At 41.2% G+C, this 144,179-nt stretch overlaps 3 protein-coding genes across 3 annotated transcripts in view; all 3 read left to right on the forward strand.

Moving 5' to 3' along the window:
• Nucleotides 1-7,755: 7,755 nt before the first annotated feature.
• On the forward strand, nucleotides 7,756-78,278 carry LOC120556275 (complement C3-like). The gene is made up of 43 exons (XM_039796150.1): nucleotides 7,756-7,871; nucleotides 9,951-10,146; nucleotides 10,284-10,446; nucleotides 10,634-10,722; nucleotides 11,163-11,251; nucleotides 11,900-11,982; nucleotides 12,114-12,201; nucleotides 12,386-12,488; nucleotides 12,819-12,939; nucleotides 13,343-13,458; nucleotides 13,849-13,986; nucleotides 17,275-17,374; nucleotides 17,496-17,590; nucleotides 17,705-17,899; nucleotides 17,982-18,137; nucleotides 22,545-22,674; nucleotides 30,958-31,026; nucleotides 31,469-31,666; nucleotides 31,773-31,890; nucleotides 32,004-32,092; nucleotides 34,331-34,470; nucleotides 40,850-41,062; nucleotides 41,636-41,699; nucleotides 41,800-41,889; nucleotides 42,008-42,211; nucleotides 42,512-42,587; nucleotides 42,720-42,879; nucleotides 43,057-43,152; nucleotides 55,018-55,168; nucleotides 56,660-56,745; nucleotides 58,270-58,347; nucleotides 58,453-59,796; nucleotides 59,957-60,019; nucleotides 60,534-60,615; nucleotides 60,730-60,778; nucleotides 60,897-60,987; nucleotides 61,076-61,165; nucleotides 61,248-61,350; nucleotides 61,507-61,596; nucleotides 64,984-65,076; nucleotides 65,213-65,296; nucleotides 77,383-77,527; nucleotides 77,736-78,278. Exons 1-43 carry the CDS (start codon nucleotides 7,795-7,797, stop codon nucleotides 77,875-77,877), a joined length of 6,147 nt encoding a protein of 2,048 aa, XP_039652084.1. The 5' UTR covers nucleotides 7,756-7,794; the 3' UTR covers nucleotides 77,878-78,278.
• Nucleotides 78,279-83,747: 5,469 nt separating this feature from the next.
• LOC120565152 (complement C3-like) lies at nucleotides 83,748-115,325 on the forward strand. Its single transcript, XM_039811032.1, has 43 exons — nucleotides 83,748-83,900; nucleotides 84,832-85,027; nucleotides 85,161-85,284; nucleotides 85,461-85,591; nucleotides 86,028-86,116; nucleotides 87,385-87,467; nucleotides 87,571-87,658; nucleotides 87,784-87,886; nucleotides 88,158-88,278; nucleotides 88,537-88,652; nucleotides 89,018-89,164; nucleotides 89,564-89,663; nucleotides 89,778-89,866; nucleotides 89,982-90,173; nucleotides 90,339-90,494; nucleotides 93,400-93,529; nucleotides 94,950-95,018; nucleotides 95,197-95,394; nucleotides 95,507-95,624; nucleotides 95,733-95,821; nucleotides 96,119-96,258; nucleotides 100,851-101,063; nucleotides 101,414-101,477; nucleotides 101,583-101,672; nucleotides 102,774-102,980; nucleotides 104,419-104,497; nucleotides 104,730-104,889; nucleotides 105,010-105,105; nucleotides 105,928-106,078; nucleotides 107,270-107,355; nucleotides 109,670-109,747; nucleotides 109,853-110,008; nucleotides 110,251-110,313; nucleotides 110,485-110,566; nucleotides 110,711-110,759; nucleotides 110,889-110,979; nucleotides 111,131-111,220; nucleotides 111,307-111,409; nucleotides 111,560-111,649; nucleotides 113,659-113,751; nucleotides 113,856-113,939; nucleotides 114,693-114,837; nucleotides 115,042-115,325. The coding sequence occupies exons 1-43, from the start codon at nucleotides 83,824-83,826 to the stop codon at nucleotides 115,181-115,183; spliced, it is 4,968 nt and encodes a 1,655-aa protein (XP_039666966.1). The 5' UTR covers nucleotides 83,748-83,823; the 3' UTR covers nucleotides 115,184-115,325.
• Nucleotides 115,326-119,761: 4,436 nt separating this feature from the next.
• Nucleotides 119,762-144,179, forward strand: part of LOC120559028 (complement C3-like) — a 27,184-nt gene continuing 2,766 nt past the window's right edge. The window contains exons 1-37 of the mRNA XM_039800855.1: nucleotides 119,762-119,856; nucleotides 121,540-121,738; nucleotides 121,880-122,042; nucleotides 122,160-122,248; nucleotides 123,322-123,410; nucleotides 125,370-125,452; nucleotides 125,552-125,639; nucleotides 125,796-125,898; nucleotides 126,066-126,186; nucleotides 126,282-126,397; nucleotides 127,091-127,237; nucleotides 127,361-127,460; nucleotides 127,585-127,679; nucleotides 127,800-127,991; nucleotides 128,106-128,261; nucleotides 128,752-128,881; nucleotides 130,158-130,226; nucleotides 133,864-134,061; nucleotides 134,168-134,285; nucleotides 134,369-134,457; nucleotides 134,562-134,701; nucleotides 135,517-135,729; nucleotides 136,160-136,223; nucleotides 137,459-137,548; nucleotides 137,679-137,882; nucleotides 138,102-138,177; nucleotides 138,831-138,990; nucleotides 139,145-139,240; nucleotides 140,690-140,840; nucleotides 141,197-141,282; nucleotides 141,807-141,884; nucleotides 142,526-142,681; nucleotides 142,798-142,860; nucleotides 143,005-143,086; nucleotides 143,262-143,310; nucleotides 143,840-143,930; nucleotides 144,065-144,154. Of these exons, the coding sequence (XP_039656789.1) occupies nucleotides 119,762-119,856; nucleotides 121,540-121,738; nucleotides 121,880-122,042; nucleotides 122,160-122,248; nucleotides 123,322-123,410; nucleotides 125,370-125,452; nucleotides 125,552-125,639; nucleotides 125,796-125,898; nucleotides 126,066-126,186; nucleotides 126,282-126,397; nucleotides 127,091-127,237; nucleotides 127,361-127,460; nucleotides 127,585-127,679; nucleotides 127,800-127,991; nucleotides 128,106-128,261; nucleotides 128,752-128,881; nucleotides 130,158-130,226; nucleotides 133,864-134,061; nucleotides 134,168-134,285; nucleotides 134,369-134,457; nucleotides 134,562-134,701; nucleotides 135,517-135,729; nucleotides 136,160-136,223; nucleotides 137,459-137,548; nucleotides 137,679-137,882; nucleotides 138,102-138,177; nucleotides 138,831-138,990; nucleotides 139,145-139,240; nucleotides 140,690-140,840; nucleotides 141,197-141,282; nucleotides 141,807-141,884; nucleotides 142,526-142,681; nucleotides 142,798-142,860; nucleotides 143,005-143,086; nucleotides 143,262-143,310; nucleotides 143,840-143,930; nucleotides 144,065-144,154 (4,329 nt within the window). The remainder of the gene's footprint in view (nucleotides 119,857-121,539; nucleotides 121,739-121,879; nucleotides 122,043-122,159; nucleotides 122,249-123,321; nucleotides 123,411-125,369; nucleotides 125,453-125,551; nucleotides 125,640-125,795; nucleotides 125,899-126,065; nucleotides 126,187-126,281; nucleotides 126,398-127,090; nucleotides 127,238-127,360; nucleotides 127,461-127,584; nucleotides 127,680-127,799; nucleotides 127,992-128,105; nucleotides 128,262-128,751; nucleotides 128,882-130,157; nucleotides 130,227-133,863; nucleotides 134,062-134,167; nucleotides 134,286-134,368; nucleotides 134,458-134,561; nucleotides 134,702-135,516; nucleotides 135,730-136,159; nucleotides 136,224-137,458; nucleotides 137,549-137,678; nucleotides 137,883-138,101; nucleotides 138,178-138,830; nucleotides 138,991-139,144; nucleotides 139,241-140,689; nucleotides 140,841-141,196; nucleotides 141,283-141,806; nucleotides 141,885-142,525; nucleotides 142,682-142,797; nucleotides 142,861-143,004; nucleotides 143,087-143,261; nucleotides 143,311-143,839; nucleotides 143,931-144,064; nucleotides 144,155-144,179) is intronic.

The following is a 144,179-nucleotide window of genomic DNA, read 5'->3' on the forward strand; positions in this document are numbered from 1 at the left end:
GACGTAGTTGAAGCCCGTGCGGCACGCAAGGGCGGGAAAGAAAATCTTCACGACTGCGCATGCGCGAAGGGATAAACCCATAGCGTGGCTTAGAGGGCTACGCCTATACTCATAGAATCTGGAGTTACAATAACGTAACTATCGTTCTTTTCAAATACATTCTCTTTGACTCTCAAAAGGTATGTCAATTTTTCCATAACAAAGATTCCCTGGACATTTCCAACCACTGGTTCTGTTTTGGGATATTTACATTGAGCCAGTTTCTTGTGACCGCTTTCTTACTGGCTGCAAGTAATACTTTAGTCAAGTACAGATCCTTTTTCATTCCAACCTTCTCAATGCTCCCAAGGTACATCACTGGACAGGTATTTGGGATTTCATATCCCAAACGTTTTTTACAACTAGATTAACATTTTGCCAGTATGTCCTCATTTTTGTACAGTTCCAGAAGATGTGTGCATGGTCTGCTTCCACACTCCCACACAGTCTCCATCAGTTTTGTTGTATAGCGAGTTGCCTAGAGTTTATTTTTGGTGTTATAAAATAGCGAGTTACGTTTTTCCAGCAGAACTCCTTCCATAATAATGAATTTGTAGATGTACATTGTGTCTCACTCATGTGATACCATTCCTCCTCTTGTATTTACAGTGCCTTGCGAAAGTATTCGGCCCCCTTGAACTTTTCGACCTTTTGCCACATTTCAGGCTTCAAACATAAAGATATAAAACTGTAATTTTTTGTGACGAATCAACAACAAGTGGGACACAATAATGAAGTGGAACGAAATTTATTGGATATTTCAAACTTTTTTAAGAAATAAAAAACTGAAAAATTGGGCGTGCAAAATTATTCAGCCCCTTTACTTTCAGTGCAGCAAACTCTCTCCAGAAGTTCAGTGAGGATCTCTGAATAATCCAATGTTGACCTAAATGACTAATGATGATAAATAGAATCCAGCTGTGTGTAATCAAGTCTCCGTATAAATGCACCTGCTCTGTGATAGTCTCAGAGGTCCGTTTAAAGCGCAGAGAGCATCATGAAGAACAAGGAACACACCAGGCAGGTCCGAGATACTGTTGTGGAGAAGTTTAAAGCCGGATTTGGATACAAAAAGATTTCCCAAGTTTTAAACATCCCAAGGAGCACTGTGCAAGCGATAATATTGAAATGGAAGGAGTATCAGACCACTGCAAATCTACGAAGACCCGGCCGTCCCTCTAAACTTTCAGCTCATACAATGAGAAGACTGATCAGAGATGCAGCCAAGAGGCCCATGATCACTCTGGATGAACTGCGGGAGATCTACAGCTGAGGCGGGGAGACTCTGTCCATAGGACAACAATCGGTCGTATACTGCACAAATCTGGCCTTTATGGAAGAGTGGCAAGAAGAAAGCCATTTCTTAAAGATATCCATAAAAAGTATCGTTTAAAGTTTGCCACAAGCCACCTGGGAGACACACCAAACACGTGGAAGAAGGTGCTGTGGTCAGATGAAACCAAAATCGAACTTTTTGGCAACAATGCAAAACGTTATGTTTGGCGTAAAAGCAACACAGCTCATCACCCTGAACACACCATCCCCACTGTCAAACATGGTGGTGGCAGCATCATGGTTTGGGCCTGCTTTTCTTCAGCAGGGACAGGGAAGATGGTTAAAATTGATGGGAAGATGGATGGAGCCAAATACAGGACCATTCTGGAAGAAAACCTGATGGAGTCTGCAAAAGACCTGAGACTGGGACGGAGATTTGTCTTCCAACAAGACAATGATCCAAAACCTAAAGCAAAATCTACAATGGAATGGTTCACAAATAAACATATCCAGGTGTTAGAATGGCCAAGTCAAAGTCCAGACGTGAATCCAGAGAATCTGTGGAAAGAACTGAAAACTGCTGTTCACAAACGCTCTCCATCCAACCTCACTGAGCTTGAGCTGTTTTGCAAGGAGGAATGGGCAAAAATGTCAGTGTCTCGATGTGCAAAACTGATAGAGACATACCCCAAGCGACTTACAGCTGTAATCGCAGCAAAAGGTGGCGCTGCAAAGTATTAACTTAAGGGGGCTGAATAATTTTGCACACCCAATTTTTCAGTTTTTTGATTTGTTAAAAAGGTTTGAAATATCCAATAAATTTCGTTCCACTTCATGATTGTGTCCCACTTGTTGTTGATTCTTCACAAAAAATTACAGTTTTATATCTTTATGTTTGAAGCCTGAAATGTGGCAAAAGGTCGAAAAGTTCAAGGGGGCCGAATACTTTCGCAAGGCACTGTAGATCTTTAGCAGGCCATTAACACAATTCATAAAATAAGGAACCCTCAAACCAACCAATTATCACATGAACCAGATGAAATAGAAAGAATATTTGAAGAATATTACAAAAAACTCTAATCTAAACCATTATCAGCTGATGAAAAAACAATAAGAAGTTTTCTTGATTCACTTGACCTGCCATCTCTTGGTGAGACACAGAATGACACTATTATGTCACAATTTACAGTTAAGGAGCTGGAAGCCGCAATTACTAGATTAAAGGCTAATAAATTGCCACATAGCGATGGGTTTCCATCGGAATGGTACAAGGCCTTTCAGAAGGAGCTAACACCTTTGCTTATCTCCTAACTATCTTTACGAGTTGGAATGTACGAGGTGCTAACCAACCGGTAAAGCGAAATCTTTCTGCACCTTAAGACTCTGAAATCAGAGGTGGCATATTTACAAGAGACACACTTGAAGAATTGTGACCATGCCAAGCTAAAAAGGGGAGGATTTCAACACATTTTCCACTCCACAGTTTTAATGCTAAAAGTCAAGGTACAGCTATACTTGTACATAGAAATACCCAATTCCTAAAATCTAAAGTAATATCAGATACAAATGGATGATTTGTAATTGTGCAGGAAAACAGGAGCTGAACAGGTTGGCGAAGGCAGAGCCCTTCATGCCTCAGGCGGTCAGCGGCGAGGGCAAAACCTCTCAGGCGGCCGAACAGGTTGGCGAAGGTAGAGCCAGGCAGGACGTCGAAGACTCTCGTGTGGCCGTCGACGAAGGTGATACCCCTCTGGCAGCCGTCGGCAAAGGCGATACCCCTCTCGATGTAGACTCTGGGAGAATATTCAGCAAAGACTCTGGAAGAGTGGTCATCGAAGACTCTGAGAGAGCGGTCAGCGACGACTCTGGGAGAACGGTCAGCTCAGGCTCTGGAACGCTGGTCCGCTCTGGCTCTGGAACGCTGCACGTCAGCGGAGGTTCTGGACCGCTGCTCGGCTCTGCCGCACAGCTTGGGGATGCTGGACAACACATGGTCCAGTCTGCTGGACAACATGGGCTCTGGCTCGCTGGAGAGCGGTTGAACCTGTGCATGGCGCCCGCGTCCTCTCTTACGGGATATATCCTTCAATGCCCACTTAAAACAAACCTCAAGAACAGCCTTTTTCCATCTTCGTAACATTGCCAAAATTAGGAATATCCTGTCTCAAAACGATGCTGAAAAACTAGTCCATGCATTCGTTACTTCCAGGCTAGACTACTGTAATTCCTATCTATCCTATCAGGTTGCTCAAATAAATCCCTTAAGACTCTTCAGCTGATCCAGAATGCTGCAGCACGTGTTCTGACGAGAACTAAGAGAAGAGATCATATTTCTCCTGTATTGGCTTCTCTGCACTCTGCCGAGGTATATTCCTAAAAGGGAGATTTTCCTTGCCACTGTCGCAATAGCCACTGCTAATGCTTGCTCTTGGGGGAATTACTGTAATTGTTGGGGTTTTGGAATTTATAGAGCGTGGTCTACACCTACTCTATCTGTAAAGTGTCTCAAGATAACTCTGTTATGATTTGATACTATAAATAAAATTTAATTGAAAAATTTAAAATAACCGGGTAGCATGTTGAGGTGAAGGCTCGCAGCCAGGCATCTCTAAGAAGTCCTGAATCTACTTAGGCAAGGAGTTCCTGAGCCAGGATAGAGTGGATATCTCAAGGTGAGGTAACCGTAGAGCCTCCTGTTTCACCTCCCAACTAGAAGCTCTCTTGCACTCTCCATAAACACACATCAGAGAGTAGTACAAATCATAAAGTTCGTCCTCAAAATATTCCGCTGGGTTAATGCCAATATTTACAAAGCTAATGGGTGTTCAAACACTTAGCCAGTTGATCCAAACCAGCTCTGTGCGTCCAAAACAGTCCCATACATCCAGACACTTTTTGTGCCAGTCTCCGGAACAACAAGAGTTGGAGGAGAAACGTGCCGGGGAGTGTTGGCCCCTTATAGCTAAGGATAGCTGTGGCACCCGGCGGCCTCCGCAGCAGCATGGCACAATGTTATAGCTCGGTCCATTGCTTTACAGGACGCGTCTTAAGACCGTGGCAGGGGGGCCCACGCAATCCGCACAACCACACGGCACATAACTATAACAAATAAGATTGTCAGATCTTAATAAACACCAAATGGGTTGAAACAGGGAGGCATGCAGCTTACCGAGGCACCCAACGCCAGCAGCCCAGGTGGTCATCTATCCACACGGGGACGTCCACAGCTGAAACAAAGTTGCCTCTACAAGAGAACGCTCGTAAATGCCACCCGCACGACAATACAAACAATGAAAGGCACGAAGGATGAAAAAGCTTCCTTACCACTATTTAGCTGCAACTGTCCCTTCAATCCTAACTATGTGTAGCTACAAATCACGGATAGTTTTTCATTTTTGGTGTAATTCGAGTATATTTACAGTTTGAATTTTGTCACGCCACATATGCAACATCTACCTAAATGTCGTATAAAGCTAACAACGGTGTCCGATTTCAAGTTAATGAATATTTGTGAATTTCAGAGTAATTCTAAGAGGAGGCTAGCTAGCTCTCATTGATAGAGCTACATGCAGCCGCAGGCTCTATCAATGAGACTCGCAAACAAGCAGCGTTTATTTCCCCAATCATTTGTTTAAATAACTCAACACATTATAATTACACACATTTAAAGATTAACTGGAACTGTGTTAAGAGATTGCTGGCGTAACAAGCTCGCTGACCGCGCTCTCACTCACATACACCGGGCATTTAGCTAGCAGGAAGAAGGGAGTTGCAGGCCCTGGAGCTCTGTCAGAGCAGCGGCGTTTGGTTGTCCATTAGCCCAAAAAACTGTGACTTTGCGCGGGTATGGAGTGCTGTGGGCTGCCAGCCGTGACGGAGATCCAAGTACCCACACAGGCAGCACTGGCCGCTGAACTCCGACACACAGTCGGACAAAATTTGAAATTAGCCATCCATTTTCGTAAAGCGGCCCATATTTGAGCTTTACTTAGTTGATTTCTCGCATAAAAAAGTTTCAGAAGTGAATTTTGTAATGGAATAGCAGAGATCTGCGCGACCAAGATTCAGAAGGCTACCTGATCTCAGGTCAGTTGTGTAGCTTATGTAAATGTTGGGGCGTGACCGTTCTTTTAATACACCCATGGGCGTGACAAAGGTACAGGTCTTGGGATGCTTACATAACCAACTAGCTTTGTTGAGATTCTCCCGTTATCAGCGGCAGTTTCAAAATATGAGATTTTCATAGTAAAGGGATTTCAATCGGATTTTGAGCTTCTATGTATGTCCTATTTACCCACTGAACTGTCGTAATTCAACTATGACAGGGTAAAATCGGTTTTGCATTCTATCACCCCTTTAAAAAGACTCAGATCATGAAACAGTAAAACAAAGCAGAAATTAGTAAATGTACACACAGTGACACAGGAGAGAAACTAAACTTCAGACCACAGAGATTCAGTTAAAAACTACAAAAGGACTGAATAAACAGAAGTACATTTCTAGGATAAAGCCCTTATTCTTTACAGTCTATGATAAAGCCTGATATCCAGCAGGATTTGCCTCTCACCTTACATTCTTTGTGTGTTGCCGTTCACAAAATCCCTTCGCTTCAGGAAACAACAACCTTCGATCTGGCAAGCTACACAATGAAAATGGCAAGTTTTGAAGAAAATTTAGATTGTGCAATAAGACAGGCATGATTGGTTCTTGTGGTAAATGATTGTAAAGATTTACATGGAATATGTTTACGGCATTTACTTTCTAACTACTGTAGCCTACTGTGTTCAGTTTACTTCATTCAATATTTTCTGTGGCATTTTCTTTTGCAGGGTGCAAATGTTCCACCAAAACAAGTTCCTTCTTCAGATTTTTTTGCAGAGGCACTATCGCTGGGTCCGGAACTTAACACTTCCCAAGACAATTGGTTTAACACTCCCGTCATTACATTTAGCACACATGCCATGTCCTTTGGGTCAAGTTGACCAAGTGCCCCCCCGCCCCATCCTTCACATTAGCACACACATTCTTTGGGTCAGGTAGACCTGCCACAGTTCACCCTCATGTGTCCTTCACATTTAGCATATGCGCCGTGTCCTTTGGGTCAGGTAGACCCAGTGTGTGTGTGTGTGTGTGTGTGTGTGTGTGTGTGTGTGTGTGTGTGTGTGTGGGCGTGTGTATGCGTGTGTGTGTGTGACAGGCAAACCTCGACCTGCTGCTTGTTTCTGACCGAGAGGGTAGATTCCAGCCACCGCGTTGAATCATTGACAAGCGAGGTCTACCTCATGTATTGTCACGCAAGAAGGGCAACAGGCCAGCCCAGCGCACAGCCTTTGCAAATGTATTTCTTACACCAGCAACAAACCTCTTCCTCTTGCTGGCTGCAGCTGCCTGTCCGGGGTAGACGCTCCCGCTGTAGGATGAATGGAGTCACGAGTGCCTTCCCAGCTGCTCCAGGAACCACCTCCTCCTGTGCCGTTTGTCGGCCATCCATCCAGGGTTAGTCCTCGCCAAATCACAAACACGTTGTAGGCAGATATGTCTACACTCTTGTGGAAGACTGCCAGGTGCCAGCGAGTCGTCAGTCTACAGCTGTAGGCCTACGTGCCGATCAACTTGTCCAGGTTGTCCACGCTGCCCTTGTTGCTATTGTAGTGGAGGACGATGGCCCGCTTCCCATCGCAACGATCACTGATCTCGGCATCTGCATGCAGCATGCTCAGGAACACCACGTTCTTGTTCTTCTTGGCGAGGTAGGACACCAGAGTGGCAGCCGGAGTGAACGAGTGACGAACCTCGAGGACAACATCAGCCTGTCCTTGGAGGCCATCCGCAGCGCAGGCAAGAGCTCAGGCTTGTTCCTCCTCACCGTGCTGACCATCGTGAGGTTCCTCTCCAGAAGCTGTCTCGCTAAAAGCAAAGAACCAGGGCCTTCCAGGTGAAGAAACCACAGGAAAGCCTAACTGATCGTACAGTGCTGATATGTAAAGCCCTAAATAAAAATAAACTTTAAATACAAGCAAAGTAGCCTATTCAAAGCTTTCCCCTATGTCTTATTATCATCATAATCATCATCATCATCATCGTTATTATTGGTATTATTATTAATAATTGTATTAGTATTAGTATTATTGTTATTAGTATTATCAGTATAATTATTATCAGTAGCGTTATTCTTATTCTTATCCTTATCCCCCATTCTCATTTTTATTCTTATTCTTTTTTATTGCATTATACATGCGCGTTGGCAACAACACGCTCCCAGGTCATATTGACCCGCTCGGTCATATTGACCTACTGGGTCAACGGGAGGGTTAAACAAATGCAAACAACCCAGCACCCAGAATGTATCTGTAATTGGGAGGAGGACGGGCGAGACAGTAGTGAGGTGCAGGGGAGGAGGTGGGGGGGGTGGAGTGGATAAAAGGAGGGTGCTGCAGAGTTACAGTCTACATTGCCAGCGGATCAGGATCAGGCTGAAGGATGAGTAGGACTCTGCTGTGGCTGCTGGCCTCTCTGGCCTTTTTCTCTCTGACTTCTCTGGCTGATGGAGCTCCATTGTAAGTAGACCTGCCTTACCTTTACCCCCATGTGCTTTTACCCTGTGAAACCCAAGCCATTTTTGTTTTGGCCAAACATCCAAGCCAAGTGTTTTGCTCCTGTTACATTATTACTCACTGTGAGCTCATCTTTCACTATCAGCAAGTCTAGCATCTCAAATTAACAGAAGTAGGAATTGCTCCTTAATGTCTTATGAGCTGTATAACAAAGTTACAATGGCATAAAAAAAGGAAAAAATGTAAGTTAGATTGATTTGATAATATATATTTTTTTAAATAGAAAAACAATTTAATCAGATAATTCAACACTTTTTATAATTTGTTGAAGTTGGACATGTTCTATGTGAGTTTTTTTATCCACTTAGTGTTTTTTTGGCCTTACTTTGGAGCTTTTTTTCAAACCCGCCGCTGGGTTTTGGGGTTAGGAGGGCTATAAGTTAATTCATACACAGAGCTAAAATGTATAGCTTGTTTACAGTGGTGCTCATAAATTTATGAACCCATGCTAACGTTGACTAAAAAGAGGAATAAAAAAAATCATCTTTTGGAAATTGATCTTAATGCCTTAATTAAAAAAATCCAACCATTAAGGACACTAATTTTCTTTGTGAATGAATAATGTATCGTAAATAAATAAATGTTGGGGTACTTTCCATAAAATCATCTCTCAATGCAAATCAAACCAACTAATAAGCTTACTGACATAAATCCATGCCAATCTCTAGGTATGGCGAAGGGTATGTGATGATGTGGGGCTATTTTAATTCCAAAGGCCAAGGAGACTTTATCAAGATGCATAGTATCCTGGATCCATGAAATAACTGTCCTTTAAAAATAAAAATCTGCCTGCCTCTACAGGAATTTAACATAGGGGTGTGTATACTTATAACCCCTGTATTTTAAGGAGGAACATTTATTTATTTACGAATAAATGCTACTATATACTAGGGTCATCTGTATGTATATTCAATTAAGAGAGTGTATGGATACAAATATTAGTTTAACTTGTGTCTTACATAATAAGAAGTCAAGTCCAGTTTATGTCACACAAGTCAAGGTACTGTGGTCTTTGAAATGATGCCAATGAGTTGACCTGATTCTTGTTCAGAGTTTGCACAACAATGCATTAAGCCAGACAGAGCAAAAGTCTAGAGGCATGATGAAATGTTTTGTAGATCCAGTTCTTTGTCACTGTCTTTGTCAAGGTAATCAATAGATCCCTGATTGTGTATGAAGTCCATGCTGGAGCTCATGATCGTCATCTGAGTTTTCTTTGGTAATTTTGGTGAATTGTGGTCTCGCTTTGCCAGATCATCGACACTCTGCGGAGCGGAGAAGGGTCTGGCTAGTCCACATAGTATTACGGGATGGGAGAAAAACGTGCTGTGGTTTATTGGCATTTTTTTTTAACCAATCTCAATAGTCATGAGCAGCGCTAAGCTCTGCACAGAGCTGCTGGATGATAGTCTAGCTAGCTTTCTGGATTTACCATGCAGAGATCTGAGGAGCAGTCAACCATATTCCTCATAAATCGACCGGAGTTTAAAATTCCAACACAAAGAAAGCAGAAGGAAACAGACATCAGCGAAAATACATGCATCCTGCAGCACCAGAGCAATCCCAGAAGTGGAACGTCAAAGATATAGACTAGGTGAATTGAAACTTTAACTCACAGACTCTAAGACAGTGGTTCTCAACCTGGGGCGTGGGTCCCAACATAAACCTGAGGGGCCCAGAGGCAATTAAAGGAATAAGTAAGGGGTGGGGAGGGAACATTTATGTTGCACAAAATTATGTTAACATTTTGAGACTTCTATAATTTTTACTTCTGTTTTTTGGGAAATACTAAAATGTTACCATCAAGTACATAACAATCTCATAGAAAAAAAGTCATACTTAGTAAGGCCAATACCTGTGATGAGGGTTTACCGTACAAGCACTTATTTTTTTCTTTTTAAGGGGTCACACACAAAAAAAGGTTGGTAATGTTTGTCAGTATATCATAAACAGCATGTGGTCACTTCCGCACATTGACTGCAGTATATTCACATCAACATCTTTCTCACCACTGCTCTGCAGGAAGGTGATGTCTGCCCCTAACTTGTTGCGGGTAGGAACAGCAGAAAACGTCTTTGTGGAATGTCAAGACTGCACCGGGGGAAACATACCAGTCGAGATCAACGTGATAAACCATCCATACAAAAACACAAAGCTGACATCTACATCTGTGAACCTTACCAGTGCAAGAAACTTCCAGGAGCTCGGACAAATAACGGTAAGTGAAATACTGTCATGCTGTATATGCATGTTACTGTAACTTGGCTTCATTTTATGACACGTTCACAAAGAATGTAGATATGAATCCAGAAATGTACATCCTGATGCACATACTGCTCATCATACTGGTTTCAGATCCCTGCTGAAAGCTTCAGTAAGGATCCTACTATAAAACAGTATGTGTACCTGCAAGCTCAGTTCCCTGACCGACTGCTGGAGAAAGTCGTCTTAGTGTCCTTCCAGTCCGGGTACATCTTTATCCAGACTGACAAGACCCTCTACACCCCCAACAGCAGAGGTGAGTTCAATACTGAGCTACATAAGAAACACACTTACTCCTTTGTTTTTCCAGAATGTAATGATTGTACTGTAAATTACAGTAAAATGAATCTCTCTTTGGAAATAAGAGGAATAGTGAGGTCAAAAATAGATACACCTTCCTCCAACCTTCAGCAGCTAAATCAACCTCTTTCTTTCTCTGTCAGTTCATTTCAGGATGTTTGCAGTGACGCCCCATATGGAGCCCGTAAAGAGGGATGCAGAAACTCAAACTGATGCTTCTATTGCCATGGAGGTTGTGGAATTGTTTTTATCTTTGATAAGCAAATAATTTAATGTAATATTTTGTAAATAATCAGCTGTAACTGAGAGCATGACGCCTCTTAGTGAGGTGATATTACAAATGCATAACAGTAGATAATGTTCCGAAATTACCGAAATTAAAATACACATCCACAGTTAACGTTGTGTCTTTGTTCGGTTGTCTGACTCTAGTAAAACATGTCCTACTACTTACTGAAAATGCAAAAAAAATAAATGCAGTGGTCGAGTTGCACATTCCCCCATTGGAACACAGAAACATTTCAAAAATACCTGAAAAAGAGTCAATCTAGACTTGTCCAGGCTGCTGGATTGCAGACAAAAAACATACATAATATATAGCATGGACTTAAAGCATTTTTTTAAACTGGCACAGCTCTCTATTCATGTTTGTTTTATATTGTTTATTTTTAGACCCCTGAAGGCATCACTTTACCACTTGATCCAGTCTCTTTGAAATCAGGGATCCATTCTGGAGATTTCCAACTCGCTGAAATTGTCAGGTTGTATTTTATTTTCATTTCATTTCTATACATTCTGTTCTTTAGTGGTGCATTTAGATGTTAACATGGAAAACAGCTGTCCTTAATTCAAAACATTAATATCTTAAATATCTTACGTTTATGTTATCTTTCTACGATCATTTTCCATGTGGCCAATATAGTGTTTGGACAACTACTAATCCAAAATGATTTATCTCTGTGGTAGAGATATATTAAACATGAAGTCAGAGTCCTTCATGGCCTGTTTTCTGTGAGGAGGTTCTGGGTGTCCGGAGGCAAAGACAAGATAAATACCTTGGAGACCAATGGAATAAAATAATCATCCTAATAATGCAAAACACCGTTCTACAGTATCTATTGTGCAGTTTGCTGGCCAACCTGAAAACTTTAAACCCATTTGTTTTACTCAACGGCCATGTTTCTGTAGTCATTGCTCTCTGTATTGTAGTATAAACATCAAGTATATCTGAATTTGTGTAAGATATAAATAGCTTCAGAATCACTTTTACTTTCTAACTTAATAAATGTGTGTGTGTGTGTGTGTGTGTGTGTGTGTGTGTGTGTGTGTGTGTGTGTGTGTGTGTGTGTGTGTATGTGTGTGTGTGTGTGTGTGTGTGTGTGTGTGTATGTATGTGTGTGTGTGTGTAGTCTCGGACTGTGGAAAGTGGTGGCGAAGTTCCAGAGCAACCCACAGCAGAGCTATTCTGCAGAGTTTGAGGTCAAAGAATATGGTGAGCCCTATGACCTGCACCTTTATTTATTTTAACATATTAACATATTTATATTTAATATTTAAAAAGCTATAACATTCATTCATTTTTTATTTGATTGGACCCAGAATAAAACTCCTTTGATTTTTCAGTGCTGCCCAGTTTTGAAGTTAAACTGATGCCTGTTAGCTCCTTCTTCTACGTGGACAGTCAAGAGCTCACCGTCAACATCAAAGCTACGTATGTGAAGGTTTTGGTTTAGTGGCTTTAGAGACCTTATTGGGAGATTGATTGCAGGAGAAAATAAAGGGTGATGTTGAGAGGCCTCTTACCCTTTAAGTTAGTCATTGATTTTTTTTTGTTTTTTTGCTGTCCTTGTTTACTTCATTGTGGGCCTAATCTTATCCTTCTCTTGTGGATTTAGGTATCTGTTTGGTATGAATGTGGATGGGACGGCCTACGTGGTGTTTGGGGTTATGCAAGAGGGTCGAAAGAAGAACTTTCCAAGTTCTCTTCAGCGAGTGCAGGTGAGCTCATACTTAGACGTCTGTCGATTGGTCATTTTGGCGTATGCAGTATACTGTATGTTATACAAACGTACAGCTTGGCCTTTACCAGTGATACAAAATATGCATGACTCTAAAACATGAAAAATGTCTAGGATTTCTAAGCTGCCCGTCACCATTTCAGTTAATATATTGACATAGGAATGTAACAATTAAAGTATTTAAGATGTTCAGTATGATGCTAGTCTGACAGTAATTTACACCTTTAGTATATCTCCATCTGTTCACTGACTGTATTACTGTACCACTGTACTATATTTCAAGATACATTTTTCTTTAATGTCACATTAGATAGAGGGAGGTATTGGAGTGGTCAAACTGAAGAGAGAGCACATCACACAGACCTACCCAAACATCCTTGAACTGGTGGGGAGTTCCATATATGTAGCTGTCAGTGTGCTGACAGTGAGCGGTAAGAAAGAGAGACTGTGTGTTTGTGCTTGTTCACTATGTTTGATCATGTGTGGGTTAATTTAACAATCATTATTTTTATTTTTATTTTTATTTTTGCAGTCTGGGCAACATGGGGCTCATGTTTTGAACCATGTACACACTAGTTGCTCTGTGGCTAGCAATGGCAACCAGAGCGTTGTCCTCCCCAACAAAATAACTCATATCAGCAATGTGGACAATAATAATAATAATAATAATAATAATAATAATAATAATAATAATAATAAAATAATTTCCCAAACAAGAACAAGAGGAAAAAAATATAAAATACAGATATCAGGATATGTTGTTCTTTATCAGTTAATCTAAAAGAAAGTAAACAGATATTAAAATCAGTTTTGTGTTTCTGCATTCATTCACAGGTGGTGAAATGGTGGAGGCAGAGTTGAGAAGTATCCAGATTGTTACATCACCTTACACTATCACCTTTAAGAAAACACCCAAATATTTCAAACCAGGAATGTCCTTCGATGTTACGGTAAATTACCTATTTAGATTTATATAAATTAACAGCAAAAGTATTGTTTCATTTCTACTTACATGAGGAAAATCATTTACAGAAACGTTTAGTTACTTAACAGTTACTCTAAAAATGCAGATACAAACACAGATGGCGGTTTATTCTAAATATAAAAGTTGCATCTGTCATGGATTTTCATTATGAATCAAATATTTTAAACAGGTGAGATTCCAGAGGAAAAGAAAAATTCACCCTTTTGGGTCACTATATACTATCTACTTTAAATCAAAATACGCAGGACACAGCTAGTGCTGTTGCAGATAAAATAATCTCATATCATGAGTCAACTTAATATATTTTAATAAGACATTTTTCTGATTGTTCAGATGTTTGTGTCTCTGATGGCAGGTTGAAATTGTGAATCCTGACGGCACTCCGGCAAAAGAGGTTGTAGTGGTGGTCGACCCGGGCCATGTGCAGGCTTTAACCGCAGCCAACGGCATGGCAAAGATTACCATCAATGCAGGTGCAAGTCTGGCAATCACCGTAAGTCTCACTATTTTTTATGTATATTTTTTGCATTACAACCCGATTAGCAAATGGAAGCTTACATTTTTCAAACTAGACCCTATCTTCCCATGCATTGATATCTAAGTAATCTCGCTTTAAGGAAACAGACATCGGTGAAAATACATGCATCCGGCGGAATTTCCTGCGGCACCAGAGCAATCCCGAAAGTGGAATGTTGAGAACATAGACTAATATCTAAGTGACTAGTGTGAACAAAAATCTTAAAAAGTGGTCCAGTAATAAGCGAGAATGCTTTAACCGGCAGCCACAAATAGGGCTGCAATGGAATCCTTAAAGCTTACCATTAATTTTCGTCCACTAAAAGTGCTGGTTTTGCCACTGACATGCTCAGATTGTCTGAAAACATTATGGTACAGAGATAGACATTTTTGTTAAAGAGTAAGGTCCTTTTTGTTTACCCAGAAACAGACACGACATTGCCATCTCCAAACTCACCAGATTCTATTTCAATAATCAATACTTTTTGCTAGCGTGTATAGATCCAGCAGAGTGGTGATGGTTGGGACAGTGGAAAGACAGTTTTTGAGTTTTATTGTATTTTGTTTCTGTCAGCTTTGAATGAAGGATGTTTTATGATGATAAAATTACTGTTAAATTGAGTCTGGTAGGTTTGGTGATTAAAGGATATTGGTAAAAGACAGGTTGAACAAAACACAGTCAGGTCAGTAACATGCAGCTCCTAGGTGCAAATAGAGTCATAAGACGTTTAAAAACAAGGTCCTAAGTATGACCCCTAACGTGTGTGGGACCAGACACATGTTGGATAAAATTAAAAGACTTAGTGACATTGAGAAAATCAGCAGCAAAGGGGCAAGACATGTCATCGAAGTAACGTATCACCAACCATAACCACTTTTTCTTGTAGAAAAGGTTGTCGGTTAAAATACGAGAGCTAATGCCATTTGTGTGTATACCATCACGACGGAAGGAGGCTGGGCATTTCCAGAAGATGTTAAAAAGAAAGGGGGTGGACAATGTCCCAAATGACAAAAACAGTCTAAAAAACAATACAAACAACACAGTCCTAAAACCGTATGCTGATATACATAGTCAATATAGTGCGCAGTAACTCCTAAATAATTTTGATTACTCACTGACGTCCAGTGATCACCGGTTAATGAGACAGCGTTTGCACTTTGCAGCAGTTCCAATTGGGCTACTTTCTCCGTGGAGTACAGGCTGTGTATGCATGAAACTACTGTCCCCCTCGACAACTTTTTAAAAGTAAAATGGGTTTCCGTTAACGCCGTTAATAATGCATTTAACTGACAGCACTAAAAAAAACCGTTTTCCCTCGTAGGCGAGGGACTCGAGGACCTCAATGAAATCATGTTTAAAAACTTCAGAGGACTGACTGGAAATTTTATTACAACCAACATGAAGAATTATGTCACAGGCGTGAGGATGATTGGCAAGGATGCTGGGAATCTTTTCCATTATATCAGTTAAAAAGCAAAAAGTTGCAGAGGATATGTTTTTAGCATTCCTCACGATTGAGTCTCCAATAATGAGCAACGATAGGGGGGCAGGCTACAAAGGAAGTTTCATTTGTGATGATGATTTTGCAGGAGGGTGGTAAACAGTGAGAGGGGAAGAAGCCCTGAGGCCTGTACTACGAATCAAGATCAACATGCCCTGGAGTTATTTCAGTTCCCCGGCTTCACCTAACCTAACAACCGCACGCCGCATAAGCTGTGTCACGACAGTGGTTAACAACTAGTTCAATCTACCCAGGGTTTCCCAATCCAGCGGCGCGCGTTCACATAAAAGGGGCGGTGTTTGCACAGCATGACCAATCGCAAACATCTACCTGAGCCACATATTTTACATAAGAAGAGCAAACTATAATTCTACATAAATGTGAAGAACACAGATACGTTTTTACAGGCAAAACGCAATACAGTCGCTGCTTCCTAAAACAAGAAGGAAAGCTGGCAAAAATAGCCGACACGGTTATGCGTTAATCACAACACTAATCAATATCACTTCCCCATCAGTCAGGCACAATATCTGACCATAATTACACTTGTGCTTTCAATAAACTGTCTTTTGCAACACGCGGCTCAATAAGTCGCTCTTCAAATGTTTTAACTTTTATGAGCGCACCTCTTTCTCTCTTAATATGTCTATGTTTGAGATGTTTTCTCTCATAAATTTACAGTCTATGATCTCACCGTTGCACACCGTTCTTAGATTGAACATGTCCTGTCCCCCCCTCCCGTGGGGTCGAAAATCAAGCTGTTCCACTTAGCTGCTCCCTCTAGAGGCCTGGAGAACTTTTGTTGTGTAATCTGGATGCAGCGTTTTTTTGTTGCATTTGTTTTTGGGGTTTGTGTGCTTTTCTTTTTGCATCGTTTTTTATTTGCAGATTTACAGTGCGTTTGTGTATTTGGTTGTGTTGTGAGTATTTGCAGCACATTTGCTGAATGCTGCGCATGTGTTGTCAAATTAATGAAGTTGTTTTTCTTTTTGCATCGCTTTTTTTCAGGGTTTTTGTGCTTTTCTTTTTACATAGTTTTTTATTTGCAGTGCATTTATGTATTTGGTTGTATTGTGTGTATTTGCAGCGCGTTTGGTGAATGCTGCACATGTGTTGTCAAATTAAAGAAGTTGTTTTCTTAATTTGCTTGTGTTTTGTCTATTTGCATGTGTTTTCTTAACTTGCAGGGCGTTTGCCCCTGTCGGCCACCATACAAAACAGAGTTAAAAGGAAAACAAATATTGGCAATGAAATAATGCTAATGTTCTGTGTCTTAATGTTGAAAGTACATGTTTGCCACAACAGCTTTTTTAAGCCAATGATGCATGTTAATGCTGTTCTGCCCCATGGTGGCCAAAAATCGAATAATGCAGCTGTAAGTAACAAACTGAGTTGTGTTGTAGTTTGAGCCAATGCTTATTTGATGTTAATTTAAAGTGTCTTACCTAGAAAAACACTCACTTTTTACCTTGCTCAATTAAAAGACAATATTGACAGCACTGCAATGAAACGAAACAATGAACCAATGGCCAGCTTTATATTGTACTGTCAATCTATTGTATGAAAATCCTTTTTAATTCTTGTCAGTGTATGTCTTTTTGTTAGTCCATTACGTGTTTTTTTATTGCTAGGTTACTGCCAGGCAAGGTCTTCATAGGATAGGATAGACTTGAGACTTTTTAATGTATTATTTATTTATCTGTTTGTGTATGCTTACTTGTGTGTGTGTGTGTGTGTGTTTGTGTGTGTGTCATTAATTGCAGGCAAAGACCAATGATCCTCATATTTCAAATGAAAAGCAAGCATCAGCCACCATGGTAGCTCTCCCATATACCACTCAAAGCAACAGCTACATTCACATAGGTAAGGGACATCCTGAAATAACATTAGATGTTGAAAAAAAGGTGGTGGAATTGGCAGAGTATGCACCATGCACTACATCTTTTCAGTGTCTAACACTCATCACAACATGTCACATTTGCAGGTGTGGATACAGCTGAGCTGGAATTAGGAGACAACCTCAAAATCAGCCTCATCCTCAAGAGGCAGGAAAATCAAGACAATGACATCACCTACCTGGTGAGAGATGTTTTACACCTGCATGTGTGCATATGTAACTTTTTTTTTGTTGCATCCCACAACCTGTATAGTCTCTACATGTCGGATAAAAACTGCTGTTATCTATGTCCATAGATCCTGAGCAGAGGTCAACTGGTAAAAAATGGGCGTTACAAGACGACAAGAGGCCAAATACTGATTCCCCTTACAGTCACTGTTACCAAAGAAATGCTGCCATCGTTCCGCATCATAGCCTACTACCACAGAGATGGCAGTGAAGTGGTATCAGACTCTGTCTGGGTGGATGTAAAGGACTCCTGCATGGGCTCGGTGAGACACAGATAGTACGATTTTTTATATAGTCTAACTGCTTTAACGTTGCCTCATTCATTGACCTCCCCTTCACATTTAGCTGAGGCTGGAATCATCCAAACCCGCTCCATCCTATGAGCCTCGCAAGATGTTTGGTCTTAAGGTCACTGGAGACCCAGGGGCCACAGTGGGACTGGTGGCAGTTGACAAAGGCGTCTATGTCCTAAACAACAAGCACCGTCTCACCCAGAAGAAGGTAATTTCTTAATTTATATTTAACAAGTATAATGTGTGACAGTGGTTTACAGTTTTTGCCCGTTGCTTGAACACATTTTGCAAAACTTCGCTCATTGTGCCAAAACTCTACACACAAGTAAACATGACACAACACTGGGACATATACCATTCACATCTGTGTCAAATTGAAACTCTACTATCAAAACCTAAACTCTGCTATCAAAACCTAACATTCCTTTGTCAAAATGTAACTCTGATGACAAAATGACACATACTTGCATGATATGCATACACTTTCAGATCAGGGGGAACACACTAGTCTACTTTATATAAAACACCTTTGATTTTTGATTTTCAGTGTTTATTCAGAAGGCATATTTTCAGGAGGCACATTTTCAAACAACCAAAAAAGCAAACAGGCCTACTCAATATTGTACATTGCAGTAACATGAATTCAGATAAAGCAAAAAAAAAATTATAATAATAATAGAAAAAACACTATACTGTAAACACAGAAAATCATGGCAATTGTGCATCCGTGGGCTCATGGTCTGTTGGGGTCTGGCCACAGGATCTCATCGACATCGCAAGCAATGTCTTCTCCCGCTAGGCACCGGGGAAAATATCCCCTTGCATGTCGAAACCATCCATGGATTGCTGTCACCTGAATGTCGTTTCAGGCCTGTTCCATTGCCAGTGGCATGTGGTTGGCGGTCATATACACGCCATCTCCAAGCCGAAAATAATTCCTCTATAGGGTTTAAAAATGGTGAGTAAGGGGTCAAGTATACCACTTCAAATTGATTGTGGTTGGTGAACCAGGCCTGGACCAGAGCAGCCCGATGGAAACTGACATTATCCCATACCACCACAAACCTGGGCTGATCTGATCTGTTCTGTACAACTATATATATTATGGAGAGCATCTAGAAATGTGAGTATATGTTGGCTATTGTATGGACCTAGTTTTGCATGATGATGCAGAAGCCCTCAAAGGCTTATACCGGCACACAATGTGATATTAGCCCCGCGCTGCCCCGGGACGTGCACAATTGCCCTGTGGCCAATTACATTACGACCCCGTCGTCTTGTTTTGCTCAGGTCGAACCCAGCTTCATCAATGAAAACGAATTCATTAGGCTGTGCAGCTCCATCCATGGCCAAGATTCTCTGTAACAAAAACAAACATAGTACTGTACTACAGTGCTACACATACAGAACCCTCACCCCATCACACAAGTACCTGTGTAGCTCTCCAAATGGATCCATGTGGTACTGATATGGTACATATTCAGCTGCTACTGGATTTCACCAATACTGTATTGTAAATGTAAAGGACAGTTACACTTACCTGTACATATTCAGCTCGAAGTCCTTTGACCCAGACACTGTTCCTCTGAAATGGGACCCTGTAGCGCTGCTTCATGGTGATGTTGTGTTTTCCCAAGATGCGTCTGATGGTGGTGATGCTCACACGGTTTATGTTGTTGAACACTTGCCTGCCTTGTCTGCAAGTATTTTCTGTCGTAGCTGGTGGAGACGGATGCCATTGTCTGCCCTCACTAGGTCCACAACGGCAAGTTCCTGCAAAAGGAGCATTAGCACCCTGCAATACCCTGTACACGTGATGTGGTAATGTGAAATACTGTAGTACAGTGCTGTAAATACCATCTGAGCAGAGTAGAAGGTACAGAGGTGAAGACATACCTGTTTTCTAGTCGGAATGTTCTTATTACAGATGCCACTGTGAAGAGGCTTAGATGTGGGTGGACTCTCTGCCCAGCTTCCCTCATAGTCAGGACATGGTTGATGACATGGTCCACCAAAGTTGCTCTTATATCATCAGAAATAGGGGTCCATGCATGGCCTCTTCGACCTTGACCTTTTCCTCCTCCTCCTCCTCCTCCTCTTCCTCTTCCTCTTCCTCTTCCTCTTGCTCTACCTCTGCCTCTTGCTGAGGGTTTTTTGTAGCTGGCTGATTGGTGTTCAGTTTTGCAAGTAAGTGCCTTCAAGTGTGTATTTGAGTGGTTGCAATTACCCGATGTGTTTTGTGTTTTGGATACATGTGTTTTCCAAATGGCACCCTGAGATTTCATTTTTGAACGAAGTGTCTTCTGTATGAAATAGAGTGTAGTATGCAGGACCAAGTGTGTTGCATAAAGGAGTAAGTGTGTTGCAGAATTGCAACTAGAGTGCAAAGCAGCGCTTTTGTTTAAGGTGTTGGCACATGTGTTTGAGGTATGGTAACAAAAGCTTCAAGTTGTGTTACTTTAGTCTAAGCATGGGTCTATAGTGTTCAAGCAACGGGCAAAAACTGTAATTAAAAAAAATATGTGTATAAATAAATGACACATTAATTAGTGTTTGGATTCAAATAACATATATGCATATAAATGTGTTCAATGCCATGTAAGAACATTCATGTGAGTTTATAGATATGTGTTTTAGAGACTCCGTAGTGTAAGGAAGAGGATTAGGGACAAATGTGAAAGATTTATTTGAGTTCTTAGATTAAAGTCAGAATTCTGACTTTTTTTCTCAGAATTCTGACTTTATTCAAAACAAATCTTACATGGTCGTTCTGATATGGCATTAAACACATTTATGAGACACATTTACACATGCAATGTAAATACTGCAGGACAAATTTATATTGGATATAATATATAATAATGTATACGTGGCCTTAAAGCAGCAGCCTCTGCCTGCTCCTCTGTTTCTCTCGTCAAGATCTTGTGCCAATAATTCTTCATCTGGTTCGCAAAGACAACCCCGACCATCAAACTCCAAAAACTCCTCTGTGTGTTCCACATCGGATTGGGATGAACTATCCATCTGAGTTGATATTCTAAAAACACTGACACAATCTCGTTATTATCCCAAAGCTCAGTCTCTCTCTCTCTCAGCAGACAGTCTGTGAGTCTCCACCATTGCTATAGTTACCTATGCGCATGCTTAATAGCTCTTGAACTTTTGAACTGCTGCTGCTGGCTGAGCTGTGGTGTCAGGTTACAGCCTTGCTCTCATTACTATGGACATAAACACGGCAAATCGGTTCTTTTTGTGGAAAAAATATGTTTTGGAATATTGGATTGTATGAGTTCGACAATCAACTAGTGTGGACTTCACCAGAAAACAGGAAATAAACAGAGGTATGATTAACACAACTGTTATGCCTTTCTGTCACATCTACTGCAGTCAGACTTGCTGTGTTCCCTCTGAAGGAATCACTGCACATGGGTAGGCACTTGTAATGACATTTCGAACATTTTAAGTGGCTAAAAACACGTTTAAAACTTGCCCCGACAACTGCCATTTTAGATCAGTGGAAGCTCATACATGTAGCTGCAGCTTCTCCGTGTTGCCTGCACCAATTCAGGTCGGGGTTTTTTCAATCAAAAGTACACGCATATTTATAGCGATCAAGATTAATGTCAAATTTGTCCGGAATTCTTCTTTAAAGGAGTTGCTAACTCCGCCAAAACAGCTGACGGATTCATGTGATGCTTTAGAGGAAAGGATGTCTCATCCCTCTACAGCACATTTGCTCGTTGCCTCTCTCCACCAATGATTTCCTCACGTGAAAAAACGGGAGTGAATAGTGGACAGTAATAATTCGTGGAGGATCGAGTTTAACAGTTTTACAGCTAGTTTGGTTTTAACAGTAGATTACCTGTGTGCATAAATGATGCTAAAGTAATTGCCTTTATTATTTGCCGTTGTCTTCATGTGTGGATTTATACGACCACAGGTTTAAGTGTTCATCAGAAAGCCTTAAGTTTTGAGCTAAAGTTGTTAAAGATGATCCAACACTGACTTGTTGTGTTAAAATGTTAGACGGTTACAGTTTATAGTTCATTTATTGTAGTAGCCTTACTGAAATGTTACACAGATATTTTATATGTTATTTTGGAGTAATCAATATGCACAGCTATTTTTGGTGTCATAGAGCAGAGTGATATATGACATTATTTCTAGATAATTTCATACAGTTTAGTGTGTTTAATGTTTATTATATCCAGGATATATACAACTGTATATTTAGGGACATGCAACACATTAGTGAATGAAGTGTATGTTTGAGAATAACTGTAGTTTATTAGTCTTTATTGTCACATTGAGCATGCACAAGAGTAAGAGAGCATAGTCTATTATTGATATGAATGGGCTAATTTCTTGCTATAAGCCATTTAGTACTACTATAAATGGCAGCCTTACGTGTAATTGTTTTCTGTGTATGTTTCCCAGTTTGACCACACCACACACATACTCTCACCAAAAACTGTTAATTATCTGGAGAAAGGGAAGTTCTGTGTCTGATCAACAAACTGTAGCGACGGCTACTACAACTGAATCACTTAGTCTCACCTACAATATGTCTGTTTAACTTGTGTAACTAGTGTAACCCTATGTCTTGTCTGCTCAGGTGTGGGATATTGTAGAGGAGTACGACACAGGCTGCACACCAGGTGGAGGGAAGGATGGTATGGGTGTGTTCTACGATGCTGGGCTGTTGTTTGAGTCCAACACAGCTTTTGGGACTCCCTACAGACTAGGTGACACTACTTTCTACTACTTTCTCTTCCCTTCCCAGAACATACCCCTCTTTAGGTTTTGATATTGTACCACTGAAACATCCCTAATTACAGTAGGAGAAAGAGGGTGTAAAAGTTTGGGGTTCTCTTTCATAGCATTCATTTCAACGTCTCACTATAAGCCCCTTCACATATTCACAGACACAATAATATATAATAACGCATCAGGGCCCTGCATTCATACTGTCACCAGAGGTATGCCTGTGCCACCCAATATAAAATTAATTCTAAATTATTTTGTTCAAAAAACAACCATGCCAAAGCATACCAATGCTGCTCTGTCAGATTAGGGTAGAGAAAAAAAAAAACAGTGCAAGTATATTGAACAACGATGAGGTGCTAGCTGATAAAACAAAAGAAAACAAAATTGTCATCATAAACATGTCGAGGCAGGTATAGTCGCCTTAGGGAGTGGGGCATCCACCTGGCCGCCTATCTGGACAACTGGCTACTGCTGGCACACTCGGACATTGTGTTGGCACACCTGGCCGATCGGGGTTTTGTGGTGAACAAGGAAAAGAGTGAGTTTAACACAGAGACAGGACGTTTCTTTTCCGGGTCTGACGTTGAATTCGCTCACCTACACAGCCTGCCTGTTAGCCAAGAGAGTGGACAATTTCAGTTCCACTCTGGCACATTTTGTTAGGAAACAGGTCTGTACGGTCTGTGTCTCAGGCTGTTGGAACTGATGGTGTCATCACTGTTGGTGGCAGGCTATACATAAGAGATTTTCAGCATTGGGTGACAGGGTTATGGTGTTAGAAACTGTTGGGGACCAAGAAGCTGGTTAAACCTGATTTAACCAAAAAGGCCTCAGATTGAGCTGACCAGAGAGACAAAGGAATCGTGGCCTGTATGTAAACCCCAAAGCCTGGTTAATTCACACCTCTATGCTAAACTCCCAGCCAGAAGGGACTAGCCTCACAACTGGCAGGAAGTCAAAGAACTACAAGATTGTAGTCTCGACACTTTCAAGAGTTTCGAGTCTTCCTATTGGGTCAGCGGGACCATAAACACAGCATAAATAAGCCTGATCACCCAAAATCCTGTTGTCTTTGCTTGCAACTCACATTGCTGACAGGAGGCGCGCAAGCGCTTGTGCTCAACTTCTATTTTCTGGAGAAAGTGGATTTAATTTCGGAGGATCCTATGAAAAACGCACCAGTGTTTTTCATAACTGCAGTGAGAAGGAAACAACGTTTTTCTTCTCAAAGTCGACCAAACTTTCCCCCTTGCTGCCTTTTTGGAGGGAAGTTTCTCCGTGGCCGCTGACGAGCGCCAGGGACCCGTTCTGTTTCATTTCTGTGGAAACCTATGGACAGGAACAAACGGACTGAACACACCGTAAAAAGGCTGACGTCTGGGCAGAGATAAGTAGTGTGTTTGTTGCTAGCTTAACCACGTGGGGTGGCCTAGCAACCTCGACCTTTTCAACCCCTCCTCGTGCACCCAGCACCACTACCGCCCTCTTGAGGCTAAATAGTTTTGTGCAGCTCACAGGAGTAGCCATTTTGGGAATTGTTTTGTGTTACAACTACACTTCGACACTGCCCCTCCTCTTTCACTCTCTCACTCACACACACACACACACACACACCCAGACGTGTCCACAACACATGCTGTTTTGTTTTTACTTTGTTTTGGGTTGTGATACTGAAAAAGGTATATAAGTTTATTATTGAAGGATTATTGATTAGCTACTGATAATTGTGACGTTAATATAGATATATCTTATTATACTTAAATAGCAGTTGCTTGTGATTATTTGTGTACTTTTTGTAATAATTGCTGGTCGGATAGGCCCGTGATCGAAATCACCCCTTCCTTTAATTCCTTTTAAAGGATTTTCACAGAAATGAGACTGTTCCACAGTTTGATTATTGGTCCCTGACTTGCAGGGTGGTGCCCCGTTTTGATTGTTTGTCAATTTGACGAAGTTATTAATAACCATATTCATAACTTTATTAATATTGATAAAACATCTTTGATAATTTGCCAATGATCAAATCTATACCCTACTGGTATCCTACATTTTGGTGCCCCGTGTGAGGCTGTTAGAACCAGCGTTGTTACAATAATTATACATAATAATCCATAATTTTTTAATATAAATTTTTTATTTTTGAAAATTATAATTTTCCCGCAACATATTTAACGCCCCGTGCAAGCGTTGAATACCAGTTTTAGTGCAACATTTATGCATAATTGTCCATACCTTTTCAATTTTAAATAATAATTTTTCTGAAATTTTTATTTTTGAAAATTAATGTTTCTGCAACCTGCCAAGCATACATTCAGTTGTGGTCTGTGAATTTTTCAGTGTGTACATTGGTTAGTAGACAACATTTTCACGCTCTACTTGAACCCTTGACAGTAACGGCTATTACACACCTGAGGTGTCCGGGCCTCTACGGCCACCTGACAGGATCGGGTTAATTAGCTTAGTTAGCAGTCAAGATTTTCACGCTCTACTCGATCTTAAAGTTATTAATACTAACACTCAGATTTTTGACAGTAACAGCTATTACGCACCGGAGGTGGTGCGACCTCTGCGACTACCCGATAGAATTGGGTTGGTGGTAAATGGTAGTAATAAGCTTAATTAGCAGTCAACACTTAAAACTAAAGGAACTACAGGTTAAGCCTTTCACCTGCTCCTTGAATCAACTTGTTCACAGTTAATTTTCCTTTGTCACCACAAAGGAATTGAGCCCTGGTAGCAATCTGTTTGCTAGAGGTAAAATGAGTTGCTTCGAGTACCAGAGGCTGGAGACGAAAGCTTCCAACGAGCCGACCGACACAGTCCTGCAGAATGTGGTCGCTTGTCTCATCCTAGACTCTGAAGAGAATAACCGTGATAGTTGTGGAACTACCTGCAATTAAATACTCCAGGAACTATTAGCTTACATGGCACAGCCGTCTTGGATGCTAAAAGCTTGCATACAAGGCTTGCTTGGCCAATTGGTGCTCATCTATCAGAGCCGAACCCAACGCGCTGTCCTCCAAGCACAGCTCGCACCGCTGCAAGACAGCTATGAAGCTGAGCAGCGCAAAACAGCCTGGCTTAGACAGAGAGTCCAAGCCAGGCGTGATGAGGTCTCCTGGTTAGAGGAGAGCCGTGAGGACCTCTCGGCACAGCTCTGGCGGTGCCAAAGGAAAAGCCGCGTTCTATTCTCCTCCTCCGGTCTCCCCCACAATCAGAAACACCATTTCTCTCCGCCACCTCGGCGAAAAACCCACTTGTCTTCTTCCCAGAGAAGAGACCGTTCTTCATCTTCTTCTCGTCCTCCTACTCGGAGAGACCGATCTTGTTCATCTCCACTACCTCGGCGGAGAAAACCCTCTTCCTCACCTTCCCGGAGGAGGGACCCTTCTTCCTCATCTCCTCCCCCTCGGAGGAGAGATCACCACTCCCCTGCCAAAAGCGGAAGGAAGGTCTTGCAACATCAGAGGAACACAGGTAGAATCAGAGTTCCGTCCACTGACAAACGGTGCGAGCCACAAAGCTCGCCATCCCGCTTTGATCAGACTCCATCCCCACTGTCAAAGGGGATGAGCCGTCCTCAACTGAGTGACAATGATTCTCCTGATGGTCTGAACGACCCCCCCCCGGCTCCAGAGACATTATCTGATCGAGCCTTGGCTGCATGATACTCTCCAACTATGACAGAGTGACCGGTGTGACCCAACGGAACGGGTAAGTATGCTGACACCTTCACACGTCCAAGAATCACGTGATGCTGCCTTTGACCCTGAGCCGGACCCTCCTACCACATCCAATGGTCCAGCTGACCTGGATGAACCTACTTGGCTCCCCTCGGAGCCTCCAGTTACTTCGGTCTACTCAGAGACCACGGCTAGCAGCCTAGTAAACTCCAATAGGGAGGTGTCAGAGCTGGTCATAGGTGAGAGTTATGAAGAGCCTCTATCGAGCCGTTTGCTGGAAACAGGTGCTCCACTCCGCAAGGAGACACCCCAGCTAATTTCTGATTGCAACATCCTGCTTCCTGACAAAACCATAACTTCTCCACTTGTTAAAGAGGAAGAAAACCTCCAAATCCTTTGCGGTAAAAGTGGATCAAAACTTTCACCCACTGCAATGGATACTTTGTGTAGCTCAAAGCCACACTCTGCCTGGACTCCACCCCCACGAAAGGGGAAGGGAGCTCCCGATGACTCGGACAACACGTGTCCATCCCCAAAACAAGGTCTGTATCCAGCATAACTGTCAGACTCCTCAAAGGGGCCTGACATTGGTTCCTCATCAGCAGAACCAGACCAGGGAGGGGTCCTAAAGGAGCCCAGAGTGCTCCCTGAAACCACGAGGCCTAGCGCTTCACAAACCCCTCCCCTGACGTCCTGGGGAGACCCTGCCCACAAGGGCAACGCCGACGGTACAGATACCGCAGCAGGGGAAGAAGGGGGTGTGAACACCCTAGCCCTGCTGGACTGCGTCTCCAGAATAAGTCAGACACATTCTAACACTTCGGCAGAAGTCGTTAAAACAATGCTTCCCCTCAGTACACCAGTATTAGGCGTAGCATTCAGTGGTAGCATTCCCAGCTACCTGCCTGATAAATTGCCCATCACAAAATCTGTTTTGGTCAATATCACACCCCAGAGGATGACTCTGGTGCATCCTAGTCTCATCTGTGTAAGTGACACAGAAGACTTGGGCAGCGGTCACAATCACCTGAGACCGGGCCCACTCGCTGACAGCCACCGGGGACACATTCAGGCTCAGGTCGACACCCTGTGGCCACTTGATCCTGCAGGCAGTCTGCCAGCCCCAGACGGACAAGTCACCGTCATTCATGAGCAAATGGCCATGATTCTTCCAGAGCCTGATCCTGGCTCTGACTTGTCTTTGCTGCCAGTGAGCATACAGCCGCCGCAGTCTGGCAGCCTCGACTGTTCCAACCCTCACAGGTCTTTCCTTTGCTCACTGAACAACAGCGATGCACCGTGCCACACCCGTATGGCTAAAGGTGCACCCTTTTATGGCGCCACGCCCACAGACGTGCCCATATCACTTTGGCCAAAGAATCTTGCCGTCAGGCCAGACTGGCACCATCACTTGCGCCCACCTGACCAGCCTCCAGCTTTTGCACAGAAAAACCACCGCCTTTCTTCAGAGTCCCTGCAGACTCTCTTCAAGGTGGCTGGAGCAGGCGCCTTCTCTGTACTCCAGGGAAAGGGGGTGATACACTTATGGCCCCACCTCCAGGTAAACTTGATTGGCCCAGTTACTAGAACTGGGCGAGGTACCCAGTACCTCCTCATCGTGACGGGCAGCCTCACCATGCGGGTTGAATGCCTCTCAGCACCCAACTGCACAGCTGTGACAACCACGGTCCTGCTCCTGAACCACATGTTCAGTCAGACCAACTCCACATGCGATCCTCACTCCCAGGAGAAGAGCAGCTTCTGCACCTGGAAAGGGGGAGGGAGGCTTTCCCCCCAAGAGGATAAGACTCAAACCAGTTGAGTCATAGGGATAGCTGCATGCCTCACCGCACTCTGTTGACGTGCACTTCCATCCTAAACTTTTCAAACAGTAATCAAACTAACTCAAAGCTTCGGTAGTAAAATTCTTTCCAGGATACCATTTACTGTTAGTTCCATTCTGTTCCTCAAGAACCCAGTGCATGCTTTAGACTGTCAAGTGTCACAGAAAACACAACCAGGTGCTAGTAGCGAAAGATTTAATGCAAAGCATCGGTAGAGAAGGAATCTCTTCGGTCAACAAACTCGAGCCTTGTTGTAGACCCATAAATCTGCTACTAACCGTATTGTGCGATCTTCACAGGTACATCTGACGTATAGTCTTGGCAGTGCAATTCCAAATTTATGTAGCTCATAAGACTGAGAGATAGGACTCAATTTTATTTACCTACGCATCAGAAGACAGAATGTATACAGACTAGAGTCTGCATTGAGTATTTGTTTTGACATTAAAACATACATGCACCAGTCCACAGGTACATGCACACAGTCACGTGTACATACACTGGTGAACCCCAATTCTTTTCTGGAGTGAACCTGTTAACCCCTAACTACTTCACTTTCCTTTCCTATCTTCCTTCATTTGTTTTTGTTTTTGTTTCACTATATTTTGGGTTAATGTCATAGGGAAACAGCTACAATGATTGTACAAGGGATAATTCATTGCTTACCTATTATGTTAAGGATTGTGTTTTGTTTAAACATTTGGTGTTTAGCCATAGTTAGAATTTTGTCTGCCCAGACACTGCCTCATTTGTCTGCCCAGACACTGTAGCCTCAGTCAACATATGAATGTTATGAACTCTCATTCCCAGGAAGGCATGGACTATGTTGATATCAGTTTAACCTTTTCTCCCGTGAACTGTATGGTCCTTGGTTTGCTCCAAAGACCGGGGACCAACCGCTCTTCAGAGCAAAAAGGGGGACTGTTGGGGACCAAGAAGCTGGTTAAACCTGATTTAACCAAAAAGGCCTCAGATTGAGCTGACCAGAGAGACAAAGGAATCGTGGCCTGTATGTAAACCCTCACAACTGGCAGGAAGTCAAAGAACTACAAGATTGTAGTCTCAACACTTTCAAGAGTTTCGAGTCTTCCTATTGAGTCAGCGGGACCATAAAGTCTTGACCTATAAATAAGCCTGATCACCCAAAATCCTGTTGTCTTCGCTTGCAACTCACGTTGCTGACAGGAGGCGCGCAAGCGCTTGTGCTCAACTTCTATTTTCTGGAGAAAGTGGATTTAATTTCGGAGGATCCTATGAAAAACGCACCAGTGTTTTTCATAACTGCAGTGAGAAGGAAACAACGTTTTTCTTCTCAAAGTCGACCAAACTTTCCCCCTTACTGCCTTTTTGGAGGGAAGTTTCTCCGTGCCCGCTGACGAGCGTCAGGGACCCGTTCTGTTTCATTTCTGTGGAAACCTATGGACAGGAACAAATGGACTGAACACACCGTAAAAAGGCTGACGTCTGGGCAGAGATAAGTAGTGTGTTTATTAATGAGCAAAGAGTTCGCTACCACTTGTTGCAATTAATGTGATCTGTGATTTTAATTATGTACTGGTCTATACGTGATTATTAATCTGTTTCTGTGAATGTATAATCGATCATTATACTGTTTGATTTTGTTGTGTTAAGTAGCTGGTAAAAAACCGTAAGCGCTACCTGCTAAATCACTCCATTCACGGAGTTTAGTTACTGTCTGCGAGACAATCGCGGAAATCAGCTGTTAGCCACTGAGCTGGCTGTTATCGATAACTAAGATCAGAGTGCCTCTTTTCTTTTCCTCCTTTATTCTGTTCCTTTTACTAACACACACATGGACACAAGCTAGCCACATAGCTCCCGAGCTAACGCTGCTAGCTTAACCACGTGGGGTGGCCTAGCAACCCCCCCCCCTCGACCTTTTCAACCCCTCCTCGTGCACCCAGCACCACTACCGCCCTCTTGAGGCTAAATAGTTTTGTGCAGCTCACAGGAGTAGCCATTTTGGGAGTTGTTTTGTGTTAGAACTACACTTCGACACCGCCCCTCCTCTTTCACTCTCTCACACACACACACACCCACACACACACACACACACACACACACACACACACACACACACACACACACACACACACACACACACACACAAACGTGTCCACAACACATGCTGTTTTGTTTTTGCTTTGTTTTGGGTTGTGATACTGAAAAAGTTATATAAGTTTATTATTGAAGGATTATTGATTAGCTACTGATAATTGTGACGTTAATAAATCTTATTATACTTAAATAGCAGTTGCTTGTGATTATTTGTGTACTTTTTGTAATAATTGCTGGTCGGATAGGCCCGTGCTTGAAATCACCCCTTCCTTTAAATCCTTTTAAAGGATTTCACAGAAATGAGACTGTTCCACAGTTTGATTATTGGTCCCTGACTTGCAGGGTGGTGCCCCGTTTTGATTGTTTGTCAATTTGACGAAGTTATTAATAACCATATTCATAACTATTAATATTGATAAAACATCTTTGATAATTTGCCAATGATCAAATCTGTACCCTACTGGTATCCTACACAACAGATAAACATGTGAGTGATAACTACGCTCTGTCTGTGCATCCTGCTTGTAAACGATTCCCCCCGGATAGTTCCTTGTGGGCACATTCCAGAGGTTGCAAAACATTATACAGTACAAAACTCAAGTATAGTTCCAACCTTGTTGGGTTCTGCTAAATAACTTGTCTGTTGCGTTTTCAGAATTGAGATGTCCGGCACCCAGCAGGAGGAAACGAGCTGCAACTATTATGGACGTCACAACCAGCTTAGGTAAGAACCATATCTCTAAACTACCCAATAACCACATACAGTCATCTTCTGTCATTGCCGTTGACTTTTACAATACTTATATTTGCCATGCTATACATTAGTGGAAATATAAAAGTGAGAGACTGTTTACTTCTCACGCCATTAATTTATATGTCAATCTGTTCCTTCATACTGCTCCTTTCCATACTGAAGAGAGAGGGAGCCCTCATTTCTTGCAGGTTTTAGCCTCCCTTTTCAATTCCTTTGTCCTAGGATAGTGTGTCACATGTTGTACTGATTGTGATTTTGTCCTATTGTATTAAAACTGACTTGACTAGAAAAAATATTTTGTATTTATTAAATAAGAAATGTAAACATTTCTAACAGCTTTCCAGTTCATCATTCTTCTTCCCTTCATATCTTCTTATATCTGTCGTTCCTCCAAAACCCTCTTTCTTTCCAGTGAGTCAATATCAAGACCAACTCCAACGTGACTGTTGTTTGGATGGCATGAGGAACACCCCCCTCTCATACACCTGTGAGAGGCGCAGCGAATACATCAGTGATGGTGCAGCCTGTGCCACAGCCTTCCTGCACTGCTGCAAGGAGATGGAAACCCTGCGAGCTGAGAGGAAGGAGGAAAGCCTCATACTGGCTCGAAGTAAGATACAGGGACAAGGAATGGGGGGTAGCCCTGGGTTGTTATTTATGGTCATACTTATAGTTAGAAAAATGTCAAAACCGTAACATTTTTGATGACACTTTAGGTGAGGAGGATGACAGTTACATGGACAGCAGGGACATTAATTCTCGCACCCATTTCCCTGAAAGTTGGCTGTGGACAGACATCAACCTGCCTGCTTGCCCTCAGGAAAACCCTAACTGGTGAGTCAACTAAAATATAGACACAAACAATACACTGATGACTTCATAATGACACCACTAGGATGTAGAGCTACTCTTTACCTCTCAAAGTGTTAAACTGTTCTTTGTTTCAGTGACGCCACAACATTGACGAAAAATGTTCCTTTGAAAGACTCAATCACAACCTGGCAGTTCACTGGCATTAGTCTGTCAAGAACTCACGGTAAGAATTAAGCGCCGTAAGCAATGTGTATGTTCAAAAGTTGTTTTAGTCGTGCAAGAGAGAACTCAGAATGGAGAGATATTGTAGCTAGCTGTCCAGATTTATCTTGCAGAGATCTGAGAGAAGGTTAACCATAGTCCTCATAAATCGACCGGAGAAAAATGGCAACACAAAGGAAGCCCAAGGCAACGGATATCAGACCTAAATGAGTGAAATCCGGCGGAATTTCCGTTGGCAACGGAGTAATCCCTGAAGTGGAACATCGTAGATAGACTAGGATTCAGTGACTATAATAGGGTGACCAGACGTCCCGGGTTTGACTGGGACAGTCCTGATTTTGAGTTGCCTGTCCCGAGTCCTGACAAAAGCCTGTCGCGACGCTAAAATGTCCCAGTTTACACCAATCACTATGAAATTGTCCCAGATGTCAGTGATTACATATTATAACGTGGTCTTATTATAGCCTGATCATTAACTAAACCCATGTAGAAAGACTAATAAAGTGTCCAGTGTATGATTTTAACAATGTGTGTGTGTGTCAGTCAGTCAATCGTAACAGTCTGCGTCTGCATAATATGTGCAGCCAGCGTTACAATGTATAGGCTATTTGTAAACATTCTCGCAATGCCTCTTCTTATCTGTCTCGTTTTAAATAGTCCCTCCAGGTCCGCTGGAAAGTCAACAGACGAGCACTGGGTGGAAATGTTCGCGCATTTCAAAAGCAGGGAGATTCCGTTCAAAAATGTTGGTCTCCTTTGCCCGTTCGCCATGTCTCTGCCGGGCACAAATGCTCCTGTTGAGTAGATCTTTTCGCTCATGAACAACAGATGGACTGACGAGAGGAACCGTATGACCATTCCCACCTTAAAGACGCTACTCGACACACGGGCCAATTTTGCTGACACCTGTGTGGAATTTCACAGTAGGCTTTCCAGCCAACAAATTGATTCTTGAGCATATTCCCTCCTCTAACAAATATACGGAATTAATGTTTCCAATAGGGAAGCTATCTGCTCTATCAAATGAGATTACATTTGTGTGTGTGTGTGTGTGTGTGTGTGTATTGTTGTTTAGAATAACACTGGTAACCCTTTACGGTAAGGGTACATGAATTATCATGAATTCTGAATTAACTGATGTAGGCCTATGTATTATTATGTAATTAATGATTTATGTGTTACTGCATTCCTTAATATCCCATGAGTCATAAGGAATTGACGTGTTCATAGTCTGTCATTCGTGACCTCATACATGAACAACACAACTAGAGCATTAGGTACGTGGGCACATCATTATGAATTATTAAGCATGATTACATATTTTTCTGCAAAAAAATGTGGTCATCACTGCGCACATTCTGATTTGAACACAACTTGTGCACAATGATGTACCCACCTTACCTAATGCTTTAGTTGATGTGTTGTTCATGCATGAGGTCAGGAATGAGAGGCTATGAACTTATGTCAATTCCTGATTCCTGATTCATAAGATATAAAGGAATTAAGTAATGCACAAATCATGAATTAATTCATGCATGAATTCATAATTCATGTACCCTTACCATAAAGTTAAAGCCTGTGGCAGCAATTGCAAATAATTCATTTAGTGCCATGCAATGAAAAATACCTTTTCACAAAGTTTTTCACAAGTTCCGTGAGTGTATTTTCCAAAACAATGCTTTAATTCTGAAAATTAAAGTTGGTCCCACACGAAACTCACTCAGTGGCCCTCATTTATGAAACATGCGTATGACCTAAAACAGGCTTAGGACAGGCATACGCCGATTCCTACGCAAAGCATTTATCAATTTGAACGTGAGCATAGTCTGTGATAAAATCTCAAGTTTTCGAGTCAGTGTGGACTTGCGGTGCATAAATGAGGGCCAATGTGTTTTAATATTACTTCTTAGATATGTAGGCTACATACCAAGAACATTTATGAATATTAATTTAGATACCCCATTATGTTGTGAGCAGTAGGCATATGTTTGCTGTTGGCAAAATTGTGTCTAATTTGTCTGTGTCTATGTCTGACCTTGGCTGGCACATGTTCACGTTAAAAAGTGTGTGTGTGTGCACAAGCACTACGGTCACACGCAAAGTGTCCCGGTTTTAGTTAAATCTGGTCACCCTAGACTAAAAGAATTATTTTGCTGTAGTTGGCCTCTGGCTCCCATCCCTTACAGTTTACCCCCTCTCTATCTGTTTCATCGTTTTTTTTGTCCCTCTCATCTTAAAGGAATCTGTGTTGGCGAGCCATTAGAGGTCATTGTCCGGAAGGAATTCTTCATTGATCTCAGGCTGCCGTGCTCTGCTGTCCGTGGAGAGCAGCTGGAAATTAAGGCAATCCTCCACAACTATAGCCCCAATCCTGCCACCGTAAGTCTGCGTTTCCCTACAGTCACACTACCTACAAGAGACAGGGACAAAGCGACAGGCTACCATTCATTTTCAATGGGAGTGGCCGTTAGCGTTGCCATGAGCAAGGCGGGGCCAAAATAGACAAGAAGCATAGACAGTATATAAGAATGGACCAACAGATCCCGTTGCTCTGGACGGAGACCAGTGAAGGATATTAGAAGCACTTTTCCAGTGAGCACTGAGTGTTACTGCGCAGCCTCCAACTGAGCTCGAAGACGTAGATGTGACGTGAGCAACCTGCCTGAAAGTTGTAAGTCTTCTGGTAGCTGTGCCAAGAGAAATCTCAATCATTCCCAATCTTGCAGAGACGTAGAGCGTAGGTATATGTAAAGAGATAACATAGGCACATGCTATCTAAAATGCTAGTTAAAGGGATACGCCACCGTTTGTTGAAATAGGGCTTATCACGGTCTCCCCTAGCTATAGATAGTTGGGCAGCTTCGCCGCTAGTTAGCTTAGCGTAGTGAATGGAATCCTATGTTGCCGGTTACCATGTTGTGAGTAAAAGTGAGCCAACAAAAGACAAAAAAACAACCTAATTACTTGCACTGAGACAAAAAATGTGTTGGCCCACCTGTCTACTGCCAGGGTAGACCGTGATAAGCTCTATTTCAACAAACGGTGGCGTATTTCTTTAACATTAGTAATTAAACTAAACAGCTCATGTAAGTCGAAACTGCCTGCGAGCTTCTCCTGTACTATACGGTAATTCCTCTACTATGTGACACACTTGTTAGCCTGTTTTTACAAAAACGTCTGCTATGGAGCCATAACGTGAGGTACAAGGTAATGGAGCCTTTTATACATTGTCGCAGAGGCGCAGTAAGTGATTTGCTGTGCAGTACGCACCGTACCATGTAGCCTACTTCATGGAGGGGGGGGTGCGCAGACCACTCTACCTCTGCCTCTCCCCCCCCCTCCATGAAGTAGGCTACATGGTACGGTGCGTACTGCACAGCAAACTAAATAGGCATACATAAATCACATGCCAAATCACTATTGGCGTCCTCTAACTCCCCCAGTAAGAGCTTGCGCCCCATGTAGGCTGAGTCCTTTGCAGCGGCCCGGGTTTGAATCCAACCTGCAGCCCTTTGCTGCGTGTCATTCCCTCTCTTTCTCTCCCCCTTTCCTGTCTATCCACTGTCACTATCGAATAAAAAATAATAAAAAAAAGAAGATGAATGACCGGTCCAGCTAAGCAGGCATCAACAATGCCTTTCCAGTTCAATAAACCAAGTACTGCCATCTGACTCACACATCACAAGACAATGTTACAATGAATTAAATCATACCAAAGCATTGTATGGCTCAAGACTATGGCAATATAGTATTCACTAAAAATCACCCAAGCAGAAAGCACAATAGTAATTCTGAAACGTCATTGACTGTAGATACAACAATGCCATCACACAACACAGTTGAGCGCAGGTTGCAAAATAACAGTCACTTAGTCAGCTGGCAACTTCACAAACTGCAAAAGCCAACATATACATACATGAAATCTGTAGGAGGAGTTCGTTAAAGTATAGCACCTTGACTTTTAGGCCTACTTCCTGTTGCCACTAGGGGGCACTATGACTTTAAGTAAATATCGGCCTTTATTTGTCCTCAGTGTTGGACTCTTATGAATCCTGAAAAGTTTCAAGCCAGTTGGACACACTCGAGTTACACCCACTTCCTGTTTCGGCGGCGAAACGCACAAAATGGCCGCCCTGCCAAGGCCACGTCCTATGACGAAAAGTTTTTCTTTTAACAACTTTTCATCTTTAACATCTTAAGATGGCACAGACCGAGTTTGAAGTTGATCGGATGAAATCTCTAGGAGGAGTTCGTTAAAGTACGACATGGCCAAAATCACACTAATTTCGAACATTGAAATCAAAATGGCGGACTTCCTGTTGGGTTTAGGTTATAGCTCTAATGAAGGTTTTTGTACATCTTGACATGGCACATATGTGTACCACGTTTCGTGAGTCTACGTTAAACGTACTGCAGGGGCTCAATTTGTTTAACTTTGTAGCAGGCGCTAGCGAGCCATTTTTGTGCGACTATTCCCAAAACCCTTAAAATACGTAAATTTTCACCAGACTTGATGCGACTGCCGAATTTGGTGAGTTTTTGAATATGTTAAGCCCTTCAAAAAGCCAATTAATTTGCCGGGAAAAATAAATAATAATTCCTTCAGTTTCAATAGGGCCTTCGCCGCTGTCGGCGCTCGGTCCCTAATTAAAGCTGCGAGCAGCGATGGACGGGCCCTTGCGCCTCTGCGTGTGTCAGGGTTACCGGCAGACGCCGCTTCTTGCGACCGTGCATTTGCGCGGCACTCAGACGCCGCAAATCGACACCAATGAAAAGGGAACTCCCTGCCGAGTTCAACGATACCTCACACAAGACTCTAAGTCATACGGTTCATTAGCTGTGAAAAGGGGGCGTGGCTAACGCATAGGGGGCGAAGTCAAACCATCACCAATTAATAAGGAAGTTTCTGCTGAGTTCAATGATACCTCACACAAGGGTCTACATCAAACGGATCATTAGTTATAAAAGAGGGCGTGTCTTAAATATAGGGGGCGGGTCAAACCATCACCAATTAAAAAGGAACTCTGTGCTGAGTTCAATGACACCTCACACAAGGCTCTACCTTAAACGGTTCAAATGTTAGGAAAGGGGCGTGGTCTGAGTAAGTGGGCGTGGTTAAAGTATAGGGGGTTGCTCATTATCACATGTAGACCACACATTGTAAGTTTCATGTAAATTGGATGATGTTTGTCATATAAGGCGCATTTCCTGTTGCCAGCGGGGGGCGCTATGACTAAAAGTCAATTTTGGCATGTAGGTGTCCTCAGGCCTGGACCCTTGTCAATCGTGAGAAATTTTGGGCAGATTATTTTAACTTTCTAGGGGGCGCTAGCGAGCCATTTTTGTGCACCTATTCCTGAAACCCTTAAAATACGTAAATTTTCACCAGACTTGATGCGACCGCCAAATTTGGTGAGTTTTTGAATACGTTAAGCCCCTCAGCAGCCAATTCATTTGCCGGGAAAAACAATAATAATTCCTTCAGTTTCAATAGGGCCTTCGCCGCTGTCGGCACTCGGGCCCTAAATATACTCGAATTATGCCGAAAATGAAGCTAACTATCCATGATTTGTAGCTACACATAGCTAGCTAGGATTGAAGGGACAGCCGCAGCTAACAAAACCCCTAGTCTTCACAAATATTCATTAACTTGAAATTGGACACCGTTGATAGCTTTAAAAGACCCTTAGGGAGATGTTGTATATGTGGCGTGACGAAATTCCAAGTACCTCATAGCAGGCGTGAAGTCTGTGAAGGAAGGCAGGCTGGGCGGCGAGGCAGCAACACAGGCTCTACCGGCGCTGAAATCCGACACACAGTCTTACCAAATTTGCAATTGGCCATCAATTTTCGTAAAACGGCCCATATTTGAGCTTTATATAGTTGATTTCTCGCTTAAAAAAAGTCTCAGAAGTGAATTTAATAACGAAATAGCCCGACAAACAATGTATAACTTTGCAGTGTCTGAAATATGAGACCTGCTGTTGAGTCTCCCATGTGTTTCTATGTAGTTTGCTCAAACCAATCAGCTCATTCTGAATATTCATGAGCATACCATATTTGGAAGAAAAGCTCTTGTTCCAAATAGAGCCATATTCACAGGGTAGTTAAGGGCCCAATAAAATAGCATTCGGGCAATTTTCAGCCCAACCAATGTTACATACCCCATTAGGAGACCTTAAGGAACAGTGTAAAATACCCTATATAATCATTCTATCACCCCTTAAAAGAAGTGTTCACATATTCACTATAAAAAGTGTTAAGAGTTTTAAATAATTTGTAAATAACAATTAAATAAAAAACAGAATATCTTGTACTTTTGTAAGTGACACTGTGAGATGGTGTCCTCTCCATCTGATTGTCTGTAGACAAATCAGCTAATATATGATTTTTGGGGGGCTCTTATTTTGGAAAACAACATCAGAATGTCCTGAAACATTGTAGATCACACCTTGAGAAGGCGTCCTCTCCATCTGAGGTGAAATTGGTCTGTGGAAGCTAGGACTTTTATTTTTATGATTTTCTGAATGTATGGACAAAACAGCTAATATATGAGTTTGGGGGGCTCTTATTTTGGAATTCAGCATATCATGCAGTGACAGGTTGTGTGGTGTGCTAAAATCTTTCTTTCTTTCTTTCTTTCTTTCTTTCTTTCTGAAAGACAGGCAGACAGACAGACAGACAGGCAGACAGAATAAATGAATGGGAAATTGCCTTCGTCGGAAAATTCCCTGTTTTTAGTTCTGACGGTCTCACCGTAATAGCAAGTTTATACGCGCACCGCGAAATATAGGGGCGGCTAGTTTGACCGCTCATTTCGAAGTGGAAGCTGGCTTGACCGCATTTATAAATGCGTTGCTGTGTGTGGGTAGCACTTTAGAGGCAACGCAATAAATGTCTCCGGTGGACACTGAATATAGAATCCACTCCCGTTGTACAGTTTCAATGTTGTGAAGGTGTCGGGTCAGTGCCTCGAGAGAGCGTGTCTTTCTGCCGCCAGCCTCGTCCCCCCTCCGAGATGCTGGATATTTAGCCGCCCGATTCTAAAAGGCTAATATCCCTCTGGGTATAATTTCCTCCCGGACGGTCTCTGTATTCGGTCCCTATAGTGCAGGGTCTTCAGAGATGACGGTACCTGAGGTGCCATTCCCTTATTCTGTAATGCTGATGACCGGCCTCATCTCTGTCTTTTTCCACAACAACTTCGCTAAAGTTAACGTTAACTACCGTTAGCTGTGGCTAAGTGTAGCTGGTAGAAGGCAGCGATTCTTCCAAGCTAACGTTGGCTAGCTCCTTGACAACCTCCTCTTCGTCATTCCCAGCTCTTTTAAAAAGCTATTTATTCACGGGACATTTTTTTATAGCAGCCGCTTCTTTCTCTTCCTTTTCCACACTTTCACTTGCTGATACTCGCAACCCAATCTGACCGGGGATCAGTTACAAATTAATTCCACTATTTCAATCTCAACTCGTTCTTAGAAAAAACGGAACTTGAATCAGTACGATATAAACAACCTGCTCTATGCCCACCCACCTTTATCATTAGCCAATCTACACAGTGCATGTGGCCTTCTCCCAATCATTACCTGTCCAGTCATCATACTGACTTATAAAACACACAATCACGAGACTTCATTTTTTTGTAAACAACTTTTATTTTATTCTGATTGGATAATTATCACCATAATGATTAATTCCCATTGGGTAATCCAGGTTTGATCGCAGTTTGCCAGCAAGGGGTGCTGCCGCACCAACAGGGGGTGCTGCAGCACCCCCAGCACCCCTACTTCCACGTCTATGCATTGTCGTGTTTCTTTAGAAATAAACAATTGACAAATAGAGTCTTTAAACGCTTCAGATGTAAAGTTATTCGCTGTCAAAGTGACATCAAAATGAATGGCAGTCAGTGGAATGCTAACGGGAGGTGATCATTTTTTAGCATCAAAATGGCGCCATAGGAAGTTTGAGTTCTGAAGCGAAGCTTACCCCCTTGACAATAAATCTATTTTATGCAAATGCTGAGCGATGCGACAAAGCGACTGCCAATCGCAGTGAAGGAGCGTGAGGAGAGTGTGACATATGTACGTTCGTTGCTCGAGTCAAAGAAAATCATTCAAGATGGCGGAAAACGCTTCAGGACATCGTATTTCTGTATATATACGATAAGTTTGGCATTTTATCTCATATATTTTGTTACTTTTATCGAGAAATAAATACTTTTAAATCCAAAAACATCATTCTTGTGATTTAAAAATACCTCTGAAGTCACTTTTAAGATGTGCTTGAAGGTAGCACTGGAGAATTTCTGTTTACTGTTGCCAAGCAACCACAAGTAGACTAGGCACGCGTATGTCGCTCTCTTTTGTAGCTAGTATGACTGTAGGGTTACTCTGCTCTGGTCTTTCCAGTTCCAGACCATCTTCACTCAGAGAACTGACGACCATTAAGGTGATTGCGCAAGCAGCTTATAACGACATATATTTAGTTTGTTGTTAGGCAGCAATTTTTAGCTGCTCACATGGTGGTCGGGCCCAGAACTGAGACAACCTTACCGGTACTAATGTATATAGTGTGTTTTTCCATTCTTCTGAAGAAAACAACGTCAAGCATTACATTTCTTTAAATTAGAGATGCATCATTGTTAAGTGACCTAAAATAAAAATGATAATTATGATCCTATTATTCACTCCATTGGGTTATATTCTTTAAAAACTGCACATACTTCAGTCTCTTTCTCCATCTTTGTCTCGTTTTCAAGGTGCGTGTGGATCTGACTGATGAGGAGCATGTGTGCAGTTCAGCCTCTAATCGTGGAAGGTATCGCCAGGAAGTCAAAATAGGGGCCCAAACTACACGAGTTGTACCCTTCATCATTATTCCCATGAAAGAAGGAAAATATAGCATTGAGGTCAAAGCATCTGTTAAAGATTCTTCGCTTAATGATGGAATCATGAAGAAGCTGCTGGTGGTGGTAAGAAAAACAGACTCCATCTAGGGGGTTAGAAGCTTATTTATACCATATAAGAACTGTTCTCTTAAATGTTCAACCTGCAATAAAAAAGTTAAACTTTACATTTACATTTACAACGTTATGGTTGGAATGTACAGTATGTGCGGCTACTTTCAGGCTGTTGCCACCAATTTGGACTGATGTTCAGCTGCGATGTTGTATGCAGCCACTTGCTTAATTTGTCTGGGCTTTCCAAAATCACTGTTATTATCCATTTTATGATATGACAACACTATGGTTTTTGTTATGTTTAGGCAGAAAAACGACTTAGGAAAATAATCATGTTTTGTGTTAAAAATTTGGGTTCAAATAACAACTTCGTCATTGTGGTTACAATGAAAACCATGAGTTAAAGGTTAGGGAATTATTGTTGTTACGTGTTGAAAAAAACATTGACTGCCACCGGTTGGAAATCGGTAAAGTAAACCAAAAGCAAACTCCTGTGTTAATTAAAGGAATCAGTCATCAGACAGACAATATTGCTCCGAAATAGTTGTTATTTTTAATGTTTGTCCTCACTGGTGTTTTTTTCAGCCTGAAGGCGTACTGGTTAAATCTTCTCAGATTATACTCCTAGACCCCACTACTAAAGGTGTAGGTGAGTTTACCCATTAATTAGCCACATTATGTAGTCATTTAGTAATGTTTTTACCATTTTCTACCTGATCCCCCAACTTGCCCACTGTTTCTCCCTTTAGCTGGTAAACAAGAAGTAACTCTCAACAGTGGAATTCTTAAAAAGGATTTGGTCCGAAACACACCTACTAGCACACAGATCTCAGTGACAGGTCAGATATTATGTTATATTTGGGCATATTTGGGTTATGTCATACAATGCCTGTACAATGAACTTTGCATAAGTGTAAATTGTTGTGTGTGGTGGGGGTTTATGTTTTGTGTGTGTAGGGAAAAATCAAGTTCATCGTTTGGTGAGGACCGTTAACTCGGACTCTGTGAGTAAGATGATCGTCCAGCCCAGCGGCTGTGGAGAGCAGAACATGGTTGGCATGACCCTACCAGTCATTGCAGTCATATATTTGGACAAAACCAACCAGTGGAAAGAAATCGGCAAAAAGAAACGTGACGAAGCCATCCAACACATCAAGACCGGTGGGCTCAAAATGTATTTAATTGCACAGATACCAGAAATTGTAATAATTTTAAAGTTTCTGATTGGTAGAATTGGTATCAAAAAGGCAGTGTGGTAGACAGTAATGTGCTATATCCTTGCCCCACATATACAAGCTAGGGACAGTGAATAGTCTGACAGCAACACATAGACTCATAGACCATGTTTTAACCAGGGTTGTCAGTACAAACAAAAACCTATGCCAGCAGAATCATGAAAGATGCTATAATCGCGGAATGTAACAGGACTTCTCAAACTGGTTGTGTTTTGTTTGTGTCTAGGCTACCAGAATGAGCTTGTCTTCCGTAAAAAGGATGGGTCTTTTGCTGTTTGGCCGGATCAACATAGCAGCACCTGGTGAGGCATCCAAACATCCATGAACTCATATGTAATTGTTTGCACATCCTCCTGTAACTTAGATTCTGACAATGTGAGGATGGTGTTTGCTATGTGTGAATAAATTAAGCTAAGCTTCCTCTCCTCTCTAAGGCTGACAGCTTATGTTGCCAAGGTGTTTGCCATGGCTAGCAAACTGGTGGCAGTGCAAAGCCAACACATCTGTGAAGCCATCAGGTATCTGATTCTCAACGCACAGCAACCAAACGGCTCGTTTAAAGAAGTTGGAACGGTTATACACGGAGAGATGATTGTGTGTACTGATTTCATTGACATATAATCTTAATTTTGGTGCTACGAAAAACAGCTGATCGAGATGAATACAATTACATATATGAATATGAAACAATATGTGTGTGTGTGTGTGTGTGTGTGTGTGTGTGTGTGTGTGTGTGTGTGTGTGTGTGTGTGTGTGTGTGTGTGTGTGTAGGGTGATGTGGCAGGCACAGATTCAGATGCCTCCATGACGGCCTTCTGCCTCATTGCCATGCAGGAGACTCGCACCATATGTTCTGCCAGTGTTCATGTGAGTACTTCATCTGCAAACAATGTTTTCTCTTTTTCCCTCACCTCTTTCATTTCTTCATTTACTGACTCCACACTAGTGTTGAGCGACACAAAGTTAATGTGTTAATCATCTTAGTCTTTTTTAAACATTATCATTAGCCACTTAAGTTAATGTAGTTGGGTAATGATGTGCTTTTTTGCATGGGAATTAACATTTAGTTACCACTGTAGGTAATGTTTCTCAGAAATGCTAATGATTGCAGCCTACGTTAGACCAGACAAAAACATTGTTTTATTGATTCCTTAAATTTTTCTTAAAATGTTAAGAAAACATTTAAAAATTAAAGCTGCGAGCAGCAATGGACGGGCCCTCGCGCCTCTGCGTGCGTCGGTGTTACCGGCGGACACCGCTCCTTGCGACCGTGCATTTGTGCAGCACTCAGATGCCGCAAATCGTCACTAATGAAAAGGGAACTCCCTGCCGAGTTCAACGATACCTCACACAAGACTCAACATCATACAGTTTATTAGCTGTGAAAAAGGGCGGGGCTAAAGCATAAGGGGCGGGTCAAACCATCACCAATTATAAAGGAAGTCTCTGCAGAGTTCAATGATATCTCACACAATGGTCTACATCAAATGGGTCATTAGTTATAAAAGGGGGCGTGGCTTAAATATAGGGGCTGGGCCAAACCATGACCAATGAAGAAGGAACTCTTTGCTGAGTTCAATGATACCTCACACAAGTCTACATCAAAGAAGTCATTAGTTATAAAAGGGGGCGTGGCTAAAGCTTAGAGGGGCGGGTGAAACCATCACCAATTAAAAAGGAACTCCGTGCTAAGTTCAATGACACCTCACACAAGACTCTACCTTAAACGGTTCAAATGTTATGAAGGGGAGGCTCAGTATCACCTGTAGACCACACATTATAAGTTTCATGTAAATCGGATGATGTTTGTCATATAAGGTGCATTTCCTCTTGCCAGCGGGGGGCGCTAAGACCAAAAGTCAATTTTGGCCTGTAGGTGTCCTCAGGCCTGGACCCTTGTCAATCGTGACAACTTTCGGGCAGATACGACAATGTACACTCAAGTTACAACAACTTCTTTGTTCATCACTAAACACTCAAAATGGCCGCCACGCCCACACCGTCTGACGAAAAGTTTTTCTTTTAATAGCTTTTCATCTTTAAGGTGTTGCGATGGTACTGACCAAGTTTGAAGTCCATCGGATGAAATCTCTAGGAGGAGTTTGCTAAAGTATAGCTGTTCCGTGTTCTCCCCACGGAAAGGGCAACCCAGTGTACAAAAGGATACTACTCGGTATTCCACATTTGTTTGTTTAATTTCTTGTTGTTCACAAAGGTAAACCAGGTAATAAACCTGAATTAATAAAAAATGCAATATTTCAGTTTTCATGTGTATACTACAAACAGCTCCCAAGTTCTTTGCCATAACAATAAGCAACATTAACTGAATAACATTAATCAAATACAAATTTATAATTATTACTATTTCTATCATTATTATCATCATTATTCCCACCATTATTATCATTATTATCCCACAATAACAATAATACTCATTTCATAATTGTAATGTACACGCTTCACATGTGACGTCATAAACCTACCAAAAGCCTATGCAAGGCCTATGCAAGATGCATGCAGTGTTTCTGCTAACAGCTGGAAACTACAGCTCCCAAAATGCCCCGCGGTAAACCAGGAAGAAAACGTCACTTACGTTAAACGCCGGTCCGTGATTCATACTTCTACATACATTCATAAAGCTAAAGAAAGTAAACACGAACGGACACGTTTGGTGCAGCAATATCACAAGTCTAAACGGCAGCTTCATCCCACAACCTCGCCACCTCGTTAACTTACAACTCTGGAGCATAGCGTCTCTACATCAGTTAACCAACCTGCTTAGCCTACCGAAGCATAGCGTTGTCTTTAACGTGCAACAAACGTAAACACAGCACAACAACATAGCATGGCAACAGATGAAGCGCACATCATAAACAGACAAGAAAACATTTGTAATTAAGAAAGAGCTTACCAAGTGGCTGCACCCGGGTTGACAGTCATCACAAACTGAATGAATCTCGTGCTTCCTTTTCACGGAGTAATCACCGGTCACCTGTAGCCTACTTACAGCACACTCCTATTGTGCTGCTAAACCGCAAACGTTCTTCCATAAGTGTTACTAGCTCTGGTTTAAGGTAAACATTTTGATTGATTGATGAAATTGATTGATTAAGCATGTAAATAACCTCCCACTTAAGTTCCTGATCTTCTTATCCAAGGAACTTACCAAAATCACTCAAAGGACCCCTCTTAGTGACATTTTACCTTTCCCACACAAAACCAACATTTCTTTATTTATTTTTTTCACAATGTCTATGTGTCTACGTGTCCAATGAAAGCACGTCCAATGAGAAGGAGCAGCTTAGTCCAATGTCCAAGTCAATCACATCCCTTTGGCAGGTGTGTGGTGTACTGCCCAGGTATGCGAGGTATGGGATGTGAATGCTCTTGCTTCATGTATGTGCAATGTGATTGAGCGTCAGCGTCAGTTCTGGCAGGCCAGGTAGTCAAGTCGCTGCTAACGCTATTGGCCAACAACACGGTCTCATCAGCTGATCTGCTCCAGCTGAGCTGCATCAGCTGATCTGGATTAGTGCATCAGCTGGTCAACACCCCTCGCTGCTTAATGGCTACACTCAAACAGGGCGCCCTATTTAAAACAGATTCAGTTTGCTCCTACCTGCTTGCTGCTCGCTTCTCCTTGTCGTGCATAACGTGGCATTTGCTTCTATGTCATCGTTGCTGCTCTGTTCGTGTGGGGGAATATTTCAGCTCACACAGTCCTAAACTGTGTGAGCGTTCCCTAATGCTGCTGCTGTCCTCTGACACTCTGCTATTTCATGGTGCTCATGAAAGGTCAGAGGACTCCCTGAACAGAGCCATACCGCCAAAATTTAATTCAGAATTTATTAACTGAAATGCAATTAAGTCAATAAAAATGTCCTAAATCATTTTTATTGTCATGTGTGTTCTTGACTTAATGGACCTGACAGAAATGGGCATAGTGGCGGCGCTAGGCTTGCACCAACCAGCCAACAGTGGTAAGGGCAGTGACAGGGGTTTGGGCGGTGAATGAGAGGGTTTGAACCTGGGGCTAGGGCAGGATGAGAGGGGCTCAGGAAGAGGCGGGTGTCATGGCGGCTGGAATGGACGAGTTTCGTCCACCACCGGTAGAAGAACTACCAGTCTTCTCACGTCTCTTCTGATAACTGTCATGGGCAGTGAAGACCTCCTCTTCTTCCAGCCACCTGTCAGGGAAACAGGAAGGCCAGCACATGTTGCGATGTCAGCATCCTTGACAATCCCTTTACAGTCAGGATAATCTGCCAGAATCCGGCCCAGACGAAACTGACCTATCAAAGCATTAGGGTCAGCAATCCAGATGAGGTCGCCAACTTTGACGTTCCTCTTTGTCCGGTGCCACTTATGTCGAATGCACAGATTTGGGCCTGCTAGTTCCCTCCACTTTGCCCAAAACCGGTCCACTCCAATTTGAATAGCCCTTAGACGACGCCAGGGATCGGTCTCTAGGGTCAAGCCCGCTGGTGTCTCCTCCAAGCGACGCTCGACCCAGTATGAGGGAGTTGGGTGTTAGGTACTCGACCGAGTCCTCCTGTTCTTGAGCTATGACATCGATTGGGTGTTCGTTTGTCAGGTTGGCTGCCTGATAGAACAGGGTTTGGAGCTCCCCACATGTGAGGGGCCCTGTAGCTCCTCCAAGGCTCATGAGCGCCCTCTTCAGAAGCTTCACAGCAGCCTCCGCAGCTCCATTCCTGTGGGGTGCAGCTGCAGGGTGGAAATCCCACTTCCACTCAGTCCCGTTCTTAGCGGCTAAATCTTCCATGGACGCAGCCTGCAGGCAAGCCAGATGTTTATGCAGCTCACACAGAGCCGGCTTGGCGCCAATGATGTTGGTGCCTCTGTCGGACCATAGTTTCCTTGGATGCCCCCTCAGAACAACAAAGCAGGAGTATGCTTGGAGGAAGCATTCTGCCGATCGTTGAGGTCCGCATGGACGGCTCTCGAGGCCATACAACAGAAAACAATGCCCCAGACCTTCTTGCTTGTCCTTTTAACAGCATCTTTCACCTCTAAGGAGCCAAAAAGGTCAAGGGTTGTATACTCAAATGGACTTGCACTTTCAGTACGCTCTTGAGGGAGATCACTCATTACTTGCTGGCACATTTTGGCTCTTCGCTTTCTGCAGGTGACACAGTTGTTCAGCACTTCTTACTGGTTTTACTTCCCACTTTGACCGAACTGGGGCCTGGCTGTTGCCCAGACAGATTTCTACTGCTCGTCTCATCCAGGCAATGGTCCCACATAACCGCGCCAGTGAACTGAACCTTCAGGGGTCCACGAGGTGCACAAGCGCAACATTGGTTGGGCCTGACCATTTCCTGGGCTGGGCTCCTCCTGAGACTAATGCCGAGAACGCCTTCCTCCGAAGTACCCCTCTGGCAGTTTTCACAGGCCAATCTGATTCAGGCAACTTCAAAAAGCCTGGGCCTTCCTGCCAGACTGATCCTTCAGCAAGCTCCTCAGGGGTTGCCCCCCTTGTGATGAGGTCGGTGACGTTCTGTCTTCCTTCAACCCACCTCCAGCTCTCTACTGATCCGGCCTTTTGGATTCCTCCAATTCGGTTGGCAAAAAATGTCTGATAGCCATAGCTATCTTTCTGGATGGCTCCCAAGATTGTCTGACCATCGACAAAATGGGTCCACCGATCAACCTTGATGTTGCAGTGCTTCTCAAAGTAAATCTTCAAGCGGGATGCAAAAACAGCCCCGCACAACTCTGCTTTAATGACGTCACCTTTTTGGTCTAGAGGGGTGAGCTTGGCCTTTGACTCAACCAACTTCACTACGACTCCATCTTCTGTTTCCCACCGTAGGTAAAGAACGGCTCCGTAGGAAGCTTCACTACCATCGGAAAACGTGATCCCCATAGGGTGACCTATGACTCCAAGGGGTGTGAGACACCTGTCGAATTTGAGTTGGCCAATCCTCACATATTGCTCGAAGAGTTTTATGGCAGCCTCTCGAATACATGGCGAAAGAGGATCGTCCCAGGTGTCCTTGGAGGGGTGGTCCCTTCCTGCTTCCTGAAAGGACTCTCTTATGAGCATCGCTCCTCGTTACTTGGCAGGTGAGGCCAGGCCGATGGGGTCATAGAACCCTGCGATCTGACTCAGCAGCATGCGTCGGGTGAGAGGGTCGGGGGTGCTGCCTCTGATCTCATTTTCTCTCAGATCCAGACCAGTCCTCATCTTTCCTCGCCTCTTCGAGAAGTTCACTGACGTCAGCACACGAAGTTTGTCAGATCCGGGTTCATATCCCAACCCCAAGGCTTTATTCTCCTCGTCCCGCATCTGGTTGGGGAGTATCAAGGTCTTGGGCTCTGTTGATTTGACGTTGCTTGGGTCAGCGGGTTTTTCAATCCTCCCACTCTGGCCTGTCAGAATCCAGGGCTTGAGGGAGAAGCCACCTGCTTTTAGGATCTCTTCCACTCCTTCAGTCAACCTGAACAAAGTTTGGAGATCTTCATGTGATGTCAACATGTCGTCCACATAGCAGTCCTCAGTCAGGATCCAGCGCTCTTCAGCCATGGATGCGAACTGGGGCAGGTTTGCCATCTCTCTCATGGCAACCTGAGCGATACATCCGGCAGGCTTGCCGCCGATGTTGACCCTGACGACGGCAAACACACCGATTTCATCTTCGGGTTTATTCCTCCAAAGGAAGCGATGGAGGCGGACCTCTTCATCCTTCAGCCACACTGAATTGTAAATTTTTTTTAACATCGCCAAGAGCAGCATACAATCTGCTCGTGAATCTCAGCAGAACACCTCGGATTGGGTTGAGGACATCAGGGCCTTTGTGCAGGAGGTTGTTCAGGCTTAACCCTTTAAACTCCTGGCCACTGTTCCACACTATCCTCACTGGTGTTGAGCTAGAATGAGGATTCGGGGCAACCAGATGGCTGATGTACCAGATTGGGCCGTCCCAACCCTTGATCTCTTCCTCCATGAGCTCAATGGCTGCTCCTCTCGATACCATCTCGCGGATCTGCTCTCCATATGCCGCTTTCCACAGAGGCTCTCTTGCCAACCGAGCCTCGGTGTTCTTGAAGGCTGCTTCCACTGCTCGGCGGTTATCTGGCAGAATCGCTGGGCTTACTTTCCATGGGTAGGCCGCATCCCAGTGTGGGGCGTCGCTGTGTTTGTCCGCAAGCACATAAGAGAGACAGTCTTTTATCTTTTCCAAGTCCCTTTCTTCTCCAAGTTTCATCTCTTTGCCTCCCGGAGGGCACTTACTGCACTTACAGCTCACGCATTTTGGGTCACACGCTGCTCCGATACAATCCCAATGCTGCTGAGGGTCACTTCTTCCATCCTTGGTGGGTCCTCACTCAGGTCTTTGGTGTGCACAAGGACCTCCTTATACACTCTTGAGGATGTTCTCATAGACCTCGCAAAGTGAGTTTCAGACTGGTGCAGCGTGAGGTCAACCACCTCGAAGAGATCAGGGTGAGTACCGCCAACAGTTCTGCCTAATGGGCCGTCCCAGAGGACTAGATCTCCCTCCAACTTAATCAGCTGTGGAACTAAACGACCTTCCCTGTGGCTGATCAGAAGATCGATGTTCTCAGGGCGGACCAGCTCTTCTGTAGCGACATCAGGAAATATCTTTTGCAGTTGTTGCGGAGTGACAGGCTGACTTATCTCCGCAATACTCTCCAGGCCGTAGCAGAGCAGTTTGGTTCCATTACTGTCCCCTTGGTGGTCTTCACTCTTAGTCTCAAGGAGTACCTCTTGGTTGAGACTGCCGTTCTCATCCCTCCTATTCTGCGGACAATTAACTTGATGCGCTCCCCAATCAGTCCACCCAATCAGTCCAAGGCGCTGGGCAGCGTTGTTTGTTAAATAGTTGGTGTCAGAAGCAAGGTCAATCAGAGTACCTATCAGCTGGCCTGAGTTAGTTGTCACTTCCAGTAACATCATTATAACTGGGTACTCTTTCAGTCCACCTCCAGCAGTGCAGATCGTGGTTGAGGCTTTGTTGGAAAATGCCTTCCTAAATTCTACTCTTAGTTCCGGAGTGACTTTCGCCAGGAGCTCTTCTTGCTTGCTGGACAGCCCGAGGCCTTTTCTCTCCACCCTTTTGGTACCATGCACCTCGCTGCCAGCGTCTTTCTCTTGAGCAATGAACTTGGAGCAAAGCAGGTAGTGGTGAGGCTCTTCTCTGCAGCAGTCCACTTTACTGCAGAGGAACTTCGGGTTGCAACGGCCATCCTTTAGATGGAAGCACAGGCACAGATTGCACATCCCATATGTCTTTAGATGGGCCTTTCTCCTCTGGAGATCCATCTCCCTGAAGGCTTTGCAGGCAAAACCCTTTGTTTGTCTCATCAGCACAGGCAGTGCACGAACCCAAGCGTGGCTTTGACTGAGACCCTCTTCGGCCTGAGGTAGCTTTGGAGAACGCTTTCTTAACTCCTTTTTCTGGCTTGTCTGCCGGGCCTTTCACTGAGGAGGAGCCTCCCTCTCTAGGGCTTGCCTCCTGCTGATCCAGCTCTTCCAGGATTGCCTCCTGCTTCTTCAGGAAGCGCAGTAAGCAGTCAAAGTGGTCATGTGGAGCAAACCCATTCACAGGCTCAGTCTTGTGCGTAATCCATTTCTCCTTCAGAGAGCTTGTTAGTTAACTTTCAAGGGACTGTGCTACCCAACGGTTCCTTATAACCTCCTCTTCTCCCAGGATCACAAGGTTACTAAGGGCCCACTCCACTGCTTGGATCAGCTCAATGGCTTCCTGGGGTTGTATCCCTTTACGGGGGGTAGGCCCTGGACCTCGTCGGATATCTTCAGGACGATTTTCACCTTGTTCCCGAAGCGGTTGTCATGGTACCTGATAGGGTTGGGTACCGAAACTCGGTTCCAATAGGGAACCGTTGCCGACGTAAACGGTAGTAACGAGACCGAATAAGAACGAAAGTTTCGGTGCCTCATTTCGGTGCTTGACTTTACACTACACCTGACAGCATGTAATGTTAGCCTACCTTTAGCTAGCAGCTGGATGAAACACCGGTAAAATGCTGACAGCTAACGTTAAACAGTGTAAAGTGTGACTGTATTTCACTGTGGAGGACTTCAACAGCGGGATGTAACAGTCTGCACTGCAGCGCAGCAGCAGCTGCCGTTGTCGCAATTCATAGATATACAGTACGTTTATATGGTCGGAATTAAACAACACAGACGGTGCGTTCACTTGCAGCTGCCGTTGTCGGAATTAAACAACACAGACGGTGAGTTCACTCGCAGCTGCCATTGTCAGAATTAAACAACACAGACGGTGCGTTCACTTGCAGCTATCGTTGTCGGAATTAAACAACACAGACGGTGCATTCACTTAAAACAGGTAGCCTCGTGGTGCATTCACAGTAATTTTAAAATACCCTTTTCCCATCTGGGGTTCAACAGCAATTTACTGGTGAAATAAGTTATTGTTATAGTTATTACATTATTATTAAATCTTTAATTTTGACCATGGCCTTAGCAATAAAAAAGTCACTGACTGTTGTTTACTACCCTTATTTTTTTTCTTCTTCTTTTTTTTTTTACTTTATTGAAAAGTACCGGTTCAGTCACCGTTTAGGCACCGGCACCATTTTAAAAGTATCGATTTAGCACCAGAATCGAAAAAAAACAAACGATACCCAACCCTAGTGCCTGAACATTTCATCCGCTGATGCACAGCTGGACAGGACCAAGTCTTTCTTCACCCTATCGCTGAGACTTGCCAGGAGGTGGAACCTTGTAACACCAGCCGTCCTCTGTGGGTTTCCCAGCTGTTCCAACTCTTCCCACTCAGCCTTCCACCGATAGTAGTCAGTCATGTCTCCCGAGAATGTTGGCAGATGTGTTCTTTCAAGACTGTTCTGTGGTCTGAAGCCATACGCCCCGGGATGCAGGCTAGGGATGCTTTGTGTTGGTGCATATGGATGCGCAGGTTCTCCAGTCCTCGGTACAGGTGTTACACTGGGGTTTTGGTTTTGCATGCCAGCTCTAGTGGGCCCCTAACCGGACACGCTATGCCTTTCATCAGTGCCTGCTTCTTCAACCTTCTCTCCCACGTCAACCTCTTCTGTCCGCAACTTTTGCCAGCTCCGCACCCAGTCATGCAGTCTGTTGATCAGCTTATATAGCTGCTGCTTGTACACTGTTGTTTTGGCTCCGGAGACAAGAGCTTCCCCTTCTGCTCGAGCATTTTGATTCTCTCCACCAAGCCCTCTCTCAGGACTTGAAAGTCTTCCTCCGGCAACTCCTTCACATCAGTGCTCTCCACTTCGGTACATTTCTCCTCTGCACCGTCGGCGTACAAGTTCAGGTCAACATAGACGAATTTGGACCATAACGTCTCCTTAGCGAATCGGAGCGTTTCTGTATAGGTGACAAGGCACATTGCCATTTTCTCCTCTACACGAGCTGTTTCTTTTGCTGCTTCTTCTTCCTTGCTTTCCTCTTCTCCTAGAGCATAACTTTCTAGGGGGCGCTAGCGAGCCATTTTTGTGCACCTATTCCCGAAACCCTTAAAATAAGTAAGTTTTCACCAGACTTGATGCGACCGCCAAATTTGGTGAGTTGTTGAATATGTCCTCAGAGCGGCATGCCGAACGAGCAACACATCTACAGTTCTATATATTTGGAGTCATCCTGTGCAAAAATAAACATATTGAACATTATAACTCATAAAGGACAAACTATTAACATTTCTTACACACAGTGTATCAATCTTGGATGTAACAGTATGGATTAATTTCACAAAGACCCGAAAAACTCTGGACATCTAGGCTGGATGCAAAACCTTCTGTAAGGGCTAAGAAGACAAAAAAAAAAAACATCAGCAGAAAGGGGCAACTGTTAGCTTTTAGCTCCAAAAAAGTTTCTTTATAGTTATTAAGTTATAAAGTTATGAATCAGAAGTGCCGTTTGGCGTTGTATACAGAGATATGATATGATATGTGTGTGGTAGCTAGCTAGGAAAATTTGTTTGGTCGTCAAATGCGCATACTTTAACGTAGCAAAATTCCTTGGATAACTTTTGGTCAGAGCCATCTGGAGATGCTATCTACAAGGTTTCGTGCAGATCGGTCTCACAGCCTAGGACGAGTTCGGAAAAGTTGGTTTTTCGCATTGCGCAATATTGCGGAAACACTTTTGCGCGGAAATTGGCGTGGTTTATATCATGTGATTCATCTTGATTCAAGGAATATGTGGATATAAGGTTTTTTAATGTGCGATGTATAATGTGGGAGTTAAAGGCAACAAACATTATAGCGCCACCTAGTGATCCACATGTGTAATTTTTGGTAGGTGTGGTCCATGGCGCATTGTCCATCTACCTTGTAAATTTAAAGTTGTTCACATTACTGTAAGAGTTAAATTTAGACTTGGGTCCCATAGGCCACGCCCACTTTGACCCCTCAGTACCCCACTCTAGGCTTGGCTTCAGGATTGGCCCTAGATGGTACCCATCAAATTTTGTATAAATCGGATGAGCCGTTCATGAGATATAAACCTTTTGTACTTGTAGCGCCCCATAGCAACCGATTTTCATAAAACACATTGGGGACCTCCAAAGGGTCATGGTAAAGAAGAAACTAAAGTTTGGCGTTGATAGCATTTAGTTTGACCGGGATATGGTAAAGTTGGTGTTTTCATAGTTAGCTACACAAATTAGTTAGTGCATTATATGCGCAATTTTTATCGTGTACAAATTATTTTTATAACTTTTGGTCAGGTCAGTGTGAAGATGCTACGGTCCAAGTTTCGTGCAGATCATTTGCACGGTCCAGGAGGAGTTCGAAAAAGTAGGTTTTTGATATATATATTTTTCACGCGTAAAATTCTCGGCGGAAATGGGCGTGGCCTATATCACGTGATTCAGTTGGATCCAGGGAACACATAGATGTATGGTTTTTGAATGTTGGGTGTACGTTGTGGGAGTTATACGGCCAAATTAGTTTTTTTCTGCTATAGCGCCACCTAGTGGTGGAAGTGGGTCAATTATTGGGCCTGAGGTCCTTGTGGAGTTTTGGACCAGTCCTGAAAATGACAAGCCCCTGCCATGTACGGTTTAGGCTGTAGTCGGAAGAAGAAAAAAAATAATCCTTAGAAAAACAATAGGGTTCCATGCTCCGTTGGAGATGTGAACCGCGATGCCTTGCATTATGCAGTTCCCATGCCCCCTCAGAGTTGGACCCCTAATAATAATTCCTTCAGTTTCAATAGGGCCTTCGCCGCTGTGGGCGCTCTGGCCCGAATTCCTTCAGTTTCAATAGGGCCTTCACCGCTGTCGGCGCTCGGGCCCTAAAAACTGCTTGTATGAAGACTGTCGCTCCTACCAGATTCCCATACTGGATCAAAAGGTCCCCAGCTCCCCAGAGCGAGGGGTTTAGTGAATGATCAATTTTGCTAAAATGATTCTTTTGAAACAATTGACACATTTAAATTGGAGACAAATTTGCTAATTAAAGGTTGTTTATAAAAAGTGACCCCTCTTTTACAGTCTACATATCTGCTTTTAAATGCTGTAGCAGATTAGTGAAAATGGGATAAGTGGTGCTTAAGAGGCCTCGTTTTTGTCAGTTTGATTGTTGATATGCCGAAGATGCCTTTCAATCCAGTCTCAGCTATTGTCCAAGGTTTAAATATATGGCATTCCTGAACAGAAGTGGATATATTTGAAATAGATGCACTACTGTTATCTGACCTTGTTTTTTCCTTCTGTCCAGAGTCTGCCAGGCAGTATAAATAAAGCAGTGAAGTATCTGGAAAGCCGTCTTCCCCGCCTCACCAACCCATATGCTGTTGCCATGACGTCATGTGCCTTGGCCAACGAAAACAAACTGAACAAGCAGATCCTCTACAAGTTTGTTTCCCCAGGTATCGTCACACAGCAACATTCTTAAACTAAAATTCAGAAACAGAATATATGATGTGATGAATATATACAAAAATACTACACATCCACGAATAATAACTTTACTGTAACAGTACTGAAAAGAGCAGACACTATATTGGATTTTAGCTATGCATTGAATCCAACTATCTTTAACTAAGAACAGTTTACCTCTATTCGGCCTGGCTTCTCCCGGGGCTCTCCTGCTTCTAAAAAGAGTGGGCACAGCAGATGTTTCCGCAAACGCTTGCTGTTACCTCCAACCATCTCTGAATGCTTGTCCCTGCTGTAGTCATCTTCGGCAAGATTTCCCAGTAAATATGTTGGTGCTTTCCAGTGTTGGTAGTAACACGTTACAACAGTTACGCAATTACAGTAATGCATTCCTTTTTGCTGCAACGCAGTAATATAACGCATTACTAATTACATTTCGGTAATATTATACTCGTTACAATCTCAGTAACGCAAGTTACAACGCATTTTAATGCAACATTTAGTGGTGTATTGTTTTTTTAAGAATTCACCAACACCGCGAAAAAAAATTGTTATTTCCTGTTGTTGTATTCGATGGTTGACTGCAGAGACAGATACATTTGCGAGATGGACAGTTTTTTCAGGACTTATTATGCTGCGTTGAAGTGAGCTGTCCTGTTTCTGTTCCCGTGGTCAGAGCCAACCAGAGACAGTACGGACAACATCTGTGTTCCAACAGGTGACGGTACGTCAGCGCGGACAACAGTCGCTCAGAGCTGTGTCCGAGCTGCTGACAGATATAAACATGTCGGGAATTAATGTTGAGGGTTGCTACACGTAATAGCATTGCATTTTATCAGCCGTGGAGAGTAATTATGCCTTTAGTGGAATGGCTTCGAATTACGACCAAAAACGCTTGTCTTTTACTGTGACCATTTACTGTTCAATATGTGGCAGTTTTACAACAGGAATGTGAGCTTGACGGGCATGTTGCATCTAGTGTCTCACGTTTATCTCAGTAAGCTAGCAAGAATACAGAACAGACAACTTCCGTGTAGCCTACTTCAAAATAAAAGCACTTCCTGTGACGGTTCGCAGTAAAAGTAAATTACTGTTAAATAAGGTTGTGCACCTTTTCACATATCAGCTGTAAATCAAGTACTGTGAATCATGTAAATAGTTCTACACCTGTTGGTAATCGGTGGTAGCTTACGGTCATTACTAGGTCCTCTCTTCTTTCTGTAGCTGCGGCATTCCAGGCACCAAACACCATGTAGGCATGTTCGTATATGTATTTATATCGTTTAATCAGTTGTCTGAATGAAGAATGCTTCAATTGTTCGTTCAACACGTTCATGAAGGTTTTTTAAGTATAATTGTTTTGATCAAGGTAAAGTTAAACCGCACTAGGCTAACCGACGATTACGTTCGCCAGCTAACGTTAGCTAGCTGTATAGATAGATAGATTGTAATATAAAGATTTTTGTGTATGTCTTCCTCAGACTTGTCCCACTGGCCGACACCTAAGGGATACGTTTACACAAGGGAGGCCACAGCTTACGCTCTTCTCGCTCTGGTCAAGGCCGAGGTGAGTATGTCGCACTTCAGTATGTCTAATCAGGACTGTGACAAAAACTACAACAACTGAGTCCTCATCCATGCTACCTCATTGAAAGGGTAGGGGGGTTGCAAACAAAAGTCGGTGAAAGTGTCTCTCAATGTAACTGCCTCAGTTTTACACTTTTTAGAGTGGCCATATTATTCAGGTTCATAATTGTAATATGAGATTGTATCAGAATAGGTTTACATGGTTTAATTTTCAAAAAACACTATATTTTTGTGGTACTGCACATTGCTGCAGCTCCTCTTTTTACCCTATGTCAGGTCTCTGTTTTAGCTGCAGAGTGAGACCTCTCAACTTTTGTAACATCTTTGTTGTCAGTCGCACATGCGCAGTAGCTAGGTAAGGATTACATGAGCTAGCTAGCTGTTTCTCCAACTTCCACCTGTACAAGGCAGGATTAGCCGGGAGACTTCTTCTAAACGAGGGCGCACTTCCAACTTTGCTTGGAATACCTGCAGAACAGGGACATGTAAATAGTTCTATACAATTTATTTTGTAGATTAGGGTGAATTTGTGGGTGTTGTAGCAGTGTTTTGCCATTGAGAACGAGCTAGCATGCTAGCGCTAGCATGCTAACGGTTAGACCCCTAGGCCCCTCGTTTTGGCTAGTGACGTAGAAAGCCGTGCAGATTGTGAACAGCTTACCCAGAGACTGAAGGCACGACACATTCAGAAACCCATATCTCACTCAAAACAGCATGGATGGGGTTTTTTCAGTTTTGTATGTGTGTGGAAGCACCAGAGACACAAAATAACCCCCCAAATTGCAGAAAAAGTAAGTATATTTTTCCATGTATTAATTAGGCTCATGTCGACCTTTTACATTACTGGTGACCACTTCACAGAGCCCTTTATGATTATATATAAATATATAGAAGGCATTTTTCTTACCCTTTTGTAATGACTTAGTATTGAGTTGACTTATAGACGGCTCCAGTTCAAAGTACCTGGCTGGTAAAACAAGCCTGTTCTACTATGGTCCTTGGTCCTGGAACGGTCTGCAGGCCAAGCTCAAACTTGAGACACTTATCTCTTTAAACTTGAAATAATTTCTGTGGTACCTACTGTTGCTTTTGTAATTTATTGTTGTTGGATACTGGTATGTAACCTTGTCATGGCTAGGTCTTACTTGCAAAAGAGTCTTTAATCTTAATGTGAATAATATATATATATATTATGGTTATAAAAACCAGTGACTGATTTGAACATCCTGCTCTGCATAATCACACAATAATGACATGAATGTGGCAAAAACAAGGACATGTAATTTGTCATTTTATCAGACAAGTTTCAAGTCTCTGCTGTTTGATTGTGTCATAATACAAACACATGATTAAGAAGCTCTATGGTAGGCTTTGGTAACTGGCAGATTACAATCTAAAGTATGACTGTAAAAGAATCAGGACTTATCTCTAGAGGAACTAAAGTTATCAAAGTCAAGTCAACCACAGACCGTTTCAACCATTGACTTGCCTTCTGCTAATAAAGGAATTTGAAGATGCCAGACCTGTTGTGACATGGTTCAACTATGAGGTGGAGACTGACGGAGGCTATGGCTCAACTCAGGTAACACAGACCCCTCTCTCCATCTTGATACCTGCAGCTTATGTTAGCTCATAGCCTATATTTCTTCTAAAACTTGTTCCCATCCTTCATGCTTTCTCTCTCTAGGCTACTATAATGGTGTACCAGGCTTTAGTGGAGTACTGGACTAATGTTAAAGATCAATCTGGGCATAATAATCTCAATGTGGACATCTGGTTGCCGGACAAGTCAAAGCCTGACAAATACAACTTCAACATGGGCACCGTTGAGACCAACACCGGCGGTCACTCCAGCAGTCACACCGACGGTCACACCAGCAGTCACTCTGGCGGTCACTCCGGCGGTCACACCGGCGGTCACTCCGGCGGTCACTCCGGCGGTCACACCGGCGGTCACACCGGCGGTCACTCCGGCGGTCACACCGGCGGTCACACTGGCGTTCACACCGGCGTTCACACCGGCGTTCACACCGGCGTTCACTCCGGCAGTCACACCGGCGGTCACTCTGGCGGTCACTCCGGCGGTCACACAGGCATTCACACCGGCGTTCACACCGGCGTTCACACCGGGGTTCACACCGGCGGACACTCCGGCGGTCACTCCGGCGGTCACACTGGCGGTCACTCCGGCGTTCACACCGGCGGTCACACCGCCGGTCACTCTGGCGTTCACACAGGCGTTCACACAGGCGGTCACACCGGCGCGGTCACTCTGGCGTTCACACAGGCGTTCACACCGGGCGGTCACACCGGCGGTCACTCTGGCGTTCACACTGGCGGTCACACCGGCGGTCACTCCGGCGTTCACACCGGCGGTCACACCGGCGGTCACTCTGGCGGTCACACCGGCGGTCACTCCGGCGTTCACACCGGCGGTCACACCAGCGGTCACACCGGCGGTCACACCGGTGGTCCCTCCGGCCGTCACACCGGCGGTCACACCAGCGGCGACACCAGAGGCAAGACCAGCGGCGAGAACAGCGGCGAGACCAGCAGCGAGACCAGCGGTTCCACCAACGGACACACCAGCGGCGACACCAGCGGCGACACCAGCGGCGACACCAGAGGCAAGACCAGCAGCGAGACCAGCAGCGAGACAAGAGGTCACACCAGCGGTTCCACCAACGGACACACCAGCGGCGACACCAGAGACAAGACCAGCGGCGAGACCAGCAGTGACACCACTGCCGACACCAGAGGCAAGACCAGCGGCGACACCGGCGGCAAGACCAGCGCTGAGACCAGCGGCGACACCAGCGGCAAGACCAGAGGCGAGACCACCGGCAAAACCAGCGGCAAGACCAGCGCCGAGTCCAGCGCCGAGTCCAGCGCCGAGTCCAGCGCCGAGACCAGCGCCAAGACCAGCGGCGACACCAGCGGCGACACCAGTGGCAAGACCAGAGGCGAGACCACCGGCAAGACCAGCGGCAAGCCGAGTGGCAAGCACAGTGGCAAGACCAGAACATCTAAAGTGAGAAGACACACAAACAAACGCATAGTGGCACATTAATATAATCATGCCTGATGTTTTCTGTATGTTTTTTTTCTGCTGATGCCTGTGTGTGTGTGTGTGTGTGTGTGTGTGTGTGTGTGTGTGTGTGTGTGTGTCTTCGCATATTTAAATCCACCAGATCAATGGTATAAACCAGAATGTAAAAGTAATTGCCACGGGCACAGGGGAAGCAACGGTGACAGTAAGTACAATTTGTCATTGTTCTAAGCTTTATAATGTTTTGTGACAGGTGACCTACAGTATTTTACAGTAATTTAGTATTTCTCAATCATTTTGTCTCATTTTGTGAAACAGTAAGGATTCTGGCCAGCTAACCTAACGTAGCTGTTAGCTATGACAGAACATTTAAATACACCACCAAATTTAAGCACAGTCGAACTGAATAGTTTCCATTTTACCTAAATCTTGGCAGGTATCCTGTAAAGTAAGAATGTAAAACAGAGTGTATGCTTACAATTTACAGTTTGTAAGCATAAATACTAAGCTAACACTATGTGACAGAGACATAGAAAATGTTTCTATAAGTTCCCTAAAATAAAAGAATGAAAATTACCTAAACCTGAAAATTAGCATTTTATTTATCCATCATTGTGTCCATTTTGAATCTCTGAAAAGACCAAAGACTTATTTTAGATATTATTAATGTAGATGTCTATCAGTTCATCACATATACAGCACTTTTATTTGTCTGACAGATGGTGTCGCTGTATTACGCTCTGTCTAAAGAAAAGGACAGTGACTGTCAGAAGTTTAACTTGTCAGTGCAGCTCCTTCCAGGTAATTTGGTACCCTCTTTGTTGTTGGTTTGTTTTCTTCTGCAAAGTACCTTACCTTATGAGAAATTGAGAAACAAAATATTCAACTACTTAATACATTATTTTGCTCTTGCAGAGAAAATGGATGAGGATGAGAACATATACAAGCTCAGAATAGAGGTTTTGTAAGTATAATCAAGAAGTCATACTGACAACTGTTATAGTAACATGGACATTTATAACAAGCTTGCCCCTATATTACCCTTTTCTTTTATTTAATTATTCTTTCCATTCTATGTGCAGGTATAAGGACAATGACAGTGATGCAACCATGTCAATCCTGGATATTGGCTTGCTAACTGGCTTCACCGTTAACACAAATGACCTGGACTTAGTAAGAACTTGTACAGATACACATAGAAATAAAAGTCTGTGTTGTTGTCTGACTGTGTGTGTGTGTGTGTGTGTGTGTGTGTGTGTAGTTGTCTAAAGGACGAGCCCGCATTATTGCAAAATATGAGATGAACACAGTCCTGTCAGAAAGAGGCTCACTCATCATCTACCTGGATAAGGTTAGACATCACTGGTTCCTACCTACTTTTTCTCTCTGCCTTGTTCTTCCTTTGTTTATCTCTAGCTCACATTTGTCCAAAGGTTTCTCACACACGACCAGAGGAGATCACTTTTAGGATCCATCAGAAGCTGAAAGTGGGAGTCTTACAACCAGCTGCTGTGTCTGTCTATGAATACTATGACCGTGAGTCTCAGAGACACTTTGAAACATATTATGCCTCCATGTACATGCCAATAAATGTCAGAGTAGATAACACAGGAAAAGCAGGCATTATTATTATTAAATACTTTTTAAAATTATATTATGTACATATTCTGAATTCTTTCTTTCCCATTGCAGAAACAAATTGTGTAAAATTCTACCATCCAGAGAGGAAAGCTGGAAAGCTGCTGCGGCTCTGTACAAGTGATGAATGCACATGTGCAGAAGGTAACCAGGATGATGTCAACCTGACGTAATCTGTTGTCTGTAAACATACATGTTATATCTGAAATTCTTGAACAAACATTTAAACCCAACACTAACATTGTGCTTCATAGAGATAAAGCATTGATCCATCATGTGGGGGCTTATCATCCTGCATTGTCTGTAAACTGCAGGAATTTATTATTGTACCTCAGTAAAGTTGGAGGCAAGTCTGCAGCCATGCAAGTGGCTCTTAGAGGCTATACCTATGCACAACAGCACTTTAGGCTTATTGCTACATGCTTCCATGCTGTAAATTATGTAAATATATTAGGGCTGTCAAATGATTACAATTTTTAATCAAATTAATCAGAGATTTCAGTGGATTAATCAGGATTAATCACTATTTGCAATTACACCTGAATCCTAACCATTTTTTTTTCTGAAATGCATACCAAAAGATAAATAACAGGACACAGATACATAATTTTCATATTATGTCTGTTTATTAACACAGCCAAATAATGGTGGTTTAAATCAAGCTGAAACATACTACACTCCATAATATTTGTCTCTGTAATGTCCCATCGCTTCCTCTTTGGCATTCCTCTTAACCAGGATGTACAATTTACTGTATTCAATTGAACAGAAAGCAATAAATCTAGTCAAATCATAACAGTGGCCTACCACATTTTTGCACAATTTGAGTCATCTGTTGCATTTTTATGTGGAAAAAAACATTTTCAGTAAAACTTTTAAATCAAACCAAAGAACAATCTTTTACCTTTTCCTCCATTCTTTAATCCAGTTGCTCAAAAATCCAGTTGCTAACTACTATAACATGTTGCACTGAAACTGGTCTTTTTGTTTGAACATCACCTTTCAAATCTACTGAGCTTCATCATCTTTCAGCCAGTTGCTGAGGCAAACTAACTTGTTCACATTTTCTGAAAGTAAAGCTGACTTTTTCTTGTTCACAATGTGACCTGCAACTGAGAAAAGTCGTTCACAGGGAAGAGTGGTTGCAGGAGTGGCAAGATATTTGTGAGCTAGTGAGGCCAGCTTCTCATGGGCTCCTGAATGAGATGCCCACCACCTCAAGGGGCAGTCCTCCAATTTAATGGTGGGCTCTGCTCTGCTCTGTACCTCTGTATGGCAGGTTGGACCTCTTCATCTTCTGATTCTGAATCTGAGCCCATTTGCAGAAGGCTGATTTTCTTCCTGGGTGGCCCATCATCATGTGTCTGTGAAGACCTTCTGGGTGATTCTTGTTTTAGCATCCCTTCAAGTGTGGTCCACACCTCTTCCCTGTCTGTCTTGGGCAGGCATTTCAAGTCTTTGAAACGAGGATCCAAAACTGTAGCAATCTGGAGCCATGCATTGTTGAGCTGTTCTTGACGGGATGCTAGGTCCTCCTTGAACTTGGTCTTGAATCTCACCACATATGCAGGGTCCCCATCACAGGCTTCCATCTTGAGACGCAAGTGGCAGAGAGAAGGTAGTACCACAGAACAGGAGACATAGGCCTCTCCACCCAGGAGCTCAGTTACATACCTACGTACACAAACACACACATGCACACAGAGACAGTGTATTATTAGAACAGTGGTTATCAACATATTATTATTATTATTATTATTATTATTATTATCATTATTATTATTATCATTATTATTTTTTACATACATACATGTTATTGATATTTGACTTGGTTTAATTCATTCCAGAAAATAATCAAAGCAATGTTATTTGATAAGTTACAGACTGATTTACCTGCATGGCTCTAGAAGTGTCTCCAGCCTCTGCAGTTTATCCCACTCTGCTGCGGTCGGCAAAACGAGCTCCTGATTGTCCAGGGCTGCGATGACAGCCTCTTTATTTCTGCTCACGCGCTTGACCATTTCCAGCGTCGAATTCCAACGTGTTGGAACATCCTGGATCAATGGCTCTTGCTTCTTTCCCAGGCCGACTTGTTGTGCTTGAAGCTCCGCAGCATTTGCTGGGCTGTGCTTAAAATGACCGACAACTTTGCGAGCCTTGGCCAAAGCATTTACAAAGCCGCTGTCAGCAAGACTCACTGTGACACTTCTCTGCACCATGTGAGCGACACAGTTCATGTGTTCATAGCGTGTAAGTCGAATTGCGGCAACCATGTTGCGTGCACTGTCAGTCCCAATGGTTGTCGTCTTGTCCTCGATGTCCCACTTACGTGCAACAGACAGGAACTGTTCTTTACAAGCCTCCGCAAAATGACGCTCCTCAGTTTTTAATATAGTCAGCGCAAAAGACTTCAGTTCCCACGTGTCACTGATGAAATGCGCAGTTACTCCGAGGTAATTCTTGTTACTCACTGATCTCCAATGATCTCCTGTCAGGGTGATATGATTTACTTGAGCCAAGACCTCTTTCCTTTTTTCTTTTTCGTTTTCATAGAGCTTGTGGATTTTCATCATAAGAGAGAGAGAGAGAGAGACAGAGACAGAGACAGAGAGACAGAGAGAGAGAGGTGTAAACAGTTCTTAAGTACGTATATAAAGATAACAGTAAGTATATAAAGATAATATGACACTTGAAAGATAAAGTGACATGTGATGTGGTCAGAGCTCAACAGTCTTATGGTCTACGAGATGAAACTCCCTGAGCCTGGTTTGTGGCTGCGGTGGTTTGCTTCTTCAATAATCCTTTTGGCTTTCTTCCTGCACTGCTGGGTGTAGAGGTCCCCCATGGATAGCAACCCCGCCATGGTGAAATGCTTAGCAGTTTTCACCACCATCTGTAGAGCCTTACTTTTGATAGCAGTGCAACTTCCATACCAGGCAGTAATGCAGCCCATCAGGATACTCTCGATGGTGCACTGGTAGAAGTTGCAGAGTATCCTGGAGTCCATGTTGAACCTCCTCAGCCTGCGGAGGATGAAGAACTGCTGTCTAGCAGTCTTAGTGATGGTATTGGTGTCGTGAGTCCAGGTCAGTTCCTCACTGATAATAACCCTGAAGAACCTGAAGCTGCTGACTTTTTCCACTGCAGTCCCATTGATGGAGATGTGTCATTCTCTCTGTCCCTTACTGTAGAGTACAATTAGCTTCTTTGTTTTACTGATGTTTGGATGGAGTTTGTTATCTTTGCACCAAGATGTCGGGGCTCTGACCTGCTCTCTGTAAGGCGTCTCGACACCGTCGGTGATCAAGCTGATGACAGTGGTGTTGTCAGTGAACTTTATGAATATTCCATCAAGACAACAAGCACCGGCAGGATCTAGTATGATCAGAACAGCGGTCTAGCTAAATAATAGTTCATTATAATACTTAAATTGTGACAAAGATACAGCTGCACCCTTCAACCAATCCGCACACATCCCCATGTGGTTATTTAACCAGTTGTGTATACTTTCTGCCTCTTCTATATTTCCAGAGAACTGCAGTATGCAGAACAAGGACAAAATCACCAATGATCAGCGAACAACTAAGGTCTGTGAGACTACACAGACCAGCATAATAGATTTTGGTAAGAGTGTAAATTAATTGCATTTACGTATGTCACACAAAAATGGATGTGTATGTTTGTGTGACATAGCGAATGAGAGTACAGTAGGACTATAAGGGAGCAAGTGAGCTTAAAATCTGCAATTATCTGTCCTCAGTGTACAAAGTGAGACTGGACAATTTTACAGAAGATTTGTCCACTGACATTTTCACAGTGAAGGTACTGGAAGTCATCAGAGAAGGTAGGTATTTATCTTTAAACTGCCTGAAATGTATTAGAAACTGATGTTCTAATGTGCCTTACAGGTGATAGTGGCATTATAATTTGTTTTCCTCTTTCTGAATTGTTGTGGACACATTGAATGAATGAATGAATGAATGAAGACATTTATTTCAGACATATAAAAAATAAACAAAACAAAACATCAAAGAAATGTACAAATAATGAACAAATAAGCATAAAATTCAATAAACAAGAAACATTAAAGCTGCAAGCAGCGATGACGGGCCCTCGCTTCTTGCCCCGGGGGGTACTGGCGAATGCAACATCATATGTAGACCACACATTCTAAGTTTCATGTAAATCGCAAAACTTTTGCCAAGATAGAACCGTTCATGTTTCCACACTCACCTACAGGAAGTTGTTCCTCCATAACTTGCGCATTGTGTTAGCTATCAAAATTCTTTTGATAACTTTTAGTCACGAGGGTCAACCGAGTCTATATCCAAGTTTTCGTGCAGATTGGACTCACGCGCCCCAGGAGGAGTTAGACAAAGTATGTTTCCCATATATCGCGATGTGAATAATTAATAAAAGAAATTCTAACACGCGCCATCTAATGGCCGATGCACTATAAATTTTCCGCGTGGATGCTCAAACCCCTATACGGAACAACTTTGTCATATTTGGTGTCAATCGGGAATAAATCTTGTTAAGATACGCCAACTTCCTGTTTCGACAGCCCCTACAGGAAGTTGGTCCTCTGTAACTTGCGCATTGTGTTAGCTATCAAAATTCTTTTGATATATTTTTGTCATGAGGGTCCACCGAGTCTACATGCACATTTTTGTGCAGATGGGACTCATGCTCTAGGAGGAGTTAAAAAAAGTAGGTTTCGCTCAAAGCAAATTAGCTAATTAATTAAAAAAAATTAAAACAGCGCCATCTAAAGGCCAATTGACGACATATTTGGCAAACAGCCTCATTGGCACATGAGGAACAACTTTCTTAGGTTTTGTGTCCATTGGAATAGCCGTGTGCAAGATATAACCATTCCTGTTTCCACTCCCACCTACAGGAAGTTGGTCCTCCATAACTTGCGCATTGTTTTAGCTATCAATATTCTTTTGATAACTTTTTGTCACGAGGGTCCTCCGAGTCTATCTGCAAGTTTTCGTGCCGATCGGACTCACGTCCCAGGAGTAGTTAGACAAAGTAGGTCTCGGAGCAACTATGTCCATGTTAAGGCCTTCCACACCTTAGGGGGCGCTATGGAGCCCGCTTAGAGGTATGGCCCAAATCACTGTACAGTCTCACAAAGCTCCCAGGTGTTTATGTGTGCGCCAATTTTTGTGAGTTTTCGTGTATAATGAGGCCGTCAAAAATGTGCCCAAGGGCTAAAACCAATTAGGGTCACATAGGCCACGCCCACTTTGACCAGACTGTACCTTACTATAGGGGTGGCCTCATGAGTGGCCCTAGATGGTACCCATCAAATTTTGTAAAAATCGGATGAGCAGTTCATGAGGTATAAACTTTATGTATTTGTAGTGCCCCCTAGTGGCCAATGTTCGTAGAATGTGTGGGGCACCTTCAGAGGGTCATGGCAAACAAGAATCTTAAGTTTTGCGTTAATAGCAATTATTTTGGTTGAGATATGGCAAAGTTGGTGTTTTCATACTTAGCTACACACATTTGTTTGTACGTAATATGTGCAATTTTTATCCTATAAAAATTCTTTGGATAACTTTTAGTCAGGTCCGTCTAGAGATGCTACCTGCCAAGTTTCATGCAGATCGGTCGCACGGTCTAGGAGGAGTTCGGCAAAGTAGGTTTTCAATAAATCGCCATTTTTCACGCATAAAAGTCTAGGCGGAAATTGGCGTGGCCTAAATCAGGAGATTCAGCTGGATCCAGGGAATGCGAAGATATATGGTTTTTGAATGTGCGATGTACGGCTTGGGAGTTATAGGGCCAAACGCGGGGTTTTCTGCAATAGCGCCACCTAGTGGTGCATATGAGTAATTATTTTGAATCTTTGCAATTTTCACCAGTTGTGACATGTTTGCAAATTATTGTGAGTTTTCGTGCATGCTAACCCCCTCAAAAATGCGACGATGGACTCGGAAAAATAATCGGACGAAAAACAATAGGTTCCTTCGCACTTTCAGTGCAAGGCACCGTTGGGGCTATAAAATATGAGACTATGAAAATCTCATATTTTGAAGGCACCGTTGGGGCCTTGCACTTTCGTGCTCGGGCCCTAATTAATCAACATAGAGATGTCCGAAAAGGAGTAGGATGAAGTATTCACTTATTAATCCTACCCCTTTTCCATGGCTCAGTAATTAGGGCCCGAGCACGAAAGTGCAAGGCCGACAAAAGTATTAAAGGGGTGATAGAATCAAGGGGGTAAGCTTCGCTTCAGAACTCGAGCCATCTCTGTAAGATTGGGAATGATTGAGATTTCTCTTGGCACAGCTACCAGAAGACTTCACACTTTCAGACAGGTTGCTCACGTCACATTTACGCTGTCAGTTGGAGGCTGCGCAGTAAAGCTGGCCATCACCGGAAAAGTGCTTCTAAAAGCCTTCACTGGTCTCCGTCCAGAGCAACGGGGTCTATTGGTCCATTAATATATATGTCAATGGATAGAATGCAAAACCGATTTTACCCTGTCATAGTTGAATAACGACAGTTCGGTGGGTAAATAGGACATACATAGAAGCTCAAAATCCCATTGACACCCCTTTACTATGAAAATCTCATATTTTGAAACTGCCGCTGAAAACGGGCGAATCCCAACAAAGCTGGAAGTTTGACGTCAACCTCCCAAAAACCGGAACCTTTGTCAGCCCATGGGTGTATTAAGAGAACGGTCACGCCCCAACATTTACATAGGCTACACAACTAACGCCGAGATCAGGTAGTTTTCTGAATCTAGCTAGGTCACGCAGATCTCTGTTATTCCATTACAAAATTCACTTCTGAAACTTTTTTTATGCGAGAAATCAACCATATAAAGCTCAAATATGGGCCGCTTTACGAAAATGGATGGCTATTTGCAAATTTTCTCCGACTGTGTGTCGGAGTTTAGTGCCGGTGTTGGTGCTGCCTGGGTTGATACATCGCCGCCCTGACCGCAGTGTCAGCGAGCTTGTTACGCCCGCAATCTTTTACCGCAGCCCGCAGGTTCCAGTAAATCTTATAATGGGTATGTGTGTTGAGTTATTTAAACAAACAATCGGGGAAATAAACGCCTCTTCTCCGTGAGTCTCATTGATAGAGCCGCGGTGAGATGGAGTCCATCAATGAGAGCTAGCTAGCCTCCTCCTAACTCTGACATTCACAAAAATACATTCAATTGAAATCCGAAATCGGACAAGTGTTAGCTAAGCTTTGTAAGACCTTGATGAACCTATAATATTCATGCCGTGACGAAATTCAAACTGTAAATATACTTTAGTTATGCGAAAGTGAGCAAGCTGCGATATTTCCCCATTGTAATGAATGGGACATATAGCAAGCAGCTGCTCCACCTACAAAGACGCCTTGCGTTCATAAAAATGCCATAAAATCAAATCGGACACAACGGTTAGCTTTATAAGACATTGGGGAATGATGTTGTATAAGTGGCGTGACGAAATTCAAACTGTAATTAAAGCTGCAAGCAGCGATGACGGGCCCTCGCTTCTTGCCCTGGGGGGTACTGGCAAATGCAACATCACATGTAGACCACACATTCTAAGTTTCATGTAAATCGGAATAACTTTTGCCAAGATACAATCGTTCATGTTTCGAAACCCACCTACAGGAAGTTGTTCCTCCATAACTTGCGCATCGTGTTAGCTATCAAAATTCTTTTAGTCACGAGGGTCCACCGAGTCTATATCCAAGTTTTCGTGCAGATTGGACTCACGGCCTAGGAGGAGTTAGACCAAGTATGTTTCCCATATATCGCAATGTGAATAATTAATAAAAGAAATTCTCACAGTGCCATCTAATGGCCGATTCACTCTGAATTTGGCATGGATGCTCATGCCCCTATTCGGAAAAACTGTGTCATGTTTGGTGTCAATCGGAGTAAATCTTGGTAAGGTATGCAACTTCCTGTTTCGACAGCCCCCTACAGGAAGTTGGTCCTCTGTAACTTGCGCATTGTGTTAGCTATCACAATTATTTTGATAACTTTTAGTCACAATAGTCCACCGAGTCCATATCCAAGTTTTCGTGCAGATTGGACTCACGGCCCAGGAGGAGTTAGACAAATTAGGTTTCCCATATATCGTGATGTGGCTAATTACAAAATAAATTCTAACAGCGCCATCTAATGGCTGATTCACTATAACTTTGGCATGGATGCTCATGCCCCTATGCGGAACATCTGTGTCATGTTTAGTGTCAATCGGAATAAATCTTGGTAAGATACACAACTTCCTGTTTCGACAGCCCCCTACAGGAAGTTGGTGCTCTGTAACTTGTGTTAGCTATCAAAAATCTTTTGATAACTCTTTCTCACGTGGGTCCACTGAGTCTATGTGTACATTTTTGTGCAGATGGGACTCATGCTCTAGGAGGAGTTAAAAAAAGTAGGTTTCACATAAAGCAAATTTGCTAAATTAATTAAAAAAATGGCAACAGCGCCATCTAAAGGCCGATTATCACCATATTTGGCACACAGCCTCAGTAGCACATGAGGAACAACTGCTCTAAGTTTTGTGTCCATTGGAATAGCCGTTGACAAGATACAACCGTTTCTGTTTCCACACACACCTACAGGAAGTTGGTCCTCCTTAACTTGTGCACTGTGTTAGCTATCAATATTCTTTTGATAAGTTTTTTTCATTAAGGTCCTCCGTGTCTACTTGCAAGTTTTCGTGCCGAAACTACTCCTGGGACGTGAGTCCCAGGAGTAGTTAGACAAAATAGGCTTCCCATATATCAATATTTTGCTGATTAATAAAAAAAAATTAAAACCGCGCCATCTAATGGCCGATTGCCACCAACTTTGGCACAGATGCTAAACCGGCCATGAGGAACAACCTTGTCAAGTTTCGGGGCAATGCAAATAATTGTTGCCACGATAAGGCAACTTCCTGTTTAGACAGGAAGTTGCTATATCTTGCGCATTTTTTCAACTATCAAAATTCTCTGGATAACTTTTCGTCATGAGGGTCAACAGATACTACCTGCAAAGATTCAAGAAGATTGAAATCACGGCCTAGGATGAGTTCGAAAGAATGTAAAACACCTGAAAAATGCATAATTAAAACTGGCCGCCTTCCGGTTGGGCGGAGCTAATGAAGGTAAATGGGAAATATGTCCGCAATTATTAGAGCAATATGTGTATTAAATCTGGTGATGATCGGAGCAACTATGTCCATGTTAAGGCCTTCTACGCCTTAGGGGGCGCTATGGAGCCCGCTTAGAGGTATGGCCCAAATAGCTGTACAGTCATGCAAAGCTCCCAGGTGTTTATGTGTGCGCCAATTTTTGTGAGTTTTCGTATATATTGAGGCCGTCAAAAATGTGCCCAAGTGCTAAATCCAATTAGGGGGCGCTATAGAGCAACCGTACCACTCCCAAGCCTAAATGTGTATTCAGATGAAAGATTTTAATATTCTGCAAATGGCTGCAAAAGTTTGAGAGTTTTCGTGCATCCTAAAGTCCTAAAACATGTGTTCATAAAATGAAGATTTTTTCACAAAAAACAATATTTCAGAAATTTTAGAATTTTGTAATTTTTTCTAAAAATAGCACGATGGAGTTCAAGATGAGACCTATGTTCCCTCAAAAGTTGGTATATTAACTTATTACTTTTGTCGTAATTAATGCGCACGTTAGGGGGCGCTATGGAGCCCCCTGGTAACGCCCGAGCCCAATTACTACAATATTTTGCAATTTTCACCAGTTGTGACATGTGTGCAAATTTTTGTGAGTTTTCGTGCATACTAACCCCCTCAAAAATGCAACAAAGGACTCGGAAAAATAATAATAATCTGACAAAAAACGATAGGTTCCTTCGCACTTTCAGTGCAAGGCACCGTTGGGGCCTTGCACTTTCGTGCTCGGGCCCTAAATATAATTTAGTTATGGCAAAAGTGTAGCTAGCTAGCTGCGGTATTTCCCCATTGTAATGAATGGGACATATAGCAAGCAGCTGCTTTCCTACAAAGACGCCTTGCGTTCATAAAAATGCCTTAAAATCAAATTGGACACAGCGGTTAGCTTTATAAGACATTGGGGAATGATGTTGTATAAGTGGCGTGACGAAATTCAAACTGTATTATAATTTAGTTATGGCGACAGTGTAGCTAGCTAGCTGCGGTATTTCCCCATTGTAATGAATGGGACATATAGCAAGCAGCTGCTCGTCCTACAAAGACGCCTCGCGTCCGTAAAAATGCCTTAAAATCAAATCGGACACAACGGTTAGCTTTATAAGACATTGGGGAATGATAGTTATATAAGTGGTGTGACGAAATTCAAACCGTAAATATATTAGTTATGCCGGCAGCTGGCCGCGGAGCCCCGTAGTGCAGTATCCACAGCAGGCTGCCGCTTTCTCGTCAGACTGTGTGGAGCTCCTAAAGTCCGACACGTCTTACCAAATTTGCAATTAGCCATCAACTTTTGTAAAACGGCCCATATTTCAGCTTTATATAGTTGATTTCTCGCTTAAAAAAGTCTCAGAAGTGAATTTGGTAATGAAACATTGCAGTGTCTGGAATATGAGATTCTGTCGCTTCTCTAATGTATGTGTATTGGGGATTCGCTCAACCAATCAGCGCGCGTCTCTAATGTCTGCGTATGGCAAGTCGCTCAACCAATCAGCGCGCAGCTCATCTAAATATTCATGACCATACCATATTTGGAAGAAAAGCTCTTGTTACAAATAGGGCCAAAACACAGGGATGCATAAGGGCCAGTAAAATATCAACCAGGCCATTTTCAGCCCAACCAATGTTACATAAGGAACCATAAGGAACAGTGTGAAATACCCTATATAATCATTCTATCACCCCTTTAAGTTAATATACCAACTTTTGAGGGAACATAGGTCTCATCTTGAAGTCCATGGTGCTATTTTTAGAAAAAATTACCTAATTATAAAATTTCCAAAATCTTGGTTTTTGTGAAAAAATCTTCATTTTACGAACACTTGTTTGAGGACTTTAGGATGCACGAAAACTCTCAAACTTTTGCAGCCATGTGCAGAATATTAAACTCTTTCATCTGAATTCACATTTAGGCTTGGGAGTGGTATGGTTGCTCTATAGCGCCCCCTAATTGGTTTTAGCCATTGCGCAAATTTTTGACGGCCTCTATATATACGAAAACTCACAAAAATTGGCGCCCACATAAATACGTGGGAGCTTTGCGAGACTGTACAGTGATTTGGCCCATACCTGTAAGCGGGCTCCATAGCGCCCCCTAAGGCGTGGAAGGCCTTAACTTGGACATAATTGCTCCAATCTTCACCAGATGTAATACTCATATTGCTCTAATCATTGCGGACATATTTCCCATTTACATTCATTAGCTCCGCCCAACTGGAAGACGGACATATTTAATTATGCATTTTTCAGGTGTTTTACATTCTTTCGAACTCGTCCTAGGCCGTGTTTTCAATCTTCTTGAATCTTTGCAGGTAGTATCTGTTGACCCTCATGACGAAAAGTTATCCAGAGAATTTTGATAGCAAAAGTTATTCTGATTTACATGAAACTTAGAATGTGTGGTCTACATGTGATGTTGCATTTGCCAGTACCCCCCGGGGCAAGAAGCGAGGGCCCGTCATCGCTGCTTGCAGCTTTAATTATTATTTTTTTCAATATCACTTCCCTTCCTGACCCTTTGTACTGTGGAACGCTCCCATCTAACTATATTTTACCATTTATAGGATAAAAATTGCACATATTACGCACAAACAAATTTGTGTAGCTAAGTATGAAAACACAAACTTTGCCATATCTCGACCAAAATAATTGCTATCAACGCAAAACTTAAGATTCTTGTTTGCCATGACCCTCTGGAGGTGCCCCACACATTTTACGAAAATTGGCCACTAGGGGGCGCTAAAAGTACATAAAGTTTATACATCATGAACAGATCTTCAGATTTTTACAAAATTTGATGGGACCATCTACGGCCACTCATAAGGCCACCCCTACAGTAAGGTACTGACTGGTCAAAGTGGGCGTGGCCTATGGGACCCTAATTGGTTTTAGCAGTTGGGCACATTTTTGACGGCCTCAATATATACGAAAACTCACAAAAATTGGCGCCCACATAAACACCTGGGAGCTTTGCGAGACTGTACAGCAATTTGGCCCATACCTGTAAGCGGGCTCCATAGCGCCCCCTAATGCATGGAAGCCTTAACTTGGACATAGTTGCTCCGATCTTCGCCAGATTTAATCGCTATATTGCTCCAATCGTTGCAGACATATATCCCATTTACCTTCATTAGCTCCGCCCAACCAGAAGGCGGACATTTTTAATTATGCATTTTTCTGGTTTTTTACATTCTTTCGAACTCGTCCTAGGCAGTGATTTCAATCTTCTTGAATCTTTGCAGGTAGTATCTGTTCACCCTCATGACGAAAAGTTATCCAAAGAATTTTGATAGTTGAACATATGCGTAAGTTACAGCAACTTCCTGTCTAAACGGGAAGTTGCGTTATCTTGGCAACAATTATTCCTATTGCCCCGAAACTTGACATGGTTGTTCTTCATGGCCGGTTTAGCATATGTGCCACTTGGCGGCAATCTGCCATTAGATGGTGCTGTTTTTTTTTTTTTTTAATTAATCAGCAAAATATTGAAATATGGGAAACCTACTCTGTCCTGGGGCGTGAGTCCCCTCGTGACAAAAAGTTATCAAAAGAATTTTGATAGCTACAACAATGCACAAGTTATAGAGGACCAACTTCTTGTAGGTGGGTGTCGAAACAGGAACGGTTGTATCTTGACAACGGCTATTCCAATGGACACAACACTTAACACAGTTTTTCCTCATGTGCCCATGAGGCTGTGTGCCAAATATGACGTCAATCGGCCTTTAGATGGCGCTGTTTTCATTTTTCTTTATTAATTAGCAAATTCGCTTTATGCGAAACCTACGTTTTTTAACTCCTCGTAGAGCGTGAGTCCCATCTGCACAAAAATGTACACGTAGACTTGGTGGACCCTCATGACAAAAAGTTATCAAAATAATTTTGATAGCTAACACAATGCGCAAGTTCCAGAGGACCAACTTCCTGTAGGGGGCTGTCGAAACAGGAAGTAGCATATCTTACCAAGATTTATTCCATTTGACACCAAACATGACACAGTTGTTTAGCATAGGGGCTTGATCATCCATGCCAAATTAAGAGTGAATCGGCCATTAGGTGATGCTGTTAGAATTTTGGTTATTAATTATTCACATTGCGATATATGGGAAACTACTACTACTAATTTGTCTAACTCCTCCTGGGCCATGAGTCCAATCTGCACAAAAACTTGGAAATGGACTCGGTAGACCCTCGTGACTAAAAGTTACCAAATAATTTTGATAGCTAAAACAATGCGCAAGTTGTAGAGGAACAACTTCCTGTATGTGGCTGTTAAAACATGAACAGTTGTATCTTGGCAAAAGTTATTCCGATTTACATGAAACTTAGAATGTGTGGTCTACATGTGATGTTGCGTCTGCCAGTAACCCCCGATGCAAGAAGCGAGGGCCCGTCATCGCTGCTTGCAGCTTTAATCAGTTTTGTGTTTTGAATGTGCAATCCATATACAGATATATATCGACATTCACACATACACATACATACACACACATATATACATACATACATACACGTATACAGTAAAGGCCAAAAGTTTGGACACACCTTCTCATTCAATGCGTTTCCTTTATTTTTGTGACTATTTACATTGTAGATTCTCACTGAAGGCATCAAAACTATGAATGAACACATGTGGAATTATGTACTTAACAAAAAAGTGTGAAATAACTGAAAACATGTCTTATATTCTAGTTTCTTCAAAGTAGCCACCATTTGCTCTGATTACTGCTTTGCACACTCTTGGCATTCTCTTGATGAGCTTCAAGAGGTAGTCACCTGAAATGGTTTTCAACAGTCTTGAAGGAGTTCCCAGAGATGCTTAGCACTTGTTGGCCCTTTTGCCTTCACTCTGCGGTCCAGCTCACCCCAAACAATCTCGATTGGGTTCAGTTCCGGTGACTGTGGAGGCCAGGTCATCTGGTGCAGCACTCCATCACTCTCCTTTTTGGTCAAATAGTCCTTACAAAAAAAAAAATATTTGTTGAAAAATAAATGATTGTCCAACTAAACGCAATCTGGATGCGATGGCATGTCGTTGCAGGATACTGTGGTAGCCATGCTGGTTCAGTATGCCTTCAATTTTTAATAAATCCCCAACAGTGTCACCAGCAAAGCACCCCCACACCATCACACCTCCTCCTCCATGCTTCACGGTGGGAACCAGGCATGTAGAATCCATCCATTCACCTTTTCTGCGTCGCACAAAGACACGGCGGTTGGAACCAAAGATCTCAAATTTGGACTCATCAGACCAAAGCACAGATTTCCACTGGTCTAATGTCCATTCCTTGTGTTTGTGTGTGTTGTGGCCCAAACAAATCTCCTTAGCAGTGGTTTCCTAGCAGCTACTTGACCATGAAGGCCTGATTCGCGCAGTCTCCTCTTAACAGTTGTTCTAGAGATGTGTCTGCTGCTAGAACTCTGTGTGGCATTCATCTGGTCTCTAATCTGAGCTGCTGTTAACTTGCGATTTCTGAGGCTGGTGACTCGGATGAACTTATCCTCAGCAGCAGAGGTGACTCTTGGTCTTCCTTTCCTGGGGAGGTCCTCATGTGAGCCAGTTTCGTTGTAGCACTTGATGGTTTTTGCGACTGCACTTGGGGGCACATTCAAAGTTTTCGCAATTTTCCGGACTGACTGACCTTCATTTGTTAAAGTAATGATGGCCACTCGTTTCTCTTTACTTAGCTGATTGGTTCTTGCCATAATATGAATTCTAACAGTTGTCCAATAGGGCTGTTGGCTGTGTATCAACCTGACTTCTGCACAACACAACTGATGGTCCCAACCCCATTAATAAGGGAACAAAATTTCACTAATTAACCCTGACAAGGCGCACCTATGAAGTGAAAACCATTTCAGGTGACTACCTCATGAAGCTCATTGAGAGAACACCAAGGGTTTGCAGCACTATCAAAAAAGCAAAGGGTGGCTACTTTGAGGAATCTAAAATGTAAGACATGTTTTCAGTTATATCACACTTTTTTGTTAAACATAACATAACATAATTCCATATGTGTTCATTCATAGTTTTGATGCCTTCAGTGAGAATCTACAATGTTTACAGTCATGAAAATAAAGAAAATGCATTGAATGAGAAGGTGTGTCCAAATGTTTGGCCTGTACTGTACATACATACATAAATACATACACACATACATATATACACATACATTTCACACAAATATATTTACATACACATTTTTACATACAGTAATGTTTCCAGTCAAACAGAAAAAGTCTCGGCTTGGTTCAACAATTTAGGAAACACGCTCATTCACTTTCTTGCAGAAAGTTAAATGAGAATATTGGATGTGTTAATGTTCACTCATGTTGGTACGCTAAGTATGAAGCTACCTCTATTAGCCAGCTAACGTGTCTTGCATTGACAGGTAACTGGCCAAGAAATAGTCCAACATTCAACCCCTTTAAAAAAATAATTGTTTTTTTTACATTTCATTTATTTGTATGGATTAAACATGGAGATTAGAGGCATTGGTGGGTGGATTTTGTTACCATTGGAAATATTTAGCTAAATTAGCTGACTGTTGACTGCATATTTCCTATGACAGTGGCATCAATAGTGCTATCAATCTAACTCTCAGCAAAAAAGTGAATAAGCATATATCCTAAAAGGTCTATTTTTTAAGCATGATTCCACTGTGTATATATGAGAATACAGCATCAATGTGTTGTACTACAGCTTAAACTATGCATTTAACTTAATCCTAAAGTACCTTTTTTTTGTTCTCCTATACTTGAATTACAGGAAGTCTTGATGTGGGTCTTCTGAATAAACAGCGCACATTCCTCAGTTATCCCCACTGTAGGGAGTCTTTAGATCTGTGGACGGGAAAAACCTACCTTATCATGGGCACGTCCAAAGATATTCACAGAGATGACCAACATCAATCGTATGTTTTTTTTCTTTGTGTGAATGTTTGTAGATTTTGCATTTAAACATGTATACTCTTTCACTGTTTTAAGTAAATCAAGTTAGGCTTTCTTGTACTCTAGCTTATACTCTCACTATGGATAGTGATTGTGGGAAGGGGTGAGGAGGCTTTTCGTGTCATGTTACAGAGTGTTATAGATGTGTATTTTTCACTGTGCTTTCCTCAGGTTTCAGTATGGATTCGGAGAGAGAACCTGGATCGAGTACTGGCCCACAGAAGCAGAGTGTCAAACTGAGGAACACAAAATTACCTGTCTGGGCTTGGAGGAGATGGTTCAGCAGTACCAACTCTTTGGGTGTCAGCAGTAATGAAACTCAATAAAAGAAAATGTTCATTTTAAATTGTTTTTATTTTGCATAATTGTTGTTATGTCAAAATGTCCCTGCTATGGGACATGAGGGCTTACAATGTTGCACTGTATTGATTAAAATGTAATGGTTTTTAATCTCATTGTCTGTGTTTGAAAAATAGACACTGATTACCGTTATGTTGATTACTGTATAGTAAGTTTAATAAATAATTGATTGAAATTGACAATGTTGAGCTTAGTGGAGTAAGGCATAGACAGTTCAATTTTAAAATGAACCACATTTCAAATTGGTTGTGATTCAGAATATATACACATCCAGTAGCTTCTCACAAAATGTATCCCTGTACAACAATATTGCATAAATGAAATAAAAACTTAGTTTTTCTGATTCAAACAAAATATAGAATTGCTTTTCATGTTTTTGGTCTTTGGCAGACATGACCTAGGTTTAGTATATAGAGAAGCATGTCATCTGCATATAGCAAAACCATGTTCTTTACCCTGGGAATTATTCTTTCTATAGGCTAATTGCTACATATTGCTATGGCTAGCAGCTCCATCACTCTGGAGAGTGATAATGAGTAGAGATGGGAACCCTTGTTCCATGCTGAAAATGTAATTGTCAAGACATGGTATTTTGTACATGTACAGCCGCCAAGACAGATGCACATTTTATGAATGGTTGGGGTGATATTGGTAAGCAACTTGGGAATAAAAAATTTAGCAAAACTTTTGCTGGCCACATTTAATAATGAAACTGGTTGCTACAGTTTGTGCATTTTGATTAAATAGTATATTTACTATTTTTATTAGGGCTGTAAAACAATAAAAAATTTTAAATCGCGATTAATCGCTGAATTTCTATAATTAATTGCGATTAATCGCATGTTTTATTACATGATTAAAATTCTATTATTTTGCATTTCAGAACTGTTTTAAAGTACATATTAATTAACAATGGAAAGCAATTCTTACAAGTGTATCTTAATTGGGAATCAAATTAATGCAAAGAAAGTGACTTTATGAACTTGATTTTAAGATTTGTATCTGTTTATTATTTATTTATTTACTGTAAACAAAAAAAAAACATGTCACACATTTTAATCTATAGTCAATATAGTGTGCAGTAACTCCTACATAATTTTGATTACTCACTGACGTCCATCACTTTGCAGCAGTTCCAGTTTGGCTTCTCCATGTCGTACAGGCTGTGTATGCATGCATGAAACTACTGTCCCCCTTGACCGCAATGTATAAGACGGGTCAGAACATGCCAACCGTAGTCTTTAAGACCCAAGTCTTCTACAATGCTGACAGGTCAGCAGTTAGTTTCCACCCATTTTGCAAGAGCGGTAGTTATTTTTTTGGATTTGGTTTCATCCACAGGTCGGCAAGTAGCAGTCTCCAAACTAGTGCTTTGCATGAGCCTGCTAGCATCAACCTGAATCACTTTAACTGTACTACTATACTTAGCTCGTAGGTGGTAGCTCAAGCTTGATGTGCTCCGGTGATGTTTTAATTCGGCTTTACACAATGTGCATATGGCTTTCGACCTGTCTGGGAGTTTTGGAAAATAAAAAGCACCATTCAGAATTGTGTTGCTGCTGTCTTTCTCCATCATGCCTGCAGCCGGCAGCAGCAGGATGTGTTATGTGGAAGTATGGCAAAGTGCGGCAAAGGGTCAAAATAGTAGTCTATTAGGCACGACGTGAAGCCAAGTGAAATGAAAATAAATTAAAGCTGCAAGCAGCGATGGACGGGCCCTCGTGCCTCTGCGCGTGTCGGGGTTACTGGCGGACGCCGCTCCTTACAACCGTGCATTTGCGTGGCATTCAGACACCGCAAATCGTCACCAATGAAAAGGGAACTCTCTGCTGAGTTCAATGATACCTGACACAAGACTCTACGTCATACGGTTCATTAGCTGTGGAAGGTGGCGTGGCCAAGGCATTGGGGGCGGGGCAAACCTTTACCAATAAAAAAGGAAGTCTCAGCTGAGTTCATTGATACCTCACATAAGACTCTACCTTAAACAGGTCACCAGTTATGAAAGGTGGCGTGGCTTATGCATAGGGGGCGAGCCAAACCATCACCAATCAAAAACAAACTCTCTGCTGAGTTTAATGATACCTCACATAAGACTCTACCTTAAACAGGTCACCAGTTATGAAAGGTGGCGTGGCTTATGCATAGGGGGCGAGCCAAACCATCACCAATCAAAAACAAACTCTCTGCTGAGTTTAATGATACCTCACATAAGACTCACATAAGGGGGCGTGGCCTGTTTAAACGGGCGTGGCTAAAGCATAGGGTGCTCAGTATCACATGTAGACCACACATTATAAGTTTGATGTAAATCGGATGATGTTTGTCATATAAGGCTTATTTGGACGCTATGACCAAAAGTCAATATTGGCCTCTAGATGTCCCCAGGCTTGGACTCTTGTTGATTGTGGGAAATTTCAAGCAGATATGACAATGTACGCTGTAGTTACAGCCACTTTCTCATTCATCGCTAAACACTCAAAATGGCCGCCACACCACGCCCACACCGTTTGACGAAAAGTTTTTCTTCTAACTTTTCATCTTTAAGGTGTTGAGATGATACAGACCAAGTTTGAAGTCCATCGGATGAAATCTCTAGGAGGAGTTCGTTAAAGTATAGCACCTTGACTTAAAGGCCTACTTCCTGTTGCCACTAGGGGACGCTATGACTTTAAGTAAATATCGGCCTTTATTTGTCCTCAGGGTTGGACTCGTATGAATCCTGAAAAGTTTCGAGCCAGTTGGACAATGTACACTCGAGATACACCCACTTCCTGTTTCGGCGGCGAAACGCACAAAATGGCCGGCCTGCCACTGCCACGCCCTATGACGAAAAGTTTTTCTTTTAATAACTTTTCATCTTTAACTTCTTAAGATGACACAGACCAAATTTGAAGTTGATCAGATGAAATCTCTAGGAGGAGTTCGTTAAAGTACGACGTGGAAATGGCCAAAATCGCACTAATATCGAACTTTGAATTCAAAATGCGGACTTACTGTTGGGTTTAGGGTATGTGGATGTATTGAGGTAATTGTCATCATGAGAGCTGGACAGCAGTGAAACATTTGCAGCTGCCTGCTGCTACTCTTCCTGCTCTGAAGGATATCAACACTATCACGTTTGACTGAAAGTTGCTGCAGCTCTCTGGGCTGAACTCGCAGGAAAAATATGAATGTTGTCAAGGACAGGAAAATGTTGAAAATTTTAAAAAATTTTAAATACATTTTTTTTTAAATTAAGAACATTGTTTGGATTGCCTTTTGATTTGTATTTGTTATTCTGAAGTATACCTTATTAGTAGTACCATATTAGTAGCTGGAGATTATTATATAATATTATTTATAATAGTAATAATCAATAATATAGTAATAATTAACAGTACAATACCATCAAATTACAAAATACCATAAAAATACAGTAAAATACTGTTGTACTTTTACAGTATTGTTTATATATACTGCCATTGCATTACAGTACAGTTACAGTAGTTTGCTGTAAAATCGATTTACAGTAACTTGCTGGCAACCGTGCTGCCTGTAATTTACTGTAAATATACAAGGAAATCGTTTTCAGTGTGGGTGTACCAAGTTTCGTGAGTCTACGTTAAACGCACTGCAGGGGCTCAATTCTTTTTACTTTCTAGGGGGCGCTAGCGAGCCATTTTTGTGCACCTATTTCTGAAACCCTTAACATACGTACATTTTCACCAGACTTGATGCGACCACCAAATTTGGTGAGTTTTTGAATATGTTAAGCCCCTCAAAAAGCCAATTCATTTGACGGGAAAAAGAAAAATACTTCCTTCAGTTTCAATAGGGCCTTCGCCTTTAAGTAAATATCGGCCTTTATTTGTCCTCAGGGTTGGACTCTTTTGAATCCTGAAAAGTTTCGAGCCAGTTGGACAATGAGTTACACCCACTTCCTCTTTCGGCGGCAAAACACACTTAATGGACACCCCGCCACAGCCACGCCCTGTGACGAAAAGTTTTTCTTTTGACAACTTTTTATCTTTAACATCTTAAGATGGCACAGACCGAGTTTGAATTTGATCGGATGAAATCTCTAGGAGGAGTTCGTTAAAGTACGACATGTGAAAATGGCCAAAATCGCACTAATTTCAAACTTTCAATTCTAAATGGCGGACTTCCTGTTGGGTTTAGGGTATGGCTCTAATGAAGTTGTTTGTACATCTTGACATGTTACATATGTCTTCCAAGTTTCGTGAGTCTACATTAAACGCACTACAGGGGCTCAAGTTTTTTTTAGCTTTCTAGGGGGCGCTAGCAAGCCATTTTTGTGCGCCTATTCCCGAAACCCTTAAAATACGTAAATTTTCACCAGACTTGATGCGACCGCCAAATTTGGTGAGTTTTTGAATATGTTAAGCCCCTCAAAGAGCCAATTCATTTGCCGGGAAAAGGAAATAATAAGTCCTTCAGTTTCAATAGGGCCTTCGCCGCTGTCGGCGCTCGGGCCCTAATAATAAATCCTTCAGTTTCAATAGGGCCTTCGCCAGCGCTCGGGCCCTAATTAATAAATGGTGGCATGCGATTAATGCGATTAAAAAAAATTCACTCGTTATGCTCGGCCCTTAATCGCATCGCGATTAACGCGTTAATGCTGACACCCCTAATTTATATATTATATATATATACATTATAGATATTGGCATGGTTTTATTTCAGTTAGCCTAATAGCTGGTTTGATTTGAATTGAGAGATGATTTTATGGAGTAAGTACCCCATGCCAATTTCTAGGTATGGTAAAAGGTATGTGATGACGTGGGGCTATTTTAATTCCAAAGGCCAAGGGGACTTTATCAGGATGCATAGTATCCTGGATCCATGAAATAACTGGCCTTTAAAAATAAAACTGCCTTCCTCTATGGGAATTTAACATAGGGGTGTACTCACTTTTGTTGCCAGCGGTTTAGACATTAATGGCTGTGTGTTGAGTTATTTTGAGGGGACTTTACATTGTAGCAAAGTGTAATTTCTTCAGTGTTGTCCCATTAAAAGATATAATGAAATATTTACTAAAATGTGAGGGGTGTACTCACTTATATGAGATACTGTATATATATATATGTGTGTGTTTTCTACTTCATTAGGGCCCGAGTGCCGACAGCGGCAAAGGCCCTATTGAAACTGAAGGAATTATTATTATTTTCTGCAAATTAATCGCCTTTTTAAGGTACTACGTGAATGTAATAAAAATCAATAAAAGCCATAAAATGTTCTTGCACTAATAGTCATAAGTGTTGTTGGAATAACTCAACACAACAGTTTATTGACTCGTCCGCCTTTACTTCTTACCTCCCCAATTCTTGTTCACAGATAGATACAGTTTCTTCTGTTCGGACTTGCTAAAAATCCCTACTGTTGAAACTCCCAAAACCCCAGCCAGATACTTTGCCCAGAAATTACTCAACCCTTTCACCTGATTAGTTGTCTGTGTATGTTCAATATGTTTGCTTATGTGTTAAGCAGGCTCATAATAAGATTTACAATAGACTTAAATTTCCCAAATAAGAAAAACACAACAAAAAGACAACAAAGGCATTAGAAAACAACATAAATGCACAATGGCCATCATTTTGCGATAAAATAGTCATTCAACTCTATGCTTAGACAAACATGTAAAGCATCATTGATTTTCTACTGTTTATCCTTTTCCTTTAGAGCAGAGATAGCTTAATGTTTTTTCAGAAATCAACAGTTTCTCAACTGCTGTTGGGAAATCATGTGGGTGTGTGCTTGTATTACACGTGTACAGAAACACTTGCGGAGGAGGGTGGGCGAGACAGTAGTAAGGAGAAGTGGAGGAGGTGGGGAAGCGGTGGAGTGGATAAAAGGAGGGTGCTGCAGAGCGACAGTCTACAACGGATCAGGCTGGAGGATGAGTAGGACTCTGCTGTGGCTGCTGGCCTCTCTGGCCTTTGTCTCTCTGACTTCTTTGGCTGATGGAGCTCCATTGTAAGTAGACCTGCCTTACCTTTAGACCCCCCCCCCTATGTGCTTTAGTTAATTCACACAGAGCTAAAATATATAGTTTGTTTGTTTATTCATCTTTCTGATATTCAAATTATTATTTTAAAAAAAAAAAAAAAAAAAAAAAAAAAAAAATTATTTTATTGTTACAAAAAAAAAAAAAAAAAAAATTTTTTTTTTTTTAAAAGTGTATGGATGGAAATATTAGTTTAACTTGTTTCTTACATAATAAGAATTTGAGTCCAGTTTGCAGTTCGTGTCACACAAGTCAAGGTAATGTGGTCTTTGAAATGATGCCAATGAGTTGACCTGATTCTTGTTCAGAGTTTGCACAACAATGCATTAAGCCAGACAGAGCCAAAGTCTAGAGGCATGATGAAATGTTTTGTTGATCCAGTACTGGATCTTCATCAAGGTAATCAATAGATCACTCATTGTGTATGAAGTCTATGCTGGAGCTTATAATTGTAATCTAAGCAAATAGGTTTGTTTTCTTCGGTAATTTGGTTGAATTGAAACTTTAACTTTAACAGACTCTAAGACAGTGATTCTCAACCTGGGGCGTGGGTCCCAACATAAATCTGAGGGGCCAAGAGACAATTAAAGGAATAAGTAATGAGGGGGGGGGGACATTTACGTTGCACAACATTATGTTAAAATATTTAGAATTTTCTACAATTTTTCCTTGTTCTTGTGAAATACTAAAATATTCCTATCATTTAGCACAGCAAAACGTCACACAACAAGGGTTTACCATACAAGCACTACCATATACTTCTTTATTTCTTTTAAGAGGTCACACAAAAAAGGTTGGTAATATTTGTCAGGACATCATAAGCAGCATGTGGTCACTTCTGCACATTGACTGCAGAATATTCACAATAATATCTTTTTCTCTCTCACCACTGCTCTACAGGAATGTGATGTCTGCCCCTAACTTGTTGCGGGTAGGATCAGCAGAAAACATCTTTGTGGAATGTCAAGACTGCACCGGGGGAAACATCCCAGTCAAGATCAACGTGATGAACCATCCAACCAAAACCTCACAGCTGACATCCACATCTGTGATCCTTACCAGTGCAAGAAACTTCCAGGAGCTTGGACAAATAACTGTAAATGAAATACTGTCACGCTGTGCCTGTTACTGTAACTTGCCTTCAATTACTAACATGACCAGAAATAATCTAGAAATGAATTCAGAAATGTACATCCTGATGCACATACTGCTCATCAAACTGGTTTCAGATCCCTCCTGGAAGCTTCAGTAAGGATCCTACCATAAAGCAGTATGTGTACCTGCAAGCTTCCTTCCTCGCCCCCTGGGTGGAAAAATTTGTTTTGGGGTTTTTTCCCCCGGGTGTTTTTTTCCCCCCCCCCCCCCCCCCCCCACCCCCCCACACCCCAAGGGGAGTTCAATACTTAGTTGCATAACTGTTAAGAAACACACTTACTTCTGTGTTATTCCCAAATTAAATTATTGTACTGTAAATTACAGTACAACAAATTCCTCTTTTGACACAAATTTGAGACACCTTCCTCCAACCTTCAGCAGCAAAATGAACCTCTTTCTTTCTCTGTCAGTTCATTACAGGATGTTTGCAGTGACGCCCCGTATGGAGCCCGTAGAGAGGGATGCCGAAACTCAAACTGATGCTTCTATTTCCATCGAGATTGTGGTATTGTATTTTATCTTTGATAAGCACAGATTGTAACATAATGTTATATAGTCAGCTGAAACTGAGAGCATGAAACCTCTTGATGAAGTGATATCACAAATGCTTAAAAGTAGATAATGTTCATACTAATGACCAAATAACAAAAACAGTTAACCTTGTGTCTTTATTATGTTTTTAGTAAAACCTATCCTGCTACTTACTGTAAAAAATAAATGCAAGAAAAAATAAATCTAGTGGCCGAGTTGCACGTTGAACACAGCCTCTTTCTTCAGTGACAGAATGAAAGCCAGAAAAAGTACCTGAAAAAAGTCAATATAGACATTGACCAGGGTCATGGATTGTAGACAAAAGGCATACATCAAATATAGCATGTATTTACTAAATCAATTTGTAAACAGGCATAGCTTCATGTTTGTTTAATATTGTTTATTTTTAGACCCCTGAGGACATCATCTTACCACTTGATCCAGTCTCTTTGAAATCAGGGATCCACTCTGGAGATTTCCAACTCGCTGAAATTGTCAGGTTGGTATTTTATCTTGTTCGAATAAAATTTTCCACATTGTATTTTGTTATTACTTATAATTTTGTTTTAATGGTCAATTTACATTTTACCATGGATAACAGGGTAAATCAATTCAAACATTAATACCTTAAATATTTTAAGTTCATACAAAGTAAATTTGAACATGTTTATGTTGTGTTTTCTACAATTAATTTCCCATGCTGATGCTAATTTGGTGTTTGGACAGCTACTTGACAAAAATGATCTAAGTCATACAGTATAGGAAGTGTAGAGAGACACACTAAATCCTCAGTACATTCATCACTCGAGCCAATCTATCTATAAACTGCAGGAAGGTCTTTCTGTCTGTCTGTCTGTGTGGGTGGCTGTGCGCATATCTCTTGAACTGTTAGTCCGATGGATTTCAAACTTGACAGGTGTCTTTCTACTGGCACGAATAAGTGCAGTGCCAACTTTGACGTTGTGTGGATAAGCTGTGTGGATAAGAAATGCAAAAGATATCATCAGTAAAAGAAGCACACACTAGCTTTTGCCGCTCGAGCCACTGGCCACTCCCCCTCTGCTCACTGAGTGAGCATTGAGCAGGACCAGAGAGAGAGCAGTGGAGCTTTGGCAGCTAAAATGTGACATACACCTCAGGCCCTGCGTGCGCACACACAAACGGTCCGGTTCTGGTGGCTGATGAATGCAGATATGTTCTGATTAGCTCTCATAACGGGCCGGGTGCGTAGTGCACTGCCATGAGTCCATGACGCTAATGTCTGATTACTCCATATTGTCATTGTGATATTTTGTGATTATATTTTAAATCTGCAGCGTTCTCTATCAGGTAAATACAGTAGTACAATGTCTGCCTCTGATGTAGACGTAGCCTACACTATAGGCTACAGTGGAGTTGCAGTGGTTTGGGGTCCTTCTGTAAGTAATTTTGGGGTACAATTTGGTTTTGAAGAATTCTACAAGCAGCAATACCACAGGCCAAGCAATCAGCCCATTCTAAACGGGCAACGCACTAGTACTTTAAACTTTAAAACTTTTATTCTGAACTTCAGTGTTTCTGTAGTTACTATAAACAGAAAGTTATTTGCAGCTGCTCATATGTGTATTCTCTTAATGAATAATTAATTCAATCAATTTCTTTTATTTAGTATAAAATTGATATTAAAAGAATAAGTGTGTGTGTGTGTGTGTGTGTGTGTGTGTGTGTGTGTGTGTGTGTGTGTGTGTGTGTGTGTGTGTGTGTGTGTGTGTGTGTGTGTGTGTGTAGTCCCGGACTGTGGAAAGTGGTGGCGAAGTTCCAGAGCAACCCACAGCAGAGCTATTCTGCAGAGTTTGAGGTCAAAGAATATGGTGAGCCCCATGACCTGCACTTTTATTTAAAACTTGTATAAACCTACAATATTCACGTTTTTTAGATGATTGAACCCACAGTAACATGTTTCCAATTTTTCAGTGCTGCCCAGTTTTGAAGTTAAACTGATGCCTGTTAGCTCCTTCTTCTACGTGGACAGTCAAGAGCTCACCGTCAACATCAAAGCTACGTATGTTAAGATTTATTAGGTGTTATTCAGAAGCTGTGTTGCTCTTTTAGTCAATTAGTCATGTGTTTTTGATGTTCCCATTTTTATTTGTGGCCTTAAAACATGTCCCTCTCTTGTGGATTTAGGTATCTGTTTGGTCAAGAGGTGGATGGGACGGCCTACGTGGTGTTTGGGGTTATGCAAGACAATCAAAAGAAGAGCTTTCCAACTTCTCTTCAGAGAGTGCAGGTGAGCTCTTAACTCATGTTTGCTGTAATTTTCTATGTGTCTTGTGGGACTCTAAAAGCATGAAACTGTCTAGGATTTCCTGACGTCTGCAGTTATTTCAGTTACATTGTTACATTCCTATCTACAGATATTATTTATTTAGGATGTTGAGAATAATGCCAAGCTGACATACTGTAAGAATTTACTTTTACTTTAGTACCTCCAACTGTTCAATGACTGTATCACTGTATCACTGTATTTCAAGATGCATTTTTCTATTATGTCACCTTAGGTAGAGGGAGGTATTGGAGTGGTGACACTGAAGAGAGAGCACATCACACAGACCTACCCAAACATCCTTGAACTGGTGGGGAGTTCCATATATGTAGCTGTCAGTGTGCTTACGGAGAGCGGTAAGAAAGAGAGACTGTGTTTGTGCTTGTTCTTTATGTTTGAACATGTGTGGGTTAAATTAACTATCAGTATTATCAGTTTATTACTATTATTGTTATTATTATTATTATTATTATTATTATTATTATTATTATTATTATAATAATAATAATTTCCCCAAAAGAAGAGATATCAACATGTGTTGTTCTGTATCAGTTAATCTAGAATAAAGTAAACAGATGGTAAAATCAGTTTTGTGTTACTGCATTCATTCACAGGTGGTGAAATGGTGGAGGCGGAGTTGAGAAGTATCCAGATTGTTACATCACCTTACACTATCACCTTTAAGAAAACGCCCAAATTTTTCAAACCAGGAATGTCCTTCGATGTTGCGGTAAAGTACTTATTTAGATTTATATAAATTACCAGCAAAAGTATGGCTATATTTCTACTTACAAATAATAAATCCATTACAGAAAACATGTCATTACTGAATACAGTTACTCTTTGAAAACACAGATGACTTATAAATATGAAGGTTGCCTGCTAATTAATGTTCTCTTAATAATTGTAATTGACTAGAGAAATTCTTTGATCTGTTTTGAGTTTCATTATGATGTACAGTAAAGGCACAATACTTAGTGCACAGCACTAAAATTAATCTCATAACATGAATTTGGCCTTACATAATAAGATGTGTTTTCATAAGACAGTTACACATTTTTCTGATTGTTCAGCTGTTTGTGTCTCTGATGACAGGTTGAAGTTGAGAATCCTGACGGCACTCCGGCAGAGCGTATTCCAGTGGTAGTCACCCCCGGCCAAGTGCAGGGCTTCACTGCAGCCAATGGCATCGCAAAGCTTTCCGTCAATACAGGGGCGGGGGAACCAAGACTGACAATTACCGTAAGTCTATAAATGTGGTTTGCAAAGGGAAGCTTAAACCTACAGTACATTAATCAACAATTTTGATATTCACTTGAAGAGCAAGCAAAGCTTTCACTTGTGGCTCCATGCAGATTTTAAGCTTCCTTTTTGTATTTTTTTATATATATATATATATATATATATATATATATATATATATATATAATTAACTATACAGTATGGGAATAGTGAACTTCATCTTGCCATTGTTATGTCTTTTCCACATTATATTTAGCAATTTTATATTGCTAGGCTACGCTATGCCAGGCAAAGCCACAATAGGTTAGGACAGGATAGAATAGACTCTGCATTTTTTAAGAATTCATTATTCAACTGTTTGTGTACTGAATGCTTACCTGTGTGTGTCGTTAATTGCAGGCAAAGACCAAGGATGATGGTATTTTAAATGAAAGGCAAGCATCAGCCACCATGGTAGCTCTCCCATATACCACTCCCGGCAACAACTACATCCACGTAGGTAAGGAACATAATAACATCAGATTGTGAAAAAAAGGTGGTGGCATTGGCAAAGTATGCACCATGCACTACTTGTTTTCAGTGTTTAACACTCATCAACATGTCACATTTGCAGGTGTGGATACAGCTGAGCTGAAAATAGGAGACAACCTGAAATTCAGCCTCAACCTCAACAGGCAGGAAAATCATGACATCACATACCTGGTGAGAGATGTTTTACACCTGCATGTGTGCATATACAACTCTTTTTGTTGCATTCCACAACCTGTGTACTCTATACTTGTCGGATAAGAACTGATATTCAAATATGTGTCCCTAGATCCTGAGCAGAGGTCAGCTGGTGAAAAATGGCCATCACAAGAACACAGGTCAATTTCTGATTTCCCTAAATGTTCCCATTACCAAAGACATGCTGCCATCGTTCCGCATCGTAGCCTACTACCACACAAATGGCAATGAAGTGGTATCAGACTCTGTTTGGGTGGATGTAAAGGACTCCTGCATGGGCTCGGTGAGACACACAACACAAGTTTAGGAGGGCAAACAAGACACCCACACACAAATTGATCAAGTTATTTGACATTTCTCAGACATACAGGTTTTTTTCATTTATGTAACTGTTTTAACAAATACAAAACTGTATGTCCCATTTATTGACCTCCCTTTTCACATTTAGCTGAGGCTGGAACCATCAAGACCCGCTCCATCCTATGAGCCTCGCAAGATGTTTGGTCTTAAGGTCACTGGAGACCCAGATTCCACAGTGGGACTGGTGGCAGTTGACAAAGGCGTCTACGTCCTAAACAACAAGCACCGTCTCACCCAGAAAAAGGTCATTGCTTTATTTAATATTTAGGGACTGTTTGTTTTTTATTTAAGGGGCTTCCAGAGGAGTTTTGGGATCTTTAGTCAAAATAGACTTGACCCTTCCTTTGCCAGCAATACATTTTTCTATTATGCTCCAAAGTGATTGGGAAAAAGGGACGATCCTCCCCAACAATTTATTGATGCCTGGACTGGTCTGTGCTTGGCAAGGATGTACAGATAGCCACGTTTTTTTTTTTCCAATCATGGGATACATGATTTAACCTCTGCTTTCTCATCTTACACATCCCACTCCTATGTTATGGTGTGGTGGCCATTTCAGTCAGGGGCGGTTCTACATTGAATGACGCCCCGGGCAAGACCACCTCCGAGCGCCCCCCCCTTTTTTTTAAGGTGCACAATCTCTACCTCCAACATTGCCAAAAGACACAATATAGAATAAATATTCGAAATAGCAAATCCTTCATCACACAAATGTGAAAACACACTAAAAGAGAATGTCATTATTACACTATAGCACTAAGAACAGAAAACCCAAACTACAACTAAAACCTGAACTTTCTGGCCTTCCTTGATGCAAAATCATCAATGATGTCATCGTATGAAATCTGCTCCCCTATTGAGTGATTGATATTGATAACGGCGAGGCCAGTGATCCGTTCCTGGGACATGACCTCAGGTATGACTTGATCTACTTTAGTTTGGAAAAGCTCCTCTCTGCTGGGACGGACTGGGACCAAAAATCAGCCCTGGTATTTTGGCCCAGACCGGCCCACCACATAAGTAAATAAATTAATACATAAATAGATAGATAGATAGATAGATAGATAGATAGATAGATAGATAGATAGATAGATAGATAGATAGATAGATAGATAGATTTTTATTGATCCCAAAAAAATGGGAAATACCAGTGTTGCAGCAGCACAATATCAGACACACTGCACACACAGAATATAAATGAAATAATAGGATACAATATACATGAAATAATAATAGGATAGAATGTAAGAACAAATAATTTAAAATATATACACGTTGGGAATAAAACTGTACAACTGTTTAACTAGTATTGATAAAGCTGTACCTGTCCTTGCGCTCCCCTGAATATGTATACCATCCCCTACTCCTAAAACTACTAACGCCATGTAATGAGTAAGCAAGAATCAGTGAGAGTTGACATAATTACTTCAACAAAGTGCCATTTATTAATATACTAAAACTGTATACTCCTAATAAATCATAAAACAAGCTATATATATATATATATATATATATATACACATATATATCATTTCAAGAGGCCCTATGCTATAATTTGAAGAGGTCTATCATGAGTTTTTGTCTGTCAATGCAGATAGAAAAGCATCAATTCTTGTTAAGAACGTTTGCATGATGTGCAACGTTTATATAGGCTACTAATGCAATCATACAGTAAAGCATTCCCACTCTTTTATTGTTGTAGTGTTATCATCAACAGTTTGTCCACCACTCAGTTTTATCAAGGGGAGTTGTGCTTACCACAGGTTGTAGCCTCACTCCCTCATATCTATCCCTCTCATCCTAAAGTCTCCTCCTCACTGTGCATGCCACTGTAGCCGACACCAGCACCACTATCATCGGCCACGGGAGCTGATGAAGGTCCTGCTACTGCCGAAAACATGTATTTTCGCTTTTTTCTTTTATTTGAGCCGCTTGGGTAACTTTGTTTCATTTTGGCGTTTAGACTATTGACATAAAAGAAAGGTTTAGACTCGTCTTCCTCCATCTGTGTGTAGCATGCTTCCCATTTCTCCTGTCACCGTGTGTTTATCTTTCGCGCCGCGGCGCACAGTTACGGACTAGTCCATTTCATTGTGAAAGTAGGGGGTGTTGACCTCTCTCAGCAAGCAGGGCGCCTGCAGCTGCTGGGGGCGCTGATCTGCCAATTCCCCACACAGTGAAATTATAGAAAACAGAAATACGCTTCGCGACGCAGAGGATTTTTTTTTTTTTTTTAGTTCTCGTGCCGCCCCCCATGTGACATGAAAAAATGCCGCCCCGGGCGGCTGCCCGGTTCGCCCGTGCCAAAAAACGCCACTGATTTCATTAGATTTATTCACTAACATTTTTGTGGAAACACAATAAGCATGGAAACTAAATGCACACTTCCTGCATTACTCCATTACTTCAAATACTAATTTACTCCTCTAGTAAACTAGTATTCACATGAAATAAAACAATACAACATTGAGACCATTCAACAAAGCACATTGGGTAATAACCCATATTGACAGCTGGCCCGCCTAATCAGAAATTCAAGTGTATTGGTGTGCAAAGCGCTGCAACAATCACAACAACCATGGATTGCTGTTGTGGCCAACAACTGGAAACTTTATACATTGTACGTCTGCTATTTCATTACTAAATTCACTTCTGAGACTTTTTTATGCGAGAAATCAACTATGTAGAGCTCAAATATGGGCCGTTTTATGAAAATTGATGGCTAATTGCAAATTTGGTCCGACCATGTCGGAGTTCAGAAGCTCCACAGTCTGACGTGACAGCCGGCGGTGCCTGCCGGGGTCGCTGGCTTGGCCCGGCCTGTCCACCTTCACAGACCCACTGTGTGCTGGCTGGAGTATTTTTTCCATGGGTATCTTAAAAATATATATATATATATTTGAGAAGGGTTTTCATTTAAAAGTACTTGAAAAATTACACACATGTTGACTTTCAAGTTTGTTAGCTTTTGGCTAAAGAAATATCCAGTATAAATTTGTCCTGTCGCAAATACATTGTGTGATTAGGTGTGTCTTATGCCATATCAGAACATTTATATACTGTTTGTTACAGATATTTCTGTCTAACTTACATCCTGCACACCTTGTTTGTTTGTTTTTGTGTGTGTGAATGACCTCCACCCTGCTCAGGTGTGGGATATTGTAGAGAAGTACGACACAGGCTGCACACCAGGTGGAGGGAAGGATGGTATGGGTGTGTTCTACGATGCTGGGCTGTTGTTTGAGTCCAACACTGCTTCTGGAACTCCTTACAGACAAGGTGACACTACTTTACTTTCCCTCTCCCTGAACATGCCCCTCTTTAGGCCTTCATATTGTACCAATGAAATATCTAGTCTAATTAAGAGAAGCAGGCTCATAGACCTTTACTCATGGCCATAAGTCAAGTGCTTTTTTTTAGGAATAAGCATCTAGTGGACAGTAGAAGAACTGCATCTTAAAGGGTCTTTTCAACTAAATGACATTATATTTCTTATTCCCCTTTTGTGGTATCTGGACATCCAGATGTTTCAGAGACATTGTTTGTGAAATCACTCGTTACTGTCTAGCCAGAATCTCAGCAACAGATACAGTATCCTAAACTTTGGGCACATAGAACCAAAACTGTCTGACAAATACCACTTGTGGTAGTCTATATCGACGACGTTTCATTTCCGGGATTGTTGAGGTGCCGGCAGAAATTCCGCCGGTTGTCCCTAATTTTTGTCCCTAATTTTTGTCCGGTTGACCCTCACCTTCAGCTTTTTTTGTGTTGCCATTCTAAACTCTGGTCGATTTATGAGGACTGGTTAACTGCTTCTCAGATTTCTGCAGGGTAAATTGAGACAGCTATCTAGACTATCGGTCCAATTTTTTCTGTTGCACGACCTTTTGAAGTACACGTTCCAGCAAAGCAAGTTCCTTCCCGAAGCTATTTTGCAGAGGCACCATCATTGAGTCTGGTGCTTAGCGCTGCCCAAGACGATTGTGATTGGTTAAAAGAAATGCCAATAAACCAGAGCACGTTTTTCTCTTATCCCAGAATGCTGTGTGGACTAGCCAGACCCTCCTCCCCAGCGCTGTGGAGGAAGGTCTGGCAATGCAAAAATGCAAAAACTATACTTTGGGTAACTGAAATAATGTGTTTTTGATTGAGATAACCCTTTAAGGCATTTATACAATGTTTTAACATTTCAACATATAAAAAGTGCACTTTGATCCATTTTCTCACCCCCACACCATCCATGTGTCTAACCCATAGACTGTATAAAATATGGACATAGTCGACATGACATCACCCATGAGTTTCTGAAAAGTCAAAACGAAGCTCAAAGTGGGCAGCCCACCTGTCACTCAAAGCAGAATGCCCTATGCAGAACTTTAAGCCTGAATATAGTTTAAAGGGGTAATTTATAAAAAAAGAACCGGCCCTAAAATGTTAAATTATGCTGTAAAGTTGTGCATTTTACCATGGGGAGCTAGAGGATTGACTCCCCTTTGGAGCCAGCCTCAAGTGGCCACTCATGAACTGCTGTTTTTGGCACTTAATTTATTAGCACTGGAGATTTCCGCTTGGTTTGACGAGATAAAGGACGTCACTGATTGTAGGAGTTTTATATACAACTATACCATGCAGGAATCACATCTAGTTCCAACCTTGTTGGGTTCTGTTAAAGATCTTGTTTGTGATGCAATTCCAGAATTGAAATGTCCGGCCCCCAGCAGAAGAAAACGAGCCACTACTATAATGGATGTCACAACCAGCTTAGGTAAGAACCACAGCTCTAAACTACCCAATAACCATATCTAAATTCATCTTCTGTCACAGACTTCAGGCTCTCCACAATGTTTGGAGTTAGACATGTTTGTGGTTGTCTTTGTAATGCTTTCCAGTTTACCATTTTTCTTTTGCTCTATGTCTTCCTCCACAACCCTCTTTCCTCCCAGTGAGTCAATATCAAGACCAACTGCAACGTGACTGTTGTTTGGATGGCATGAGGAACACCCCCCTCACATACACCTGTGAGAGGCGCAGCGAATACATCAGTGATGGTGCAGCCTGTGCCGCAGCCTTCCTGCACTGCTGCAAGGAGATGGAAACCCAGCGAGCTGAGAGGAAGGAGGATAGCCTTCTATTGGCTCGCAGTAAGAAACAGGGACAAGGGATGGGGGGTAGCCCTGGGTGGTTATTCATAGTCATACTGGTAGATAGAAAGACAGTCAAAACCGTAACATTTTTGATGACACTTTACTTTAGGTGAGGAGGATGACAGTTACATAGACAGCAATGAAATTGTTTCTCGCACCAAGTTCCCTGAAAGTTGGCTGTGGACAGACATCAAACTGCCTGCTTGTTCTCCACAAACACCTAACTGGTAAGTTAACTAAAATATACAACAGTACACTGATGACTTCATTATGACACCACTAGGATTTAAAGCATTTTTTTTACTTTTAATTGTTAACACTTTTCTTTGTTTCAGTGCCACCACATCTCTGACGAAAAATGTTCCTTTGCAAGACTCAATCACAACCTGGCAGTTCACTGGCATTAGTTTGTCAAGAACTCACGGTGAGGATTCAGTGACTAAAAGCTGTCTTGTGCTTTAGTTGTGCTGCTATCCTTAAAGGTTCTGTACTTGACATTCAAAACATGAATATGGCAGTAAACAAATGTTAGCTACTGTATGTAAAGATATAGGGGAGTAATGGCCCGAGCTATGAATGACGTCATACTCCCTTTGTATGTTGTAATCCAAACTTCTCTGTTCTTTGTTTTTATAGCCAGTCTGGCCAGGAGTGCATGTTAGTGCATTTGGCTGTGAAAAAAACACAAATAATTTTTTTTTTTTATCCCTCTCATTTATAGGAATCTGTGTTGGCGAGCCGTTAGAGGTCATTGTCCGGAAGGAATTCTTCATTGACCTCAGGCTACCATACTCTGCTGTCCGTGGAGAACAGCTGGAAATTAAGGCAATCCTCCACAACTACAGCCCTGATCCTGCCACCGTAAGTCAGTGTTGCTCTGCTCTGGTGTTTCAGGTCAGAGCCACTGAGACTATGATATTTTATTAGGAGTTTGCAAAAAGGGCAAAAATAACAGGCAGTATTGACAGACAATTTGTAGCAAAAAAGAGAAGGATTGTAATCATTTCTCTAGTCTTTGATAAGTGTGATAGCTGCTCACATGGTTGTCTTTCCCAGAACTTGGGAAGCCTTATTGTAATATATACAGTGTGCCTTTCCATTCTCCTGTAGGAAACCATGTAAAGCATTACATTTCCTCAGGCTGCACCATAGTGGGGTTTCCATCAGTGTATTTTTATGCACATTTTGCAGTATTGCATTAGAAAATGTTGATAGAAACGGCAAAATTCGAAAAAAACGTCCTCAAATTCGAAAAAACATTTTTATGCTCGCTTGAAGTGGTTTCTGCCGTTTTTGAAAAATAGTTGATGCTCAAAATGGGAGATGGAAACAGCTTTGCTGAATAAGTTGTGACGTAGCAAACATGTGACTCAAATGACTTTAGTCCCAGTATCCATCGGATGGGGGAAGGATCGGGAAATGGTTCCCATCCAGTGCGGCGTACACTTGTGGCACAAGGTGCATAGTGGAGTTGCGGTGTGCTATAGCCTGTGCCTTAGCCACGTCGGGTATATTGACGAAATGGTTCAAAAGCTTGAATTGCATGGCCCTGTACACCGCATATACACAGCGGTGTACGATTGTCTTACTGACGCCAAATGTCTCTGCCACAACCCTGTATTCTGGGGGTCAACTTGTACAATGCTACCTATTCAATTCATTTCAATTTTATTTATAGTATCAAATCATAACAGAGTTATCTCGAGACACTTTACAGATAGAGTAGGTCTAGACCACACTCTATAAATTCCAAAACCCCAACAATTAAAGTAATTCCCGCAAGAGCAAGCATTAGCAGTGGCTATTGCGACAGTGGCAAGGAAAAACTCCCTTTTAGGAAGAAACCTCGGCAGACCCAGACTCTTGGTAGGCGGTGTCTGACGGGCCGGTTGGGGGTATGATGAACAGTGGCACATAATAGTCACATTAAGGATAATGGAACAGTGACTTCGAAGGTCATTGTGGAAGTTCATGTCATGTCGGATGCGGCGGACGCAGCAGGATGCAGAAGAAACATAAGGACTCCGGGGAGTAAACTCCCCAGAGCTAGGTTAGTAACAAGCATTTCTGGGACAGGATGCATACAAAAGGAAACAAGTAGAGATGAGAGAGCAGCTCAGTGTGTCACAGTAAGGAAGGAACTTCCCTGGCAGTCTAGAATTATAATAGCATAACTAAGAGAGGCAGGTTAAAGAGAGGTGCCTGGTCGGGCTAGAACTCTCCCCAACCGGATCGGGCTGTACTGGCCTGCCTCTCTCTACTCTCGCTATATTATTGATTATATGATAAATAAAACTGATGACTATGAAGAGAAGCAGGTGGGCCGGTTAGGCGGACGCTGCAACTCCTCACTCCTTAACTATAAGCTTTATCAAAGAGGAGGGTTTTCAGTTTACTCTTAAATGTGGTGACGGTGTCTGCCCCTCGAACTCAAAGTGGGAGCTGGTTCCACAGGAGAGGAGCCTGGTAGCTGAAGGCTCTGGCCCCCAGTCTACTTTTAGAGACTCTAGGAACCACAAGTAGCTCTGCATTCTGGGAGCGTAGTGCTCTACTAGGACAATAAGGTACTAGTAGCTCTTCTAGATATGAACGTGCTTGACCATTTAGAGCTTTGTAGGTCAGGAGGAGGATTTTAAATTCGATCCTAGATTTTACAGGAAGCCAGTGCAGAGAAGACAATACAGGAGAAATATGATCTCTTCTCTTAGTTCTCGTCAGAACACGTGCTGCAGCATTCTGGATCAGCTGGACTTATTTGAGCAACCTGATAGTAAGGAATTGCAGTAGTCTAGTCTAGAAGTAACGAATGCATGGACTAGTTTTTCAGCATCGTTTTGAGACAGGATATTCCTAATTTTGGCAATGTTACGAAGATGGAAAAAGGCTGTTCTTGAGGTTTGTTTTAAGTGGGCGTTGAAGGATATATCCTGATCAAAAATAACTCCTAAATGTCTGACAGTAGTGCTGGAGGCCAGGGCAATACCATCCAGAGCAGCTATATCTTTAGATAATGAAGATCGGAGGTGCTTGGTCGCATTACAATAACTTCAGTTTTGTTTGAGTTTAACATCAGGAAATTGTGGGTCATCCAGGATTTTATATCTTTAATACACGCTTGAAGTTTAGCTAACTGCCCACTTTCGTCTGGCTTAATTGACAGATATAATTGGGTGTCGTCTGCGTAACAGTGAAAGTTAATTGAGTGTTTCCTAATAATATTACCTAGAGGAAGCATATATAAGGAAAATAGAATTGGTCCAAGCACTGAGACTTGAGGAACGCCATGGCTAACTTTAGCGTGCTTGGAGGGTTTATCGTTAATGTTAACAAATTGGGATCGCTCAGAGAAATAGGACTTAAACCAGCTAAGTGCGATTCCTTTAATGCCAACTAAGTGTTCCAGTCTCTGTAACAGGATGGTATGGTCAATAGTGTCCTTTGTCTGCAGCAGTTAGAAGGTCGTTAGTAATTTTCACCAGTGCCGTCTCTGTGCTATGATTCTTTCTAAATCCTGATTGAAAGTCATCAAATAAACTATTGCTATGTAGAAGGTAGGTAGGTAGATGGCTTAGCTGAGGATATCTTTAACATTAATTGTTGAAGGTCTATAGGATAAAAGCAGTCTAAGTATATGTCGGGAATAGTCGTTCTTTCTAGCGGTCCTGCGTTTAAAGGTGAACCGTTAGAAGTTGAGGGCAAAAGGTGATAGGTTTTATCTCTAATTGTTATAATTTTATCACTAAAGAAGCTCATGAAGTCATCACTACTCAGAGCTAGAGGAATAGATGGCTCAGTAGAGCTGTGACTATCTGTCAGCCTGGCTACAGTGCTGAAAAGAAACCTTGGGTTGTTCTTATTTTCTTCTATTAGTGATGAGTAATAGTCTGATCTGGCCTTTCTTAGGGCCTTCCTATAGGTTTTGAGACTTTCTTGCCAATCCAAACGAGATTCTTCCACTTTGGTGGAACGCCATTTACTTTCGATGTTTCGCGAGATTTGTTTTAATTTGCGAGTTTGGGAGTTGTACCAAGGTGCTAGTTTCCTTTGCTTAATCATCTTCTTTTTGAGGGGAGCAACGGAGTCTAAAGTCGTCCGTAGGCAGGTCGTAGCACTGTCTACAAATGTATCAATTTGAGAGGGACTGAGGCATAAAGGTCCTCTGTTATGTTATGGCATGACAAAGAGTCAAATGCTGTTGGAATCTCTTCCTTAAATTTAGCTATAGCACTGTCAGATAGGCATCTATTGTAGAAGCTTTTATCTAATTTAGTATAGTCAGGTAGTAAAAATTCGAAAGTAATTAAAGAATGATCTGATAATACCGAATTCTGCGGAAATATTATTAAATCCTCAATTTCAATACCGTATGCCAGCACAAGGTCAAGAGTGTGGTTAAAACAGTGCGTCGCCTTGTGCACACTCTGACTGAAACCGACTGAATCCAATAATGAGTTGAAAGCAGTGCTAAGGCTATCATTGTCAACGTCCACATGGATATTAAAATCACCTACAATAAGTACTTTGTCTGATTTAAGGACTAAACATGATAAAAACTCTGAGAATTCAGATAAAAATTCAGAATACGGACCTGGAGCCTGTAAATAACAACGAATATAATTGGCTGTAATGTTTTCCATTTTGGATGTTGAAGATTAAGAATAAGACTCTCAAACGAGTTATAATTTAGTGTAGGTTTATTAACAGGCTTGAATCAAAGATGGCTGCAACTCCCCCTCCTCGGCCTGAGCCTCTAGGAATTTGAGTATTAATATGACTGGGAGGAGTCGCTTCATCGGATGCCATCACGCGGGACCTCTGGTTGTAATCAGTCCTTCACTGACCAATCACCATTCATTAGCAGAATGCTAGCATGTTATGGGAAACAACGACTCAAGTTGTAAGAAATCGAAAGGACATAAGTTCATTCATTCAACTTTCAACCTATAATCCATGTTGAACTTGCAAAAACTACAATCAAATCTGAGATTTCTCAACGACAATCAGGCAAAAGAAACAAATTCAGCCGTCTAGCTCCATAGAGTCCCATTCATTTTGCACTCACCTGCACTCATTCCCAGTGGAACTCTGGTGGAACTGCAACCAAATTTGGTACAATGGGGCTAAATAGGGAGTGAGAAGGCTTTCTGTAAACGGGCTTTGACTTGATCATTTCCAGTTTCTAAAATGTGAGGATTGATTTGTTTTGAGTACTTTTACCGTTATACTTTAAGTACATTTTCCTGATGAAACTTACATACTTTTACTTGAGTAACATTTTCAATGCAGGGCTTTTACTTGTAACAGAGTATTTTTTTACAGTATGGTATTAGTACTTTTACTTAAGTGAAGGATCTGAATACTTCTTCCACCACTAAATAACACTGATGATTATGATCCTTATTATACACTACACATACTTCAGTCTTTGTCTCCATCTTTGTCTTGTTTTCAAGGTGCGTGTGGATCTGACTGATGAGGAGCATGTGTGCAGTTCAGCCTCTAAACGTGGAAGGTATCGACAGGAGGTCAAAATGGGGGCCCAAACTACACGAGCTGTACCCTTCATCATTATTCCCATGAAAGAAGGAACATATAGCATTGAGGTCAAAGCAGCTGTTAAAGATTCTTCGCTAAATGATGGAATCATAAAGAAGCTGCTGGTGGTGGTAAGAAAAACAGACTCCATCTAGCGGGTTTGAAGCTTATTTATACCATATAACAACTATTCTCTTAAATGTTCAAGAGAAAGAGAAAAGAACAGTGATCTCCCATGTTAAAGTCAGTGTAGGAAAACAAATATGTTTTTAGGTTTAACTTTGATACAAATGTAAACTGTATCAGTGTTTTCAAAATGAACTGTAAATAAGAAAGAGAAACAAAACAACAACAATGCCACAATGAAGGCATATTTTAATCAAATTCAAACCATAATTGTATTTTGTTACACACCAGCAGATATAGATTGCTCCAAAATAGTTGTAATTTCTAATGTTTGTCCTCACTGTTGTTTTTCCAGCCTGAAGGCGTACTGGTTAAATCTCCTCAGATTATAATTCTAGACCCCACTACTAAAGGTGTAGGTGAGTTTACCTATTAAATAGCTGCATTATGTAATAATTATGTAATATTATATTTTCACCATTTGCTACCTGATCCCCCAACTTGCCCACTGTTTCTCCCTTTAGGTGGTACACAAGAAGAAACTCTGAACAGTGGAATTCCTATAAAAGATTTGGTTCGAAACACACCTACTAGCACACAGATCTCAGTGACAGGTCAGATATTATGTTATATTTCAGCATGTTCTTAATGTTACAGTTTTTTACAATCACTTTGGCACTAATTTCAGAACCTTGACGTCATTTTTCAAAACTCTAGACACAAAACTCACAACCAATGATCAAAATGCACATTTTTCAAAACTCTAATACTTTTCTCAATTGCTTGGATACAATACACATAAACCAAAGATCATTTGTTCATTTAACAAAGATCACTATATATATATGTATATATATATATATATATATATATATACTGTATATATACATATACATATATACTTGTACCAAATTGTTCGCCATGCCTGAAGGTTTTTTCCAAGATGTTTGGCTAATTGCAATGTAGATGACAACCTGTGGCCAAATCCACAAGACAGAGTTGATGAAGATGTAGAAGTACAGTAATCACTTCTTTGTTTAGCTTTTTACAGTACAAGAAAGTTGAGGAACACCTCATTTGATGTTTTACAGTACTGTCTTTTCTATTTTGTAGCTAATTATTTTGCTTTGATTCGAGTAAACCTATGTTGTGATACTGTATTGTTTTTCATCAATATATTTCAGGTTATGGTCAATGAATCCACTGTCTGTAGTTTTCTCTCTACTACTGCAGTACTTTTACAGGGATGTATTTACATCTAGTACCATAATGAAACAGGTATCACCTATTTTGTACTACAATATTTAATAATTGTACGAACAATAACCCATTGAAACTATGGGTAGCTTGTGTGTGGGTGATCTAGAGTAATGATTCAATGGTATTTCACAATCAATTTGTCTTTTGAACCAATGATTGTGCAAGTGCAAGATTTATTTAAAGATATGAATGCCCAATGCAATGTTTTGAACATTGGACAGCCTGTGTTACAAGTGATGATCGTTTTGAGTTTTGTGTCTAGTGTCAAGGTTCTGAAATTAGTAGCAAAGTGATTGTAAAAAACTGTATTATGGATGTGATATGTACTATTAGATTATTTATTATTAATTGTGTGTTGTGTGTGTGTGTGTGTGTGTGTGTGTGTGTGTGTGTGTGTGTGTGTGTGTGTGTGTGTGTGTGTGTGTGTGTGTGTGTGTGTGTGTGTGTGTGTGCAGGGAGAGAACAAGTTTCTGCGCTGGTGGAGAACGCCGTTAGTGGGAGCTCTATGGGTACTCTGATCGTCCAGCCCGGCGGCTGTGGAGAACAGAACATGATCAGCATGACCCTACCAGTCATTGCAGCCACATATTTGGACAAAACCAACCAGTGGGAAACTGTGGGCTTTCAGAAACGTAACGAAGCCCTCCAACACATCAAGACCGGTGGGCTCAAAGCTGTATTTATTAGCACAGATACCTGAAATCTTAATAGTTGGTTAATTCCCAACTAAAGTTTCTAAATGGTAGACTAGGCATCAAAAAAGGCAGTGTGGTAGACAGTAATGCATGCCATTCCTGACCCACATATACAAGCTAGGGACACTGAGAATTTATAGTCTAAAAGAAACACATAGACTCAATGGGCCCTATCTTGCACTCAACGCAAATTGCCTTTGTACACCGACAAATGTATCATTCCTATTTTGCACCCGACGCACAGCGGACTTTTCACTCCACAGACGCACGTCGGTAAATTAGGGAATGTATTTGCGCTCCTGGGGGCGGTTCAGTGAAAAGAGGAGGCGTGTTCCGGCGCAAACGTTACTTGGTGCTATTCTGCAGTTTCAGAAAACAATTCCGCCACTGACCAGGAAAAACCTGGTCTAAAGTCAGTGGCGCTAGTCTAAAGTCAGTAGCGCGATATTCAGATGCTATTTTAGGGGCGCATGCTTGGCCATAATGTAGCGTGTGCACAACGCGCATACACTTCTCTCATCTAAATGGATGCAGCAGTTCCCATTTTTGCAAACCATACATAATTACAAAGGAAAATATTACTGAAAATGCTCTTCAGGTGTTTGGATAGGTCAGGAGGCACTTTACAGTACAGTCCTCAAAAAGTCGCAGCATTCTTTGTGGCTTGTTATGATTTACACAACATTTCCATGAATCATGGATGTGTTGATGACATAAATGAGGAAATATTAGAGGACTTAAGGAGACGTGATGTTGAACTACGGCGGGATCTGGTCCGGGAGTAATGCGCGATGTGCTCCTGATGGAGCGGGTGGACGGAGATGGAGTGGGGGGAAGAGGAAGGGGCACAACAGGTGCAGGTGGTGCGTTTGGAGGTACGCTCCATGGCTGCAGCAATCCTATCCAGACTTGAGGAGATGTGCCCGAGTGGCCGCAGCAACATCGCCACCCAGCCAGGACGGGCATTTATTACTTTGCTGCATCTCGCATCGGCAGCTCCCGCTGGCGTGCGCCAGGCAAATCCGCCGTCATAATAGCAATCCGCCATGGAACAAGCGCGCCTGCTCTTAAAGGGAATGTGAGATGACACTCTGATTGGTTTATTGCACGTTACGCCCAAACCACAACTAGCTACTTCAGACCAACCCATTTTAGATTTGCGTCGGGCGCAAGAGTCATTATCCCGCCGGTATAATAGCAACAGCGCCCTAGATCCGCCAACAAAGCTACTTGCGTTTTGCGTTACATACTTGCGTTTCAGATCGTTAAAAAAGGGCCCATAGACTACCATGTCTTAACCAATATTGTCAGTACAAACAAAAACCTATGCCAAAGATGTTATAATCACAGAGAAAAAAATTTAACAAGACTTCTTAAACTGGTTGTATATGCTGTTTGTGTACAGGCTACCAGAACGAGCTTGTCTTTCGTAGAAATGATGGGTCTTTTGCTACGTTCACGCATTATATGACAGGCAGCACCTGGTAAGCATCCAAACATCCATGATATATAATTGTTTACACATCCTCCTCTAACTTAGATCCTGACTATGTGACAATGGTGTATTACATCTGCATATGTTGAAAATGTCTTTAAAAGGAGTAACCCCTTGAGATGCATATACATAAAACTAAACTATTACACATTCTCCTCTCCTCTCCTCTCCTCTCCTCTCCTCTCTCCTCTCCTCTCCTCTCCTCTCTTCTCCTCTCCAAGGCTGACAGCTTATGTTGCCAAGGTGTTTGCCATGGCTAACAATCTGGTGGCAGTGCAAAGTCAACACATCTGTGAAGCCATCAAGTTTCTGATTCTCAAAGCACAGCAACCTGACGGCTTGTTTCGAGAAGTTGGAAAGGTTATCCATGGAGAGATGATTGTGCGTATACTGATTTCATTGACATAAATTCTTAAAATTGGTGCTACAAAGATAGGTGATCGAGATGAATACAATTACATATATGAAAAAATATGTGTGTGTGTGTGTGTGTGTGTGTAGGGTGATGTGGCAGGCGCAGATTCAGATGCCTCCATGACGGCCTTCTGCCTCATTGCCATGCAGGAGTCTCGCACCATATGTTCTGCCAGTGTTAATGTGAGTAATTCATCTGCAAGTAAAGTTTTCTCTTTTTCCCTCACCTCTTTCATTTCTTCATTTACGGACTCGACACTAGTGATGAGCGATACAAAGTTAATGTGCTAGTCATCTAGTCTTTTTTAAACATTATCATTAGCCACTTAAGTTAATGCTGTTGAGTAATGATGTGCTCTTTGGCCTTGGAATTAACATTTAGTTACCACTGTAGGTAATGTTACACAGACATGCTAGCGATTGCAGCCTACGTTAGAGCAGATAAAGACATGGTTTAATCCATTCCTTACATTTTTCTTTAGTTACTTTAGTTTTAGAATCGTTAAAAAAAACTGCTTGTATGAAGACTGTCGCTCCTACCACATTCCCATACTGGATCAAAAGGTCCCCAGCTCCCTAGAGCGAGGGGTTTAGTGAATGGTCAGTTTTGCTAAAAGGATTCATTTGAAGCGATTGCCACATTCAAAATGGAGACATATTAAACTAATTAAAGATTGTATTATAAAAAAGTGACCCCTCTTCTACAGTCTACATCTTAAATACTGTAGCAGATTAACAAAGACATCCCATTTTCACACCACAGACACCTCTCTGACACAAGTGGTGCTTAATGAGGCCTCGTTTTTGCTGTAATGTGATTGTTGACATGTCAAAGCAAGGCACTAAAATATCTTGCTTTGATTCAATCCAGTCTCAGCTATTGTCCAAGGTTAAAATGCTATGGCATTCCTGAACAGAAGTGGATATTTGAAATATATGCACTACTGTTATCTCACACATTTGTCAGCCTTTTATGCTCACACTCTCCTTCCTTTCTTTGTCCAGAGTCTGCCAGGCAGTATAGACAAAGCAGTGAACTATCTGGAAAGGCGTCTGCCCAGCCTCACCAACCCATATGCTGTTGCCATGACGTCATATGCCCTGGCCAATGAAAACAAACTGAACAAGGAGATCCTCTACAAGTTTGCTTCCCCAGGTGTCGTCACACAGCAATATTTTTTAAACTTAACCTCTGGTGGACCTGACTCCACCAGAACTGATAATGTTATTTTTCAGCCATATAGTGTCCTGCTTAGTACATATTGGTAAAAAAAATCTTAAATATCAGATTTTAATCTCTCAAATATTGATATTTGAATGTAGCAATGGCAGAATAAAAATAACAATGATTAGCAGTAGTACTTTTAAACCATCTCAATACTAAATAGAGCAGACAACATGGGATTTTAGCTATGCATTGAATACAACTATCTTTAACTAAGAACATTTTTATTCTCTTTCGGCCTGGTTTCTCCCGGGGCTCTCCTGCTTCTAAAAAGAGTGGGCACAGCAGATGTTTCCGCAAACCCTTCCTGTTACCTCCAACCATCTCTGAACGCTTGTCCCTGCTGTAGTCATCTTCGGCAAGATTTCCCAGTAATGATGTTGGTGCTTTTGCGTCATATCTGGGGATTTTTACATCGCACAAAGTTATTGTTTGCACTGTTCTACACCTGTTGATAATTGGTGGTATCTTACGGTCATTACTCGGTCCTCTCTTGTTTCTGTAGCTTCTGCATCCAGGCTCCAAACACCATGGAGGCATGTTTGTGTATTTATATTCTTTAATCAGTTGTCTGATCAAAGAGTAAAATATAAGCGCCTTTCTAACTTTTTGTACACGGAGCCACAGGTTTGGGAATTGGGATTGAGCGGGCGTCAGAATCTCTTGCGCAATGCATGCTGGTACATGTAGGCACTGCCAACTCAGTGCCGCTAAAGAGAACACAGCTTTCTTGGTCAATATAGCATGCACTGAGGAATTTATTGTTTCAATTGACTACATTCAGTCGGGCTCTCATGTAGCCTGTATGTTCATTTCCGCTTAAATGAGCTCATAATGGTAAAACAATTACTGGTAGTTAAAATTAATTTAAAGTAATACTATGTAACTTTTCCTACTTTCCTACAGCTTGCACGGCTGTAGTTCCAATGACACAACCTGTAGGGGAGCGAAGAGGGAAAAGTTACATAGTATTGCTTTAAGTAAACACATTTTACTTTATTTTTTATTTTATCCCTATAAAATTCAATATTTTAAGATGAGGAATTGGGAAATTATTAGTGAATGAATCTTGTTTCAGGTAAAGCATAGTATTATAAAGATATTTGTGTATGTCTTCCTCAGAGTTGTCCCACTGGCCGACACCTAAGGGAAGCGTTTACACACGGGAGGCCACAGCTTACGCTCTTCTCGCTCTAGTCAAGGCCAAGGTGAGCATGTCCCACTTGAGTATGTCTAATCAGGACTCTGACAGAAAACATACAACTGAGTCCTCATCCATACTACCTCACTGAAAGGGTAGTGGGTTTGCAAGTCGGTGAAATGTGTCTCTAAGTAATGTAACTGCCTCAGTTTTACACTTTTTAAAGTCACTAACTTTCAGTTTGTGTTCATTCTAGTAGCCACTTTGGACAAAAGCAGTAGTGTTCTTACCACACTTGCTGTTGTTAAGAAATTTTCTTTACGATGCTGTATTTCCCACTGTTTACTGAGTTAGCGTTACATGGAGGTCATATAGTTGTGATGAATGTTTTGCTCACACAGAAAGTCATTCATTTACAAAAAGAGAATAAGTTACAGATGCATCACTGTCACTGTGTCATGAGCCAAAGCATTAAGAGTAACCAACATAACTTATATTAAAATGGTGCATTTCATGAAACCCAAGGATGCTTTACACAGGTACTGGGGGACAAGGGAAAAGAAAATATTAGGCCAACACAAACACGGACAAAGAAGGAATAAAAACTGGGTGCTAAATGGAAGGGGGACATCATTTTATATGACGTATAACCACATTGCTCATTGTTAAGTTATTTTTTAATGAAACAGACATTTTACATACCTGAGGGACAATTTGGGGTGGGTTTTGAATCATTTGCAATCCCGTAATTGTTTCCATCTGTTGAAAGCCCGACCGAGATTGACTCGTTTTCTTGCCCGTCCTCTGTCACTCTGTCAGTTGTTCTTAGTTTAATTTCCTTTTTTTCTGTGATGGCCCTGTCCCAGTATTAGCCATAACTACAACTACAACAAATCTAATTAAAATACAGTTCTGCCTATAGAGAAATCTCCTGCTACCTTTTACCTGGCTGGATACAATAACACGGGCTTTTCCAATGTTACAAAGACATCTGTGACCCGTCAGAATGTGTGACTGTAGCGCCGTCTGCTTGCCGCAAATCAATGCTTCATGGTTAAAATAGGACCAGGCAAAGGCACTAAATACAGTAAACTAAATTAAAATAGCGTTAGTCTTGTTTGCTGTTACAGGTAATTTATGATTATTATATGAAAACTTACACCATTTCAGAAACATTAAAAAGTTACATATAGTAACTTTAAGTAAGCATATTTTTCCATTCGTTAATTTGGCTCATGTCAACCTTTTACATTACTGGTGACTAGGGGTGGTGGAAAAAATCGGTACAGCATAGTATTTCGCTATATTCCCGTGTCAATACTGTATCGATACACAGACGCCAAGTATCGATCTGTTATTATATATGTGTTGGTCAGTTTGTCTGCTTGACGATCCCATTTTGCAGCAAGAAAATTGAAGTGAGATGAACCAACAGAGAAATGTATCTTTTTAGATTAAACAGATGTTGACAAAGTTTCCTTTTGGGGACATTATTTGAAATTTGGAAAAATTTGGAAAAAAGGTAATATATTGCAATATATCGCAGATTATTGCAGTATGTTTAAAATCGCAATAATATCATATCGTGACATAAGTATCGTGATGATATCCTATCATGAGGCCTCTGGTGATTCCCACCCCTACTGGTGACCACTTCACAGAGCACTTCATGATTATATACAGATATACAGTATAGACAGCATTATTCTTCCCCTTTTGCAATGAATTGAATTGAGTTGAATTGAATTGAATTATAGACAGCTCCAGTTCAAAGTACCTCTTATCAGTACAGAGGCTGCTAAAACAAGCCTGTTCTACTACGGTCCTTGGTCCTGGAACGGGAACGGTCTGCAGGCCAAGCTTAAACTTGAGACACTTATCTCTTTAAATTATTTTAAACTTGAAATAATCTTTGTGGTACCTATTGTTGCTTTTGTGATTTATTGTTTTTTGATACTTTCTATGTGACCTTGTCATGGCTAGGTCTTACTTACAAAAGAGGTTTGAATCTCAATGTGGTTTCCTAAAAAAATTAAGGTTATATATTATGACATAGTTATAAAAACCAGGGACTGATTTGAGCAACCTGCTCTGCATAATCACACAATAATGACACAAATGTGGAAAAATCAAGGACATGTAGTTTGTGATTGACTTCTTTTATTAGACAAGTTTCAAGTCTCTGCTGTTTGATTGTGTCATAATAGAAACAAACGATTTAGAAGCTCTAGGCTTTAGAAAATGTCAGATTACAATCTAAAGTTTGTTTAGAATTTAAAAATTGTAAAAGAATCAGGACTTGACTCTAGTTTTACTAAAGTTATCAACGTTAAGTTAACCACAGGGAATTTCAACCATTGACTTGCCTTCTGTTAATAAAGGCATTTGAAGAAGCCAGACCTGTTGTCAGATGGTTCAACACACAGCAGAAGGTGGGCGGAGGCTATGGATCAACTCAGGTAACACAGACCCCTCTCTCCATCTTGATACCTGTAGCTTATGTTAGCTCATAACCTATTTTCCTTCTAAATCTTGTTCCCCTCCCTCACTCTTTTTCTCTCTAGGCTACTATAATAGTGTATCAGGCTATAGCAGAGTACTGGACTAGTGCTAAAGAACCAGAGTACGATCTGAATGTGGACATCTTGTTGCCAGGCAGGTCAAAGCCTGACAAGTACAACTTCAACAGGGACAACCACTACGCCACCAGAACATCTAAAGTGAGAAAACACACAAACACATAGTGGCTCATTAATATGATCCTTCCTGATGTTTTCTGTATGTTTCTTTTGATGATCCCTGACTGTGTGTGTGTGTGTGTGTGTGTGTGTGTGTGTGTGTGTGTGTGTGTGTGTGTGTGTGTGTGTGTGTGTGTGTGTGTGTGTGTGTGTGTGTGTGTGTGTGTGTGCGTGTGTGTGCGTGTGTGTGCGTGTGTGTGTGTGTGTGTGCGTGCACCCCACAGATCAAAGATATAAACCAGAATGTGAAGGTAACTGCCAAGGGCACAGGAGAAGCAACAGTGAAAGTAAGTACAAGTTATTATTTTTCTGAGTTTTATCCTCAGTTGATTATTGATGTCTCTTTTTTGAATCTCAGAACAGACCAAATATTTGTTTAATCTTGTTTGGACTATATTTTTAAAACAGATGTCTATGAGTTCATCACATATAAAGATGCACTTTTATCTGTCTGACAGATGGTGTCGCTGTATTACGCTCTGCCTAAAGAAAAGGAGAGTGACTGTCAGAAGTTTAACTTGTCAGTGCAGCTCCTCCCAGGTAATTTGGTACCCTCTGTCTCTTTCTTTATTCATATTCATTTATTATGTGTTGTTTAGGTACAAACAACATAAGGTACCTTAACTTATGAGAAACAAATAAACAAACTACTAAATTACTATATACAATATTTTGCTCATGCAGAGAAAATGGATGAGGAAGAGAACACATACAAGCTGCGAATAGAGTTTTTGTGAGTATAATCAAGAAGTCATGAGTGAACTGTGTTGTTCTCATAATTTTAAAATCTTAAAGGATTTTAGCTTTTTTATCTCCATCTTTTTATGCTATTATTTAATTATTCCATCAATGCTGTGTACAGTTATAAGGACAAAGAGAGGGATGCATCCATGTCAATCCTGGATATTGGCTTGCTAACTGGCTTCACCGTTAACACAAATGACCTGGACTTAGTAAGAACATACAGATACACGTCATGTATCCACATCCACATACAGTTCAGTCAGTGTTTATGGTTGGGACGAACAAGATGTTTTAGAAAGTTTAGAAAGTTATCTGACTGTGTGTGTGTGTGTGTGTGTGTGTGTGTGTGTGTATGTGTAGTTGTCTAAAGGACGAGCCCGCATTATTGCAAAATATGAGATGAACACAATCCTGTCAGAAAGAGGCTCACTCATCATCTACCTGGATAAGGTTAGACATCACTGTTTCCTACCTCTGTACTTTTTCTCTCTGCCTTGTTCTTCCCTTGTTTATCTCTAGCTCACATTTGTCCAAAGGTTTCTCACACACGACCAGAGGAGATCACTTTTAGGATCCATCAGAAGCTGAAAGTGGGAGTCTTACAACCAGCTGCTGTGTCTGTCTATGAATACTATGACCGTGAGTCTCAGAGAAACTTTGAAACCTATGATGCCTCCATGTACATTGCTGTCAATAGATGTCAGAGTAGATAACAATGGATAAGCAGGCTTTATTACCTTTTTAAATTATTTTATGTACATTTTCTGAAATCTTTCTTTCTCATTGCAGAAACACATTGTGTTAAATTCTACCATCCAGAGAGGAAAGCTGGAAAGCTGCTGCGGCTCTGTACAAGTGATGAATGCACATGTGCAGAAGGTAACCAGGATGATGTCAACCTGACGTAATCTGTTGTCTGTAAACATAAATATGTTATATCTGAAATTCTTGAACAAACACCTAAACCCAACACTAACATGGTGCTTCATAGAGATAAAGCATTGAGCTAATAAAGCTTATCATCCTGCATTGTCTGTAAACTGCAGCAATTTATTATTGTACCTCAAAATAGTTGGGGGACTTAAGGCAGATAGAAGATTAAACAAGATAGAGTCTACAGCACATGTGTCAAACTCAAGGCCCGCGGGCCAAATCCAGTCCCTTGCAGATTTAGATCCGGCCCGTATATCAATTTAGGTTCACAATACATTTTGGCCCGCCTAGTTTTGCGCCAAACCAAAAACAGAGGAAAGTGTTCGTTTAAAAGTGCAATTACCTGACATTCAAAGCTGAATATGTCAGATTTGCTGACTCTGAGACTCAGAAAGCTACAAAAAAGTTGGAACAAAAACAACAAAAATGAGGAAATAAGCTACCAAAATGTAAAAAAATAAGTGACATGCAGTAACAAAAGCAGGTCAATAAACTGTAAATCTCTGGCCCTTGGTGTGATTCTCCTTTTCCAGTGTGGCCCTTAGTGAAAATGAGTTTGACACCCTGGGTCTTCAGCCATGCTAGTGGCTCTTAGAGGCTGTAACTATGTACAGCAGCACTTTTAGGCTAAATGCTATGCTCAAAATGACATGAATGGATCATGAACATGAATATTGCACAAATTAAGATTTTTTAAAAAGCATTTCATTTAATGGCATGAAAATTTCACTTTATGAGGTTTTTTAACATTAATATGAGTTCCCCCAGCCTGTCTATGGTCCCCCAGTGGCTAGAAATGGTGATAGGTGTAAACCGAGCCCTGGGTATCCTGCTCTGCCTTTGAGAAAATGAAAGCTCAGATGAGCCGTTTTGGAATCTGCTTGTTATGAGGTCATAACAAGCAAGGTTACCTCCCCTTTCTCTGCTTTGCCCGCCCAGAGAATTTGGCCAACCCATGAGAGAGAGAGAGGCTTTCAAACGAGAAAAGTGGCAGTTGGTCAAGGCCACACCCCCACTCTCCACCTTGCCACTCCCACTCTCCTCCTCAGTAGCTTCAGACACAGAAATGGCACATACTAAGGAAAGCTCATTGTAGGACTGGCTCTAGTGGCTGTAGTTCTGCACCAAAGCTGAATTTCGGGAAAGAGACTTCAGATACAGTATTAGGGGACCACTAAGGTCTATATAAAAGCATCCAAAGAGCACCATGTCATGGGACCTTTAAAACATCACACAAGTGATGACAATGTACCTAGGAAAAGATAAATGTCTGAATCTAATTTAATGGCAATTCATCAAATAGTTGTTGAGACGTGTTACTAAAAGCTGCTGGTGGCGCTACAAGAAAAGTCAGGGAATCACCAAAGTCATTAGAATTTATCCTCTGGGCACCATGCGTATCTCTACCGGATATTATGGAAATCGATCCTTTAGTTGTTGAGATTCTTCCATCTGGACCAAAGTAGTGGGATCACTGACCGACAGACAGACCTGGTCACTATTAGTGGCAAACTTTGCTAAAGATGATGGTCAAACCATGATGACATCACCAGGATTATTCTCTCAAAGTATAGAAAACTCCCTTCAGAGCTACAGAGGAAAATGTATAAGCATTTTCTCAGGCTGAGTAGTACTAGTTGAGATGGTAAAGTATACTGTACCTCCAGTAGAGTGCCTTTTAAGATCTGATGAAGGAGATTGCGGTGGAATTACATTTTTTTGTAAATCACCAGATTGTAAATTGTAAAATAATCATTACAATGTTCCATCAAGGCAACAAGCACCTGCAGGGTCAAGTATTATCAGAGCAGTGGGCTAGCTAAAGAACAACTCACTAACATACTTCAATTGTGTATCAGATACAGTTGCACTCACCCATCAACCCATCCACACACATCCACATGTGCTTTTTTGATCAGTTGTGTATTTACGTTGTGCCTATTGTGTATTTCCAGAGAACTGCAGTATGCAGAAGAAGGAAAAAATCATCAATGATCAGCGAACAGCTAAGGTCTGTGAGAGTACACAGACCAGCATAATAGATTTTGGTAAGAGAGTGTGAATGGATTGTATTGATAAAGCACTTTTATCCCAAAAAATTTTAGTGTGAATAAGTGAGTTTACAATCTGCTAACAACTTGTCTGTCCTCAGTGTACAAAGTGAGACTGGAAAGTTTTGAAGAAGATGTGTCCACTGACATTTACAAAGCGAAGGTACTGGAAGTCATCAAAGAAGGTAGGTATTTATCTTTGAACTGCCTGAAATGTACAAGACACTGATGTCTTTCCAAGGTCCCTTAAAGGTGATAGTGACATAACAATTGGTTTTCCTCTTTCTGAAATGGTTTGGGCACATTGAATGTCAATGGTGTTTCCAATCAGACAGAAAAATTATTGTTCAAAATGCACTTCAATGCTTTCTTGCAGAGAGTTAGATGAGAATGAAGCTACCTCTAGCAGCAAGCTAAATTAGCTTGCATTGTCAGGCAACCAGCAGACACTCCAGAGGTTATTGGTCCTGGCCAAGAAATTGACCAGTTGACTCCCTTAAAAATGCAAATTGTCGGGCTCATGGGTAGCTCACCTGGTAGAGAAGGCACCCATATATAGAGGTTTACTCCTCGACGCAGTGGCCTCAGGTTGGACTCCGCCCTGCCGTCCTTTGCTGCATATCATTCCCCCTCTCTCTCCTCTTTCATGTTTTGATTTTGTTCTTTGTGCAGAGCCAGGCTAGCCATTTTCCCCTGTTTTCAGTCTTCGTGCTAAGCTAAGTTGCATGTAAGCTACGCAGTCATAAGAGTGGTATCATTAGAGGTATCAATCTAAGTCTCAGCAAGAAGGCTAATAAGTATTTCCCCAAATTTCCAGCTATTTCTTTAAGCACGATTTCACTGGGAATATGAGAATACAACACAAATGTTTTGTACTGCACCTTTAGCTATGCATTTAATCCTTACCTTATCTCTGTTCTCCTATACTTGAATTACAGGAAGTCTTGATGTGGGTCCTTTGAATAAAGTGCGCACATTCCTCAGTTATCCCCACTGCAGGGAGTCTTTAGATCTGGGGACAGGAAAAACCTACCTTATCATGGGCACGTCCAAAGATATTCACAGAGATGACCGGCAACAATCGTAAGTTTGTTCTTTGTGTGAATGTGTGTGGAGTTTGCATTTCAACATTTTTGCTGTTTTCTATTAGTAAATCAAAGCCTTTCTTGTACTCTAGCTTAAGTGTTACTCTCACTATGGATAGTGATTGTGGGAAGGGGTGAGGAGGCTTTTCATGTTATGTTTCAGAGTGTTACAGATGTGTATTTTTCACTGTGCTTTCCTCAGGTTTCAGTATGTATTCGGAGAGAGAACCTGGATCGAGTACTGGCCCACAGAAGCAGAGTGTCAAACTGAGGAACACAGAATTACCTGTCTGGGCATGGAGGAGATGGTTCAGCAGTACCAAGTCTTTGGGTGTCAGCAGTAGTGAAACTCAAGAAAAGAAAATGTTCATTTTAAATTGTTTTTATTTGGCATAATTCTTGTTATGTAAAACATTCCCTGCTATGGGATATGAGGGCTTATAATGTTGCACTGTATTGATTAAAATGTAATGGTCTTAAATCTCATTGGGCCTCATTCACCAATATCTTCCTAAGTTTTCTCTTAAATATGTTCTTAAGAAGGTTCCTAAGAAAAGTCTACGCCGGATTCATGACGTGTTCTTAGACAGCAGAATTGTTCGCATCTGTGTTCTTAGGATCAGGGGCGGATCTACCGGGGTGGCATAGGGTGGCAACTGCCACCCTAAAAGAAAGCCTTGCCACCCCTGCTGCCACCCCAGTTGGCAGCAACGAATTACGGTAAAAGTTATGGCCAATTTGACAATTTACGAGCGTACGTCTCCAATGTCCGACTGCAGTGAATGCAGCATAAGATGACGCCAGAGCGGAGAGAGTTTTGTTTGGAAAACTGAGTGGCGCTAAGCGAGGGAGCCAGGAGTCGCGATGAATGGAGACACAGGAGGAAAGAGGTCAAACGGATTAACATCTATCAAGAGATGAAATTATAACGAAAGCACAGTGCTAGCATAGTTGCGATGCTGATTTTGAGATGATAAAAATCAGGTTGAAGAACGTTATTTCGCCAACTATACAATGTTACTTAGGGTCTGACGTTTGTTCTGTGTAAAGTAGGCTACAAAAGCTAATATTGATTCAACGTCTGTCAATGAAAACATCGTTACTTTGAATCGTACAGAAAGGTAAAGGAAAGGTAGCATATTCAGTTTTTGTCTCCAAAGAGAAAGGCGAGAGAAATAGAAAATGAACAAGTGAGCAAGGTAGATGGAGAAGATGTGGTGGAAGGAGAGAGAGAAGAAGTGGAAGGAGAGAGAGAAGAGGTGGAAGGAGAGAGAAAAGAGGTGGAAGGAGAGAGAAAAGGGCAACAGAAACGTGACAGAGACAGAATACAAGGCCAAGGCGACCAGGGACAGGAGGAGGTGGAGAAGACCACAGCGGTGAAGATATGGAGGGAGAGCATCACCGAGAGGAGGAGGGAGAAAGAGAAGAGGAGGAGGGAGAAAGAGAAGAGGAGGAGGGAGAAAGCGAGAGACAAGAGAAGGTGCAGGGCTCAGACAGTGAAAGGGAAAGCGGAGTGCCTGGGCCATCACCAACCATCTCCAGTCAAGCTGGTCCACACGGTATGGAAATTGTTGATGCATAGTATACTAAGTTAGATATGAATAAGAACAACAAATGACAAAGCTTAAATATGAATAATTAGGGAAAGTTGTCAGTGTGAAAGTTTGATGAGATGTGAGTTTTTATATTTTGTGTAGAATGTATTTTAGATCTATTGCTCAGATTAAATATAAAAAATAAAAAAAAATATAAATAAAACAAAAAATAAACAAATGAACCTAAAAATACTCTCCCAGGCTAAAGTGTTAGTGTGTGTTAACCCAGTCTGATGGTTAGAACTAATCAATGACAGTTCCTAATCTTGTACAAAAGCTGCCTGCAACAGTTTGGTTCCCCTCTCACACATCTGCCACTCATCACCTGGGTCTTAACTTAATGCCTTTCCTGTGATAATGCCCCTTACTTCTATCATATCTCCTATTAAGTGAGATCACATTGTATGGTCACTTATTCCTAATATGAACTGTTTCAAATGAAACCCCAAATGCAGGACACTGATTGCATGAGATGAAGTTTGTCTGGAGTGTGTAAATGGCAGCCTGGGCCCTTTTGTAGTGTGTATATACTATTTCTCATTACACTGTGATAACTGATTAAATTCAGTAAATATACGTCTGACATATGTTGCCACCCCTCAAAAATTCCTGCCCCCCTCTCGCCACCCCAGAAATATTTTTCTAGATCCGCCCCTGCTTAGGATTGATGAATCCCACGTCTTCGTAACTGAAAGCACGTGCCAGTTGTTCCTAATTAGCATAAGAAAACGCCCCGCAAATTCCCATATAAGGACATGACACTTCCTGTGCACCTCCTGGGAGACAGGTTTTCGGAGATTGTCGGAGCCGCGGTGGAGGAAGTACTGTATCTCAGTACTTAAATAAAAGTACAAATAACCAGAGACATATTTACCTTAGTAAAAGTAGAAGGTGTCCACTACCACAAACAAGGCCTGGCTTTAAAAAAAAGTTCCTATCCTAACCAGCATAAAACGGAAATGTGTTGTTAGAATCGGAATGCGGTTGGTTTTATTCATGGATGTATTTTATTTTCTTTAACCATGCAAGTAAGCAAATAAAGTGTGTGAAGCAGCACAAATGGGGAGATGTGAAGAGGTCCAGCCAAATAAATAAGATATGAACGCGTCTTACGCAGCCTGGCAGAGGAGTAAACGACGCTGTGGAGAGAAATAGATAGCAACTTTGATTAAAAAACGGGAATAATAAAAACGTTTTCACTTTTACCGGGGGCTGTATTACCGAGGGTCAGCGGCGCTGCGCCCGGGCTCTGGAGCACCGGAGCCGGCTTGGATCAGCGGTGCCCCATATATACAGTAGGCTATCTACGGCAACCAAACTTTACTGGTGAGACAAACGTGTGAAGGTCAGGAAGACGTTTTGGCAGGGGGGAAACTGATCAGAAAATGTAACGGAACATTGTAGAAATGTAGTGGAGTAGAAAGTATAGATAATTGCTGCAAAATGTAACAAAGTAAAAGTCAAAAGTAGGCTATGCACTATTGAGTCTACATAAGTAAAGTACAGATACGTGAAAAATGTACTTAAGTACAATTAAGACGAATTTGTTACATTCTACCACTGCATTTTGGCCCTATAAATAGCGATCAATCACCAAATAACGCAAGATTTAATCAGTTTAATTGCTGATGTAAATTGCAGTGTTAGTGTTTTTTTTGCATACTATGATATTTTTTTTCAACAAATGATCAGAAATACATTACAGTAGCCTACAATACTATAATTGTAAACGACTGTAGAATTAAATAAAATGCAGTAAGCAATCATTTGGAGCAAATTGTCATCACTCAAATGTGCGTAAGAGTGCTTTTCAGTGTTCGTAGATTTTGTTCTTAGCTAAGAACAAATCCAAGTTAAGAAAACATTAGTGAATGCCAGAATCTTCGTAAAAAGTTCGTAAGAAGGGTTTAAGAACACATTTCTTCGTAAGAACGGTTGGTGAATGAGGCCCATTGTCTTTGTATGAAAAATAGACACTGATTACTGTTATTTTGGTTGTGATTCAGAATATATACGCTCATGTAGATCAATTAACGATACCTGCAGCAGCAATAAAGCTGACATTTTAAGCTATTGCAAAACCACTGTCAAAAATAAAAGTAAAGTAGGTGCCTGGTTAGCACACCTGGTAGAGCGGGCGCTCATATATAGAGGTTTACTCCTCGGCGCAGCGGGTGGACTCTGACCTGTGGCCCTTTACTGCATGTCATTCCCTCTCTCTCTCTCTCTCTCTCTCTCTCTCTCTCTCTCTCTCTCTCTCTCTCTCTCTCTCTCTCTCTCTCCCCTTTCAAGTCCAAGCTGTCCTATAGAAATAAAAGCCCAAAAAATAAAATCTTTAAAAATAAAATAAAACTATGTGTAACTGAAATGCTGTTGTTTTATTAGCTGGCTTAGCATGGAAATCACTTTAAAAAAGTGTCATGATGCAGCAGGTGCAAGTAGCCCTATCACACAATTTAAATGCATTAATGTATCAATGTATCCCTGTCCAACAGTATTGTTGAGATTAAATTCATATATTGATAATGATTAATGAAACTGAAAGTAACAGTATACCTACACTTAGATGGAATGCCATTTTATTCAACAATAAATAAATGAATAAATACATACATGAATAAATATGCCCATAAAATACATCTTAAAATAAATAAATGATGCAATACATATATAAATGAGTCAATATAGTACAATAAATAAATAAATAGGTTTTACTTTTATTTATTTTACAGTGTTGGATTTTATTAGGGAAATTAAGCTATTGTCTACTATTGATGTACCACCTTCTCTATTTTTTTTAAGTTTTACCAATTATTGGCCCTGCCTTTTCAGCTATTGTAAGACAATCTTTTGTTCCATTGTTCCACAGGTGAAATTCTTTTAAGGAACTTGAAAGATTATTTTCCTGGATCAACAGACTTTTTTTCTCCATATTCTTGCCTATTAAAATTAGGAAAAGGTCCAAGCAATGAGGAACAATAAATCATTTTTAAGTGTTAAGATGTGTCAATAAGAAGTATTTTGTACTAACAAGACTGTACATTTAAAAGACGCTCACTTGACATGACTGACTCAGACTGGTTAAGCCTTACACTTAACTTCAGATAAACTTTGAATCATATTTATGTGAAAAAAACGATCACTGTGGATCTCCCAATGTTCACTATGAACAAGAATTATAGCAAGAAATGCGTCAAACATGTGTCAAACAAAGCCTATCCTTTAAATGGATGAGACAGTAGTGAGGATAACTAAAGGTGCATAAGGAGGGACGTGAGTGGATAAAAGGAGAGTTCTGCAGCTCAACAGTCTACATTGACAGCAGATATGGGATCAGGTCGGGTGATGTGTCTGACCCAGCTGTGGCTGCTGGCCTTTCTGACCTTTTCTTCTCTGACTTTTCTAGCTGATGGATCTCCATTGTAAGTAGACCTTCCTTACCTTACGTCATACACACTCCTGCAGACCCTGAAGCCCTGTTCAAAATTGCTTTCAATTTAAAGGACCTAAAATGTTATCAGCCTTGCTTTATGATAACCATCTTTGTTACTTTGGCACAATTCTGAAACGACAATAATTCTCAGTACATTACTTTTACAGCTAATTTTCCCATTGAAATGTGTTTAATTGCTTTCACACATGTGAAATGTCTGCTCTTCAAATGACTCAGTGATTCGTGTGTTCAGTGTGTTGTTTCTGTTGACCAAAATGGGTTACACTGCTTTTCTAATTAATTCTATTAGTAGTCTAATTGTGTCTGTAATATACTCAAATTAACTCTCATAACCTTTTTAATATGAATGTTTTATATGTTTGACTGATCTGATATTGTGATTATGCCCAAAGAACTGTTACCATATACCATCATATGTTGTCAAATTCACCTAACCGAAGGTACAGATCATGAAATTTCTCAAACACATTTACATCACAGGAGGCAAATCTTAGTTTTTGGTTGTGAAATTGACTGGTTTAAGCAACGAGAAAGGGAAATGTAATTTTGGTGGCACTCATTAACCCTCTGAGAACGAAAGACGCACCGATGTTTGACAAAGTTTGACAACACTCCTACTCAAAAAGCGATATTACAAAATTTCATTTTAGACATGTATCTACTGTTTTAATCATATGTTACACTACTTCGTGAACCTCAGACTTTGGTCAACTAATTTCAAGCACCAAAATAATTTGTCAACACATCATTAGTTACGGTGTTTTTTTTAAAGAGATTTGAGGAATTTCAAAAAGCCAACTTCAACTTTTAAGCTTTAGCGCCAAATTATCTCTTTACACATTGCTCTAGAAAAAATCTGAGCGCCACTAAACAGAAAGCAGAGTTTGTTCTGAACATTTTGATGTGAAACACACGGTGATCCGTTATATGTAAATACCATAAAAAGAAAAGTGTATTTAAGTAGATGTGTATAATGCCCTTAGACCTCAGAGGGTTAACTTATTGATTAATTTGATTTAAAACATAGCTTTAAAGTTTTGACTGAGCCTTTTACATCTCAAACAAAACGGATATCCTGCATAGTAGAAATGGATATGATGATTATATTTAATGTTTTGAGATTGTAACAAATCAATTGAGAAAAACTGCAAAGGGAGCAACATTAAGACCAGGTATTACCTGCATTTGCAAACAATTAAAGAGTTATTGATGCAGGCTTAGGAGTGAAGATAGAGAATTTTAGTTGAAGTAAGTTATATTTTACATGTCTAACATAATGAGGAGCTGCTGTCCGGTTTGTGTTACGTAAATCGAGGTACTGTGGTCTTTCAAATGATGCCAAATTGGCTTAAATTTTGTTTTGAATTTGCAGTGATGCATTACAACAGAGTCCACAAAAATGATGAAATGTTTTGTTGATCCAGTACTGGATCTTTGTCAAGATAACCAATAGATCACTTATTGTGTGTGAAGTCCATGCTGGAACAGAAGATCCTCATCTGGAAAAAAACATTTTGCTTTGCAAATTGGGAGAACCAAAACTGTAACTCAAACACTGACAAAAAGTGTCAGTAAATCCTAAACAGCATGTGGTTCTTTCTGTACAGTGAGTGACTATATTATTCATCTTTTTTTTCCCACTGCTCCACAGGAAGGTGATGTCTGCCCCCAACTTGTTGCGGGTAGGAACACCAGTAAACATCTTTGTGGAGTGTCAAGACTGCACCGGGGATAATAACATCACGGTAGAAATCATCGTGGTGAACTATCCAACAAAAACCAAAAGGCTGATATCCACATCTGTGACCCTTACTAGGGAAAAGAAATTCCAGGACTTCGGACAAATTAATGTAATGTAGAAAACTGAAATATACTGTATATTACTTGGTTTTATTTCCAAAACATAGTACATAATATGAATGTATAACTGCACATGATGTACCCCACCCTGCTCCTAGCGCACCACTTGTGTCTCTTCATACTGGTTTCAGATCCCTGCTGGAGAATTTAGTCAAGATCCTAACATAAAGCAGTATGTGTACCTGCAAGCTCAGTTCCCTGATGTAAAGCTGGAGAAACTCGTCTTAGTGTCCTTTCAGTCCGGGTACATCTACATACAGACTGACAAGACCCTCTACACCCCCAACAGCAAAGGTGAGTTCAATACCACTTCAGTGCTGAGAAACACAACATTGTTAAAACACTCCTGTCCTGATAGTGTTTTTTTTATTTCCTTCTTCAACCTTTGGAAAAGAAATGTATTTCCTTTAGTTCATTACAGGATGTTTGCAGTGACGCCTGCCATGGAGCCCGTTGAAAGGGATAATGAAACTGATGCTTCTATTGCCATTGAGATTGTGGTATTGTACTTAATCTTTGATATTGAATAGAATTCCAGATAATTTCCATACTTTCATTTTAGTTTAGCATAATAGCATGCTATGATTTGCTAATGAGCACTAAACACAAAGTAGGCAACTCCTGAGACTCATGGGAATGTTTTGCAAGTATGGTTGCAAACCAAAATATTGGACAAATTGGAATTTTGACCTGATGATGGGGCTGGACAAAAAAGTAACTCCCCAAACCATAAATGTCCATCTCACAGTGGAGCCAGAGGAAAAGTCAGGAGAACAGTCTGTACCAGGGGTCGGCAGCCATTGGCACGTGGTAGCTTGACCAATGGCACACTAGCAATAAGTGTGCAAGAGTGCATCCGCATGCCAAATGACCTCTATCACAGCCATTGGCAGGAGCACAGTTAGTTACGGTAGTTGGACTGACTTTTCCCCCAATCTGCATTCCACTAAGAACCGCCCTACTCTGCTTCTCATTGGCTAGTACTCGCTGCCTTCTTCAAAGAATGTGGTGCAAAGGGAGGAAAAGACTCGGTAGATAATGGCATGCTTAGTGCTGACATGGCCCACTGATTAACAAGAACATTTTAAAATGGCACTTCATATCAAAAAGGTTGCCAACCCCTGGTCTTGACCAAAGTGGTGAACAAACCGAGTGACACACAGACCAACACTGCCATCAGTTTTACTAGATTTTACTGTTTTTCTTACTTTTTCTTATTTACTGTTTATTTTATTGGATGGGTTGTAATAATTTGGGCTTTCCTTTGGCCAGTTTCCACCAATGCAACACTAGGCTACGTATATTCCAATGATTTGGTCCTGATAATGGCAGGACACTGAGATCAGCAGGCTCAGCTCGACACATATTGACTGATAACTGATAACCGTCAGAACCAAATGTATTTCAGTTTATTACAATGAGGTTAAACTTTTTTTTTTTTTTCAAATTATTATTCTGTCACAGCTCTGTGAGTGAAAATTTCTAGTGTTTAAAGTAACGTTATTTTAAAGACTTTTTTTATTTTAGGACTCTTACTATTTAATTAATGGTTGCTGAATTGTTCCTTTTTTAGACCCCTGAAGGTATAATTTTACCACTTGATCCAGTCTATCTGAAATCAGGCATGCATTCTGGAGTTCACAGACTCAATGAAATTGTCAGGTAAGTATTTATTTAATAATTATGAATTACTCATTTAGTACATTGCAGTTAATTTCCATGCAGGTGAATTAAATTAACCTATACAAGACTAACGCGAAGAGAAAATAGAAATTATACTGTCTGCATGTTCGAGCTGTGCAAGGGTCCGCTGGAGCCTGCATGATGTAAATTACGTCATCAGAGGGTATCCAAGGAAGGTTAAATTTAGGAAACCCACACACACAGACCAATCTTTTACACTTATGAACATATTTAGACACTGTCTATATATATATATATATATATCTATATATATATATATATATGTATATGTAAGAATGTATATGTAGTGTATGCTGTCCATTGCATTGAGAATTGCACTGACATGTATATTGGGGAAACAAAACAATCATTACACAGACCACAGGCCAAACACAGAAGGGTCAATGCCTCAGGTCAAGACTCAGCAGTTTACTTACATCTGAAGGATAAAGGACACTCTTTTGATGACCACCAGGTTCACATTTTAAACAGGAGGATGGCTCGTTTGAAAGGGGTGTCAAAGGAAGCCATTTACACCCACAAAGAGAAACCGTCGCTTAACAGGGGAGTAGGTCTGAGACACCACTTATCCCCCACTACAAGGCTTTCCTTTCATCTCTTCCCAGGAAACCAAACAAACGCTCACATGTGAGAATGCCATCAATGGTCATTCAGACTTGGTCTCGGGTGTATGGAAGTAAATCTGATGAAACAGATCTACTTCCATACGGTTTTCTCCAAAGACCATAACATGTGGGGTCCGTGTATATGACCTTTCCAGAGTATAATCAAGCCTTAAGAGTCAAAAGGCATGCTAGCATGGCGATGTTTAGCTGGTTTAATGTTTAGCCTACTTCACATATTAGTTTAGTATGCTAGCCTGCTAATATTGACTAATTAGCATTAAACACAAAATGCAGCTGAGGTTGATGTCATTATGCTGTTTTCACACAAAAAGCAAAGCAAATTTGTGCCTCACATTACTTGCGCAAGTTTGACCGCGGGATCATTGGCTAAAAACACAGGACTTTTGTTAACTATTATATGCATTTCCTGCTTCTTTCACTAGAATCCAAATGTAGGCTGTACATTACAATTATGTTCAGCTGACTCAGTGATTCATTAACTTTTCTTTAGTGACATTATTGGATTACACTGCATTTCTAATGGAAATATAGAAAATAGAAACCTGTGAACAGACTATTAAAATTGTGACATTATTTTTTATTCAGTTTTGGTAGATATTTTTCAGTTAGATACAGAGGACAATTTGGCAGTACTATTGGATGATTGTATAGAAGTCTCAATGACCAGTGAAATACAGAAAGACAGTTTCAGTGTCCTCTGTCAAATTGATACATTTCTTGAGACATTTGACTGTCTAGATAACAGGACATGTTGATTGGTTGATGAATTTCTTTACTTTTCCCATGTGAGTTAAACACATGAGTGAGTTAAATGTTTTAAATTAGTTTAAAATTATTCTTTATATGTAGGCTACTCTCCAGAATCAAATTATGTTTAACTGCTGGACACTGCCAGTCAGTGTACAATAAATTGCATATATACTGGACCACAATTAGTTTCACAGACGACAGAGATAGACTTTTCCACTTTAGCAGTTGAATGTGAAAACAGCCTTCGTGGGACTTAAAGAAGTTGAGAAAAATTATTAAATAAAGATGCAACTAGAGCCACTAATGATGGCTGCTACATAGTGTTAGTCATAGTAAGCTAGCTAGCTATTAGCTTGGACAGTACGGGCTATTTCTAACAAGCCAAGTGTAAGTATCTGCGTAAGACTAACTTAGGTGTGTGTGTGTGTGTGTGTGTGTGTGTGTGTGTGTGTGTGTGTGTGTGTGTGTGTGTGTGTGTGTGTGTGTGTGTGTGTGTGTGTGCGTGCGTGCGTGCGTGCGTACGTACATGTGTGTGTGTTAGTTATGGACTGTGGAAAGTGGTGGCAAGGTTCCACAGCAAACCACAGCTGAGCTACTCTGCAGAGTTTGAGGTCAAAGAATACGGTGAGTTATAGCAGAGGTCCTCTTTATCTCTAAACCTACACTACCTCTCCTTACTTTCTACCTGATTTAAAACACAATAAAATACATTTAATTTTTCAGTGCTGCCCAGTTTTGAGGTTAAACTAAAGGTTGAGAACCCCTTCTTCTATGTGGACAGCCAAGAGCTCACAGTCAACATCAAAGCTACGTATGTAAAAAAAATGTTTTGTGGCTTTAAAAAACAGGTTTGATTGGTAAATCAATAAAGTAGATGTCAGGTTCTTTGTTTTTACTTACATTTTAACCATTTTATATACTCTATTTTAACTTATTGTGAAATAAAAATACTTATTTGTGATTTTAGGTATCTGTTTGGTGAAGATGTGGATGGGACGGCCTATGGGGTATTTGGGGTTATGCATGGGGGTCAAAAAAACAGCTTTCCCAGCTCGCTTCAGAGAGTGCCGGTTAGTTCTCACACATTTGCTCAATCACTGTCAAACATCAGCTGTTTGTGCTTGGCCTTTTATAAGTGTTGCAAAATAAGTGAATTGTATATAAGTAAAGTGAAGTACCAACTGTCCACTGTAATTCTAGATGCATTTCTTTATTACTGTATGTCACATTACTGTAGATAAAGGGAGGTAATGGAGTGGTCACTTTGAAGAGAGAGCACATCACACAGACTTTCCAAAACATCAATGACCTGGTGGGGAGTTACATATTTGTAGCTGCTGGTGTGCTGACAGAGAACGGTAAGAAAGAGAGACTGTGTGTGTGTCTCAATGTCCATGTGTTTTTACATGTTTATGTTTATGTGTTTATGTGCATATACTGTATCTTCACACAGGTAGTGAAATGGTGGAGGCAGAGTTGAGAGGTATCCAGATTGTTAAATCACCTTACACCATCCACTTCAAGAGAACGTCCAGATATTTCAAACCAGGAATGTCCTTTGACGTTGTGGTAAAGTACACACTCACATGTACATTTATTTAAAATGACAAATTTTAATTAAAATAAAATTATTTAAATTCCTTTAAATACATATATTGTCACTTTTAAAATTCAGCGGTCACAAGCCATAATTCAGGAGTATTATTCTGAAAAATGCAGTGATATTAGTCTCGCATTACCAGACCTTCCTCTACAGCGCTGCGAAGGAGGGTCTGGCTAGACCTAACGAGTTTAGAATGCCAACACAAAGGAAGCACAAGGAGAGGGACATCTGGCCTAAAATGAGGGACATCCAGCGGAACCTCCAGCAGCACCAGAACAATCCCATAAATGGCCGTCATCGATATAGACTACATTGATATGGATGTGACATTTTTTTTCAAGTGATATAAATCTCTCAAAATGTTGATTTCTTAAAACAAAAGACAATTCACAGACTTTTTATTATTTCATGGGTCTTGATTATGATGTAAATGTCAATCTCTTCAAATGGATGAATTTCCTGAGAAAAATAATACCTGACATGTAGACATACTAAACCACTATTATCTCAGTCATAACAGCAGACAAATACAACTGCTCTTTCATTAGAGCTACTGCAGTTTGCAGATGATTTCAGTATTTCCATAATAGTATTAGATTGTACTTAAATTTGTTTTCATTAGACAATTTGATGTTTTCCGATTGTTTCTTTGATGGCAGATTGAAGTTGTGAATCCTGACAGCACTCCGGTACAAGGTGTTGTAGTGGTGGTCGATCCCGGTAATGTGCAGGGCCGCACTTCAGCCAATGGAATGGCAAGGCTTTCCATCAATACATATGAAAATCCTGAACCATTGACAGTGACAGTTAAGTGTTGAAATCCGCTCAAATTGTATTTATTTACAGTTTTGTGTTACATTTAGGAAATGTAGCCGTTAAGTAAACATGTATGAGAAACAAAGTATGCCTACCTGTGTGTTCAACTGTAGGCAAAGACCAAGGATCCTCGTATTTCATCTGAAAGACAAGCATCAGCCAACATGACAGCTATCCCATATAGCACGAACAGCAACAATTACCTCCACATAGGTACAAACTGAAATAATATCAGATAGTCAGTGATAGTTCTGCTAGTGGCAGCGCTGCCAAACTACCACTTAAGTTTTTGTTATGTCTAGCACTAATTTTGCTAATTGGAATGTTGTTATTGCAGGTGTGGATACAGCTGAAGTAACATTAGGAGACAACCTGAAAATCAGCCTCAACCTCAACAGGCAGGAAAGTACAGAAAAAGACATCACATACCTGGTGAGAGATTTGTTATGCCTGTGCATGTGTGCATTTGTGCTTGGGTGTTTGTGTTGCTTCCAGCAACATGTGTAATACAGTATACATGCATGTCGGATAAGTACTGATCTGTGTCCCTAGATCCTGAGCAGAGGTCAGCTGGTGAAATGTGGACATTACAGGAACACAGGTCAAGTGCTGATATCCATGATAGTTACCATTACCAAAAACATGCTGCCATCGTTCCGCATCATAGCCTACTACCATCCAAATGACAATGAAGTGGTATCAGACTCTGTTTGGGTGGATGCAGAGGACTCCTGCATGGGCTCGGTGAGATACACAACATGGATGTAGCTGAGTTTAGGAGGGTAAACAATACAACCACATACAAACAGATCAAGTTATTTGTATTTTTCACAAATACAAGTATGCCTCCTCCTTTAGTTGAAGTTGGAACCAGACAAACCCCACTCATCCTATGAGCCTCGCAAGATGTTTACTCTGAAAGTCACTGGAGACCCAGGGGCCACAGTGGGACTGGTGGCAGTTGACAAAGGCGTCTACGTCCTAAACAACAAGCACCGTCTCAACCAGAAGAAGGTTATTCCTTTATTTCATATTTATCTTTGAAAATATATTAAAGGGGTTTCATTTAAAAAGCTCACATATTATCACTCTTAAGTATTTTATGTACACATTGTTAAACTAAAAACACAGTTAGCCTGTAGATATAGATAATGTCCAGAATAAGTTTGTCCTGCATATATATATATATATATATATATATACCTTACATTCTAAATATACTGCATTTATACATAGATTTCATGTAAACCGCTTTAAAATGTTGTCTCTCATTCACCCATACACACATATACTAATGGCAGCGGTCCTGCAGTGCAAGGCAGTGGTAACCATCGGGAGCAGTTTGGGGTTTGGTGTCTTGCTTAGAAATGCTTCAACATGAAGATGTGGAGGAGCCGAGGATCCGATCCCTTGGATTAATGGGCAACACTTCTTTCACATGTGACATAACCCTAAAATGTGTCTGGTTGTATTTATGTGTGTGAATGACTTTCGCCCTGCTCAGGTGTGGGACATGATAGAGACGTACGACACAGGGTGCACACCAGGTGGAGGGAAGGATGGTATGGGTGTGTTCTACGATGCTGGGCTGTTGTTTGAGTCCAACACAGCTTCTGGGACTCCCTACAGACAAGGTGACACTACTTTACTCTTCCAAATCTTATTCTTTTTCGTCCTCCTTCTAATCTTATTCCTTATTATATATTGATTGTTGGCCAGGTCTTTTCTGTATAAAAGAACTATATGTTAAAATTGCTTATATTTGCTAGGTTTTGTTTTGTTTTTACTGCCTGCAATGTTTTGGTTCACTCTCACCATGCTAATCTGGGTTGTTTCAAGCAGCAGGCAGCTATTTACAGTTAGAAATGCTCTAAAATCCCACTGTGCACTACCTGTGCACTACCAAATGAAAAAGACGAAGTGCCAGATATTTCCCGTAAGAATTGGTGGGGACAAATCATAGCTACAAAGAGATTGAATATTGGACTAGCATTCATCAGGTGGCCAGAAACATGACTCCAAAAAATGCTAATGTTGCTTCATGTCTGTAAATAGCCAACTGCTGCTTAGAACTTTGCCGTATCGCCATTGGTGATCAGTTAATGCAGGTTAAAGATTTTTGAGGAGTGAGAATCCAGTAGACATCAGAGGGTTAAAGGGTTAGTTCACTCCAAAAAAGGCATAAAGAACAACAGAGAGAAGCAGTTCGCAAACTATGATGGCTACATTATCAGGTGGCAGGTAAACATGCATCTGCCTTTGAGCAGCTCCTAATATGCACTGATTCCCCCAAAGCACTTCAGCTCCACCTTCAGGTGATAACATAGTGCACCAAACCAGCACTGGTATTATTACAGAACATTCTTCTTAATGTTAAGCTTTTAACTTCCTTTTCTTTTATACACCACACAACTTGTTACTGTTTAGTTTTTTAAAGGTAATTTTAATGCTGTAAGCATTCACCTCTTTGTATTGGAGTTTAGGCTTATAGGCTATGTTTGAGACAGATATCTCAAAACCTGGCACATAAAACCAAAACTACCTGCCAAATAACACTAAGATAAGATTGTCATAATTTGGTTGAACCAGCCTTTCCAAGCATCCATGTTGGCTTCAACAGTCCTGCTGATTGCCACATGAGTTGATCACGGTCCCCTCGATCAAAAGTGATTCAAATCAAATGACTCCATCAATATGTTTTTACAATTAAGCTTTTTTGAAACATAATGTTATAACAGTCCAACAAATAGGAGATCAATTTTGTCACACCCACACCCTGTCCATGTGTCCAACCAGATAGATGACCTCACTCTGATTTTAAGAGTTTCACATCAATTAAATTACAAAAATCAAGTCTAGTTCCAACATTGTTGAGTTCTGTTAAAGATCTTGTCTATGATGCGCTTCTAGAATTGAATTGTCCGGTCCCCAGCAGGAGGAAACGAGCTGCAACTATAATGGACATCACAACCACCTTAGGTAAGAACCACAGCTCTAAACTACCCAATAACCACATATTCAGTCATCTTCTGACGCACAGTTCAGGCTCTCCACAATCTCTGTAGTTGGACATCTTGTGTTGTTGATTTTCCCAATACTCATCTTCCGCATGCTACATGTATATATTAGTGGAAAGATAAAAGTGAGTTAATTAAAACACTTTTTACTTTATACTTTATTTACCTTATATGTAAATATGTCTTCATACTGCTACTTGTATTGCATGTTTGTCCAATACTAGAGGAAGAGGAAGCCCTCATAGCTTGCTCTTTTCTTCTTTTTTTATTCTAGTTTTTTAAATTTTCTAAATAAAACTGGACTTTACTAGTGTAATTTGCCCTATGTTAAAATGCTTTACTCACAGGTTTCCCATTCAACCTTCTTCTTATAGTCAGTGGTACCAGATTAGGCGTTTTTCTGCTACTTAAAATTATTTTGGGCAAGTTGTGATAATTTAGGCCACTTTTTATACCAGATAACAGTTTGTTTGACCACGGCACAGTGACGGCTCGATTGATGAAGACACATCAGATGCTGCCTCTGGACCACCCGGGAAGCACAGGAGGACAGGATTTAATCTAGCTTGGCTGACTGACAAAATGAAAAAAGCGGTCAAGCAGCCATCACTCGCATAACTGTGGTCAGAGTAGAGCAATGTCTCAGCGAGAACAGCAGACATAGTAACATAACATCGCTCATGAACCAATGTCTGAAAAATGATGAAAGAGATGCTTTGCTGAAGCAACTGTGCAAAACACAACGTTAGAGACCTTTTTATGTTATAATGATATGTTTTTTTTCAGTTCATTATAAAACTGTGGCAGGCCGCCACAGTCTAGGTAATTAATAGGAAACACCAGTCCAAACTGGCAACACTGCTTGTATTCCATATCTTCCAGAGGTGTCAAGTAACGAAGTACAAATACTTCGTAGAAAGTTTGGGTATCTATACTTTATTGGAGTAATTATTTTACAGCAGACTTTTTACTTCTACTCCTTGTATTTTCAAACAATTATCTGTTCCTTCTACTCCTTACATTTTAAAAATAGCCTCGTTACTCGTATTTCAGTTCGGCTTGTTTTCATTCCGACTTGTCATCGTTCAAAAAAAATAAAAAAAATAAAACCTATCTAGATAAATTGCACCATATGGATAGAGTGAATTTGATTGTGAAGAGAACTTGAGTGAAATGTCCCAACCAAGCACCAGCAAGGAGGTTGGTAGCCAGGAAGACCAGCCAACCCTTCTACATCCCCGGCCGTACCAGGAAGAGTTTTCGAAATGGTTGGATGCAAAAACAACTCCTTTCGAATGCGCTGCAAGCTCTGCGCACCCAAGAACCACGAGCTAATTACAATACTTATAGGCAACTAGTCATCATATCTTCTGCTCCATGAAACATGTTAATGCTCAGTAGTAAAATTTATAAAAGTAACTGTGTGCACATCCCACCTTCTGGCAGGTGCAGGACAAATGAAAGTACTTAAAACGAAAACAATGTAATGTCCGCAACACTGCTTTAAACTCCCATATTTAATAAAAAATGCAATGTTTCGACCCAACTGGGTCTTCTTCAGGCAAATGGTGAACACATTTGATGAAGGGATATATATAGGGCTCACATTCAACTAACACACCAACTGGCTTCAATTAGTCTGATTAGGTGTGAACGGCCCAAAAAAGCCCCACCCATGACATTTACATAGACTGTTTCACCATATACATCTCAAAACGGGGGGGGGGGGTTGAAAATACAATATATCCATAGAGACACATGATGTTACCATACACAACACTGGAGACAAAGGGAAAAAGAAAAAAGAAAGAAATAAATATTCAAGAGGAAAACACTTCCATATAAAGTTACCACAAACAGTTAAGAAATTAATGAACATTATCCCACATATTCATAAAATCTGCTGCATTAGTACTTACACAAACAGACAATCTCTTACAATATTTTATATAAGAAACAAACAATATCTAACAACATTTTTTATAAAAATGGTTTTATATCAAATTCTTCATTAAGGCCATGAGGAGACATTGTGTTTAGATAATGAATCCAAAAGGTTTCCCGTTGGAGGAGCCTTTTATCCTGGTCTCCCCCTCTAGGAGGTTTGTTGACTCGCTCCACCCCTATATATCTAAGGGCGCTGACATTATGCCCTGCCTGTTTAAAATGAGCTGCTACAGGGCTGCGCTCATCCCCTGTTCTAATGGTGCTTCTGTGTTCACTGATTCTAGTCCGTATCGCGCTCGTTGTTTTACCCACATAAGCTAAACTACATGGGCAGCGAATTAGATAAATAACATGTGTGGTGCTACATGTAATCGCACCGCGAATAGATGTTAATTTGCCAGTGTGTGGATGATTAAAGCTTTTAAATTTGTGCGTATACGAACACTGGGCGCAACTACCACATTTATAGTTACCATCAGGCATACTGAGAAAGGCAGTTGTGGGTTGCGGACATATGTCATTTTTAACTAAGCGATCTCTTAAATTAGGAGCACGCCTAAAGATAAGCTTAGGTTTTTCTGGAAAAACTTTCATTAATCTAGGGTCCGAATCAATAATGTGCCAATGTTTATAGACAGATTTTCTGAATTCTAACACCAGTGGGGAATATCTTTAGGGCACATTTTTGGTCGAAGACACTCCTCTTGTGTTGTCTGATCAAATCGTTTTTTGGCCGAATCAACCCAGTCTTGTTTATAGCCTCTATTGAGGAATCTTGTTGTCAAGTCTACAGCCTGTGTTGAATAAGATGTATTGTCGCTGCATATTCTGCGCACACGATGAAACTGACTTATCGGAAGACTTTTGACCAAAGGCCTGGGATGAAAACTATCCCCATGTAATATAGTGTTGCGATCAGTAGGCTTACGAAACAAATCAGTTTTTATTGTTGTACCATCTTTGTATACCTGAATATCCAGGAAACTGATGCAATGTTTATCATATTCCAAAGTAAATTTCAGATGTTCATTACAAGCATTAAGATACTCATAGAAGCCCATTAATTCATCTACTGTGCAGTCAAGTATCAGAAAAATAGCATCAATAAACCGCTTGTAGAATAAGATCTTTGAGTAAAATGGATTACTCTGATGCAACACAAATTGATTTTCAAAGAGACCCATATATAATAATGCTCAGTAGTACACATATATGGTTCTTTAATGTATTTGCATTGTACTAAAATGCGTTCATTTTCAATGGGCATGAATGCGGCTGAAAAAGGTGCATCCCAAATTTTTCAACATTAACATTTTAATATAACATTATAGTCATTATTGCCTTTAGAAAAATGTTTTTTTTGTGGAGGTGGAGTAGTGCACTATAGGCCCCTGTGACACGGCCTAAGCTTTTGTCATTAATGGTATTTTTTTCCCTTACATTACTTTTACTTTTATACTTTAAGTAGTTTTGAAACCAGTACTTTTACACTTTTACTTGAGTAAAAATCTTCAGTTGATACTTCAACTTCTACAGAAGTCTTTTTAAACCCTAGTATCTATACTTCTACTTGAGTAATGAATGTGAATACTTTTGCCACCTCTGATATCTTCTTACTTCTGTCGTTCCTCCATGACCCTCCTTCTTTCCAGCGAGTCAGTATGAAGACCAACTGCAACGTGACTGTTGTTTGGATGGCATGAGGAACACCCCCGTCACATACACCTGTGAGAGGCGAGCGGAGTACATCAGTGATGGTGCAGATTGTGCCGCAGCCTTCCTGCACTGCTGCAAGGAGATGGAAGCCCAGCGAGCTGAGAGGAAGGAGGATAGCCTCCTACTGGCTCGCAGTAAGACACAGGGACATGGGATGGGGGGTAGCCCTGGTTGGTTATTCATGATCATACTGGTAGTTCGAAAACAGTCAAAATAGTAACATTTTTTATGACACTTTAGGTGAGGAGGATGACAGTTACATGGACAGCAATGAAATTGTTTCTCGCACCAAGTTCCCTGAAAGTTGGCTGTGGACAGATATGAAACTGCCTCCTTGCCCTGAGACAAAACCGAACTGGTGAGTCAACTAAAACCTATACACACACAAAATACATTGACAACCTTACCTTTCGCCTCTTAAATTGTTTTCCTTTGTTTCAGTGACACCACATCACTGATGAAAAATGTTCCTTTGCAAGACTCAATCACAACCTGGCAGTTCACTGGCATTAGTCTGTCAAGAACTCACGGTGAGGATTCAGTGACTAAAAGCTGTCTTGTGTTTTAGTTTAACCTTCTTTTTCTTTGCTGTGTTTCATGGCCTGTTTGTTTTGTTCTTCTTTGTTTTTTGAAGGTATCTGTGTGGCTGAACCGTTAGAGGTCATTGTCCGGAAGAACTTCTTCATTGATCTCAGGCTGCCATACTCTGCTGTCCGTGGAGAACAGCTGGAAGTTAAAGCTGTCCTCCACAACTACAGCCCCGATCCTGTCACCGTAAGTCTGATTCCTCCAAGTAAGCCATCAGGACCATATTTTTCATGAACTAATCCAGGCCAAAATGACAAATATTGGATTTTCATACAACAGATGGCTATAAAAGAGATGAAAGAAACTAAGCTACTTCATAGACCTTCCTCACAGGATAATGTGAAATTTTATAGTAGATTACTTTAGGCCATATCTTCAGTCAGTCAACACATTCCCATGAACGTGTTCGTACTATATTGTACAAAAACATATGCACAACAATTTGTATGATATCTGAAATTACGGCAACCGCTGTTAGGTTCACTGCTGGAAATGGGCCGGAACTCACCAGTACTGAGTACCGGCACTTCTGATTTTTGTCCACATACTGTAAATACCATTACTTCTTACTGAGTACCTCCACCTCCTAACTGCGTCTCTCACACAGCAGCTTAACACTGAGAAAACAGCACTGAAAATGTCCTTGTTGACATGGATAATTGTAGTAGATAAACATATTTATGACACTGATCGCTGGAGTCAATGTGGGGCTTACAGTAATAAATACATGGAATACATACGAATTACAGTGAATTACCTTTTCGTAGCTACATGTACAAAAGGTTTAAGCCTGAATCCGTGCAGGAACTGGATCCCTAATTTAGACAGCAATAGTATTATTGTTACTCTATAGGTAATGACAAAGAGTGTGGAGTGTGTGAAATTGTCAGAATCCGATCCACTCTATGTGTAGTATGTAGTATGTCGGTATGTGTAGTTGATCTTATTGTATCAACAACACTTACCTCACTCTCCTTCTGCATCTCTATCTTGTTCTCAAGGTACGTGTGGATCTCATTGATGTGCCACATGTGTGCAGTGCAGCTTCTAAGCGTGGGAAGTATCGCCAGGAGGTTAAAGTTGGGCCCCAAGCTACAAAATCTGTACCTTTCATCATTATTCCCACGAAGGAAGGACAATACCACATTGAGGTCAAAGCATCTGTTAAAGACCCAACAGTCAATGATGGAATCATAAAGATGCTGCAGGTGGTGGTAAGAGAAACAGACTCCATGCAATGGGTTTAGAGCTTTTCTTCTGTTGTCCACAGCTACATGTACATGCAGCAATAATGTCATCTAATTTTGTACATTAAATGTCTGCAGCCATCTAAAGCCAACAGGACAGATATGTTAAGACAACTGCAGAGTGCAGTGCCATTACACACAACTGTCCACTGGCTGAATGATTTGGCACAGTGTACCGGAGTATGAGCCGAAAAACAGGGCCACTTGTCTTCTTTTTGAATCAATAATGGTTTTAAATTTACAATTGATTTGGAATTGGCGCTTTAAATGATAATCAAATCCAATCGTGAGATTCCCAAGGATTCCAACCCCTTATTCTGCTGTTCTGTTATACACAGAGTTTCCTAGAAAAACGTTGTGATTCCTGTTGATTGTCCTAACTGTTGTTTTTTTCCAGCCTGAAGGTTTACTGATAAAATCTCCTCATATTGTAACTCTAGATCCTGCAAAAAAAGGTGTAGGTGAGTTTTTTCTTTAAGCAGCTGCTGTATGGAAAAACACAGTAATTTAGTAATATATTTTTGTAACATTTACTGTAGTGGCCATTAATTACATAGTAGTATTTCCAAAAATTGTAACACTCTAATTAATAAATTACTAAAATCAACCATCAGCTGGGAATATAGTGGACAGCAGGGTTGACATCTAATGTGTATGCAATTTTGTGTACACAACATTGTGTGTCTGTGTACACATGTACATTTGCTGTGATCAAAACCCTTGGGTAGACATCTGCACATGCATGTGTGCACATCTGCCTCATCTGCCCATGTCTGCGGATCCAAACAACAAGGTCCTTTAAAAAAACATAGCGGGACCACCAATTACAGAATCAAGGCAGGTTTTTTAAGCTAGTAAGTAGCCAAGTAAGACGCTGATAGGGTAGGACACAGGGGTATTTGTTTTTCTTTTCTGTCCTTCCCTTTATCCAACACATACAAATATTAGAGGTGAAACGTTAATAGTAAGTCACAAACATGTAGATTTTTTGGGTAAATGATTTTGAGAATATGAAATAGTTTAAAACGAGGAGTAATACTTGTACTACTAATTATACTCAGAAATTTATTTTGAGTTAGCTCAGGCCCTCTGCAGTTCACTACGGTGTAAATGCCTTATTTATTTTGAAAGACTTATGGGATGCCGTAATCATCTCTTCTTTCCAAACTGGAGATGAAGTTATCCCTTTTAAGGATAGATGGACTGACTGCAGACATTTCTGAAGATAGTAAGTAAGCCTCAGTATGGTTGTTTTCCAATCTAGCCAACCTGGCAACCCTGTCTGTAATTGTTGGGGAGCTGCAGTCAGTTCAAGCATTATTCGATAGTCCTTGCCACAGTTATTAAACACCAAGACATGAGGGACATTTGTCGTGGCAAACAGTAGCAGACCCAAAGCCTGAGTACACATGGTGCAAAGGAAATAAAATGCTTACTTACCTGATCATTTGCTAACTTACCTGATAATTTCCTGTGTTTCAGCATGCCTTAGGCAGAGGTAGAAAAATAAACATAGACAATGTTACAAGGTTAAAAGGCTACTGCTGTACAGAACCGGCCCCCTTCATTTTACTTGTTTAATGCATAATTATTGTTGTCATTTTTATGTAATTAATGGCCTGTTAATTAAAATGTTGCCATATATGTATGATTTGTGAATTAATCCCAAAACATGTAAACACTTTGTACCTTTTAGATGGTAAACAAGAAGAAATTCTCAACAGTGGAATTCCTAAGCAATATTTTGTTCCAAACACACCTACTAGCACACAGATCTCTGTGACAGGTGAGATGTTACGACATGATAGAGTGCCTGAAGTATTACCTCTGCATTAAAGTGTTACTGTTGTAAGAGACATTTCTTCTTTGTTCTTAGTGGCAAAATATGACCTCACTTGTTCTGGAAATGTTTGCAGGAAAAAGGAATGCAAATGAACTAAAGAATGACATTAGTGGGAAATCAATGGTCAGTCTGATCAAACAGCCCTCAGGCAGTGGAGAGGAGAACATGATCCACATGACCCTACCTGTTATTGTAGCCACATATTTGGACAAAACCAACCAGTGGGTACCTGAGGAGATTGAGAAACGTAATGAAGCCCTCCAACACATCGAAACCGGTGGGCTCACACAAATGCATTCCTTAGTACAAATACCAGACATTTTAACTACAGCCAAAGGCGTTAAAGCTCACTGACTTTGGCAGAAGTGGTATCAAAACAGACATTTGGTAGACAGCAGTACAAACCAACTGCTACTCATCCTGGCTTTCAATGGATAAGAATCAGCATAGAGTTCAATGGCACTCAGTAAAAGGTGTGTGTGTTTGTTTTATCTAGGTTACCAGAATCAGCTTGCTTACCGTAAAAATGATGGTTCTTTTGCTGCGTATCCTGATCGTGGAAGTAGCACCTGGTGAGGCCTGCAAACATGCATAAATTCAGACGTAAATAATGGCACATCCTCCTTTAAAGGTCCCATGGCATGAAAATGTCACTTTATGAGGTTTTTTAACATTAATATGCGTTCCCCCAGCCTGCCTATGGTCCCCCAGTGGCTAGAAATGGTGATAGGAGTAAACCGAGCCCTGGGTATCCTACTCTGCCTTTGAGAAAATGAAAGCTCAGATGAGCCGTTTTGGAATCTGCTTGTTATGAGGTCATAACAAGCAAGGTTACCTCCCCTTTCTCTGCTTTGCCCGCCCAGAGAATTTGGCCAACCCATGAGAGAGAGACATCATGGCTTTCAAACGAGAAAAGTGGCAGTTGGTCAAGGCCACACCCCCACCCTCCACCTTGCCACTCCCACTCTCCTCCTCAATAGCTTCAGACACAGAAATGGCACATACTAAGGAAAGCTTATTGTAGGACTGGCTCTAGTGGCTGTAGTTCTGCACCAAAGCTGATTTTCGGGAAAGAGACTTCAGATACAGTATTAGGGGACCACTAAGGCCTATATAAAAGCATCCAAAGAGCACCATGTCATGGGACCTTTAATAACCTAGATTCGGAATATGCAAATCAGTGAAACTAAACTATTACATCTCCTGCTCTCCTCTCCTCTCTAAGGCTAACAGCCTATGTTGCCAAGGTGTTTTCCATTGCCAGCAATCTGGTGCCAGTGCAAAGAAAAGACATCTGTGATGCTGTTAAGTTTCTGACTCTCAACGTGCAGCAATCTGACGGATTTTTTACCGAAGTTGAAGCGGTGTCCCACAGAGAGATGATTGTGTGTGCACTGATTTCATTACCATCAGTCTCTATCTTGATGCTAAACAAAAGACTGTATCTATATGAAAACCATTACATGTCTCTGGCTATCATTTATGAATAAACATGTTTTATACTGATGATTATAATGATACTTTTGTGTTTATGTGTAGGGTGATGTCCACGGCAGAGATTCAGATGCCTCCATGACTGCCTTCTGCCTCATTGCCATACAGGAGTCTCGCACACAATGTGCTGCCACTATTAATGTGAGTACCTCATCCGCATACAATTTACTGACCCTACACCCCAATAGTAACGTTTTCTTTTTTTTCACACACCGTGGTATCGACTTTGGTTTCGATTATCGTGTACTTTTGGTAGTATCAGTACAGACTACTAGATTTGGTATCGTGACATCCCTAGTGCATACAGCAACAGCAACAGCTGATGCACAGGATAAAGTCAAGCAGTTTTTCTATACTGACTTGGACATTATCATATCTAACAAGGAGGACAGACTAAACCAGCTGGGGGACTTTAATGCCAGGGTTGGGCGGAACCACAATTTTTTTAAGAGACATAATTGGTAAGGACGGAGCCGGCAACACAAATCTTAATGATGTCCTGCTGCTAACAAAGTGCTCTGAATTACCAACACACTCTTTCACCAAAAGAATAAATTCAATCGATCAAGCATTCTCGCTCTAACCTCAGTCATATCATTGACTTTGTCTGTCTGCAATTATGCAGTATTATTTATTATTATGTAGAAGCATCCTCCAAAACAAAACCAAATAACATGAAAACTGGTTAGCTGAGAATGGCCTGGAAATCCAACACCTTATCAAGCAAAAGAAGCCTCTCAAAGGCAGGTCAGAGAACTGAAGAACCAGAGGTGGACGAAGAAGGTCCTGGAGATGCAACAGCTAGCAGACTGCAGGGACACTCTCCGACTCTCAAGAACAAACTAACTTTACATGGCCTTAATTTAACTTACAAAGGCTTTTGTCTTTGTGAACTGCGAGGCACTTTGGCCTAGTTCTTTAAAAAAAATTGTCTGGCCAGATAAATACATCAGCAGTGGTTGCAGAGAGGAAACAGAGCCTTTTTAGGGTATACTGGAGTCAAGCCAGGCTGTGTTATCACCTCTACCCTGTTCTATGTTTTGCTGCCATCCTCCACATCACAGGAGAAACTAAGCCACATGGGTCAATATAACCCACCAAACTGATGGAAAGCTGATGAACATCAACCACTTCAGGACTTGAAGAAAAACAAGCACTATATATATCATGGAGCTGCAGTATGTAGACAACAACGTCCCTCTCTGAAGAGGACTTGCAACTGATCCTAAATGCCTTTGTCAAGGCACACAAACAACTCAGTCTGGCCCTTAACATCAGGTTTATGCTAACAGGTCCTCCTTCAGCCACCACCCAAGACACACACTCCTGTCTACCGCCGTAATCTTTGTTGATGACTACAGTTTTATAAAAATATGAAGCCATTCCATCCCATATCCTGGGAGCCTACTCTCCTCTAAAGCCAACAATGACGAGAAACTTCACGGCTGTCTCTGCAGTCTCAGCAGGGCTTTTGTGCGGCTGAGAAGGTTACCGTTCAGGGTGATCGCCAACGACTACTGCCTGTTACCTTATCTATCTGTTCTCCTATTATTCTCCTTTCTTATTCCTTCATCTTTTCCTTTTGTCCAGAGTCTGCAAGGCAGTATAGACAGAGCAGTGGCCTATCTGGAAAAGCGTCTTCCCAGCCTAATCAACCCATATGCTGTTGCCATGGCATCATATGCCCTGGCCAATGAAAACAAACTGAACCAGGAGATACTCTTCAAGTTTGCTTCCCCAGGTTTCTTCATACGATATTCACATACACATTCAGAAAGAGTGTAGATGAATATGAATATTAAAGTAAAATAAGACTATTGCATATTGATGCAGCATAACAACTATGCACACTAAAATATATACTAGAGCCAAACTGATACATTGTCATGTCAACTTAAGCTAATCAGAGATACTGGTTTCATACATAATTATTGATGTTTAGTTAGATAATTAAAAAAACAAGAGGGTGCAGAAATGGCTAAGATATTTGTGATGTAATATAGAAAGAGTCTTGCCCTTACATAGTTTGTCCACTGCAGTACATCTTGGCTTGTCACAAGTACAGTATAGTAATGCATTTGTCTGTGTTTTCCTCAGAGTTGTCCCACTGGCCGACACCTATGGGACGTGTTTACACACTGGAGGCCACAGCTTACGCTCTCCTGGCTCTGGTTAAGGCCAAGGTGAGCATGTCCCACTAATCTGTATCTGTGTGTCACGGGCATGTCATGCTATAAAAACATTCAGTAGAGTAAAGCATTAAAGGTTGGTGAAGACCATTTTCTGACTGCAAAGCCTCTGGCCTTTTAGTACTGCTGCTGACCATTTTCCAAACAACATCATAGTTAGTTAGTTTGGAGTGGAAATCCAATTGCAGAGGCTCACAACTTGTTTGAGTAAAGTAATCCATCACAGAGAAAATCATTTCTATTTTGGATAAAAGCAGACATGATATTTTTGTTGTTTATTGCTAGTATAAGGCAAATTTGATTATGCCAAAATAGGCAAAACATCAAGAAACCTAAGGTATGCTTTGGAAATTGGCATGGAGTAATATATAACTATAAATGATGAAAATTATATTTCTGTTATATAACAGCTGTAAAAAGAAAAAGAAAGAATGTCTCTATTTTCACAATGAGAATAAAAAAAACTCCAATGCACAGTTTAATACAGATATTTCAACCCTTTCCCTATGTTAATAAAGGCCTTTAAAGAAGCCAGACCTGTAGTGAGATGGTTCAACATACAGCAAAGAGTGAGCGGAGGCTATGGTTCAACTCAGGTAACACAGACCTTTTTTATCCTCTCAATATATCCATACATTATGCTTCTCTAGCTCTTTCGATCACTGCTTCACTCACTTTTTGAGACTGTCCCCCATGAAAAAAGACCCCACAAGTTATTTGTTCAAGCAGCAATTATGCCCCGCATTTACGTTTATAGTGGCAGCGCCCCTAGTGCTGTAGTAATTATGACAGGAGCAAAGCGGGAAGTAAGGTGACAAAGTATAGGAGCACCAAACTTCGCATAGGAGGGCGGTTGGGGTGGTGGATGGGTCAAACAAACAGGACTTTCAAACAAAGGAGTTTTTTTAAGTTTACAGAACAAACAGAACCATGTCACATTCTGTGCATAAGTGAAGCAACGTAAATAAGCTGTGCCGTACAACAAAAATATGGTGTTTTTTGAAAATTAAACCATGTAAACCTATTCTGGTACAACATTAAAATACAATTATGAACCTGAAAATGAGTATAATATGGGCGCTTTAAGAAACTCTCCTATGGGTCGTATTAGAGGGTAGAAATAAACAAAATATATGGCCGTATTATTTGGAGGACTTGTTGTGTTTTTCAGGTAGTCTGGGCCCAAACCATTGATCAATTTATTTTTATTTTTCCTCCTCAATCTTTTTCTCTCTAGGCTACTATAATAGTGTACCAGGCTATAGCAGAGTACTGGACTAGTGCTAAAGAACCAGAGTATGATCTGAATGTGGACATCTTTTTGCCGGGCAGGTCAAAGCCTGACAAGTACAACTTCAACAATGACAACCACTACGCCACTAGAACATCTAAAGTGAGAAGACTAACAAACAGTGGCTCATTAATATCATTATTCCTGTTGTTTTCTGTATGTTTCTTCTGCTGAGCCCTGACTGTGTGGGTGTGTGTTGGCATCTTTAAATCCCACAGATAAAAGACATAAACCGGAATGTGAAAGTGACTGCCACGGGCACAGGAGAAGCAACGCTGACAGTAAATATTTTCACGATTATTGATATTTCCTTTTTGAATCTCAGATGAGAATAAATTTACAACATTTATTAACCTTGTGAGGACAATACTATTAAGACGGATGCCTATTGGCTTATCACAATGTACGCAATGTCTATGTGACAGATGGTGTCGCTGTATTACGCTTTGCCTAAAGAAAAGGAGAGTGACTGTCAGAGGTTTAACTTGTCAGTGCAGCTCTTCCCAGGTAATGTGGTGCCCTCTGTGTCTTCCTCTTTATCTATTTGGCTTTATTTGTTGCAATTTTGTATTTCTTTGTCTGCTTTTATTTGTCTATTTTGTATTGATATCTGCGGTCTGTTTATCGTTTTACTTTTTTTATTGAAAAAGATTCATACTCATCTAATCTTTTGTTCTTCCAGCGAAAATGGATGAGGATGAGAAAATATACAAGCTGAAAATAGAGGTTTTGTAAGTAAATTGAAGAAATCGCTAATAAACATTACATTAATTTATGTGTTTTTCTGATTTTAAATGCATTTCATGTAATTGCCCCATGTACATGATTACATTTTTGCTCTTTCTATTTATCTATCTAACTTATTTTTAACAAAAGTTTGATTCAGTTTAAACCTAATTTATACATATTTGAACATATACGTAAGTAACAAACCATTTGTTAGCTGGTCGGGAGCTTTTGATTGTATCACCCAATCTCCCTCAGCAGATTGAGTGTGCCCAGTTATCATTAATTACAACAATTAATTAATTTCTATTTTTCTGAGTACTTTAAGGAGTTCTAGTCCAGATTTAAAATTAATTCTTGGCTGTGGAAACAGCAGTTGGCAAAGGTCTCACCACAACGTCAATTTCCTCAAAAAAAATTGTTTTGTAGCTAATAAATGTAGCTTTAGAGCAGTTATGTCTTGTAATATTTGATAAAGTTTTTTTATTACTAATTCCTTCCTTATTTTAATTATTCTGTCCATTTTCTGTACAGGAACAAGGACAGGGAGCCCCATGCATCCATGTCAATCTTGGATATTGGCTTGCTAACTGGCTTCACTGCGAACACAGACGACCTGAGCTTAGTAAGACACATACATACACACACACACACACACACGCACACAAACCACATACAGTGACCTTTGTCTTTGTGTGTGTGTGTGTGTGTGTGTGTGTGTGTGTGTGTGTGTGTGTGTGTGTGTGTGTGTGTTTATAGTTATCCAAAGGACGTGCCCGAACCATTTCAAAATATACAGTGAACCCCGCCCAGTCAGAAAGAAGCTCAGTCATCATCTACCTGGATAAGGTTAGACATCACTGTTTCCTACCTC

This window comes from Perca fluviatilis, chromosome 1 (assembly GCF_010015445.1).
Source record: "Perca fluviatilis chromosome 1, GENO_Pfluv_1.0, whole genome shotgun sequence".
In the NCBI taxonomy this organism is placed as follows: Eukaryota; Metazoa; Chordata; class Actinopteri; order Perciformes; family Percidae; genus Perca; species Perca fluviatilis.

Bases quoted from the DNA above. Each gene is read 5' to 3' on its own strand.
- LOC120556275 (XM_039796150.1), top strand. From the start codon at position 7,795: ATGAGTAGGACTCTGCTGTGGCTGCTGGCCTCTCTGGCCTTTTTCTCT. The intron at 41,890-42,007 runs GTCAGATATTAT...TTGTGTGTGTAG, and splicing joins CACACAGATCTCAGTGACAG to GGAAAAATCAAGTTCATCGT. The intron at 58,348-58,452 runs GTAACACAGACC...TTCTCTCTCTAG, and splicing joins GAGGCTATGGCTCAACTCAG to GCTACTATAATGGTGTACCA.
- LOC120565152 (XM_039811032.1), top strand. From the start codon at position 83,824: ATGAGTAGGACTCTGCTGTGGCTGCTGGCCTCTCTGGCCTTTGTCTCT. The intron at 101,478-101,582 runs GTGAGTTTACCT...TTCTCCCTTTAG, and splicing joins CCCCACTACTAAAGGTGTAG to GTGGTACACAAGAAGAAACT. The intron at 109,748-109,852 runs GTAACACAGACC...TTTTCTCTCTAG, and splicing joins GAGGCTATGGATCAACTCAG to GCTACTATAATAGTGTATCA.